General features: G+C 43.7%; 3 protein-coding genes across 10 annotated transcripts; all 3 read left to right on the top strand.

The window, feature by feature from the left end:
- Positions 1 to 7358: 7358 nt before the first annotated feature.
- LOC122930675 (zinc finger protein 420-like) lies at positions 7359 to 50932 on the top strand. Of its 7 annotated transcripts, XM_044284207.1 has the most exons (11): positions 7404 to 7458; positions 7904 to 8054; positions 14691 to 14820; positions 14933 to 15100; positions 43605 to 43728; positions 44214 to 44311; positions 46690 to 46765; positions 46873 to 46997; positions 47106 to 47273; positions 47356 to 47479; positions 48752 to 50932. In XM_044284207.1, the coding sequence occupies exons 3-11, from the start codon at positions 14716 to 14718 to the stop codon at positions 50611 to 50613; spliced, it is 2850 nt and encodes a 949-aa protein (XP_044140142.1). In that variant the 5' UTR covers positions 7404 to 7458; positions 7904 to 8054; positions 14691 to 14715; the 3' UTR covers positions 50614 to 50932. The 7 variants fall into 7 exon arrangements, with proteins under 7 accessions (XP_044140141.1, XP_044140143.1, XP_044140140.1 ...); XM_044284206.1 differs by lacking the exon at positions 7904 to 8054 and having other exon boundaries at positions 7359 to 7458; XM_044284208.1 differs by lacking the exon at positions 7904 to 8054 and having other exon boundaries at positions 7366 to 7481; positions 46690 to 46744.
- Positions 50933 to 73458: 22526 nt separating this feature from the next.
- Positions 73459 to 143613, top strand: LOC122930678 (zinc finger protein 260-like). Of its 2 annotated transcripts, none has more exons than XM_044284214.1 (10): positions 73459 to 73690; positions 75435 to 75574; positions 75687 to 75854; positions 75939 to 76062; positions 76182 to 76279; positions 91642 to 91717; positions 129818 to 129942; positions 130055 to 130222; positions 130307 to 130430; positions 141683 to 143613. In XM_044284214.1, exons 2-10 carry the CDS (start codon positions 75497 to 75499, stop codon positions 143080 to 143082), a joined length of 2361 nt encoding a protein of 786 aa, XP_044140149.1. In that variant the 5' UTR covers positions 73459 to 73690; positions 75435 to 75496; the 3' UTR covers positions 143083 to 143613. The 2 variants fall into 2 exon arrangements, with proteins under 2 accessions (XP_044140149.1, XP_044140150.1); XM_044284215.1 differs by lacking the exons at positions 73459 to 73690; positions 75435 to 75574; positions 75687 to 75854; ... (1 more) ...; positions 76182 to 76279; positions 91642 to 91717 and adding exons at positions 123529 to 123770; positions 124884 to 125031; positions 125144 to 125311; ... (1 more) ...; positions 125631 to 125728; positions 129636 to 129711.
- Positions 92091 to 106694, top strand: LOC122930693 (gastrula zinc finger protein XlCGF17.1-like). The gene is made up of 5 exons (XM_044284253.1): positions 92091 to 92232; positions 92317 to 92441; positions 93781 to 93878; positions 95780 to 95837; positions 104679 to 106694. Exon 5 carries the CDS (start codon positions 104783 to 104785, stop codon positions 105959 to 105961), a length of 1179 nt encoding a protein of 392 aa, XP_044140188.1. The 5' UTR covers positions 92091 to 92232; positions 92317 to 92441; positions 93781 to 93878; positions 95780 to 95837; positions 104679 to 104782; the 3' UTR covers positions 105962 to 106694.
- Positions 143614 to 144179: the final 566 nt, after the last annotated feature.

Raw genomic sequence — 144179 nt, 5'->3', positions numbered from 1 at the left:
AGGAGAAAGAAGATAGCCTCTATCCTGCTAGTACAGACAAAACCTGTCCTAATCGCAGAGCTGCCTCATCCTCCTCTCTGCTCTGCTTGTCAGGGATTATGATCCTGAATACAGCTGATGAGATCTTCAGCTGTCTCTGTAGGAATGGATTTCATGAGGAGACATGAAGTACAGAGAGGAGGTGGGGATGTGGCTAATAGCAGCAGCGCTGTATGCAGCCTCAATTACCACAATCTGTCCTGTCCGCCCTCTCTGTTCTTCATGTCTCCTCATGAACTCCATTCCCACAGAGATTCAGCTGAAGATCTTATTAGCTTTATTCAGGATCATAACCCCTGACAAGCAGAGCAGAGAGGAGGATGAGGCAGCTCTTTAGCTCAGCGTTCTGAAGTAACTTTTCCTCCTGTGTGATTAGGACAGGTTTGTGTATACTAATAGGATGGCGGCCATTTTATTTCTCCTAGTGATTATGTATTTATAAAAAGTAATATTTAAAGGGCTTCTGTCACCCCCCTAAAGTCATTTATATTTTTGTTGGCTACTCAAAATCCTTATACTGCGATATATCAATATATATAGTGCTCTTACTCATTTTCGTTCAGTAGTTTCTTCAAAAAACAGACTTTTATAATATGTAAATTACCTCTCTACCAGCAAGTAGGGCGGCTACTTGCTGGTAGCAACCGCATCCTCCTTTCATAAAGACGCCCCTTCCTCGTGTTGATTGACAGGGCCAGCGAACGCGCTCGTCCTCTGGCTGGCCCTGTCTGCGTTAAAAATTTTGAGCCTGCGCCGTACCAGTCTTCAGTCGGCGCAGTGACTGTTCATTTTAGGCCAGAAATACGGCTTTTGCTTACTGTGGTTAAAAAAAAACTCTGATATACTGCACATCTGTGATTATAGGTGCATAAGTTACTGTGAAATTTAGGCCACAAATACCGCTGTCCTATAGAGTAAAAAAAATAAAAAAATTTGTGCAATACCCTACATCAGGGTTTTTATTGGCGGATAATTATTTTTTACCAGTCTCAACCACTTTTTACTTTGCTTGGTGAATGCTAACTATGAGGCAAACATCTAATAAGGGACGCGGTCATGGTCGTGGTGGTGGTGTTGGTGGAGCCTCTGGTGCAGGAAGAGGACATGGCCGTTCTGCCACAGCTACACGTACTGAACCTACTACCTCAGGTCCCAGTAGCCGCCAGAATCTACAGCGATATGAATAGGCACAACTCTATAGTAGACTCCTAGGGAAATATACCCTTTAAATCCAGGAATGCAGCCGCAGAACGAGTTTCTTTTGATTGGGTGCCGAATCCCCCAAAGGATGCTTGTAGAGTAGGAGGTTCTGATTAGGCGCAAAGCACTGGTAGAGTTGGTCTTTATGTAAAAAAAACTTCTTTATTGCATGAATACAATGGATGTGTACAAAGAACAACGCTTTTCGGGGCTCCAAGTGTCCCCTTCATCAGGTTAATAGGCAATCAAGGATTTCCCTGGCATGGCACTTCTTCACACAATGTGCTGAAGACAAGACCAGAGTGGTTTGCACGCTGTGCCATCAGAGCCTGAAGCGAGGCATTACCGTTCTGAACCTTAGCACAACCTGCATGACCAGGCATCTACATGCGACACACGGGCTGCAGTGGAGTAAGCACCTTCAAAACCAAAAAAGGGCTCAGGCCCCTCCTGCTCCCTCTTCTGCTTCTGCCTCTGCCTCTTCCTCCGCCTCTGGAGGAACGTTGGCACCTGCCGCCCAGCAAACAGAGGATGTGCCACCAACACCACCACCTCTGTCACCAAGCATCTCCACCATGTCACACAGAAGCGTTCAGCTCTCCATTTAACAAACCTTGGAGAGAAAGCGTAAATTCCCACCTAGCCTACCTCGATCCCTGGCCCTGAAATGCTGTCATTCAGGCTGGTGGAGACGGACAGCTTTAAACAGCTCATGTCGCTTGCTGTCCCACAGTACGTCGTTCCCAGCCGCCACTACTTCTCCAGAAGAGCCATGCTGTCCCTGCACAACCAAGTATCGGATAAAATCAAGTGTGCACTGCGCAACGCCATCTGTGGCAAGGTCCACCTAACCACAGATACGTGGACCAGTAAGCACGGCCAGGGACGCTATACCCCCCTAACTGCACACTGGGTAAATGTAGTGGTGCTTGGGCCCCAGGCGGAGAGCTGTTTGGCGCACGTCCTTCCGCCGCCAAGGATCACAGGGCATCATTCTTTGCCTCCTGTTGCCTCCTCTTCATACTCTGCTTCCTCCTCCTCTTCTACCACCTCCTCATCCGGTCAGCGACAGACCTTCACCACCAACTTCAGCAGGCCGTTCTGAAACTGATGTGTTTGGGGGACAGGCCCCACACCGCGCAAGAGTTGTGGCGGGGTATAGAACAACAGACTGACGAGAGGTTGCTGCCAGTGAGCCTCAAGCCCGGCCTGGTGGTGTGCGATAGTGGGCGAAATCTCGTTGCAGCTCTGGGACTAGCCGGTTTGACGCACATCCCTTGCCTGGCACATGTGCTGAATTTGGTGGTGCAGAAATTCATTCACAACTACCCCGACATGTCAGAGCTGCTGCATAAAGTGCAGGCCGTCTGTGCGCGCTTTCGGTGTTCTCATCCTGCCGCCGCTCGGCTGTCAGCTCTACAGTGTAACTTCAGCCTTCCTGCTCACCGCCTCATATGCGACGTGCCCACCAGGTGGAACTCCACCTTTCACATGCTGGACAGACTGTGCGAGCAGCAGCAGCCCATAGTGAAGTTTCAGCTGCAGCACGCATGGGTGAGTCGTACTGCGGAACAGCACCACTTCACCACCAATGACAGGGCCTCCATGTGAGACCTGTGTGCCCTGTTGCGCTGTTTCGAGTACTCCACCAACATGGCCAGTGGCGATAAAGCCGTTATCAGCGTTACAATACCACTTCTATGTCTCCTTGAGAAAACATTTAGGACAATGATGTAAGAGGATGTGGCCCAGGACAAGGAGGAGGAAGAGGGGTCATTTCTAATACTTTCATGCCAGTCTTTTAGAAGTGGCTCAGAGGGAGTTTTTGTCCAACAGCAGAGGCCAGGTACAAATTTGGCCAGCCAGGGCCCACTACTGTAGGAGGAGGATGAGGATGAAGCATGTTCACAGCGGGGTGGCACCCAACACACCTCGGGCCCATCACTGGTGCGTGGCTGGGGGGATACGGAGGACACAGACGATACGCCTCCCACAGAGGACAGCTTGTCCTTACCTCTGGGCAGCCTGGCACACATGAGCGACTACATGCTGCAGTGCCTGCGCAACAACAGCAATCTAAATGTCATCTAGATACACCAATACAAATTTCCCCATTAAATGATAAAAAATGCTGTTCACAAAATGTTGGAAGACGGCCGGAGCATTCATCAAACCAAAGGGCATAACCAAATTCTCGAAATGACCCTCAGGGGTATTGAAGGCCGTCTTCCATTCGTCCCCTTCCCTGACTAGGTTGTATGCCCCTCTTAAATCCAACTTAGAAAAAACTTTAGCCCCAACAATCTGGTTAAACAGGTCCGGGATCAGAGGAAGCGGATATGGGTCACGAATTGTGATACGGTTCAGCTCCCTGAAATCCAGACAAGGTCTTAAAGAACCATCTTTTTTCTTAACAAAAAAAAAAAAAAGGTGACTTTGAGGGTCGGATGTGTCCCTTTCTCAGGCTCTCAGAGATATAAGTACGCATAGCGACTCTTTCAGGTTGGGAGAGATTGTATAAATGTGATTTTGGCAGCTTGGCGCCTGGGATGAGATTAATAGGGCAATCGTACTCCCAGTGAGGGGGCAGCTCCTGGACACCACTCTCGGAAAACACATCCGAAAATTCAGAGAGAAAAGAGGGTACAGTCTAGGTAGAAACCTCTGAAAGAGACGCCGTGAGGCAATTCTCTCTGCAAAAGTCACTCCAACCATTTATTTGCCTTGCTTGCCAATCAATGGTGGGGTTATGTTTAGTAAGCCAGGGTAGCCCCAACACTAGAGGAGTCGGCAAACCGCTAAGGACGAAACATGACACATCCTCAACATGAGCATCACTCACAATTAAACGGATATTGTGAACTATGCCCTTTAACAATCTTTGAGAAAGTGGAGCGGAATCGAAAACAGGTATATCCTTTTCCAAAATGCATACCTGGAAACCATGTGTTATAGCAAATTGATTATCAATGAGATTGACAGCTGCTCCACTATCTACAAAAATCTCACAAACAATGTTCTTGCTGTCTAGCGCCACCCTGGCAGGTAGGAGAAAACGGGAACTACAAGCAAACGGCAAACCTTCAATTTCCGCATCAACCTTGCCAATAGTAGCAAATGGAAAGTTTTTAGAGGTTTTTTTTCTTTTTGTTTCTTTTTTAATACCCTCAGAAAACGCCATGAATCTCCTAGAGGGGCAAACATTAGCCAAATGATTTATACCCCCACAACAGAAACAAACCCTCCTCTGAGAGGGGAATCCTCTACTATCAGAGGCAAGCAAACCCAGCTGCATTGCCTTCTGCTCAGAGGGGATTGAGAGAGACTGAGACCCCTGCGTACTGAATGAGACAGCCCCACTGTCCTTGGGCTGAATATGACAGAAAGGAGTGGTCTCTCTTCTCTCTCTAAGACGCCTGTCAATACGAACAGCTAGAGACATGGCAGACCCCAACGAGGCAGGTCTCTCATGAAAAGCAAATGCATCTTTCAATCCCTCTGAAAGACCATGGCAAAATTTGCTTTGGAGTGCAGCATCGGTCCAACCAGTATCAGCTGCCCATCTCCGAAATTCAGAACAATATATCTCTGCGGACTGTTTACCCTGGCATAAAAGACGCAGTTTAGTTTCAGCCAGAGCAATACGATCCGGGTCATCATATATCTGCCCCAGGGCTACAAAAAATTCATCCACCGATCGGATGGGCCGTGCCCCCACAGGCAGCGAAAAGGCCCAGGACTGGGCGTTATCCCTGAGCAGCGAGATGATGATCCCCACCCTCTGTTCCTCATCACCAGAGGAATGGGGAAGTAGGCGAAAATGGAGTTTGCAAGCCTCTCTAAAGCGAGCAAAATTCTCACTACCCCCGGAGAACTTATCCGGAAGCGAGATCTTAGGCTCGGAACAAACTCCATGAACGCCAGCAGAACCGGTAACCGGAAACTGAGACACAGCTTTACGGAGATCTGCTACCTCCAGTGAAAGACCTTGCATGCGGTCAATCAAGGCTGAAACCGGATCCATGCTTAAGACGGTAAAGACGGTTTATAATGTCACGGATGATGTTGCATATTGCTGGAAGTTAGGAATAAACGTCCGACTGGCTTGATCCCAAACTAAGGAGCATATAGGTGACCCCTATAAAACCCTAAGAGCTCACCCTGACTGCTAAGCACATATAAGTGTCTCAAAGGTAGACGATTGTATGCCCATGTACCTAAGAATGTGTGACATCTGAAAACCCTATAATAGTGAGGGCACACGACCACCGGCTCCCTGCACTTCATACGGAGGGAGTCAGGGTCACCTAGAATCAAGCCAGCAAGGAAACAGTATACATGAAAGGACTTATCTGAACAAGCAGCAGCAGAAGCCTCCAGCAGTGAACACTTCAATCCAGAAAATAGTATAAACCGCAAAGTGAGGCAGTATGGGAGAGAATATAAAGGAAAGAGGATTAGTCTAAATAGGTGACACCTGGGAGAAGGAAATGAGAAGAGAAAGTGAAACCAAAACAAAGAACATCATGCAAGAGGTAGAGAAGGACGTCTGTCAGACCTTCTCACAGAACTGGCGGTGACAGAACCAGGCCTGGATCCCACAAGACTTGTCTGTACCTTGTGCAGAATAGACAGTTCTAACAGCCTCAACCATCCATCCTTGTACTCAAGTGCACTTATTCCTTTTTTTTATTTAATTTTTAATATGTTCCAATATTTTGGGGGATACCCCTATGTAAAAATGCAAAATAACACACATCTGTGTTGGCTACCTATTCCTCCTTTGCCCCCGCTTCCACCTAGACCACCACGTGAGCCTACACGGCCACACCCACATATTCACCGCCTCTGCAACCTCTTCCTCCTACATCATTCCTAATTTTTTTTTTTTTGGGTCTTTTATGTTTTTTTTTATTTTTTTCCCTATACACATTTGTTTGCAGAGCATTTGCCATGCTCTTAAGCACATTTTGCTGCCTTTTGCAGCCCTCTAGCTCTTTCCAGGGATATTTTAGAGCCATTTTAGTGGCCAAAAGTTCGGGTCCCCATTGACTTCAATGGGTTCGGGTTCGGATTCAAGTCCCGAACCCGAACTTTTTTTTCATCCAGGTGTCCGCTCAACTCTACTCCCAACTGTTTGGACGTTCAAAAAGAGACACTTATGGTTCATTGCATGAAAGATCAATTTTTCCTGCATATTTAAACCCTTCAATAGATTTCTCTTACGAAGTAGAGCAAAAATTATCTGAGTATAGAATTTTCTAAAATTCGAATTGATATGAAATAACTAGGGATGAGCGAATCGACTTTGGATGAAACATCCGAATTCAATTTGCATAAAACTTTATTTTAATACTGTACGGAGCGAGCACTCCATACAGTATTAGAATGTATTGTCTCAGATGAGCCGAAGTTATTACTTCTCGAAGTCTTGCGAGACTTCACTTAATAATTTCAGAAATTTATTTATAATGTACAAAACCATTGCCCGAACTCGGGTTCGGTTCCAAGTGGTACAGTATACAGTATAAATCAATTTCTGAAGTATTGAAACAAAGTTTTATGCCAATCGACTTCGGATGTTTCATCCGAAGTCGATTCGCTCATCCCTAGAAATTACAAGACGGGCTCTAATATACAGATAGGAATCGGACAAACACTTTCTGGATCAATATTGTAAATGAAATAATGAAAATCTATACCTCAGATCAAAAAGAGGAATATTTATGACTTGGGTCAAAAAGAGGGACTGTCCCTTCAAAAGAGGGACACTTGGGAGGTCTGTATTATTTTTATTATCATTGGTGACAATAGGAACCTTATTAAAAGTCTTCCACAATTTTTTTCAAAGCAGTTTGCATCTGAATAATCCATTTTCTCACCAATTGGTTAAACTGTTTAATGCTTCAAAGAGATAAGGGACTTCATTCCTTTCATTATTTGAATCATGCAATTAATCTTAACTTTTTTTTTTTTTTTTGAGGCACAAGGCACTTCCTGTCTGTGGAACACAAACTTCCTGTAGTTGGAACACATAGCATTTCCTGTCCGTGGAACACAAGCTTCCTGTATTTGGAACACATGGAATTTCCTGTCTGCAGAACACAAACTTCCTGTCTGTGGAACACATGGTACTACCTCTCTGTGGAACACAAGGCACTTCTTGTAGACAGCTCCTTGCTTAGGATCTCATATGGATCAAGACTGAGCTCCCATTAGGTAATTTCTCCAGGATCTTCCAGGTACTGTTTAATCAATGTCTTTGGTAGGTAGAATTAACATTGACTCAATGTGTAGGATCAGCATGATGTTACTTCCTGTTTCTGACACTTCCTGTCAGCCAGATTGAAATGTTTTTATAAGTTTGGACTGTTTATGTTTCCTTTTATGTTTAATGAAGTTAGGAGCTTTCACTGCCTGAAATTCTACAAGGAATTTTATTATCTTCCAATATATTCCGTAAATAGACCTTCGATCCCTAGCACATATGTAGGACTGGTGGTAGAGCACTTAGGACCTATCAGTGGGAGAATTATCTTTAGAGATGATCGAATCCCACGAAGAAGCCGAATTTCCTTGTGCTTCGTGTCAGCGAATTGATTTAACCTGAAATAGTATAAAAAAAATAAAAAATTCAAACTTGCCTCCTATATTTGCTCGCCAGCCTCCATCTTGCTTGAAGATCTCGGCCGAAATTCCGTGCGGTGCGAGATTACATACGTCACCCCGCCAGCCGTGTAATGACATAATATCGCGCCACAGAGGATCTTAAAGCAAGATGGAGGCTGGCGGCTCGTCGCGAGCAAATGGAGGTGGTAAGTTTGATTAAAAAATGTTTTATTGTTAATTTTACACTCAGATGCCGCGATCATGTATGAACGTGGCATCTGAGGGGTACAATGACAGGGACGGCGCTATCGCAGCTCCCTGTTATTGCACCCGCTACTTACAAAAAAAAACATGCTTCGTGACGAAGTAATTCGACATGAAGCAAATTTTTTGGGAAATTTGGCGAATCAGCCAAATCAAACTTTTAAGTAATTCGCTAATCTCTAATATGCATAATAAAAACATTCGATCCTGAGGGTGATAACTGATCCAGGACGGAGGTAAGTTGATGTGATTTGTACTTCCCTCTAGTCATGGCCGGTTTTAGACCAAATGTAGCCCTGGGCAAAATCAAGAGGAGGCCCACATCTTGAAATAATGTGCTAAAATCACAGTTTGACACCCCCGTCGATCAGCTGTTCACTACTGTTGTCCCATAGACATACAGCAGCAGAGCAGGAAGAGAGAAGGGAGACGGCATGTGCGCACAGGTGCCAGGTGTCAGACCCCTGACGATCTAATATTGATTACCTATCCTAAGGATAGGTCATAAATATGAAAAAACCCGCAGAGCCTCTTAAAGCTGCTACCCCCAATTCGGTGCCTGTTCTGCTCCCCCCATGTCCACAAACTGTCACAGGTAATGGGGAAAACACCAGGTACACACAAATGAAATGGACAACAGTCTGGGGTGGAAATGCTCATACGCCGTATACCTATGCCCTGCTAAAACTGACGAGCCCTAGGATAGGCAGCGGGAAACGAGACAGCTGGTTCCTTCCCAGGTGAAGAAACCCATGTCTCTCTGAGGCCTAGAACCAAAACACACCAGAGAACAACAAACACAAAAGGCAACTTGTACTTAGCTTAGAGATGTATGGAGAAGCAGGAGATCCAAGACAAACAATCTCAAGCAACTCCAAGAGGAAATATCTACCGCATGGTCAGCAGTGTGAGGTGGACCTAAATAGAACCTCATCACTGATAACAAGCACAACCTGAGGAGAGGTGAGATCCTGCCAAACAACAACATACAAAGAGAAAAACAGAGAGACCTGTCAGATAGCCTCACGTGCAGCAAGTCTATCCCATCTTCTCACCTCTGTCACAAACACTATACTATACTATACACCAAGACTGCACTCATTAGTAATGCCTTCAATAGTGATAATACTCCCCAAGATAGCCCCCATTAATAGCAATGCCCTCCATATTGCGTCAAATAATAACACCCCTACAGTACTCTAGTAGTAATAATATAACCATAATGCTCCCAGTGGCTCTAATGTCCCCCTGTAATGCCTCCCACTAGTTCCAATATATAATGCTTCCACCGTAGTGCCAGTATGTATATAATGCTCCTCCATTCCTCCCCAGTAGTGCCTAGTATATATAATGATCTCCTTCCCCCTGCAGTGTGGACATTTTGTATAAAAAAAAAAAAACAACTTCCCCCCCCCCCGCCGCTGTCTGTTTTATCTGTGGCTTGTGTTGCTGCGTCCTGATGCTTGCGGTCCCAATGACATCACAACTCCCGCTTCGGGTCTCACGTGATCATGTCATCATGCGAGACCCTCCTGTTCTGGTCACATGATGGTGAGGTCATCGCAGGTCCTTCACCCCCTCTTCTCTGCTGAGCTCCACCTCCTGCACTTGACATTATCGCAGGTCCTGTCAGAACTGTGGTAATGATTTCTCTTATATGTGAGGGAGGGGACCTTATCCTGAATTGTAAAGTGCAGCTGTTCATCTGTCCGCCCGTTTGATTCCTCAGACATTCAGCTGAACAGCAGCACTGAAGCAGGGGGCCCCTTAGACAATGGGGGCCCTGCCTCTAGTAGTAAGTCACTCCTTATAATGATTTTATTCATTCGGTCTCTGAACGCGAGGTTATTTCTTGTTCATATTCCTTAAAAAATTAAGTCACCTTCATTGTTATCAGCAGTGATGGCCAGTTCGCAGTGTTCGCCAGTGAATACATACGGGCTGCCATCTTTAGTAAGGTTAGACTCATCCGTCCGGCATGTGTTAAGCCCTTACCTGTGCCTGCGCCGCGAGCGGGTCTGAAATCAAATGCGGTCACCGGTAGCAGGCAGTTCAGAGAACAGCCGCCGGGGGCCTTCCCCGGGCTGTTCTCGGAACTGCCTGCTCCGGTTGACCGCATTTTATTTCAGACCCGCTTGCGGCACAGGCACAGGTAAAGGCTTACCTGTGCATCGCCGGACGGGTGAGTTTAACCTTACTAAAGATGGCAGCCTGCATGTGTTCGCTGGCGAACACTGCGAACTGACCATCACTGGTTTTTAGTAGTCCTTTCCAATTAGTAATATATATGCTATAGTAGCTGATGGACCCGGCTTCGCTCTGGTATATTTAATGTATTTCATTTCATGTTTGTGTGTGCCCACGACCTTATGGCTTTTTCAGTGTTTTGCGGCCCCGCAAAAAACGGATCCGCAAAAAATACGGTTGAAGTCCGTGTGCATTCCATTTTTTGCGGAACGGAACAGCTGGCCCCTGATAGAACAGTACCATCCTTGTTCGTTATGCGGACAAAAATAGGACATGTTCTATCTTTGAACAGAAATACGGAAACGAAAGGCATACAGAGTTTTTCTTTTTTTTTTATCCATTGAAATGAATGGAAACAGAAAAAAATAAAGTTTGTGTGCAAGAGGCCTAAAAGATATGGACAGTATCCACTATAATAGTGACATCTACAGTACCCCGCCCCCTTATCAGTGATCTCCACAGCCCCCACCCCTTAACACTGAGCCCCCCACAGTGCCCTGTCCCTTAAAATTGGACCTCCACAGTAGCCCACCCCCTTAACTTTGACCTTTACAGCAGCCTTCCCCTTTAACAGTGAGTTTCACAACATACCACCCCCTTGACAGTGACCTCAACAGCGGCCCGCCCCCTTAATAGTGACCTCTACAGCAATCTGCCCCTTAACACTGACCTCCATAGCGGACCAGCCCTGTAACTGTGACCTCCACCTCAGCCTGCCCCTAGGGTGGCCATAGGTCCAGTTTTAGGCCGGACAGTCCTGATTTCAGACTCCCTGTCATCCATCTGGCGCAGGGCCTGGATGTCCTTTTGAACAGCTCACTCTCAGACAGCAGCACTGTGCTGTCTGAGTGTGAGCTGCAGTGAGAAAGTCACCCTCACTCCCTCCCCTGCAGCTGACAGAAGTTGATTTTTAACCTCATTTTCTCAATCCCTATCAGATAAGGAGTGGGAGGGGCGTGGCCTAACCAGATCCGGGCGGGACCTAGAAGTTGATTTTGAACTTCATTTTTTTCAATCCCTGTCAGCTGAGAAGTGGTAAGGGGCATGGTCTAACTGGATCGGGGGCATGTCCTTTTGAACAGCTCAGTCTAAGACAGCAGCACTGTGCTGTCTGAGTGTGAGCTGTAGGGAGAAAGTCACCCTCCCTCCCACCCCTGCAGCTGACCAAAGTTTATTTTTAACTTCATTTTTTCAATCCCCGTCGGCTGAGGAGTGGGAGGGGGCGTGGCCTAGCGGGACCTAGAAGTTGATTTTTTAACTTTTATTTTTTTTATTCCTGTCCGCTAAGGAGTGGAAGGGGTCTGGACCTGGGGGCGGAGTTTAAAGTTTGTCTTTTTAGGGTGGACACATTGTGGCAGGGGGTGTGTCTTGGCTCCTACCTGCAAAATTGACGCCCCTCTGGGCACCTTACTGGATCATTTCCATACCAAATAAACTGGATTTTCAGAGGATAAAAACATCTATTGCTGGAACAAAGGCACATCTGGAAATAAAGTTCAAAGTGCTATTAGGCCATGGCTTTACTTCAATAGCGATTATCCTGGTGACAGATTGCTATTAAAGCTCTCCTACAGTATTGAAATTAAATAAATGGCTGGGTTGTTATGGAAACCTGGAGTAAAACTGTATGTGGAGGCTGGAGGACCTGCAAGATTCTATTGGCTGATGTACCTGTGTGCAGTGGCGTCTCTAGCTTTTTAAATTTTGGGGGGGGGCACACTGGGGGCCAGGACAAAAGTAGGGGGGGCAGCTATAACAACGATACATTTACACAAGTACGCTTAGAAATGCTGCGATACTTTACCTAATACCTAAAACCGCAACAGGGAAGAAAAGTCCTGCTGTCCTTGGTTTAAAAAAAAAAATCACTCAGATTTCAAAATGTCTTAGCTGCCTGTGGATGACACTTTTATAGGGAGGGGGATCTGTGGATGATACTGCTATGGGGGGGGGGGAATCTGTGGATGCCACATACCGTATATAGCATCTTATGCTATATGTGTCATCCCCATTTCCCCCTCCATAACAGTGTCATCCACAGATCTCCCTCCCCGCCGCTCACAGGAGTGTACATTTGACATTTCTAAACTGTGGCGGATCCAGAGCCTGGTCTCGGGAGGGGCACTTCCAGATTATTTTCTGTCCGCCGCCACAGAACAAGGGTGCTGATAGAACAGACTACACAGTGTAGCGGTATACTGTATATTGTGTGGCACAGTGTAGCGGTATACTGTATATTGTGTGGCACAGTGTAGCGGTATACTGTATATTGTGGGGCACAGTGTAGCGGTGTACTGTATATTGTGGGGCACAGTGTAGAGGTATACTGTATATTGTGTGGCACAGTGTAGCGGTATACTGTATATTGTGGGGCACAGTGTAGAGGTATACTGTATATTGTGTGGCACAGTGTAGCGGTATACTGTATATTGTGGGGCACAGTGTAGAGGTATACTGTATATTGTGGGGCACAGTGTAGAGGTATACTGTATATTGTGGGGCACAGTGTAGCGGTATACTGTATATTGTGGGGCACAGTGTAGCGGTATACTGTATATTGTGTGGCACAGTGTAGCGGTATACTGTATATTGTGTGGCACAGTGTAGCGGTATACTGTATATTGTGGGGCACAGTGTAGCGGTATACTGTATATTGTGGGGCACAGTGTAGCGGTATACTGTATATTGTGGGGCACAGTGTAGAGGTATACTGTATATTGTGTGGCACAGTGTAGAGGTATACTGTATATTGTGTGGCACAGTGTAGAGGTATACTGTATATTGTGGGGCACAGTGTAGAGGTATACTGTATATTGTGGGGCACAGTGTAGAGGTATACTGTATATTGTGGGGCACAGTGTAGCGGTATACTGTATATTGTGGGGCACAGTGTAGAGGTATACTGTATATTGTGGGGCACAGTGTAGCGGTATACTGTATATTGTGGGGCACAGTGTAGAGGTATACTGTATATTGTGGGGCACAGTGTAGCGGTATACTGTACATTGTGGGGCACAGTGTAGGCTATATGTGTATAACAAACATATTTCACATGAAAACTTACAATTACTTGGCCCTTGGGGATCTCGGACGCCACTTCAACACTTTGACCGGGGGCTCAGCGGAGCTGATGATGTGTTTTATCCTAATGAGAAAGATTTCATAATAAGGATTTGGAGAAGGGGCAGAGGGGTAGCAGAGCAGGGAGAGGATGGTGCTGCTACTAGGGGGTCATACCATGGGGGAGTAATAAAGCCCACCATTATGCCCCCCCAGTAGAAATAATTCTCCTTATAATGTGACAATGCAAAAAATACCCCCTTGTAATGCCCCCAGTTGAGCTAATGTCCCCATAGTGCCCCCATAATTTGCATAAGTTTAAAATACCCCTTCTTAGTGCCCCCCGTAGATGACTCCATAGTGCTCCTCTCCCCCTTCCCCATAGTACCCACCATGTGTCCCAGTATAAAATGCTACTGTACAGAGCCCCCCATATAAAATACCCCTTCTTTGTGGCCTCAGTAGATGCCCCTATAGTGCCCACCAATAACGTGTCAGTTACAAGAGCCCCCCATCACGTGCCAGTAATAAGAGCCCAGCCCCCATCACGTGCCAGTAATGAGAGCCCCCCAATGTTCTAGTAACAAGAGCCCCCCATCATGTGCCAGTATTGTAATAAGCCCCCCAATGTGCCAGTAATAAGCCCCTCCCAATGTGCCAGTAATAGGCCCCCCCAATGTGCCAGTAATAGGCCCCCCAATGTGCCAGTAATAGGCCCCCCCAATGTGCCAGTAATAAGCCCCCCAATGTGCCAGTAATAAGCCCCCCAATGTGCCAGTAATAAGCCCCCAATGTGCCAGTAACAAGAGCCCCCCTTATTGTGCCTGTAAAAATATTGTAAAAAAAAAAAAAAACACTTATACTTACCTCCATGTCAGCAATGCAGGCCTCTTCCGGCCTGTGTCCCGCTCTGTATGGCTCACTTGGGGGGGGGGGCATTTTAGTTGGGGGGGCACATGGGGGGGCACAGTGTGATGTGGGGGGGGCCGTGGCCCCCTCTGCCCCCCCCCCCTGGCGACGCCACTGCCTGTGTGCCAAATTTCATGATTGTAAATGCAACGGTGCGGATCCCTTTAGCGGACACACACATACACTCAGCTTTATATATTATATGAACATGATTTTTTTTTTCCTTTTGTTTTTTCTTCTCATCTTTCTTGACGGACATTTATTTGTAGATTTATAGAGCTATTAAGATTGGATTTATGTGAGTTATATATATTCCTCCAAATGTAAGTTAGCAGTAAATTCACCTTGTTCCTTACATACAGGTCAAGTTTTCTTTGGATCACAATTATGCTTTCTATCAATGACCCACTGAGGATGGACACGGACAGAGACCTCATGGCTGCAAGGATATTAGACCTCACCCTAGAGATCATCTACCTGATAACTGGAGAGGTGAGAGTCTCACATGACATCACTCTTATCTCTAGTAATAGTACAGGGAAATGACTGGAAAGGTGAAGGACTCTTAGATTACATGTAGTGATCGGTGTCTCCCCATACACAGGATTACCCAGTAGTGAAGAAGTCGTCTGGTGAGTGTGTGACACCCCATGTGTCAGGAGAATGGAGCAGGACCCTGGGAGCCATCACCGAGCCTCCACCTTATTCACTGATACATGAGCAGAAGATCCTAGAACTTACCACCAGGATCACTGAGCTGCTGACCGGAGAGGTGAGCGCTGCTGGGAATGCTGGGACATTATACAATAACGCCAAGGAGATGTCTGGAGGATGACTGTATGATTGTGTGTGTCAGGTTCCTATAAGGTGTCAGGATGTCACTGTCTATTTCTCCATGGAGGAGTGGGAATATTTAGAAGGACACAAGGATCTGTACAAGGACGTCATAATGAAGGATCACCAGCACTTCACATCACCAGGTAAGAGAAGATCTTCCTTCGTTATAGAGGAAAAAGGTTTGAGGATCACCTAGATTCACCCATCATCTGGGATTTAATCACTGGGTTTATTTCCTATAGATGGATCCAGTAGGGGAAATACACCAGGGAGATGTCCCAGTCCTCTATATTCCCAGGATTGTCCTGAGGAAAAGCAAAATGTCCCACTGGATCATCAGGTGAGATTTCTACAAATTCATTATAGACTGATGTAATGACTCTTTAAGCTAGAATTTTCCAGCAGTAGCACTGGAGCTGTATGTGATCTTGTTCTGGTCTACGGTAGTTAATGGCTAAATGTGGTTTCTGGTTCCTTGAAAGTTTATGTAAACTTCCACCTCTTTGCACATGCACTTAGTGTCATGCCCTACTCTGACTATGTGAGGAGGTCTGCCAGATTAGCAGCACGTGTTTAGTTTTTTGTTTTGTTTTGGAGTCATGCTAGATCCACTTCCCTTCAGGTGCACTGGGTGGGGTCGTTGGTTTAAATTACTTCCACTCCCAGTGTTCCGTGCGGGTTATAGCTTCTGTCTGGGGAAGGAGGGAAGAAGGAGGGAAGAAGGAGGGAAGAAGGGGGGGGGGGAGGGAGAAGGGGAGAAGGGACCTGCTCAGATGAGATAAGTTGGTTTTAGATTTCTTGTTGTTTGCTGTCTAGGCTGTTTGAGTTACATCAGTTCCCTGCAGGTTCTGAGGGAGCAGGCTGCCCCTATTCCCCTTTCACCATCTCAGGGATTCTAGGGTATTTTCAGCCCAGGCACGAGGACACATTATCCCCACCTTAAGGGTCTGGATGTGGGCATAGCAGTACAGGGAGAGCTGTTAGGGATTTGCTAGGAGGTGACCTTATCCCCAGCTTCTCGCCTAGAAACTTGTTTGTTTATTTATCTGTGTATCTGATATCCTGTCCGCCGTGACATTTAGCAATTAAAGGGATTGCGCAGAAGTTAAATATTGATGCCTTACTGTATACGTCATCAGTATCAGATTGCTTGGAGTCCTCCTCCTGGCACCTCCGCCGATCAGCTGTTTGAAGCAGTAGTGGCGATCCTGCTTTCGCTTCAAAATTACATGTGTGTTGTCTCACTTGCAAAGGAGACACAGTGTAATTACAAGCAAATGGAACAGAATTCCATTGCGCTGCCACTGCATGCGAGACGACAAGCAGGTTATTTTGAAGCTGAAGCAGCGCTACAAATACCTGATTGGTGGGGGTAGCACCAGTTGAACCCCCGTCAATCTGACATTGATGAAAGTCCTGCAGTGTAAATCATTGACTTAAAGGAGTTGTGCACCGATTTATATTGATGACCTATACTACGGATAGGTCATCAATATCTGATCAGTGGGGGGAGGTCAGACACCTGACCCCCACCAATCAGCCGTTTGAAGATAGGGCAGTGCACCATGCGAGCGCCGCTTCCTGGTCATTACCCTGCATTTCGTCTCATAAGTGCAGTGTAAGGACGAGTACTCACTTCATTCACACTTGAATGGAGCTAGTACTTGTAATTACACTAAGCCACCGCTCCACAGGAGACAACGTGTAGTATAATGACCAGGAAGCGGCGCTCGCATGAAGTGCTGCCTCCTCTTAAACAGTTGATTGGCAGGGGTGTCGGATCCCCACCGGTCTGATATTGATGACCTATCCTAATATAAATCGCTGCACAACCCCTTTAATAACAGAACAATGCCAATCAGCTGCTTCAAATACTGTCATGTATTGTAAGAGTCATTGACTCACAAGTTATAATCTCACTGCTTTAAAAAAACATTTGTGCAGTTTTGGGCAGCAGGGTAAGGTTAAAGACAATGATGTATTATTGTATTAAAGGGGTTACCCAACCCCTAAAATGCCTCCCCACATGTCCACCTCACACAGATTGTACTTGCCTCGCTCCCAGGTACCTGCGTCGCTTCTGATGCCCGCATGTCACCCGCAATACTAGGGAGGCTCGTTCCTATTGCAGTCTGCTATTGGCTGCTCCCCCCATTACTGGATGTTTTTATCCGAGCGACGGAGAGATGCAGCGGCAGCCGTGCAGGTGTCGAAAGTGACACCATTGAACAAGCTATGTGAGGGGTCTGGGCATTTGGAGAGGCATTTTAGGGGTTGGATAACCCCTTTAATCTTGGGGAGACATCTTTGCATAATGGATTTTCATCTTTGTACAATCTTAACTGTGAAGGCATAGGTCTTTTTTGGCCTCCCTAATGCCTTTTTAGACTATTTTCCTCTTCAGCTGCACTAGACTAATTTCTCTCAGAAGCAGAGGGCATTTCCCTTCTGTGTAATCTGACAGCCCTGTACTGCTATGACATCCTTTCTCTTTTTCCTCCCACTATGTTTGGTTGCAGCTCCGGAGCTCAAAGAACAGATAAGGTTGGGGAAATTACATTTGCAGAAAGGCAGGAGGCTTTTCAGCTGTGACACCCCCCACTTCTACTCTACAGTCTTCTGTGTCTCTGTTACTAAGAACGGATCTAGCCTGGCAGCAGGCAGTGAACTGCAAATTAGGTGGCAGTGAGAACCCTAGTGGCCATGACTTTAAACTTTTTTGTTTTTTTCCAGGTGGATGCAGGTGTATTTATTTATTTTTTTAGTTGTGTGAAAGTACAGGGACTCTTTAATGGGGACTTGAGAAAACTGTTCAAATATATACAGTAGTCACAAGAAACACTGAGCAGATTCCACAAGGAGGTCACAATAGACAAGAGTGCACCTTCCTCTGGCTGGAGGAAAGAAGGTTCGAATCTCCAGAATTGATGAAAGGATTCTTTACAGTAAAAGCTGTGATGTTACTGAATAATAGTCATGAGCACCGCTGTCCACTTCGGGATCGGTTCAGATCATTTCATGCAGGAAAACAGCAAAGATTTCTGTTGATGGGTAAAATACCTGATACTAACAAATACTGGCCTGCATGGCCCAAGAAAACCTCTAAAAAATAGCACATCCACTGAGTGTAAAAGCAATGCAAGAATTCTATAAGGCTACAAAAGACACACAAACATGATTAAAAAAATTGCGTATAAATATGTATTATCCTGTGTGTGTGTCTTTTGTAACTTAATAAAATTCTTGCATTGCTTTTACACTACGTGGATGTGCATTTTTTGGGGGGTTTTCCTGGGCCATGCGGCCAGTATTTGTTACTATAGTTGTTTTAAACCACCATTGTACTCCGTGTTATTGTAGCGTGCCCCCCACACTACTCTTTTATATAAAATACCTGATACAGTGCTGATCCTGTCTGCCACTCAAGGAGTTCATGCTTTTTTTAAGGGCTCATTGGTTCATGGCTTCTAGGGGTTTTTGATCTTTGTCTGGATGATAAACTATGGTTCCTTTTCTTTTTACTCATGCAGGAAACCTACGGTGAAAGTGCAGCCGAAAATCCCATATCTGAGTCAGTGAATGGTAAGAGCCTTTCATAGTCTTATATATATTTTTTCGGCCCTAATAAATTGTTTACTTTCCAGTGTAAGAGATTATATCACATAGATATCTGCTCATTGTTTCTGAATGAGTGAGTTGGAGCAGTTAGTATCTGTATTCCCTATAGGGCGCAAAGGAATATTTGTAATGATAACTACAGGGATCCCTGACCGGAACCAACGCTCCAGAAACTCAACTACCTGTCATCATTCATCACTCCGGTCAGCAAAGACTAAGGCTACCCTTAGGTATTCAAGAAATTCTGCCATAAGGCGGGATGGTCTTAGCTGTTAGTACAATGAGCCTGTGAGAGTGATAGTAGCAAAGATAGCAGTAGTAGTCAGTACTCACTCTGACACTCCCTTGAGCCGTGTCGTGATGAAAAGGGCGTCATAACCACCATAATCATCCCACCTGTACTTCCTGCTGCAGCCACTGAAAAAGACTTAGGCTACTTCACACTTGCGGTAGCCTTTTCCGGCAGGGAAACAGCCTGTCGGATCTGTGCTACCGCAAGTCCACAGTGTCGCTGGAGGTCCGGTCCGGCATCATTCACTATAATGGGGGCGGGCCGGAGGTTTCGGCCGTAGCACGGCAAACATGCCGATAGGCCAGACAAAAATTGCAGCATGTTGTCGTTTTTGTCCGGCCGCCTATCTGCATGTATGCCATGCTGCGGCTGGACCTCCGGCCTGCCCCTATTATAGTGAATGGGACCAGACCTTCAACAGCACAGTGGACTTGCGGTAGCACAGATCCGGCAGGCTATTCGCCTGCCGGAAAAGGCTACCGCAAGTGTGAAAGTAGCCTTAGATGTATTGTCAGGCTGCTGCTGTCAAGGCAAATGAAACAAAACATTTAATCTCTAGGAGGCCAAACAAGGAAACTTAAAAGAAATAGCTAGTGAGTTGAGCTTGCATGTTCTATTTATGAATGAGTAGAAGAATGCAGAAGACTTCACCCTTTTTTTCCCCCTAATTTTTTGTTACCATAAGCCTAAAACTAGACTTTTGTAGTGCTACTAATTTTTCACACATAAATGCTTAAATATCAATTACTTTTTTCTTATTTCAGATGATGACAGGATGAGAGGCTCCAATTTATATCTCCATTTATCTCCCTCTTATGATGTAGAAGAGGATCCATGTCCTTTTGCAAGTTCTAAATGTGGAAAACAAATTAAAGCAAAACATAATGTTTCCACACACGAGAGAAGTCACAAAGATAAAAAACCATTTACATGTTCAGACTGTGAGAAATCTTTTTGTCTGAAATCGAGTCTTGTGAAACATGCGAAAGTTCACACCGGGGAGAAGCCACATTCATGTCCAGAATGTGGAAAATGTTTTAGTCAGAGACACATACTTGTCGCACACCAGAGAACTCACACAGGAGAGAAACCATTTACATGTTCAGAATGTGAAAAGTGTTTTAGTCGCAAATCAAGTCTTGTGGACCATCTAAGAATTCACACAGGAGAGAAGCCATATTCATGTTCAGAATGTGGGAGATGTTTTAATCATAAAATAACTCTTGTGAAACATCTAAGAATCCACACAGGGGAGATGCCATTTTCTTGTCCTGTCTTGTCATGTAAAAAATCTTTTCTCAGGAAATCATCTCTTGTGAAACATCTAGGAATTCACACCGGAGAAAAAACATTGTAATGTTCAGATTGTAGTAAAAGTAGAGATTCTTTGAAGGACCTTCACCCTCATGATTCCTTCTGATGTATAACTTAAAGGAATTGTGTCATCAAAGAAATTACCTATTGTTTAAATCACATATTTATGTTTAATATATTTTAAAGAATTTTTGATATTTTAATTTTCCATATCAATATATATTTATACATAAACATAAATTCCTGCAGTTTTCTCAGTGGCCACTAAGCCTAATAATAGCCGCCACTTCTTGGTCTGTACAGATTACTTTACTGTAGTTATGTATTATTCTAAACCTCTCTGTAATGCTCAGAAGATATCACCTCTGTGTATAGATAAGATAAGGTTTCATTAATCCTCATAATAAAATGTCTGGTGTGGAATTGTTCAAACTAAAGACCCAGGCCTCCAAGAGCCAGAACGTGAGAAGTAGCTGCAGCAGCCTCACGGGTAGGCCACAGTTCTCCCAGGCTTCTGAAAGGGACAACATTATTATTGGCTCACTCCTCCTCTGAGTCACAGAAGGATAACGTGGAGGTAACCTCTGAGTCTGACACCGTGCCTTGGAGAGAGGGGGTCACAGGCATTCCTCCTGCTCCTCCTCCTCCTTGCAGCCCCACAAAAGCCTTTTAGTGCCATCCTCTCTGTCTTCACTGACTCCTCCTAGTGGGGCACCTTCTTTTGTAGCTACGGTGGTACTCTGGGCAAATACAGAGCTGGGAAAGTGGCCAAGGAGTAGACCATGAGGTATCGCAGTCTGATAAAAGTGGCAGGGAGGGTGAGGACTATGACAATGAGTATGTGTTGGACTGGCCCTGTTTGCTGGATTGGGGTGCTGAGGTGGAGACATCAGAGGAGATGGTGGTGGGCACAATGGCAAGAAAGAGTGGAGGCAAAACCTCCAAAGTCACTGGCAGGGCTAGATCTGCTTCTATTGTGGTTAGCTCAGGAACTGGTCATGCCGCTGATACTGTGGGTGCAGGCTCAAAACGTACCAGACCAAGGCCAAGCTCGTCTCCCTCTAGCTTTGTGCAAGCAACTCACTTATGGTGTTTTCTTTCTTCTCTACAATGGCGGCACACTAAACCACATCCATATGCATAAAATAAGCCATGAGCATTTAAACATAAACATAGGTACCAGAGCTCTATTGTAGCACATGATGTAGCATCGCCAGATCCTGGTGGAATATAGAACTGGCCAGCATTCTCAAATAAAACAAGTCTGTCCTCCTTCTCCTGTTCTTTTTTGTGGCAGCCAGCCCGCGTCCCCAAGCAGCATAGTGTCCTTGTCATCATTAACAGCTGCTTCTTCTCATGCTCCGACACCTCCTTCTCTATTGTGAGACATCCATAACGAATGTGTGGCCATGTAAAAACTATTATCAAACAGAAATTAGCTTATGTGCTAGTGGTTTGGTTGCTGCCATACCACTTAGTTGTGGTAAATATAGTGCTTTTCACCTAGCCAGCAAGAATATCGCCCCAATTGGCGCATTCCAAAAACTGACTCTTCTTGGTCACAGTTGGTCCACAACTGTGACACACTTCTGAGCCTTCACACAAATTTTAGTCCTCTCTTTTCAGCTGTCTCTGCTATAGCAAGTAGCAGAAGTTGCAGCAGCCAGTTCAGTTTTTAAGTTGTTATAAAATGGAACTGCCATGTCCCCTGCCCAAAAAATTGTCTCATCAATGTGGAAATGTGTTGCACTTCTGCGCCTTCACCAAACTTTAATTATGCTGTACAATATTCGTATTTCTGGACAGTTGTCCATTTTGATTATCAAAAATATTTTTAAAATTGTCTTGTTCTCTAAATGACTGTGGCCTTCAACTGCACATACCATGTTCCCCGAGCCCATGGACGTCTGGACAAGCAGACTGAAACAGTCGTTCACACTGTCCGAGTATGCGCTCTCTGTTCTCTCTTGAGCCTCCAGAGTCATTTCAGAGAGGGTTTTAAGCGCCACAGGGGGCATGGTGACACCCAAAGAACCAAGTCATCCTCCTCTAGTGCCCAAAACTTCACTTGTTTTCAAAATGAACCAGGCATGGATCTGGGAGGATTTCCACACTCCTCCAGGAGAGGCATTGGATAGATCTGGCTTTGCTAATAGTGCCTCATCTTGCACTGCTGCTGTTTACAATATGTTATGCTACTCTCTGCCTTCCTACCATCATGTTACGTACCACATGGATACTACTGCAGCTGTCGCCATCATGCCACTGCTACTGTCTGCCTTCCTACCATCATGTTATGTACTGCTGCAGCTGTCACCATCATGCCACTGCCAGTCTGCCAGCAAATATGTTCCTGCCATATAGCTACTGCTGCCACCACCTCCTCAACTTCTACTCCTCACTGCTAATCCCCTACTGCCACCACCAGGGGTGTAACTACCATAGTGGCAGACCATGTGACTGCTATGGGGCCCAGGGCAAGAGGGGGCCCAGTTGGGATTATATCCTCTTTTACTGGGGGTGAAAACTTGGTCAGGACTCTACCCTCTAAAGGAAAAACCTTTAGAAAATAAAGCAGTGGAAAAAATGGCCCAAGGGTCATTGAAAAGGGTCTAGGTGGAAACCCTTCTGTCCTGTGTGGGGGCCTGGTTTGATCCTTGCTTCTCTATGTACGCCACTGACCACCACTATTAATACTACTACTTCTACTAGCCCTAAACAGTCGATCTACTGCCTTATCTATTCCAGAATACTGCTGCTGCTACTATTGTAGCAACACATGCCACAATTGCCCTACCATTTCCACATCCACACTGTACTCCTGCTGCTCCCAATTGAATTTTTTCTAGGCTCATTCAGAGCCAGAAACTCTTCCTTCTGACAATTTTTACTTCTGTGTACAAACATGGGTAAGCATTCTGCCCCTGCTAAAGGAGTATTCCGGTTAAAGAAAGTTATACCTAACAGATTGGTGGGGTTTCTACTTCTTTGACACCCAAGATCAAGAGAACAGGAGACCTGTAAATGGACAGAGCGGCTGGTCTATTGGAGCACTGCAGATAGCAGAGCGCTCTACTCGGCTATCTCTGGCACTCTCATTGAAATGAATAAAGCAGTGGTGTGTTTTTTGGACCAGTCATTACTTCCATTTCATGAGCCCCCATTCACGTGATCTGTGGGGGTCCCATAAGTAGAACTCCCACAATCTGTTAGATATCGCCTACCCTTTTCAGGCATAATTTTTGGATGCTTGGTCCCCCAGAACGCCATTGTTTCTTTCCCACAACACACTGTGCACTTAAACACCATCTATCCCAATAAGGGACAATTTTTGGAAGCTTTGGAATATGAAGAATCATAACACATGTGACGGCATGGTGTGTTTTTGTCAAATGTGCGTTTACCCACAGCTAATGTATGTCAGTGTCACTCAGACATCATTTATTGTTGCGGTCACTTAGTTTAAGAGCTTAGGAATAGGGGGATGGATAAAAAGCAAAAATTCATTAAAGAAAGAGGTAACATGTTTTCCTCAAGAAATTCTGCGTCCTAAGAAACTAGATCATGTTGTTTAGTTTGGGTAGAATCAATTTGGGTCTGAACCAAACTTTTTGAAAAATTCTGTGAACCTGAATCGAACCGACTCTGAAAGGATTTTTTCCTCTCTAGTGGTTGTCTAGCATTTTTACCCATTCTCTATCATCGCCGTACATGTACGACACTGGAGCGAAGAGCAAACATGGCGTCTGCTCGAGTGTGCGTCGGGCATCATGGCCTGCGGGTCTCCGCTTTTTCAAACAGCAGCGACATGCGGCTAATGACTGCAACCTGGCAATAATGCCGATCGTGGTCGTTAAAGCCTTTAGATGCCGTGATCAAGTGAAATCACGGCCTCTAAAGGGTGAAAAACCCCATATTTTTCCAATATGGCAAATGGTGTAATGGAAAAAAGGGTCAACAAAATGTGATCAAAAAGTCACACTCCAAAATGATATCAATAAAAAATACAGATCGTCCCGGAAAAATATGAGCCCAGACACAGGGAGTCAGAATATGGTGATGAAAAAAATAAGTTTTTTTTTTTTAAGTTTCAATTTATTTTTACACTAGTTAGACTATACATATGTGGTATTGTTGTAATCGTACTGACCCAGAAAATGAAGCTGCACATGTCAGTTTTGCCGCAAAGGGAACGTTGTGGGAAAAAAAACTGTGAAATGTTTGAGGAATTGCGTTCACCCCATTTGGAATGTTTTTCCCGTTTCCCCACTACACTGTATGCCTTAGAAATTACAACTTGTCCCACCAAAAAAATAAGCCCTCATACAGTTATGTTAACAGAAAAATAAAAAAGTTATGGCTCAAGGAAGATAAGGAAGAAAAATGAAAATGCAAAACGAAAAAACCTCCGGTATCCTAAGGGTTAAGGAATTGCTTAGGGGAGCACTTTCTAATTTGCATGTTAAACAATGGGAATGGGATATTGGGGAGTCAATTTATTTAGAACATTGGGAAAATACTGTGGCACAGATTTCAAAGGTTCTTATTAATAAATCTTACAGGATTTCACAGTATTTTGTGTTTAGACTGCATAGGGCGCCTGCATTTATGTAAATAGACAAACTGATAAATGTCCTAAATGTAATAAAAAAAAAAGCAGATTGGATACATACATTCTGGAAATGTCCCTAAATTACACCTATATTGGTGGAGCGAAATTAAATTCTAGTAATTAATGAGTTGTTAAATATTAATCATTTAATGACCCCTTGATATGTATTTTAGAAAATTTAGACTTGGCTATCCTTGATGTGAATGAAGCGCCTGTCACTGAGTAAGCAAGTAAGTCTTCAGGTCACTATTCTGGGCGGTGTGCCCGAGGAGCCAGCTCTTTCTACCTCGGCCCCCCAATGAGACGAGTGGGTGCTTTGGTCAGTGTCACCATCATCCTCTTGCTCCTCCGATTCCTCTTTCTCCTCCAGTGGCAGCACCTCCTTCTCCTTCCCCATTGGAGTTTCTCATGGTGGGTCCCCAACAGCTACAGGGCGGACAACAAGATGCGTTAGCTGTTCTTCTTCCTCCTCCTTTGTCACCATCTATTGCATAGGCATGAGTTTCTCTTCAAAAATACATATGAGGGGCATGAGGGACAACTGCAGCAGGAATGGCATAAGCTATTACTGGATAGCCATGCTTTTAGAGTCTTGCTATCAAGACAAAATAGGGGAATGTTTTCCTCTCGCAGAAAGGGAGGACAAATTACATTATTACCAGGAAACACTGTGCACGCAGCTTGCCAAAACCTGCTGCCAGAGTGTCTAAAAGGGAGTTCTCTCTCCGCCCCTTGCAGAGTCACCCCACTCCTTCTGTCACGGATGTTGTAGGGGAGAACACCAAAGGACAACAAGAAGGAAGGGAAAAGACACTAGGCCTCACCGCTAGGGAAGGAAAAGGGTCACCACCTATAAAACCCTGCTCCTGGCCCCAACTCCTATCCGTATGGGCACCTCTCGATGGTAGAGATGCCCATACACAGGAACCTAGAAAACCCTGGTGGCCCTCAGTTGCCCTAATAGTAATGACCGGGCAGAGACAACCCGCTCCTTCCCTGGTGAAGGAACCTGCGTCTCGCTGAGGCCCTAGTAAACAACAAAGGTGGGGGGGAATGCAAAACACAACAAGCGGAACACTTAACTTCTGAGGATGATGGACGAATAGGACTTCACCATGAACCACACTCCAGCTCTTCCAAAAACCAAATAAAGCTATCCAGAGCAAGGAGTGATGGGTAAAGTCAGACTAAATAGGGGGAAGGTGAAGGTCACATGATCCACACCTGAACAGGGGGTGTGGACATACCAGCAACACACAGACAAAGTGAAACCAAAAGAGGCTGTCAGAAAACTAATGTGCAGATATTCTTTCAGACCTTCTCAAACCTGTCACCGGCGTGACACCTTCCCCCATGAGCAGCAGAAGCCGCAGTAGCAGTAGCCATTTCAGTCTCCTCAACATGATGGAGAACTTTTTCCACGTGCCGCTCCAGGCTGAGGCCAATCAGCAAGCCGACAGCTTCTATCTCAATGCCCAGGTTTAGGCCTACCTACATTGTGGCATGTCCATGGTGCATATGCTGTTCACAGACCCCATGGACTTCTGGGCAGGCAGACTAGAACAGTGGCCCGAACTTCCATAGCACGCTATTTTCTTTCTTTCCCAGCCTACAGTGTCTTGAAGAGGGTTTCAGTGCCACAGGGGGCGTGATGACACCCAAACAGACCAAGTTGTCCACCACCAGTGTCCAAAACATCACTTTTGTCAAAATGAATAGAGCCTGGATCCATGAAGATTTTCCCACTCCTCCTTCTGAGGCAGATGAATAGATCTACTCTTGCTGGCGGTGCCCCATCTTTCCACTGTTGTTGTCTGTCTGGCTACCTGCCTCCAGTATGGCACTGCTGCGGCCTTCCAACCATAATGTTTTGTACTGCCGCTGCTGACTCCATCATGCCACTGCTGCGACCTGCCAACCATCATGTTTTGTATAGATGTATGGCTGCTGCCTCCATCATGCCACCTCCACCATCATGCAACTGCTGCGACCTTGCAACCAGCATCTAATGTACGGATGCTGCTTCCGCCACCATCATGCTCTTTATGGCTGCTGCTGCCTCCATTATTCCACTGCTACCATGATTCCACTGCTGCAGCCTGCCGACCATAATCTTCCTTAAAGCTGCTGCTGCCTCCATCATGCTGCTGCTTGCCTGCCAACATGTTCCATATGGCTGTTGCTGCAGCCGTCGCTGCCTCAGCTGCTGCTGCTCCTTGCTGCTAATCCCCTATTACCACCACCATTAACGCAAAGCATCTGCCACTACTACTACTATTACTACCCATAGACAGCCTTGTATGTTCCATGCTATGCTGCTTCTGCTGCCGCAGAATTCACTGTAAGGCAGGATGGTCTTGGCTGCTAGGGACCCAGGTTGCATTTTCGGAGTAAGGTATCAACGCAGATGTGAGTTCTCAGGAGCAGACGCAACCATGAACGAAGGAAAGCAAAAAGAATAATAAAACAAACTGGAGGCAAAACCAGGAGGATAAAGATACTACAGACAAATCAGCAGACAAGAGGTTAATCAGTAGAACAAGTCCAGGTCCAAACCTGGAGATTACAGATGTAGACAGATCAGTAAACGACAAATTAATCAGTGAAACTAGCCAAGATCAGTAAACAGATGGTAAACAATAAGGTAGAAAGTTCAGGGGCATGGCACAGAAACAGAAATGAGTCGGGACACAATACACACTTCTTGTACCTGTTGGAATACCCTAATAAACTGTAACTGATGGAGATAAGGACGTCATGTGAGTTTTTTTAGGTATACTTTAAAGCTTGATGTAGATCCACCGGCAGGAGATTCTGTTGCATTCCAGGAGTTTGTTGGTGAGGGACTTTGTGCTGTTCTTGTATTGTGACTAAGGTGCTGACTTAGGCTCCATTCACATGTCCGTGGTGTGTGGCGGATCCGCAACACACCCGCCCACCCCTATAAAAATGGCTATTCTTGTCCGCAAGCTGCGGACAAGAATAGGACATGTTCTAGCTTTTGCAGAGCTGCGGACCCGAAGATCAGGGTTGCGCTCCGTAAATGCGGATGCGGACAGCACACTGTGTGCTGTCCGCATCCATTCCGTCCCCATAGAAAATGAATGGGTCCGCACCCGTTCCACAAAATTTCGGAACGGATGCGGCAACTCCCATCATGCCAGCACAGCCAAAGGCTGTCCAGGCATGCTGGGAGTTGTAGTTTTGCAACAGCTGGAGGCACACTGGTTGGGAAACACTGCCTTAGACAGTACCTAAGGTAAATGCCTTTCCTGCACCTCTGATTGGATGCTGAGCTTGAACCATCAGTGTCCCAAGTTTCTGATTGGCCAACCAGCTAGAGGTTGACTGGTCAGCATAGCAACCTTAAAAAGAGCCTGTCATCAACTTTATGCCCCCCATACTAACGACAGCATAAAGTTGAGACATGCGAGTTGATTTCAGCGGTCTGCATTTATAAGTTAAGAGTAAGGCCCCTTTCACACGGGCGAGTATTCCGCGCGGGTGCGATGCGTGAGTTAAACGCATTGCACCCGCAGTGAATACCGACCCATTTCATTTCTATGGGGCTGTTCACATGAGCGGTGATTTTCACGCATCACTTGTGCGTTGCGTGAAAATCGCAGCATGCTCTATATTCTGCGTTTTTCACGTAACGCAGGCCCCATAGAAATAAATGGGGTTGTGTGAAAATCGCAAGCAAGTGCGGATGCGGTGCGATTTTCACGCACGGTTGCTAGGAGACGATCGGGATGGAGACCCGATCATTATTATTTTCCCTTATAACATGGTTATAAGGGAAAATAATAGCATTCTGAATACAGAATGCATAGTAAAATAGCGCTGGAGGGGTTAAAATAATTAAAAAATAATTTAACTCCTCTTAGTCCACTTGTTCGCAGTACAGTACTTCCTTTTTGTGGAACTTAGACTTTCTGTTTGGAACATATGGTACTTTCTTTTGGTGGAACACAGACTTCCTGCATTTGGGACACAAGGTACTTCCTGCCTGTGGAACACAGATTTCCTGCATTTGGAACACATGGTACTTCCTGTGTTTGGAACACATGGTACTTCCTGTCTTTGGAACACATGGTACTTCCTGTCTTTGGAACACATGGTACTTCCTGTCTTTGGAACACATGGTACTTCCTGTCTTTGGAACACATGGTACTTCCTGTCTTTGGAACACATGGTACTTCCTGTCTTTGGAACACATGGTACTTCCTGTCTTTGGAACACATGGTACTTCCCATTTGTGTGACACAAGTCTCTTCTTGTAGCCAGACAGTGTTTAATCAATACATTTTACTCCCAGTCAGTCATTATGGGATGTAATTATAATGTTCCCTTTAATGTCTGATGAAGCCAGGAGCTCTTACTCCCTAAAACGTGTTACAAGGACTTTTATTATAAACCTGTATATTCAGTAATTAGACCTTGGAGCTCTAGAACATTTGGAGGACTGGTGGTGGAGCATTGATTACGTATCGGGGGAAAATCATCTCCAATATGGATGATTAGGACAATTGACCTGTGTTGTGCTGTGTACGGTAAGTCGCCATATCTAATGGTTTTCTATCCGTAACTGGTGATGTCTTAGCTTCATTTTGTCTCTGAGCCCTGGATTATTTTTGTTCATATTTATATATCTCAATCACAGCATCACCTCCATCATCTGCTATCAGTGCACCTTTATAACTCCCAACAGGGAGACACTGAGCTTCATGTAAGATGGGAGCCTCCATTCAATCCACATGGTTTTCCCTAGAATGCAGGACTTTTACTTCTAAAATTTTCTTTGCTGGTTTGAATGTACAATATTTTTGTGGGACAACTCCTTTAAGGGGTAAATACCTATATTCTTGTATGTGTGTTAAATTGTGAATAGAATGACGTAAAAGGACAATTATGGAGAGCCTGTAGTATGCCGAGTACATGTACGCAGTATTGTAGTCGAGAGGAAGTCCCTGTGGGTTTCTGGGAAACATATTATAATTAGCTTTCCTAAACCTGTCTGATGGCAGCAAATGTTACACATAATAATTAGCATATATTTTCCACAAAAATTAAGAGAAGTGTTGCTTAGCCTCACGTATATCAACTGGTCTCCATAACAGAAGTAATGATGAGCGGCATAGGCAATATTCGTTTTCGCGATATTTCACTAATTTTCCGCATAATATTTGCAATAAATTCACGAATCCTAGTGATCTCCAGTCATTATTTTTGCAATTACGCAAATCGGCACTAATGATGCGCATATTTTTTGCGCAAATCATGCAACTTCACATTTTAGCAGGTTTTGTTGTGAACTTGTGACATCACAGCGCTATGTCTGTAGCTTGTATGTATGGACAGCAGAGAAACAGTAATCCCTATCACACTACCTAACACCCTGCACTGGAACCTATCAGCTACACTATATCACTATCTATCCTACACTGACTATCTCCCACTAACTATCTGTATTATATATGTAAAAGGGGGTATTCATTATTATTTTGTGTTAATATTAATAATTCATATTCATAAATAGGCATGAGTCGTCTATTGATAACTCTGTCTATTTATATTATAAATTACTAACTAACTTCTTGCACTTACTTTGAACTGAACTATCAATCAGGTGTTATGGTGGCACTGCAAGAGATAATATATGCAGGCCAGGGATATCAATGTTGGCGAAGAGTATTGCAGGGGTTAATGCAGGGCAGGGGATATTGTATAGCAGGGGTTATTGGAGATGGATTGGTGGCAGTGGGAAAGGGTTAATGATACAGGGTTATGGCAAGGTAGGGGTAAATGCAGGGTACAGGGGTTAATGATGCTCAGCCAATGTTCATAGTCTCTGTTTCAGGAGGGGCTGCTCAGCTCATCCCAGGTCCACTCTTCCTCTGTTTGTGGTGAGGAGCTCTCCTCCCCTCGTCCCCAATGCTGGACTATTTATCTATCATAAGTAGGGGGGAAGGTGTTTGGCCATGGGGCAGAGGTGTGGATAACCCATGCTTATTTGGGGTCTTGTCTTTGGTTAGGAAGCCCCTGCTGACAAAAGGTGCCAGACAGTCTGCAATCTCCTGTCCTGAGGTGACCAGCAAACGGGCCCATCCTCGTTAGCATCTCTGTGCTAACTACCCCAAGGAGCAGTTTGGCTGTTTCCCAGGTACTAGGCAGACAGCTCGACTCTCTATGCAGCCTTAAATCAATTACCCCCAACATGGCTGCTGGCCTTGTAACAGCTGTTATAAACCTAACAATGCAAGCCGCGGCCTACAGGCTAAACGTGGGCCTGTATAAGAGATGATAGGCAATATTTAATACAATTCCCTCTGCATATATATACATATACATATCCCACTTGGCCATTCAGGGCCAATATATATACATACAGATATAGATATATACTAGTGTTGGGAGAGCATGCTCGGCCGAACACTAATTTTACTCGAGCATCGCGATGCTCCTCCCCGCACGTTTTTTGGCTGCTACACAGCCAATAAACCTTCAGGGAAGTCATGCCACTCACTGTAATGCCGTAGCCATGTTGGCTACTGGCATTACAGTGATCGGCTGGCCGAAACGCGTCATCGGGTGCTATATAGCACCCAATGACACTTGTTCAGCTCAGTCTTAGTCAGGGAGAGCTGTGCTGAAGAAGGGACAGATAGTGTAGGGAGTGGAATACTAATATTTTAGGGAAAAAACTTGTTAGAGACCCAAAAGTCATTTTAAGGACTATTGTTGTATCTGGCAGCACTATAATTATTAGCGCAACCTGCGCTTAATTGCGTAGAATTGTTAGTGCCGCTTCTGATAGTCACATAACCTCTGCTACATCTTTTATTTTACATTTGCATAGCCTAAATATCTGTGACACTCAGCGCAATCGTTTGGCCACTGGTGACAGCGACATTACCAGCGCCACATCTCCTGTATAATGTTTGCGCATCCTAAATATTCATTCAGTGTAATTTTTTATTAGCCGGTGGTGACAGCGAAATTACTTGCGCTACATCTCCTGTTTTAACGTGTGCGCATCCTAAAAATATCTGTGACATTCTGTGTGCTTTTTTGCGCATACACTTACAAAACCTGCGCTACTGTACGTGTGACATACTTGCAAGCATATATACAATTTAATATGCGCAAGGCGAGCAGTAGTGTTGGGCGAGCATGCTGGCGGTGTTCGGCAGAATACTGCTTGTGCTCGAGCGCAATGCTAGAGTCTCCTCCCCGCACGTGTGTTGGCTGCTACGCAGCCAATAAACGTACAGGTAAGTGCTGCCATTCACTGTAATACCGTAGCCATGTTGGTTACTGGCATTACAGTGATTGGCTGGCCAGAACGCGTCATCGGGTGCTATATAGCACCCGATGACACGTGTTCGGCTCAGTCTTAGTCAGGGAGAGCTGTGCTGAAGAAGGGACAGATAGTGTAGGGAGTGGAATAGTAATATTTTAGTGAAAAAACTTGTTAGAGACCCAAAAGTCCTTTTAAGGACTATTGTTGTATCTGGCAGCACTATTATTATTAGCGCAACCTGCGCTAAATTGCGTGCAATTGTTAGTGTCGTTTCTGATAGTGACATAACCTCTGCTACATCTATTATTTTACATATGCACAGCCTAAATATCTGTGACATTTTTTATTAGCCGGTGGTGACAGTGACATTACTTGCACTATACCTCCTGTATAACGTTTGTGAATCCTAAATATCAGTGTAATTTTTTATTAGGGGTTGGTGATAGCGACATTATCTGCGCTACATCTCCTGTTTAACGTGTGCACATCCTAAAAATATCTGTGACTTTTTATGTAGTTTATTTGCACATACACTTACAAAACCTGCGCTACTGTACTCTGTGACATACTTGCAAGCATATATAGACCATTTAATATGCGCAAGGCGAGCAGTAGGGGGCAGGGGAAGTGGCCATGGTGCCGTGGCCCTGGCGCGGTGAAACTGTGCCTGCTGCCAGAGCACAAGAAACACACTCTTTCACGATACCTAGCTTCATGTCCCAGTTTGCAGGGCGGCGCAGGACATCAATCCCGAAGTCAGAGCAGTGCGACCAGGTGGTCGGTTGGATTGCAGCAGATAATGCTTCCAGTCGGTTAAGCACCACCCTGATCTTCCACAAAGTCAAGTCTCAGTAGCCAAGAGTCTGGTCAACAGAATCCTCACCATGATACTCCTTCTGCCCACCATGTAGAGTCTTGGCAAACAAGTGATCCCACACTCTGATATTCCAAGGAGCTCTATTCATCACCATTCCTTAATTTGGGCCTCTCGCCAAGCCGCTTGAAGAGGGACATAAGGAGATCTTGTGCACTGATTCCCAAACTCTTGAGCATCCACAGTCACAAGAAGATGACGGTGGGGAACGGCAATTAGTGTTTCACAAGGTGGATGATGATGATGAGACACAGTTGCCAATAAGTCCATGGCAATTAGTGTATCAAGAGGTTCATAATGAGGATGAGACACAGTTGTCAATAACAGAGGTTGTTATTAGGTCAACAAGTCAGGAGGATGACCAGAGTGAGGAAGTGGAAGAGGAGGTGGTGGACGATTAAGTCACTGACCCAACATGGGAAGGTGGCAAGCTGAGCAAGGACAGCAGTACAGGGAGGAGGGATCCGCAACACCGCAACAGGCTGGAAGAGGCAGTGGGGTGGCAAAAGGAAAAAGGCGGGCCACACCAAACAGGCCTGCAACTGTTCCCCGGGTCACGCCTTTGCTGAAATCTCCCTTGCCAAGCGGTAGGTGTTCCGCAGTCTGGCGCTTTTTGAGGAAAGTGTGGACAACAAAAGAATTATAGTTTAAAACCTGAGCCATGCAAAAATTTGCAGGGACGTGAACACTAGCAATCTCACCACCACCAGCATGATCCGCCACATGGCATCAAAGCACCCTAATAGGTGGGCCGAATGCCTGGGTCCACAAGCAGTGTCTGTGGGTCACACCACTGCCTCCTCTTCCCGTGTGTTACGTGCTGACCAATCCCCTGTCCAAGACGCAGGCCCGGGTTCCTCCCGCCATGCACCTTGACCTTCGCAAGCACCATCAGCTAGCACATCCACTTCTGTGTCCCTTTCCAAATTGCTGGCCCTGGAAATGTTGCCATGTAGGCTTATGGACACTGAGGATTTCCGCAGCCTGGTGGCGGTGGCCGTCTCGCGTTACTTTGTCCCCAGCCAGTAATATTTTTCACGGTGTGCAGTCCCAGTCTTACAATAGCATGTGTCCCGTAACATCACCCATGCCCTGACCAACGCAGTTATTGGGAAGGTCCACTTCGACTGACGACTGACATATGGACAAGTGCTTTTGGCCAGGGACTAGTGTTGATCAAGCACCACAGTGCTCAGGTCCTCTAGCCAAGCACATCGGGATGCTCGGGTGCTCTACCGAGCACCTGTGTATAATTGAAGTCAATGGGAGAACCCGAGCATTAAACCAGGCACCCCCTGCTCTGAAGAGGGGAGGATGCCTGGTTCATAGGAAAAGTTAAGAAATTGATGAAAGTACCACCGAAATGGTTCGGGAACAGCATGAGGAGGATGTCTGGATGCATCTTGGACTCCCATGGCGCTGCTGGGAGCGATGTTGTCCAAGTAGTATGCCACTTTTACAGACTGACAATAATATGCACAAAACCAAAGGTAAATTAAACTTTAGAGGCAAAAATGGTAGGAAATTCTTTCCTTTATATTTACTTGTATATAAAGTGCAACTTCTGCCAAAAATTTAGTTGGTTTTCGGAACTGGGGCCACCTCAGCTCCCCTAGCTTAAACCCCCTTAATGACCAGACCACTTTTTACAATTCTGCACTACACTACTTTCACGGTTTATTGCTCGGTCATACAACTTACCACCCAAATTAATTTTACCTCCTTTTCTTCTCACTAATAGAGCTTTCATTTGGTGGTATTTAATTGCTGCTGACATTTTTACATTTTTTGATATTAATCGAAATTGACCGAAATTTTGGCCAAAAAATTAATTTTCACTTTCGGTTGTAAAATTTTTCTAATAAAACTACATTTCTATATACATTTTTCTCTAAATGCATTGTTCTACGTGTCTTTGATTAAAAAAAAATGCAATAAGTGTATATTTATTTGTTTGGGTAAAAGTTATAGTGTTTACAAACTATGGTGCAAAAATGTGAATTTCCGCATTTTGAAGCAGCTCTGACTTTCTGAGCACCTGTCATGTTTCCTGAGGTTCTACAATGCCCAGACAGTAGAAACACCCCACAAATGACCCCATTTCGTAAAGTAGACACCCTAAGGTATTCGCTGATGGGCATAGTGAGTTCATGGAAGTTTTTATTTTTTGTCACAAGTTAGCGGAAAATGATTTTTATTTTTTATTTTTTACAAAGTCTCATATTCCACTTGCTTGTGACAAAAAATAAAATTTTACATGAACTAACCATACCCCTCATGGAATACCTTGGGGTGTCTTCTTTTCAAAATGGGGTCACATGTGGGGTATTTATACTGCCCTGGCATTTTAGGGGCCCTAAAGCGTGAGAAGTAGTTTGGAATCCAAATGCATAAAAATGCCCTGGGAAATCCTGAAAGTACTCATTGGAATTTGGGCCCCTTTGCGCACCTAGGCTGCAAAAAAGTGTCACACATGTGGTATGGCCGTACTCAGAAAAAGTAGGGCAATGTGTTTTGGGGTGTATTTTTACATATACCCATGTTGGGTTAGAGAAATATCTCTCTAAATGTCAACTTTTCCCTTTTTTTTTTTTAATACAAAGTTGTAATTTGAGATATTTCTCACACAAAGTTTGGGTATATGTAAAAATACACCCTAAAACACATTTCCCTACTGCTCCCGAGTACGGCGATACCACATGTGTGACACTTTTTTGCATCCTAGGTGCGCAAAGGGGACCAAATTCCTTTTTAGGAGGGCATTTTTAGACATTTGGATTCCAGACTTCTTCTCACGCTTTAGGGCCCCTAAAATGCCAGGGCAGTATAAATACCCCACATGTGACCCCATTTCGGAAAGAAGACACCCCAAGGTATTCCGTGAGGGGCATGGCGAGTTCATAGAAAAAAATTTTTGGGCACAAGTTAGCGGAAAATGATTTTTGTTTTGTTTTTTCTCACAAAGTCTCCCTTTCCGCTAACTTGTGACAAAAAGTTCAATCTTTCATGGACTCAATATGCCCCTCAGCGAATACCTTGGGGTGTCTACTTTCCAAAATGGGGTCATTTGTGGGGTATTTATACTGCCCTGGCATTTTAGGGGCCCTAAAGCGTGAGAAGAAGTCTGGAATATAAATGTCTAAAAAATTTTACGCATTTGGATTCTGTGAGGGGTATGGTGAGTTCATGTGAGATTTTATTTTTTGTCACAAGTTAGTGGAATATGAAACTTTGTAAGAAAAAACATAAAAACAAATCAATTTCCACTAACTTGTGAAAAAAAAAAGTCTTCTATGAACTCACCATGCCACTCAAAAGTGGTCTTTTATAGCAGCGATCAGAAAAAAAAATTCTGTCACTGCGGTGGGACGGACGGAACGCAGGTGTGCACACAAGATCAGGCCTGATCGGGCGAACACTGCGTTTTTTGTAGAGCCTATAGAACATGTCCTATTCTTGTCCGCAATTGCGGACAAGAAAAGGCATTTTCTATATAGTTCTGGCAATGTGCGGATCCGCAAAATGCAGAAAGTACATTGCCGGTGTCCGTGTTTTGTGGATCCTTGGATCCACAAAACACATACGGACGTCTGATTGGAGCCTTACAGGGGGGTGATCAGGGAGTCTGAATGGGGTAATCACACCCCTGTCATTGATAAACCCCCCTGTAAGGCTCCATTCAGACGTCCGTATGTGTTTTGCGGATCCGCGGATCCTTGGATCCGCAAAGCACATACGGACGTCTGAATGGAGCCTCACAGGGGGTGATCAATGACAGGGGGGTGATCAGGGAGTCTATATGGGGTGATCAGGGGTTAATAAGTGACAGGGGGGGGTGTAGTGTAGTGTGGTGATTGGTGCTACTTATTACAGAGCTGCCTGTGTCCTCTGGTGGTCGATCCAAGCAAAGGGACCACAAGAGGACCAGGTAGCAGGTATATTAGACGCTGTTTTCAAAACAGCATCTAATATACCTTTTTGGGGTTAAAAAAATCGCATCTACAGCCTGCCAGCAAATGATCGCCGCTGGCAGGCTGTAGATGCACTCGTTTACATCTGGATCCTGTGAACGTGCGCTCCTGTGTGCGCGCGTTCACAGGAAATCTCGCGTCTAGCGAGAGGACGCGCCGGCACGTCCAGGAGGGATAACAGGGCCACCGCCAGGACGCAATCCTGCGTGCGGCGGTCCTGAGGCGGTTAAGAGGGACGTCCGGTGGCATCCGTATTGCGCCGCTAGAGGTGTAATTCTTGGACCGGCGCAAGACGAACCACAGGAAAGCATTTGCCAAGAATGTTTTCATTAATCAACAATATAAGTTGGAGGTTTGAAGACGATCCGGCAGCGTTATTCCCATTACCCGCCGAGCAGCTTTTGGGAAACCGAAGTCTTTGGGTTCTGGGAGGAGTATGGTTTCAAAGCTGAAACTTAAACTAATTGACGGAAGGGCACCACCAGGAGTGGAGCCTGCGGATTAATTTGACTTAACACGGGAAAACCTCACCCGGCCCAGACACGAAAACGATAAAAAGATTGATAGCTCTTTCTTGATTCTGTGGGTGGTGGTGCATGGCCGTTCTGAGTGGGTGGAGCGATTTGTCTGGTTAATTCCAATAACGAACGAGATTCCTCCATGCTAACTAGTTACATGACCCCCGGTGGTGAGGATTGTGTTGACCAGACTCTTGGATAGTGAAACTGACCCTGTAAAAGATTGTGGGCGAGGGCCTGCTGCCATTTAGTTGACTCTAAATAACTTCTGGCTGATCGCACGTCCCCTGACGTCGACGATCCATTAGGATGTCTGCCCTATAAACTTTTAATGTTTTTTTTTTTTGTGCCTACCATGGTGACCACAGGTAATGGGAAATCGGGGTTTGATTTCAGAGAGGGAGCCTGAGAAATGGCTACGGCTACCACTTCCAAGCAAGGCAGCTGAGGGCGCACAAATTACCCACTCCCGACTCGGGGAGGTAGCATCATAAAATAACAATTCAGGACTCTTTATAGGCCCTGTCATTGGATTGAGTAATAAAAAATTACAGGGAATGTCATAGGTATTTAGGATAAGGAAATGTTATACAGGAGAGGTACCACAGGTAATGACCATGTTTTCAGCATCAACGGCAAAAGTACACTGTATCTCACAGATATGGGAGGGCCTGCAGGTGAGCTGACCATTGAAAACATTATAGGCGAGGGCCTGCTGCCGCTTTGTTGATTCTAAATAACTTCTGGGTGATTGTACGTCCCTGTGACGTCGACGATCCATTTGGATGTCTTCCCTATCAACTTTGGAGAAATTTTTCCACAAGGACCTTCTGGTATAGCATTGTTTTGTCCTCTCCACCAGAGGAATTGGAGATGAGAATTTCTCTTTGTAGCGGGGGTCGAGAAGAGTTAACAACCAGTAATCTGTGGTGTCTAAAATGCGTATAACGCGTGGGTCGCGGGAAAGGCAGCCTAACATCTGAAGTAAGCCATGTGTGCCAGAGTACCAACAGGCAAGACTTCGCTGTCATCATATGGAGGTGAGCTGACCCTGTAAAAGATTGTAGGTGAGAGCATGCAGGTGAGCTAACGCTCTAAAAAATTGTAGGTGAGGGCCTGCAGGTGAGGTGACCCTGTAAAACATTATATTCAAATTTTCTGCAGGTGAGCTGACCCTGTAAAACATTATATGCGAGGGCCTGCAGGTGAGCTGACCCTCTAAAAAATTGTAGGTGAGGGCCTGCAGGTGAGCTGACCCTGTAAAACAGTGTATGCGAGGGCCTGCTGGTGAGCTGACCCTGTAAAACAGTGTATGCGAGGGCCTGCTGGTGAGCTGACCCTGTAAAACATTGTATGCGAGGGCCTGCTGGTGAGCTGACCCTGTAAAACATTGTATGCGAGGGCCTGCAGGTGAGCTGAACCTCTAAAAAAAATTGTAGGTGAGGGCCTGCTGGTGAGCTGACCCTCTTAAAAATTATATGCGAGGGCATATATGTGAGGGCATTATATGCTACGATTAAGCATGTTGATATGATGGAAGAGGAGGAGGAGGAAGATTCAACCATATACCCTTTTTTGTGGTGGAAGGGATGCATGGGAATACAGTGTATTGAGTACATTATAAACAACACATTTAAAGTGCCAGCTCAGCTTTCCTCTGGTGGAGTCAAGAAGTAAGGAGCAATCCAGGCCTTGTTCATTTTTATAAGAGTCAACCTGTCAGCATTTTCAGTTGACAGGTGGATACACTTATGTGTTATAATGCAACCAGCAGCACTAAATACCCGCTCAGACAAAATTCTGGCGGCAGGGCAGGCCAGCACCTCCAAGGTGTAGAGCGCCAATTCGTGCCACGTGTTAAGCTTGGGCACCCAATAGCTGTAAGGCACTGAGGGATCATTGAGGATTCTGACACGGTCTGCTATGTACTCCTTCACCATCTTCCAAAATGTTTGCCTCCTTGTGACACTAGGCCGCGCATCAAGGTGAGGGTGCTGGAGGGGTGTCATGAAACTGTCCCAGGCTTTAGAGAGTGTTGCCCTGCCTCTGTTCAAACTGCTGTGTGTTCCCCTTTTCTCCCCTCCACGGTTGGCCAAGGAAGTACGGACTCTGCCGCCAATGTTGTCAGATGGTCATTTTTGGAGCAAATTTGCTCGTCCTCTCCACCAGAGGAATAAGAAGTTCTCTTTGTAGCGGGGGTCCAGAAGAGTGAACACCCAGTAATCCGTGTTGTGTAAAATGCGTATAACGCACGGGTATTGGGAAAGGCAGCCTAACATGAAGTCAGCCATGTGTGCCAGACTACCAACAGGCAAGACTTCACTGTCATCATCAGGAGGATGACTCTCAATCTCCTTTTCCTCCTCTTCTGTCCTCCCATGCTGACCTGATGAAATTAAACTTCCATGGGTACTACTCTCTGTAGTGGAGGTAACCATCTCCTGCTCCTCCTCCTCCTCTTCATTGTCCAATTCGCACTGACAAGACGAACTGAGGGTGGTCTGGCTATCACCCTGTGTAATGTCGTTGTCTTCCCCCATTTCCACCTCTTCCACATTCAAAGCATCGACCTTAATTGTGAGCAGTGAGTGTTTGAGTAGACACAGAAGTGGGATGGTTACACTGATAATAGTGTTAACGCTGCTTACCATCTGTGTTGATTCGTCAAAGTTTCTTAAAACCTCACAGAGGTCAGACATCCATGCCCACTCCTCACTTGTGAAGAGCGGAAGCAGACTTGAAAGGCGACGACCATGTTGCAGATGGTATTCCACTACTGCCATCTACTGCTCATAAAGCCTGGCCAACATGTGGAACGTCGAGTTCCAGCGCGTGCTCGCGTCGCACAACAGCCAGTGACCTGGCAATTTTAAACGCTGCTGCAGCGTTGACAGGCCGGCTGAAGCTGACGATGATTTGCGGAAATGTGCATACATGCGGCACACCTTCACCAGTAGCTCAGGCAAATTGGGGTAGTTTTTGAGAAACCACTGAACCACTAAGTTAAAGACGTGGGCTAGGCATGGGATGTGTGTGAGCTTGCTGAGCTCCAAAGTTGCCACCAAGTTACGGCCATTATCGGACACAACCATGCCCGGTTGTAGGTTAAGTGGTGAGAGCCACAGCCCTTGACTTCTCTACTCCACCAGAGGAAAGCGGCTGAACATAAAGGCACTCTAAATGTGGCCTTTATGGTGTATTGAATACACTGTATTCCCATGCACCCCTTCCACCACTAAAAAGGGTATATGGTTTACCCTCCCTTTTCTCTTCCTCCTCCTCAATCATATCAACATGCTGATTAGGCTGCCCTCGCTCCTAATGTTTTAGAGGGTCAGCTCAGCAGCGGGCCCTCAACCATAATGTTTTTGAGGGTTAACAGCAGGCCCTCACCCATGAGGTTTTTGAGGGTCACCAGCAGGCCCTAGCCCACAATGTTTTTGAGGGTCACCACCAGGCCCTCGCCCCTAATGTTTTAGATGGCCAGAACAGCAGAAAGCACTCACCCCTAATGTTTTAGAGGGCCAGCTCAGCAGCAGACCCTCACCCCTAATTTTTTAGATAGTCAGCTCTGCAGCACGCCCTCTCCCATAATGTTTTAGATGGTCAGCTCGGCAGCAGGCCCTAGCCCCTAATGTTTTAAATAGTAATATCAGCAGCAGGCACTCTCCCATAATATTTTAGAGGGGCAGCTCAGCAGCAGACCCTCACCCCTAATTATTTGGAGGGGCAGCTCAGCAGCAGACCCTTACCCCTAATGTTTTAGAGGGTCAGCTCAGCAGCAGACCCTCACCTCTAATGTTTTAAATGGTCACCAGCAGGCCCTTGCTCCTAATGTTGTTGAGGGTCACCAGCAGGCCATCAATCATAATTTTTCAAGGGTGTGTATGATCCCCTCTTTTTTGTGTAATAAAGGGTGCATTGGAGTGCCGGTACCTTGTAATTTTTGGCAGCCCTTTCACTTAGATGCAAGTAAGAGAGAAACCGGGCGGCACAGCTCCACACTCCTTGTTAACCCCTATGTACCGATCGTTCAAACACTGACGTCTAGCGCACCATCTCATCTAAAACTGCATCTCTGTGGTGCAACGCCACTCCAAACAGGCAATCACACATTCCAATGTAAAGGCAGATAATAAGGCGGCACTCACCCAGCAGTGATACATAAAATGATCCTTTATTTCATCCGGGATACAAGTAACAAATATAAGCAGAGTTGACAGGGTGGACAGCGAATCTTCCATGCATAGCCCTATCACTTAGTGCATAGGCTTTATGAGTGTAGGTGTCCCACTACCCGAACAATTGTACCACAATGTGAATGAGACCCTCCTTTATGTGATATACAGGTCGTATCGAAGTGGTTCCTCCTTGTACTTTTTGGCAGCACTTGCACTTTATATACAAGTAAATATACAGGAAAGAATTTTAGAAATTTTACTCTAAAATCGATTTTATCTTTGGTTTTGTGCGTATTATTGTCAGTCTGCAAAAGTGGCGTAATACTCGGACAACATCGTTCCCAGCAGCTACCTGGGAGTCCAAGATGAATCAAGACATCCTCCCCATGCTGTTCCCGAACCATTTCAGTGGTGTTTCCATCAATTTCAGACCTTTTCCTGTGTACCAGACACCATCCCCTCTTCAGAGCAGGGGGTGCCTGGTTTAATGTTCGGGTTCTCCCATAGACTTCCACTGTGCTCAGTAGAGCACCCAAGCATCCCGAGGTGTTCTACTCGAGTACCCAAGCACTTTGGTGCTCGACCAACACTAATATATACGCCTACCTGGCACTTCCCTCTACAATATATATGAGCTAACTATCTAATGTAATTGGATAAGGAATAGGATCCAGATGAAAGCACAGAGCACAGCAATGTCACTGCTCTCTTTTTCAGAACTGCAGAAAATGGCTGCTGGGGAGGTTCTAATATAGTAAAGGGGTATGCAACTTTCCTATTGGTTGCTAGGGATGTTGCTAAGCTCTAACAAAGATATTACAGCCTTCTCATTGGCCCACAAGCAAGGAGGCAGGTTAGTGATGGGAAAAAAAATCTAGAATATTTGCAATTGCAAATATATAGCATTATGTTCTACATCTTCGGAAATTCTCGAAGTGCAGATATTACACTAAACAGAAATAGTACCTACCAAGAGTTTCCCTTGAAAAGCTGTTCTCATATGCTTTACTCTGATACAGGGGTTTTGTCCTGAAAGAGCTAGTTGCAGATGTGAAGCTGGCTTAGCTATTTTTCTAGCTTTGCTACATAGGCATGTTTGAAGGGGAGAAACGCATCTTTGCCAATCCACTATGTGAAAATAGAGAAAAAGAATTGCGAACTTGAAACGAACTGAATCCTGCCCGGTTATCTCATCTTTAATATATATATATATTCCTCCAAATGTATGTTAGCACTAAGTCTTCCGTGTTCCTTAGATACAGGACTCGTAAAGGTAAAGTTCTGTTTGAAAGACAATAGTCATTTTCATTAATGACCTACCAAGGATGGACGAGGACAGAAAGCACATGACTGCGAGGATATTAGACCTCACCCTGAAGATCATCTACCTGATAACTGGAGAGGTGAGAGTCTCACATGACATCACTCTTATTTCTATAAATAATACAGGGAAATGACTGGAAAGGTGAAGGACTCTTAGATTACATGTAGTGATCGGTGTCTCCCCATACACAGGATTACACAGTAGTGAAGAAGTCGTCTGATGAGTGTGTGACACCCCATGTGTCCAGGACCGCAGGAGCCATCACCGAACCTACACCTCATTCATTGATACATGAGCAGAAGTATCCTAGAACTTACCACCAGGATCATTGAGCTGCTGACCGGAGAGGTGAGCACTGCTGGGAATGCTGGGACATTATACAATAACGCCAAGGAGATGTCTGGAGGATTACTGTATGATTGTGTGTGTCAGGTTCCTATAAGGTGTCAGGATGTCACTGTCTATTTCTCCATGGAGGAGTGGGAGTATGTAGAAGGACACAAGGATCTGTACAAGGACGTCATGATGAAAGATCACCAGCCCCTCACATTATCGGGTAAGAGGAGACCTTCCTTCATTATAGTGGAGACCAGGTTTGGGGATCACCTACATTCACCCATCATCTGATCATCACATACAGACAATGTACATGTGAAACTCGAAAAATTAGAATATTGTGCAAAGTTCATTTATTTCAGTAATGCAACTTAAAAGGTGAAACTAACATATGAGACTCATTACAGGCAAAGCGAGATATTTCAAGCCTTTATTTGTTCTAATTTGGATGATTATGGCTTACAGCTTATGAAACCCCAAAGTCTCAATTTTAGGTCCCCTTTGCTCAGGGGATATGGATTAATTAGCTGACTATAGTATGACACTTTGAGCCTAGAATATTGAACCTTTTCACAAAATTCAAATTTTAAGCTGCATTAATGTAATTCCTTTTAATTTGCTTTACTGAAAAAAATGGACTTTTGAACGATATAAAATTTATTGGGGGTTTCACCTGTATTCAGTCACTGGGTTTATTTCCTATAGATGAGTCCGGTAGGATAAATCCACCAGAGGTATGTCCCAGTCCTCTATATTCCCAGTATTGTCCTGAGGAAAAGCAAAATGTCCCACTGGATCATCAGGTGAGATTTCTACAAATTAAATATAGATTGTTGTAGTGACTCTATCTACTAGACTTCTCCTGCGAGGCAGTATATGTTCTATATCAGGGGCGCGCCACAGCACTGGACTACATCTCCTGCTCCCTAGCAGGAGCAGGTCGGGTCCCCTGTTGTGACAGCGGGAGAGCCGAGAAGACAGAAGGGGTTTATCAGCGCTTCTGTCTTCTCCTCAAGGAGCGCTATGCAGCTTAGACCCTGGCAATCATGTGATAGCCAGGTGTCTCGGGGGTAGAGGAGCGCAGAGCTGCAGGGTCAGTAGACGCTGATCAGCTCTGCCTTGTACAATGCCCCCCCAGCAGGCTGGTTTCTCCTGGGCTCCTTTTAGATGCTCCAGTTACAGTGGAAATAATGCAAAAAAGTCTGTGTCCCAAAGTCATTTCAAAGCACCTTTTGGGATCAAATTATGTGCCAAATATTTATATATATATATATGTGTGTGTAAAAAATAAAAATAAAATTGAAAACACAATGAAAAAAGTAGAAGAAAGTAGTAGAAAGTCAAAGAAAAACATAAAAAGGAAAATAAAATTCTTCACTGTTCCCCAACAGTCTTTTTATGACCTTTTGGGGGACATATTATGTGACAAAAATACATTTAAAAAAAAATAAGTAATAAAGTGATTATAAAAAAAATGACAAAATAAATAAAGGAAAAAAAAAAAAAGGGAAATGTGCAAAATAAAAGTCTGTGTCCCCAAAAGTTCTTTTTGTAGCAGAAATATATTTGAAAATATTAGTTAATAAAAGTAAAAAGAAAAATAAAAAATAATAAAATGCATAAAAGAAAAAAATGCCCACACCAACCAAAACTATCACCACCCTATTCACGTGAAACTATACATATTATACAATAAAACGATCCAACACAAAATAGGGAACTAATTATAATAATTTACATACTTAAACAAAATTTTCTTTTTGAAATACTTTTTGTAATTTGCATACTTAAATAAAATTTACTTTTTGAAATACGTTTTGTACAGTTTTCCCTTAATAAAACAAAAAAAAAAAAATTTAAATGCCCTGTGTCATGTAATAAAAAAGCTGCAAAAACTATTTTGGTGGTCCAACAAATTAAAAAGTGGTACCTTGGAACCGAACCAGAGTTCGGGAAATGTTTTTTTTACAGTACAAATTCAGTTATGAAGTTACCATCGGAGCCAATACTGTACAAAGCTCCTGCTCCGTACAGAATTAGAACAAATTTTTATGTGAATCGACTTTGGATGTTTCAGCCGGTCGATTCGCTCATCCCTAGTGATGAGCACCGCTGTCCGCTCCAGGATCGGCTCAGATAATTTCATTCAGCAAAATGGCAAACGTTCCTGCTGATGGGTAAAAGACAGAGTCTCATTGTTGTGCTTCTCCTGAATCTTCTATCAGGGTCCAGCTCTTTGAACAGGTGGAAGAAGTTTCCTTGTACTTTCTTAATGCTAAAGGCATTTATGGTGGGAGGGAATCCAGATAATATTTGTAATCTGGACGTTATAAACAGAACAACTGATCTTATAAAAGAATGAAAGCCGATGTATGCACCTTGTGGGCTAAGAAACATCGGAGAGAGGACAGAAATTCAGAGCTAAAATAGATTAAATATTTAAGGGAGATTTATCAAACTGGTGTAAAGTAGAACTGGCTTAGTTGTTCATAGCAACCAATCAGATTCCGCCTTTCATTTTTTAAAGAAGCTGTGAAAAATGAAAGGTGGAATCTGATTGGTTGCTATGGGCAACTAAGCCAGTTTTACTTTACACCAGTTTGATAAATTCCCCCCTTAATTCCTGGAGAAAGTCATTCAGTGGGGATTAAAGCAATCCCTATCATTCCTTATGATGATCTCCTGGGAAGAAAGGGTCCGCTCCTGTAAAATTAATATGCAGAGTGACAACATAAAAGTCTAAAGACTTGATGTCATGGGCAGCCTACTCGGCGCTGGGACTTCCTATAGTTACAGCCCCCTCCCTCCTGGTATTAAACATTTGTTAAATCTCTTGTACTGTTCTGGAGATGACTGGGATTAAAAACAATTATATACAGGTATACTGGTAATTGGGTTTCTTCATAGTCTCCATGACAGCACCCATATTTCCCTCAGTCTGACATGTGCATAACAACGTCTACAGGGACATTGTAGGCCACCCTACACCACTCTGGCATTCCTATATTGGGAACCACTAACCACATCACTAAAAGGGAACTCTATGTCCTCGTTGCTGAAATGCAACTGCGTCACGACAAAAACTTTTATTCTTTTAACAACTTGATGTGGTGGCTTCGTGGGGAGTGATCCGCTGCAGATGATGATCATTAACCTCTCTGTGTCTTTCCTCTCCCTTCAGGATGTGGCAATGTCTGATGTGCTGTCCTGGAGACTTCCAAGAAACAAAGTTAACGGTACCTCAAGTCACCACCATTGTATGATATAACTAATCCTTTAAAACTCCCCATTAGTGAGGCTCTATACTTCATGTAAGATGTGAGTTTACACCTAGTTCTCATTTGTCTTCCCACATATTCCTCAGATACAAGCCTCTTACACGGAAAGTTTTCTTTCAATGACCCACCAAGAATGGACGAGGGCAGAAACGGCATGGCTGCAAGGATATTAGACCTCACCCTAGAGATCATCTACCTGATAACTGGTGAGGTGAGCGTCTCACATGACATCACACTTATCTCTATTAATAATACAGGTGACTGGAAAGGTGAAGTATTCTTAGAATACATGTAGTGATCTGTGTCTCCTCATACACAGGATTACACAGTAGTGAAAAAGTCATCTGGTGAGTGTGTGACACCCGGTGTGTCAGGAGAATGGAGCAGGGCCCCAGGAGCCATCACCGAGCCTCTACCTCATTCGTTGATGCATGAGCAGAAGATCCTAGAACATACTAACAGGATCACTGAGCTGCTGACCGGAGAGGTGAGCGCTGCTGGGAATGCTGGGATATTCTACAGTAACGCCAAGGAGCTCTCGAGGATGATTGTATGATTGTGTGTGTTAGGTTCCTATAAGGTGTCAGGATGTCGCTGTCTATTTCTCCATGGAGGAGTGGGAGTATTTAGAAAGATACAAGGATCTGTACAAGGATGCCATGATAAAGGATCACCAGCCCCTCACATCATCGGGTAAGAGGAGATCTTCTTTCAATATAGGGGAGACCAGGTTTGAGGATCACCTAGATTCACCCATCACATTCTGCAATGAGGGTATGATAAGTCTTCTCTAGTGTATTCAGTCACTGGCCCACATATACTAATGCCAATGCATCTAGACACTGTCATAAACTGTTAATTGGTCAATAACATTCTTGTGATAACAACTGTAGAGACATTTCTTCTTCCATCACGTGGTGGGACACTCACGTTTGGACATATGTCATATGAAACAATAACCTCCCCAACAGACACTGTCTAAGAATGGTCTTTAAGGTAACACCATCAAAGAAAGTCATAAGCCACAGCTAGGGGCATTATATTTCGCAAAACAACCCTGAGATACCTAATTTTTTGCATTTATTTTAAGCCGGCCACTTACATATTCAACCAAATTTGTATTCAATGAGAAGAGAGGAAAAAGCTTCTGCTAGAAACCACTGGTGGTGGTTTAGTTCTGTGGAGATCAAACGGATCAGGCAAAAATATTTCATATTCAGCCAAATATGTATTAAATGGGAAGGGAAGAAAAAGCTTCTGCTAGAAAACACTGGTGGTGGTTTAGCTCTGTAGAGATCAAACGGATCAGGCAAAAATATTCATTTAGTCCCATCCTTCTCTCCCCTGACATCATCTGTTTGGGAAGAAGTGGGAGCTCCCCCTATAGATTCCACCATTCTTGGTAGGTTTGTCCAGCAGTCCACTAAAGTGTATGAGGGTCTTTAGAAAGGAAGATCTCATCTAGAACATTATGATTATGATTATTACATGATTATTTTTGTAGAGTTCAGTGTCTAGGAGGGCAAACAAGGAGCTGCAAGAAAATCTGGTTGTGCATGACCATTGTGTTAGTGATCTTACTATGGAGGTATGTGGGAGCTTGGCTGTGAGTTGGACCTCAGCACCTTTTGGACTGTGTTCACACACTGTAGGTAGGTTAGCAGTATGACCCATGCCACACTGAGATACCTTTATGGGGTGCCTTGGGCTCCGATATGTTTCTGACTGGACTATATTGGCTAAAGTTTTAGTTTTTTAACATCAGCTTGAGGGTTTGGCCAGTTTTGTCAGTTGCATATTATTGTGGTGTACCTTTTGCAGTGATTTATTGACCATGAATTTGCAGGAAGTACATGACTCATTTTTTGGAACCCTTAGCTTAGGGCCACACTAAGACTTTTTTTAGTGCTACTGCGTTATCACATACAAATGATGGAATATCAATTATTTTGTTTCTTTTCCCAGGTGAAGACTCAATGAGAGGATCTGATTCACACCTCCCTGTATCTCCTTCCAATGATGTAGATGATAACTCATCTGAGATTGGCAAAACTAGAACTGGGCAAAGGATGGTTAACATTTTTGAATCTGGGAAGCCTTTGAAAAAAAACGATAGTCTTTCTACACATGAGAAAATTAACAAACATGTAAAGTCATCTGCATGTACAGAATGTAAAAAATCAAGTCTTGAGGCACATCAGAGGATACACACAGGGGAGAAGCCATTTTCATGTTCAGAATGCGGGAAATGTTTTAGTAGGAAATCCCATCTTGTTGAACATCAGAAAACTCACACAAGAAAGAAACCATTTTCATGCCCAGAATGTGAGAAATGTTTTAGTCAGAAAAAGAATCTTGTTGCACATCAGAGAAGTCACACCGGAGAGAAGCCATTTTCATGTCCTGCATGTGGGAAGTGCTTTATTCGGAATTCAAATCTTGTACAACATCAAATAACTCACAAAGGAAAGATGCCATTTACGTGCTCAGAATGTGGGAAGTGTTTTAGTCAGAAATCAAGTCTTTTGAAACATCTAAGAATTCACACAGGTGAGAAGCCATTTTCATGCCTAGAATGTGAGAAATGTTTTAGGCAGAAAGAGAATCTTGTTGCACATCAGAGAAGTCACACTGGAGAGAAGCCATTTTCATGTCCTGAATGTGGGAAGTGCTTTATTCGGAAAACAAATCTTGTACAACATCAAAAAACTCACAATGGAAAGGTGCCATTTAAGTGCTCAGAATGTGGGAAGTGTTTTAGTCGGAAATCGAGACTTTTAGAACATCTACTAATTCACACAGGGGAGAAGCCATATTCATGTTCAGAATGTGGGAAAAGTTTTAGTCACAAATCAAGTCTTTTAGAACATCAAAGAACTCATACAGGAGAGAATTCCTGTTTAGAATGTGGTAAATGGTTTAACCTTAAATCAAAGCTTGTTATACATCTAAGAATTCACACAGGAGAGAAGCCATTTTCATGCCCTGAATGTAGGAAGTGTTTTCGTCACAAATCAAGTCTTGTTATTCATCAGAGAATTCACACAGGGGAGAAACCAAATCTATGTCCAGAATGTGGGAAGTGTTTTAGACACAAATCAAGTCTTGTTATTCATCTGAGAACTCACACAGGGGAGAGGCCATATTCCTGTTCAGAATGTGGAAAAGGTTTTATCCATAAATCAGATCTTCTGAAACACCAGAAAATTCACACAGGAGAGAAGCCTAATTCATGTCATGAGTGTGGGAAAGGTTTTAACGATAAATCGGATCTTGTGAAACACCAAAAAATCCACACAGGAGAGAAGCCATATGCATGTACAGTATGCGGGAAATGTTTTTGTCAGAAATCGATACTTATCGACCACATAAGAGTTCACACAGGGGAGAGGCCATTTTCATGTACTGAATGTGAGAAGTGTTTTAGTCACAAATCAAGTCTTCTTGTTCATCTGAGAACTCATACAGGAGAGAAGCCATATTCATGTTCAGAATGTGGGAAATGTTTTAACCATAAATCAGATCTTGTGAAACACCGGAGAATTCACACAGGAGAGAAGACAAATTCATGTACAGAATGTGGGAAATTTTTTAATAACAAATCAGATCTTGTAAAACACCAGAGAATTCACACAGGAGAGAAGCCATATTCTTGTACAGAATGTGGGAAATGTTTTCGCCTGAGAGTGAAACTTATGGACCATGTAAGAACTCACACAGGAGAAAAGCCATATTTATGTACAGAATGTGGGAAATGTTTTCGCCAGAGTTCAAAACTTGTGAACCATGTAAGAATTCACAGAGCTCTGCTCCATTCACAGCAATAAAGACAAACTGCAATACCAGTCTTAAACTATGGACAGAAATCACTGTTTGCCTCCTCCCAAAAAAGATTAAAAAGTGATCAAAAAGACTTATGTACCACATTATGGAACCAATGAAAATTATAGCTTATTGTGCAAAATAACATGAGCATTGCATAAAGATAAAACAAGTTATGATTCTAAGAATATGTGACTTTAAGACAAATACTTTCTAAGTGTATAAAAAAATGAATAAATTTGGTGTCACTAGAAACAATGACCTGTTGAATAACGGTAATGGGTTATATATGCCACACAGTGGGTGGAGCAAATTTTTAATCGATAAATAAAATAACAGTGGTGAAATTGCTGTTCTTTTCAATTCCACTAGACAGAATTAATCAGTAAGTTGTATGAACCATAAAATGGTGCCATTTAAAGTTTCAGCTTGTCCTGCGGAAAACAAGTCTTCACATAGCTTGCTGATGCGTTGCCGATGGGTTGCATTGGCAGTCGAGGATAGGGTGGACACTTTCATAACCCTGAAAATGAAGACCTCATACCTGGGACAGTGAGGCAGGACACTACATTATACTATCTCACACTAACAAGGTACTCTTTTGTACGCTCACTAATTATATATAATATCACTGCCTGAAGAACGTATTTTAAAAGAAAATAATAAAGTGTTTATTAAACTCTGGTTAAAAAATGGGAAAGACTGTATATCACTTTCCGTGACTATCAGGCTTCCAGACTCAGGTGGTGAGTGTAGGAGTTTAATTGGATCCACCACACAACTTGAAATCTGGACTAGGTCCCTATCCAGCTAGCACATTGGTGCCAATAAATACTGGGCAGGGAATCAGGACACGGTTCTTATATTTGAACCAGGCACAGGTGCATTGCTTAAGCAGTCCTACCTAGCATGAATTGTAGAACAGTTTTGAGTGAGTACTAGGCAATTTGCCAAGGCAATCCACAAAATTGCTGTTATATATGTGAACGCTCACTCAGCTGTCCTCTACAGCCTACCCATACATGCAGCCACACACTGGGTCTCGGTATCAGACCGCATACACACTGGCAAGTCAGCTGTTGCGCTGCTTGGCACTTGATCTGCACCCTGCCTATAGAGCCGTGTCCTAATTGAAGATCACCGGCTCAACGCGTTTCACTATGGCACTGTACGCCACAAATCATCAGGAGCGTTGCCTAGAGAGCCGTGTCCTAATTGAAGATCACTGTCTCAACGCGTTTCACTATGGCACTGTACGCCACAAATCATCAGGAGCGTGAATTTCTTATTAAATAAAGTTGCCTGTGGAGCAGAACCAGCCTCACACTTTTGCGTGTCATGGTTATTATTGGAGGAAGAGAAACGACTACTAATAGTGAGCGGGACGGAATTAAAGGAAAGTATTACACAAGCTAAAAAATTCAGTGATCATAGTGAATTTAGTAAAAAAGAAGCGCTATTACAACAAAATATTGAGCGTTTTACATCCCAAATTAAAGAAAGAAAACACTTCCTGTACAACAGAGACAACAGTGACTTTAAGGAAGGGAGGGTACTCGATTTTGGCCCTAGACATCAGGTCACTTCGGAGGTGGACACGGATTTATCCTCTTTCGAATGTGACACGGACGGTGAACGGGGAATGTTGCCACCTTATGGACGTGGCAATTCCAATAGAAGATCACAGAGATCAGGGAGAGGTTTACGGGTTTTTTTTTTAGATCAGACCCCACCAATATCCGACTACCTGCTACGTCACAAGAAAGCCCCAGTGGATCCCAAGTAGATTAACTTCTCCAAATGTGACCTCTCTCCATCACAAATAGAGGTCCTTCAAGGCTTGTCTTTTGTACCCCTTCAAAAGTTCAATCTGTTCTACTGGATTAAAGATCTACAATTATATGTACGCAGACTTAAGTGGAAGAAATTTTTCTCCATGAATAATAAACAACAGTGTCATGAGCTGGGGATTGATGTGGAGGACCTTCAGGATTTGAACCTTTTAGTGGGTTTATCGGAGGAGGGGGATAGAAACATAGGTGATGGCCCATATACTGATCTGAACCCATAAAAAATGTTTCCACCCCTCAACGACAACACCCCAATCGACACTTTCCTAACGGTGGTAACCCGTGATCTCCAGAAACTTGACGGTGTATCTATGGGACGCGACAACATGAACCACGAGGAAAGAGTCGCTCTGGAGCAGTTGGAGAGTGACAGCAATATTGTCATTAAGCCCTCGGATAAGGGCGGCAATATTGTTGTCATGGACCATGATAAATATCGAATGATGTGTCTCAGACTCCTGGAGGATAAAAAGACCTATATGATTCTGGGGTCTGATCCTACATCTACCTTTAACCCCTTAAGGACACAGCCTTTTTACACCTTAGGACCAGGCCATTTTTTGCAAATCTGACCAGAGTCACTTTAAGTGCTGATAACTTTAAAACGCTTTGACTTATCCAGGCCGTTCTGAGATTGTTTTTTCGTCACATATTGTACTTCATGACACTGGTAAAATAAAGTTAAAAAAAATATTTTATTTGCACCCAAAAATACCAAATTTAACAAAAATTTGGAAAAATTTGCACATTTCAAAGTTTCAGTTTCTCTACTTCTGTAATACATAGTAATACCCCTAAAAATTGTGATGCCTTTACATTCCCCATATGTCTACTTCATGTTTGAATTATTTTGGGAATGATATTTTATTTTTTGGGGATGTTACAAGGCTTAGAAGTTTAGAAGCAAATCTTGAAATTTTTCAGAAATTTACAAAAACCAAATTTTTAGGGACCACTACAGCTCTGAAGTCACTTTGCGAGGCTTACATAAAAGAAACCACCCAAAAATGACCCCATTCTATAAACTACACCCCTCAAGGTATTCAAAACTGATTTTACAAACTTCGTTAACCCTTTAGGTGTTGCACAAGAGTTATTGGCAAATGGGGATGAAATTTGAGAATTTCATTTTTTTGGCTAATTTTCCATTTTAACCCATTTTTTCCACTAACAAAGCAAGGGTTAACAGCCAAACAAGACGGTATCTTTATTGCCCTGACTCTGCCGTTTACAGAAACACCCCATATGTGGCCGTAAACTACTGTACGGCCACACAGCGGGGCGTAGAGTGAAAGGTGCGCCATATGGTTTTTGGAAGGCAGGTTTTGCTGGACAGTTTTTTTGACACCATGTCCCATTTGAAGCCCCCCTGATGCAACCCTAGAGTAGAAACTCCATAAAAGTGACCCCATCTAAGAAACTACACCCCTCAAGGTATTCAAAACTGATTTTACAAAGTTTGTTAACCCTTTAGGTGTTGCACAAGATTTAATGGAAAATAGAGATACAATTTCAAAATTTCACTTTTTTGGCAGATTTTCCATTTTAATATTTTTTTTCCAGTTACAAAGCAAGGGTTAACAGCCAAACAAAACTCATTATTTATGGCACTGATTCTGTAGTTTACAGAAACACCCCATATGTGGTCGTAAACTGCTGTACGGGCACACGACAGGGCGCAGAAGGAAAGGAAAGCCATACGGTTTTTGGAAGGCAGATTTTGTTGGACTGTTTTTATTGACACCATGTCCCATTTGAAGCCCCCCTGATGCACCCCTAGAATAGAAACTCCAAAAATGTGACCCCATTTTAGAAACTACGGGATAAGGTGGCAGTTTTCTTGGTACTAGTTTAGGGTACATATGATTTTTGGTTGCTCTATATTACACTTTTTGTGCGGCAAGGTAACAAGAAATAGCTTTTTTGGCACCGTTTTTTGTTTTGTTATTTACAACATTCATCTGACAGGTTAGATCATGTGGTAATTTTAGAGAGCAGGTTGTCACGGACGCGGCGATACCTAATATGTATACAATTTTTTTTATTTATGTAAGTTTTACACAATGAATTAATTTTTAAAACAAAAAAAAGTTTGTGTCTCCATAGTCTAAGAGCCATAGTTTTTTCAGTTTTTGGGCGATTATCTCAAGTAGGGTCTCATTTTTTGCGGGATGAGATTACGGTTTTATTGGCACTATTTTGGGGTGCATATGACTTTTTGATCGCTTGCTGTTACACTTTTTGTGAAGTAAGATGACAAAAAATTGCTTTTTTTACACCGTTTCTTTTTTTTTTTACGGTAGTCACCTGAGGGGTTAGGTCATGTGATAATTTTATAGAGCCGGTCGATACGGACGCGGCGATACCTAATATGTATACTTTTTTTATTTATGTAAGTTTTACACAATGATTTCATTTTTGAAACAAAAAAAAATCATGTTTTAGTGTTTCCATAGTCTAAGAGCCATAGTTTTTTCAGTTTTGGGGCAATTATCTTGGGTAGGGTATGATTTTTGCGGGATGAGATGACGGTTTGATTGTTACAATTTTGGAGTATATACAACTTTTTTGATCACTTTTATTAACTTTTTTGGGAAGTAAGGTGGGCAAAATTTCTATTTCATCATAGTTTTTAATTTTTTATTTTTATGGCGTTCACCGTTTGGGTAAAGTAACATGACCGTTTTATAGATCAGGTCGTTACGGACGCGGCGATACCAAACATGTGTAGGGAATTTCATTTTTTTTATTTTTAATCAGTGATAAATGTGTTTTTTGATTTTTACTTTATTTTCACTTTTTTTCACTTTCTTTTTGACCCAGACCCACTTGGTTCTTGAAGATCCAGTGGGTCTGATGTCTGTATAATACAGTACAGTACAATATATATTGCACTGTACTATATTTTACTTACACTGAACAGATCTATGCTTTCAGCACAGATCTGTTCAGCACCATGGACAGCAGGACGCCTGAGAGGCGTCCTGTTGCCATGGGAACCTTCCCCGTCTGCTCAGTTATGGTCAGAACTGCGCAGACGGGGAAGGGTAAGGACGGGGCTTGGGGGGGCTGTCTGGGGGCTCTCTCCCTCTCCATTCGGGGGGGCTGCAAAGGCACAGCAGCCCCCCGATGGGAGAGGGAGGGAGCTCCCTGCGCTGTTAACCTTTTCCATACAGCGGTCCGTACGGACCGCGGTATGGAAAGGGTTAAACGGCTGACATCGCAGCACAGATGTCAGCCGTTTATACCAGGGTGCCAGCAATGTGCTGGCACCCTGGTATACCCACTAGACGCCAACGATTACGCAATGGGAGGCGGGCGGGGGATCGCGATCCCGCCTGCCGCACCGCCCGCCTCCTGCACCGCCCGCAACCCTCCCCCTGCACCTCCCACCCGGCAAAAATCACTAAGGGGTGCAGGGGGGGGGGGATACAGATGCATTTCAGGAATACTAACGTTTCTGATCCCCGCGGTCAGGGACCGCGGGGATCAGAAACTGCTGAAATCGCAGCAAACCGCAGGTCTGAATTGACCTGCGGTTTGCCGCGATCACCGACATGGGGGGGTCATGGGACCCCCCCGCGCATTTAGCCTAGGTGCCTGCTCAATGATTTGAGCAGGCACCGGGTTCCGATCACTGCCAGCCGCACGGCAGTGATCGAAAATGCACAGGGCGTACATGTACGCCCTGTGTCCTTAAGTACCAGGGCACAAGGGCGTACCTGTACGCCCTATGTCCTTAAGAGGTTAAGGCCCAACTCATGACAATACTTAGTGATGCATTGGAGGAAAGACTGATTAGCAAGGCAGAGTATGAATTTTTAGTACCGAAATTCCCTGTTCTTGCTACGTTTTATAGTCTGCCCAAGTTGCACAAACAAGGCCCCCTCTTGAAGGCCAGACCCATTGTCTCGGGCATTGGCAGCCTCACTGCAAATATCAGCACGTATGTGGACATCATCCTGCGTCCATTTGTAGTGAGCCTGCCATCGTATGCCCGTGATACCATGGATGTGTTACAGCGGCTGGATGGTATCTATTGTGATGAGGGAATATGGCTGGCAAGTTTGGACGTTGAAGCCCTATATACCTCCATACCCCATGATTTGGGATGTGATGCTGTGGGGACTTTTCTCCAACAGAGGGGTGATCAGTGTCGCCGCCATAATACCTTCATTATGCAACTCTTGAATTTTATTCTGACACGAAACATCTTCTTCTTTGACCAACGCATCTACCACCAGCTCAGGGGGGTTGCAATGGGCAGTCCTTGTGCCCCAACCTTTGCAAACCTCTTCCTGGGCTGGTGGGAGAAGGAGGTTGTGTTTACGGACACGATGGATCAATATACATCCTGTATCCAGTTATGGTTTAGATATCTGGATGATGTACTGATACTGTGGAATGGTACTAAAACTGGATTCTTAGAATTTGTGGAGATCTTGAATACCAAAGTGGTCGGCCTTTTCTTTACATCTGAAATACAAGAGAGCCAGACTACGTTTCTGGACCTGACCATCTCTATAGGTAGGGACAGGAGGATTACCACCAAACTCTTCAGAAAACAAACCTCCACTAATAGTCTCCTACATTGGGAGAGTGGACACCCCCTGGCCCTGAGAAGTGGCATTCCAAAGGGACAGTATCTCAGGGCCAGGAGGAACTATTCTGAGATTGGTGAATTTAAGGCCGCAGCATCGGATCTCAAATGTAGGTTTAAAAATAGAGGATACCCAGAACATACTTTGAAAAAGGCATATCACCATGCCATGAGTGTGAATCGGAGCGAATTGTTGGTCCCTAAAAGCAGGGAAAATACCAATTCTGCTCCACGTATCCTAGCCAACTTCGATAAAGCCCATCGTCAGGTCGAGAAATCCTGCAAAATCATTGGTCCATCTTGCAGTCGGATCCAGATATCGGATCATCTATACCTGATTGTCCATCAGTTACGTATAGACGTGGATCCAACTTACGCGATCGATTGGTGCATAGCCTGTATAGTCGGCCTACGCCTGAAACATGGCTTAAAAACACAGTAAAAGGCAACTTCCCCTGTGGTTCTTGCATTATATGTAAGTACATAATAAAGGAGACTCCTTTACCAGTTCCTCTACTGGAGTGAGATATAATATTCGGTCCTTCATTAGATGCACCACAGTGGGTTTAGTGTACCTGATTACTTGCAAATGTGGCCTACAATATGTAGGTAAGACCAAGTGTGAACTAAGGAGGAGAATAGGTGAACATCTATCAGATATCCGCAACTCACGGGATACTACTGTGTCTCGTCATGTGCGTGAGACACATGATGGTAATCCAGATGTGTTGCGAGTTCAGGGGATTGTTATGCATAATAGATCCACACGTGGCGGAGATGTGGATACACCATTACTCCGCAAAGAAGCGATGTGGATCTTTAAGCGACAAACTATCCAGCCTAGAGGCCTAAATGAAGCGATTTCCTATGCTTGCTTCATCTGATCCAGATGTAAGACACACCATGGATATGCCCACGGATGTTTGCGCCCATGCATAATTTGAATTGTGCGGCTGTTCTCCGCTGCCTGTCTTTCCCTTTAATTTAATCTTTAGGGCGTCCACTGTGAGTAATGGCAACTACAGTGCACAGATGTGGTGAGTGACAGGCGGGGAGAACCAGGGCAACACAGTGTTAATCAAAATTGGTTTGTGTTTTCCTTAGTATGGTTTCATAATTGATGTATGTATATATATATCGTTCTGTCTTCTGCTAGGATTCCCTGATATACCCACATTGGAACGAGGCGTTCAGATGACAGGTCTCGACACGGGATTTTCGATTCCCCCCTTTACATGAGCGCTTGTTGCGCTGGTAAGGAGGCGTGTGCGATGACGCGGGCACTGGGCGGATCAGGGGCGAACGTCAGATGACGCGCCTCTGGCTGTTTCGCGGAGTACTAGCACACGCCTCCATCATAGGCGGGGCTTTTCTGATATCTTTTCGGCGTCTGAGTGGCCGCGTACGGCCATCATAGCGCCGGAGCCTTGATACGCAAAAGTGTGAGGCTGGTTCGGCTCCACAGGCTACTTTATTTAATAAGAGATTCACGCTCCTGATGATTTGTAGCGTACAGTGCCATAGTGAAACGTGTTGAGCCGGTGATCTTCAATTAGGACACTGCTCTCTAGGCAGGGTGCAGATCAAGTGCCAAACAGCTGACTTGCCAGTGTGTATGCGGTCTGATACCGAGACCCAGTGTGTGGCTGCATGTATGGGTAGGCTGTTGTAGACAGCTGAGTGAGCGTCCACATATATAACAGCAATTTCGTGGATTGCCTTGGCAAATTGCCTAGTACTCACTCGAAACTGCTCTACAATTCATGCTAGGTAGGACTGCTTAAGCAATGCACCTGTGCCTGGTTCAAATATAAGAACCGTGTCCTGATTCCCTGCCCAGTATTTATTGGCACCAATGTGCTAGCTGGTTAGGGACCTGGTCCAGATTTCAAGTTGTGTGGTGGATCCAATTCAACTCCTACACTACACCACCTGAGTCTGGAAGCCTGATAGTCACGGAAAGTGATACACAATCTTTCCCATTTTTTAACCAGAGTTTAATAAACACTTTATTATTTTCTTTTAAAATACGTTCATCAGGCAGTGATATTATAGGACACTACAATATACAGAATGGAAACCATAATCTATATGACAAAGTCTGCAGAATTAAACTAGAAATCTAAGATAAATGAGAGCTTTAATTGCCAAACTTGGCGCCTACTTGCAATATTTAACTCCTTCCCTTGCTGCCTCAAAGAGGTTGTTATTGCCCAGGAATTACATGCAGTTATTAGTATTGGGCGTGAATATCTTCACTTCGAGAATTTGTGAATATTTAAAATATAGTGCTATATATTCGCATTCGAGAATATAATTTTATTTTCCATCTGAACACATGATCCCTCCCTGCTTCTTGCTTGTGGGTTAATGAGAAGGCAGCAATGTCTTTGTCTGAGCTTAGCAACATCCCTGCCAAAAAATAGAAAAGTTGCCTACCCCTTTACTATATAAGAACCACCAGCAGTTTTTTTTCAGCATTTTTTTTTTTTACAATTATGAGAGAGGCAGCAGTGTCATTGCTGTGCTCTGTGTTTTGCTGTCACATTAGATAGTTAGCATCTGTGGGGTTTTGCTCTGGTAGACAGGCTAGCAGACGCAATATAGAGGCAATCAAAAAGTCTTTAACTGTTTAACAGTTCGGTGTTTATTCATACATAAGGAAAAACAAAATGATCGTTCAGTCTTGGTGTTGGTTCACACCATGCAATGTCCGTAGAACAAAATCTTCACCTCGTTAGCAGTTTTCCATCCGCAGTCGACAGCAGGCTTTAGGGGCCTGTTTCTTTGCATGCAGCTCTCAGCCCTTTAGCACGGCACAAATCCACAGGTCCCAAAACACAGAGACTCCCCAGCTTCTGTCAGATGGAGGAAAAACCACACCCAGCTGAGACTGCTAGCTGGGTTTTATATAGGCCAAAAAAGACCCAGGCGGCCTGGAGCGTGGCGAGAAGCCACCTACCCAGCACTTTGGCTACTCCCAGGAAGAGCCGGCCCGGATCGACTTTACAACCATACTAAAAACAAAACAGTGTCAGTCAGCACTAGCTTCCGCTGACACTTAAAACTAATGGCCCTTTGCTCCTTCCTACATACCTCCCCCCTTTGTTCAACCCTGAGGGGGTGAACACCCGCCAGACAGTGTACCTGGGACAGTATATCTGCGTTTCCCTGTAACCTGCCTGCCCTATGTTCCACGGAAAACTTGAAGTTTTGTAAAGATAAGAACCAACTGGTGACCCGAGCATTCCCCTCTTTGGCTTGGCTCATCCTCTTGAGAGGGGAGTGGTCGGTCACCAGACGGGACTTTCTCCGCAACAGATAATAGTGGAGAGACTCGAGTGCCCACTTGATGGCCAGAGAGAGTACGGCTCCGAGGCCTACTTCAGAGGCATCGGTCTGTACCACAAACTCCCTCTTGAAGTCAGGCGTCACCAATACTGGGGACCCACACAGGGCAGACTTTAAAGCAGAGAAAGCCTTTTCCGCCTGCTCATTCCACTGAACCGTCACTGACTTGCGTCCCTTCAAAAGGTCTATCAATGGTGCGACGACTGTAGCAAAATTTTGGGACAAACCTCATATAGTACCCCACCATACCCAGGAATGACTTTACTTGCTGAGTAGTGACAGGTCGGGGCCAATTCCTAATTGCCTCAATTTTGTTCCCCTGAGGTTTAATAATTCAGCGCCCAATTACATACCCAAGGTTCTTAGTCTCTTCTAACCCCATCGCGCACTCTTTTGGGTTAGCGGTTAAGCCAGCCTTCCTAAGGGAGTCCACTACAACCTGTACTTTAGGTAGGTGACTTTCCCAGTCGGTGCTGTGAATAACAATATCGTCCAGGTATGCCAAAGCGTACCGACGATGTGGACGGAGTACAATGTCCATTAGCCTTTGAAACGTGGCGGGAGCGCCATGTAGACCAAAGGGTAATACCTTGGACTGATACAGCCCCTCTGGCGTGATGAAAGCCATTTTTTCCTTGGCAGCCTCCGTCAAGGGTACCTGCTAGTACCCTTTGGTGAAGTCCAACACAGAAAAATACCGGGCTTGGCCCAACTTCTCAATAAGCTCATCCACTTGGGGCATGGGATATGCGTCAAACTTGGACACCTCATTCAGTTTGCGGAAGTCGTTACAGAACCACAATGTCCCGTCCGGCTTGGGTATTAAGACTATCAGACTTTTTGACTCCTCGATGACACCTAGCTGGAGCATTAGCTGCACTTCCTCCGCGATGGCTTGTCGCCGAGCCTCGGGTACCCGGTATGTTTTTAACCGGACTTTTGCCTGAGGCTCAGTGATTATTTCATGTCGGACTATGGAAGTGCGTCCAGGGAGGTCCGAGATCACATCCGTGTTCCTACAAATGAACTCCCTGGCTTCCACAGCCTGTTTAGAGGAGAGGCTGTCAGCAATTTTCACTGTGGCAGCCGCTTCCCTTGCTTCAGACAGAGGGGCCGAAACCGCTTCCTCTAGGAACCCTGGTCGCCGGCTGTCTTCCGTACAGGTTTGCCTATCTTTCCAGGGTTTTAGAAGATTCACATGCAACACTGGCTCCGGCTTTCGCCTCCCTGGCTGGTGTACCTTGTAATCTACATCTCCAATTCACCTTGTAGGGCCCCTGCCACCTAGCTAGGAACTTACTGTCTATGGTTGGTACCAGAACCAACACCCGATCACCCGGGTTAAAGGTCCGGACCCGAGCCTGACGATTATATATATCCTACTCTGGGCTCACTGCGCTGCCTCCATATGCTCCCTAACCAGAGGTAAAACTGTTTCCATCCGTCCCTGCATCTGGGTGACGTACTCAACAACACTTCTGTGTGGTGTGGGTTGTTGTTCCCATGCCTCTTTGGCCACGTCCAACAGACCGTGAGGGTGTCTGCCATATAGCAGTACGAAGGGCGAGAACCCAGTAGAGGCCTGTGGCACCTCTCGCACTGCGAACATAAGATAGGGCAGAAGAAGGTCCCAGTCCCTCTCATCCTTAGAGACCACTCTTTTTAGCATATTTTTTAATGTTTGATTAAACCTCTACCAGGCCATCCGTTTGCGGATGATACACGGATGTCCCTAGCTGTTTTATGTGGAGCAATTTACAGAGTTCACTTATGACCTTGGACATAAACGGGGTCCCTTGGTCAGTCAGAAACTCCTTAGGCAGACCCACGCGAGAAAACATCTCCATTAACTCATTAGCTATGAGTTTGGCTGATGTATGCCACAGTGCCACCGCCAAGTAGCGTAGTCGAGGACAACCAAGATGTGTTGGTGTCCTCTAGCAGACTTCGGTACCGGGGCTACAAGATCCATAGCAATTCGCTCAAACAGGACCTCAATAATCGGGAGGGGTACCAGGGGACTACAGAAATGTGGCTTGGGCTAGTTATCTGGCAGGTTTGGCAAGACTTACAATATTCTTCTACCTCTCTGAACACACTGGGCCAGTAAAACTGCTGTAGATCTTGCGTTTTTTTGCAATCCCAGATGACCCCCGAGAACATGCTGGTGGGCTAACACGAGTTTGCGATAAGCCTGGGGCACCACCAACTGTTCAATGGTAGTGATGAGCAGCAGGTGGCATATTCGATTTCGACGAAATTCGCGAATATTCGATAGAATATTCGTTTTATATTCGTCGAAATCGAATATTCGTCATTATTCTTGTTATCGCGATTAATATGCGATTTAAATGATCGAATTTCGATTTTAACTTAAAGGCTACTCTCCTATTGAAATAGCAATGCGATTAATTCAAGTTATAATAATCGAATTTCGATTTTAACTTAGCACTGCTATATTCCATATTCGTTATTCTAGCCTAATATGGAATATAGCAGTGCTAAGTTAAAATCGAAATTCGATTATTATACCGAATTAATCGCATTGCTATTTCAATAGGAGAGTAGCCTTTAAGTTAAAATCGAAATTCGATTATTATAACTTGAAATAATCGAATTGCGATTTCAACTTGGACCTGTTTTACTATGGTTGGCTTGGTAGAATTAGCGAATATGACGAATATATTCGTTATATTCCACAAAACGAAGATAACGAAGTATTCTGCATCTTCGTTTTAGCTACCTATTTGTCAACTTCGCTAATTCTAGCAATCATATAGGAAAGTTTACTATAGAGACAGCTAAGTTTAATTCGCTATGCGATTATATGACTGCTTTTAAAAAAATAAATAGAATAATTATAATACCTGATAATTATTATAATTATTCTATTTATAAAAAAAGCAAAGTAATATAATCGCATAGCGAATTAAACTTAGCTGTCTCTATAGTAAACTTTCCTATATGATTGCTAGAATTAGCGAAGTTGATGAATAGGTAGCTAAAACGAAGATGCAGAATACTTCGTTATCTTCGTTTTGTGGAATATGACGAATACATTCGTTATATTCGTTTTGTGGAATATGACAAATACATTCGTCATATTCGCTAATTCTACCAAGCCAACCATAGTAAACCAGGTCCAAGTTGAAATCGCAATTCGATTAATTCAAGTTATAATAATCGAATTTCGATTTTAACTTAGCACTGCTTTATTCCATATTAGGCTAGAATTAACGAATATGGAATATAGCAGTGCTAAGTTAAAATCGAAATTCGATTATTATAACAAATTAATCGCATTGCTATTTCAATATGAGAGTAGCCTTTAAGTTAAAATCGAAATTCGATTATTATAACTTGAAAAAATCGAATTGCGATTTCAACGTAATTCTCAAATCTGACAGTACATTCTAGTATATGGAGACGTTCCCATGGTGATGGGGACGCTCCATGAGCACGGAAGTCGGCAGAAGCGGCAACGGGCACTGACTGGAGCAGCCAGGAAGCCAGGAATCCAAAGGACAGGTAAGAACAACTTTAGGGAAGTGGGAAAGAAAAAAATATAACAATTAAAAAAAAAATAATAAATGAATATTCGAAATATCAAATTTATATCACTATATTCGAAATATTCACGAATTAGCGAAGTGCCGATATTCGCGAAAAAAAAAATTATATTCGAATATTCGCGCTCAACACTATTCAATGGATTCACCTCGCAGCTGGTTTACTCAATACAACATCTCTTGATGAACCACAAAACGGGGAAACACCGCTTCTGCCCCCAGATGTTGTGGTTCCCCATCTATTATTAATTCATTTTCCCAGGCTCGGGATAGAGTTGGCTCCCAATGTTGTGCAGTACCAAAATTATCCCCGGAGACATTGAGGTCGGCTAGCTTCGGACCTGGTGGCAAGTCCTCCATGTCTCCCACCATCACACTTAGCGGGGTTGTCTCCCCCTCTTCCACCAAAGTGGCGGTCACCCCTACAGCTGGCACTTTGGACTCAGGTTCTCAGGGTTCTGGTCTCCCCCCGATTGGGTAGTCTCTCCCAATTATTAGTTCATATGGTAATTTAGGGGCGGCGGCCACCTCATGAGTCCACCTGCCGGCCACCGTTGACAGACAGACAAGGGCGGTGGATAGTCCTTTAAGTCTTCATGAATGCACACAACACCGACCCTTCAGCCAGTATACTCGACGGGCCAAACCAAGGCAGCTCTTACCAGGGACACCAGGCTCCCTGAATCCAGCAGTGCCACCGCCAGAGTGTCCCCCACTTGCACCTGGCACAGGTGGCTATTATCTACAGTCTTGGAGGTACCTGTGGCACACAGCTTCCTGGCATACAATGAGTGGCGGTAGCCATAGTTGGTATCCATGGGTTCACTCCGATGGGGACAGTCGGCCCTTATGTGTCCAGGCTCGTGACACCGCCAGCAAACCACCGGGGGCTGGTTCTGCAGGGGATGCGCTCCAGGCGGGTTTGGCTGGCACTGGCTGCCGGCTCTGGGGTGGTGATTTACCAAAAGAACCCCCTGCAGATTTCTGGTGGCCTTGTAGCGCTCCACCAGGTCGACCATCTCTAAGGCATTACCAGGAGACACCTGGCCGATTCAGTGCTGGAGAGGGTACGGCAAAGCCCTCTAAAACACATCTGCCAACAGACGGTCCAGCATAGCAGTGGGAGTCAATATGTCAGGCAGCAGCCATTTCTGCAACCGGTGAAGCAGGTCATAATATTGTGGTCTGGCGGGTCCAGCCGAGTTAAATTCCCACTGGTACACCCGCTGAGCCCGAACCAATATATTCACCCCCAGTCTCGCTACAATCTCACCTTTTACAGTCAGCTAGTCAGCCGCTTGATCATCGGGAACATCAAAAAACACCTGCTGGGGCCCAGACGCCAGGAACGGAGCGACGACCTCAGCTCAATGGTCTCGGGGTAACTGCCCCCTCACGGCCACCTTTTCGAACATCGCCATATAGGTCTCGACGTCATCCGATGGGGTCATCTTAGGGATCGCCGCACGGACAGCTTTCCGGGCATCGTGGACGTTCTGGGACGCTCTGGCCGCTTGCAACGCTATGACATGTAATAGCAGCTAGTTAGTTTCCTGCTGCTGCTAGTTAGCCTCCCTCTGCTGCTAGTTAGCCTCCAAGAGGGCTTTCACGACCACCTCCATTTTATTCCAGTTTATTCACACATAAGGAAAAACAAAATGAATGTTCACAGTCTAGGTGTTTGTTCACATCATGCATTGTCCATAGAAAAAAATCTTCACCTGGTTAGCAGTTTTCCATCCGCAGTCCACAGCAGACTTTAGGGGCCTGTTTCCCGACATGCAGCCCTCAGCTCTTTAGCACGGCACAAATTCACAGGTCTCAAAACACAGAGACTCCCCAGCTTCTCTGTTAGTTGGGGGAAAAACCACACCCAGCTGAGACTGCTGGCTGGGTTTTATATAGGCCAACTCCCAGTAAGAGCCGGTCCAGATCGGCTTTACAGCCATACTAACAACAAAACAGTGTCATTCAGCACTAGCTGCCGCTGACACTTAAAACTACCGGCTCTTACCTCACCGAGGCCAGGAATCTCGGTAACACATACCTTCCATCAACGACGGCCCCTTTCGCCCTCCTACAATATATATATATATATAATACAGATAGTTATTGGGAGATAGTCAATGTAGGTTATATCCTGATATAGTGGAGCTGATAGGTTCCAGTGCAGGGTGTTAGGTAGCGTGATAGGTTCTGCTGTCCATACATACATGCTACGGACATAGTGCTATGATGTCCCAAGTTCACAACAATGCTTAGTGCACCAATCAGTAATATGTAGTAAGACCTGCTAAAATGTGAAGTTGCCCGTATTGCGCAAAAATACGCTCATCAATTGCCAATTTGCGCAATCGAGAATATATTGGAGCACTCTATTTGCATGTAAAGCTATTGTAATGTTCTGCCGTGCCAACTATTTTCTCCAGTTTCAGTAAACTTCTAGCAACTTGAAAAATGTAGCAAAGGTGACCCACGCCTGTATTGCGTGCCCAATACGCAAATTTTACACTGCCGATTTTCGCAATCAAGAAAGAAAAAGCAAATATTCGCCAAAATATCGCAAATTCGAATATTGCACTTGCCGCTCATCACTAGTAAATATCGTTATAGGACCCCCAGATATCAGGCTACCCAGAGTATATCGTCTTGTGCATTACGTTCTAGCGCACCCACATTCATAGTGAATCCGTTCTGTAGGTACTGTGCCATCAGCATTACAGATGTATTTATCGTCGTCTTTATCGCTGTTCAGGGCACCAAGATTCATAGCTAATCCCTTCTGTTAAAAAAAATAAAAGATTACAGCACCCTTCAGTAAAGCCAAAAACCTGTGTGTGTGCCCCTGCAGGAGCTGTGTCCAAAATAAAGAAATGGAGGCAGCGCCAATAACGTACTGGAGGAAAAAAAAATGCTCTTTTAATGCATGTTGTTGCAGTGCAAACACATGCTTTTTAATCTCTTCTGTTAGCTGTGGAATCACTGTGCGTCAGTATTACAGGTCACCGTGGACTTAACCGTGCAGTGCCCCAAGATTCAAGTAGTGGCCCCATGACACAGCGCGGATGGTGGCAGCAGTTCAACAAGATGCAGACGGCGATATATGAGACTGCTCTTTAATACTGAGGCACAGTCAGGGCAGTACTGCTGTCAGGGGCCATGCTGAAAGAAAATAAAATAGGGGCCCGCTCACAGCTGCCCCCAGTGGCCCACTCCTCTCTGCAGTGTGACAGTCCATGTGAGGAGGCGGCGGAGACTTCTGACAGAGGAGCAGCGGGTGAAGGAGCTAATAAGAATTACCAGCAGAGACTCTGCACCTTCTGACCTGTTGCTGGAGGTAAGAAGTTTAGTCCCCTCACTGGTCCATGCATCCCTCCTACTCCACACAGCAGCAGGGAGGTAAGTTACTGTGGGAGGAAAGTTCCAAAGGTGCCGCCTATTACCTGACTGTGCTCAATACAGACGAGCTTCTGTACAATGTAATTCTGTGCCCCCCTGACCTCATAGAGCCCCTGAAAAATCTTGTGTCCCCTTAAAGCCTTTGCCCCCTCCCAGACCCCTGCCCACCTACTATTTCACCTTAGGGTACTTTCACACTAGCATCGCCGAAACTGCCTGCTGGATCCGGCAATCTGTATGCAAACGGATACCATTTGTAGACAGATCCGGATGCGGAACCGTCTCACAAATGTATTGCAATACCGGATCCGTCTCTCCAGTTGTCATCCGGAAAAACAGATCCGGTATTTATCTTTTTCACATTTCTAAAGGTCTGCGCATGCGCAGACCGCAAAAAACGGATCCATTTTTTCCGGAACACTTAGGGCCGGATCCGGTATTAATGCATTTCAATGTAAAATAATGCCGTATCTGGCATGTGTTCTGGAATTTTGGACGGAGAAAATACTGAAGCATGCTGCGGTATTTTCTCTGTCCAAAAACCGTACAGTGACTGAATTGAAGACATCCTGATGCATTCTGAACGGAATGCTCTTCATTCAGAATGCATAAGGATAAAACTGATCCGTTTTATTCCGGTATTGAGCCCCCAGGATGGAACTCAATCCCGGAAAAGAAAAACGCTAGTGTGAAAGTACCCTATATCCCCCCCCCCCCCGTAGCCATGCCTATTTACTGTCCCCCCTGCCCTCTGGAGGTTATATCAGCGCTGGAGCATTATAAGGGGAGCGGCTAATATTAGTCACATTCACATTTTTTAAGGACTAGGCCACGCCTCTAACTCCGCCCCAAAACATAACACCTAATCCCATCCTGTCCCCTAAATGCCCCCACATAGTAATTATTCATCCTTTATATAAAGAATGGAAGTGGGGCACACTCTTAAAGTATAGGGATCTTTATTGTAACACACTAGTAAAATAATCGCAATATAATATCAGCAGTAAAATATCAGCAGTACAGTAAAATATCAGCAGTAAAAGGGCAGATAAGTTATTTAAGCGGTATAAGTGGTAATAATAATTAAAATAGTATAAATAATAAAATGGTAGGATAAACAGAAAAGAATGTAGATAAAAATATATTAAATTTAAGAGTATCGATATAAATAAGATCCCAATAAGTGTAAGGATTTCCTTGGAACAAGTTGATATTCAATATTATTCCTGCACCAACTCTCTGATAGTAGCACTTATAAGAAACTTCAAAATGACCCTACTGAATTATTTTTAGCAGAATTAACAACATTGTGTATTAGAGGCGGAAAAATTGGTATTTTAAATGAAGATGAGCAGAATTTTTTAGTTAATAAATCTCCACGTATCCCTGTATTTTATTGCCTGCCTAACTAAAGTCCATAAAGACAAAACCAATCCACCTGGCCGTCCGATTATATCAGGGATTGGATCATTAACTTCAAATCTATTGAAATATGTAGATGTGATATTACAATCTAGGGTAAAAAAAGTCCCCTCATATGTCAAGGACACGACACAGATTATAAAAATTATTGAATCACTAGACTTTAATGAGAATTGGATTATGGGTACCCTTGACGTTCAGTCACTCTACACCGTGATTAAACATGAACAAGGCATGGAATCAGTTACATCCCAACTATCCATGGATGGCACTTTGAATCAAATACAGATTGACTATGTGGTTGAAGTTATACATTTTATTTTAACCCACAATTATTTTAACTTTGCAGGAGATTTTTATGTGCAAATACAGGGGACGGCCATGGGCACCAGGTTCGCCCCCAGTTATGCTAATTTATTTATGGCACAGTGGGAATATGAAAACATCCAACCCAAACTGGGGACGAACCTGGTGCTCTGGCAAAGATATATCAACGATATATTTTTTATTTGGCAGGGAGATAGAGATTCTTTGAAACTATTTTTAGATGATATTAATACAAATAATTGGAATTTAACTTTTACAGGGAACACTAGCCAAACCTCATTAGAATTTTTAGATTTACGGATTTCAAATCAAGAGGGAAAATTACAATGCACTACCTTCGTGAAACCCACAGCCTGTAATAGCTATATTCTTTTTAATAGCTGTCATCTCCCTAACTGGCTGATTAACATCCCACAGGGACAATTACGGAGAGCAAAACGGAATTGTACATTAAATGAAGATTTTGAGAAGGAAGCTAAGACCATGACAGACCAATTCCTAGATAAAAAATATCCTACAGAGATTTTGGACATGGCATTCAATAAAGTTAAAGGAATGAATAGGGGGGATTTTTTTGTAGAGAAAAGTGTCACAAACAAAAAATCCGAATCAATGGATTCCAATTTGCGCCTTATTTTGCCCTTTAATGGGGATTTTAGGAAAATCCAACTCATAATCAACAAACACTGGCATTTATTGAAAAATGACAAGACTTTAAGTACTTTGATACCAGCTAAACCAAAAATAGTGTTTACCAAGGCCCCTAATTTGAGTATCAAAAGCAAGGCCGTACCCCAACCATTCAATCTTGGGCGAATATTCAGGGTTTTTATCGTTGTGTTAGATGTGGTAATTGTAAATTAACCTCGTTCCCCAAAAAAACAACGGAAATCAGATCGACAACAAACAAACACTGCCACCAAATTAATAAATTCGTTACATGTAGTTCAGAAGACGTAATTTATGTGATTGAATGCCCCTGCAAGCTTCAATTTGTAGGAAGAACAAAAAGAACGTTGAAAAAACATATCGCGGAACATGTGGGGAATATAAAGAAAGGTTTTGAAAATCACTCTTTATCGTACCATTTTAAAACAACACACAATCAAGACCCCTCCTGCCTGAAATTCTCAGCAAATGATAAGGTACACAAAGATTGGAGGGGTGGTAATCACATAGAGAAAATGTCCCGCTTAGAAACCAAACGAATCTTTGAACTGAATACATTACAACCGTCAGGTCTAAATGCGGACTTTGAATTATTTGACTTCCTATAGGATGGGTGCCATCTGTCGATGACTAACTGTACGATATTTTAAATTCGTGCAGTTTCCCCTCTACATTTGGCCCCCATCCATTATATCTACCTACATACATACATAACAAGAACAAGGGATCCATTGTGAAGAAGTTCAGAAAAATACATTGGAACTTAATCGTGGTCATAGCTGACTCTGATATGTTCCCTATAATATGTGTCCTTAAGAAAATACACTCAATAATGTACTAAGTGGCTCAAATAAATATTTTAAATATTTTATTATGTTGTTATTTGTTAATATTATATTTATGGCAATTTTTACTATACCATAAATTGATATCCGAAAAATGTCAATATTCATTCAGGACTCAAGAGTGACCCATTCTAAAAATATCAAAAATAAAAATAAAAATATTTATTTATCGAAAAGACGCACCGTAGCCGCATTTATATCACATGCGACATTGATGCGTCTTTTAGTGGATGGGACCCCATAGGAGATATGGGTTCTTCGAATGACAAATTCTATATATATAGAAACCTGCCATCACCATTTGGTTGTCCCTCTATACGTGTGTTTTTACCTATAGATGGCTATTTTAACATAGACCCTCCTTTTATCATTTAAGCCTCTTATGATTTTGATATACCATACAAGATGTACTAACGTCTTAGTGCAGATATCGACTCTCTCTGCAACCACATCAGTGGACAATGTGCCGTTGATGGTGAAAGACACATTGAACAAATCATTAAGATGCAGCGGAGCCGCACTGACACATTTGCGATATTGATGCGCTTTGATGTGTTGTATTTTTTAGAGGAAATACTGCATAAGTTAATGAAGGTGTGCAAGTGGAGATCCAATTATTATTTATTTGACATATGCATTTCTTCGTATATGCTTTATATTTACATTTATTGTTATGTTCTTAGTTACATACATATCTCTCTATATATGACCCTATATTACTTCAAGGATGAGACGGCCGATATGTTTGAAAACAAAAGTCTGTTTAATTCATGTCTTAAAGCCAGGTATCACACTCACAGATCCCAATCCTCACAAGATTCGAATCCCGGACCAGTCCTTACTTTATTTCTAACCCACTATAAAAGTGGAACAGAAGCAGGGGGACAGCAACCACTGAAGAAGGGGTCTTTCTTGTAAATCCCTGAAACGCGTCTGGTATCCCCCCTATTAAACGGAGAGGGTCTGCAAGTCCGAGGAAGTCTGGAGACTATTTGAGTACCAGTGAATTGCCAGCATATACAAGCGCTATTACACGTGAGACGAACTTAACCACGTGGAACAAACAATTCTACTGGCGCCAAATTCAAACCTGAACACTACCCCTTGAGACTGAAGGCTTCAACAATACGCCAAGTGGAGGGGTCACCATCCAGCGTTAAGAATCCTCGGGTAAGATCTTGCATAGCCCACCTAAAGCGATCGCCTCCAATACAGTGGGACGCTGCTGTGCGTATAAACAGCTGATTTACTGTCTAAACAAACTGGTATAGCTGTATACGCTTGGGACCTTAATCTTTTCAAACACCTGCGATAAGGACTGGTACCGGAGTGAGCATTAGTGTATGGAGGAATAATATTGAATATCAACTTGTTCCAAGGAAATCCTTACACTTATTGGGATCTTATTTATATCGATACTCTTAAATTTAATATATTTTTATCTACATTCTTTTCTGTTTATCCTACCATTTTATTATTTATACTATTTTAATTATTATTACCACTTATACCGCTTAAATAACTTATCTGCCCTTTTACTGCTGATATTTTACTGTACTGCTGATATTTTACTGCTGACATTACATTGTGATTGTTTTACTAGCTGATATTATATTGCGATTATTTTACTAGTGTGTTACAATAAAGATCCCTATACTTTAAGAGTGTGCCCCACTTCCATTCTTCATATATATATTTACCTTATCAGACTGGGTGTTGTCTGCTAGTGGGTGCATCTCTATTGGATCCCCATCTCAATCTAGTGCGACATTCCTCATATTTATTGAATTATTCCTCCTTTATGCCACCACACAGTAGTTATGCCAGAATTGAGCCCCCTTCACAGTAGTTATGACCAGATATATGTCGCCTGACAGTAATATACCCAGATATATGTCACCTTACAGTAATATACCCAGATATATGTCACCTTACAGTAATATGCCCAGTTACGTGCCCCTTCACTGTAGTTATGGTCAGATATGTGCCCCCTCACAGTAGTGATGGCCAGATATGTGTCCCCTCACAGTAGTGAAGCCAGATGTGCCCCCTCACAATAGTAATGCCCAGAAATGTGCCCCCTCACAGAAGCCATGGTCAGATATGTGCCCCCTCACAGTAGTGATGCTCAGATAGGTGCCCCCTCACAGTAGTGATGCCCAAATAGGTACCCCTCACAGTAGTGATGCCCAGATAGGTGCCCCCCCCACAGTAGTTAGGTGCCCCATCTCTGTAGTGATGCCCAGATAGGTGCCCCTTTCAGTAGTTATGCCCAGATAGGTGCCCTCTCACAGTAGTTATGGCCAGATAGGTGCCCTCTTACAGTAGTTATGGCCAGATAGGTGCCCTCTTACAGTAGTTATGCCCAGATAGGTGCCCTCTCACAGTAGTTATGCCCAGTTTTGTGTCCCCTGACAGTAAATTGCCAAGTAAAGTGCCCCTAACAGTAATATGCCCATAACCCCCTGACAGTAATATGCCCAGTACAGTGCCCCCTGACAGTAATATGCCCGGTAAATTGTGAAACATAGACCTCCTGTATTTGAAACACACAGTACTTTCTATCTGTGGAACACAGACTTCTTGCGTTTGGGACACATGGTACTTCCTGTCTGTGGAACACAGACTTCCTGCGTTTGGAACACATGGTACTTCCTGTCTGTGGAACACAGACTTCCTGCATTTGGAACACATGGTACTTCCTGTCTGTGGAACACAGACTTCCTATGTTTGGAACACATGGCACTTCCTGTCTGTGGAACACAAACTTCCTGTGTTTGGAATACATGGTACTTCCCACCTGTGGAACACTAACTTCCCATTTGTGTGTCACAAGTCTCTTCTTGTAGTCAGACAGTGTTTAATCAATAAATTTTACTCCCAGTCAGTCATTATGGGATGTAATTATAATGTTCTCTTTAATGTCTGAGGAAGTCAGGAGCTCTTACCCCCTAAAACGTGTTACTGGTGGTGGAGCACTGGATAACCTATGAGTGGAAAATCATCTCCAATATGGATAAGGATAATTGACCTGTGTTGTGCTGTGTACGGTAAGTCACCATATCTAATGATTTTCTATCCGTAACTGGTGGTGTCTTAGCTTAATTTTGTCTCTGAGCCCTGGATTATTTTTTTCATATTTATACACTCACCTAAAGAATTATTTGGAACACCTGTTCTATTTCTCATTAATGCGATTATCTAGTCAACCAATCACATGGCAGTTGCTTCAATGCATGTAGGGTTGTCGTTCTGGTCAAGACAATCTCCTGAACTCCAAACTGAATGTCAGAATGGGAAAGAAAGGTAATTTAAGCAATTTTGAGCGTGGCATGGTTGTTGGTGCCAGACGGGCCGGTCTGAGTATTTCCCAATCTGCTCAGTTACTGGGATTTTCACGCACAACCATTTCTAGGGTTTACAAAGAATGGTGTGAAAAGGGAAAAACATCCAGTATGCGGCAGTCCTGTGGGCAAAAATGCCTTGTTGATGCTAGAGGTCAGAGGAGAATGGGCCGACTGATTCAAGCTGATAGAAGAGCAACGTTGACTGAAATAACCACTCGTTACAACCAAGGTATGCAGCAAAGCATTTGTGAAGCCACAACACGCACAACCTTGAGGCGGATGGGCTACAACAGCAGAAGACCCCACCGGGTACCACTCATCTCCACTACAAATAGTAAAAAGAGGCTACAATTTGCACGAGCTCACCAAAATTGGACTGTTGAAGACTGGAAAAATGTTGCCTGGTCTGATGAGTCTCGATTTCTGTTGAGACATTCAAATGGTAGAGTCCGAATTTGGCGTAAACAGAATGAGAACATGTATCCATCATGCCTTGTTACCACTGTGCAGGCTGGTGGTGGTGGTGTAATGGTGTGGGGGATGTTTTCTGGGCACACTTTAGGCCCCTTAGTGCCAATTGGCCATCGTTTAAATGCCACGGGCTAGCTGAGCAGTTCTGAAGGCAAAAGGGGGTCCGTATTAGTATGGTGTTCCTAATAATTTTTTAGGTGAGTGTATATCTCAATCACAGCATCACCTCCCTCATATACTATCAGTATACCTTTATAACTCCCAACAGTGAGACACTGAGCTTCATGTAAGATGTGAGCCTCCATTCAATCCACATGGTTTTCCCTAGGATGCAGGACTGTCACTTCTAAAATTTTCTTTACTGGTTTGAATGTACAATATTTTTGTGGGACAACTCCTTTAAGGGGTAAATGCCTATATTGTTGTATGGTGTGTTAAATTGTGAATAGAATTACGTAAAAGGAAAATTTTGGAGAGCCTTTAGTATGCTGAGTACATGTACTCAGTATTGTAGTCCAGAGGAACTCCCTCTGGGTTTCTGGGAAACATATTATAATTAGCTTTCCTAAACCTGTCTGATGCCAGCAAATGATATACATAATAATTAGCATATATTTTTCACAAAAATTAAGAGAACTGTTGCTTGGCCTCATGTATATCAACTGGTCTCCATAACAGAAGCAGTACCCACCCAGACGTTCCACTTGAAAAGCTGTTCTCATATGCTTTACTCTGCTAAAGGGGCTTGGTCCCGAAAGAGCTAGTTGCAGATGTGAGGCTGGCTTAGCTATTTTTCTAGCTTTGCTACATAAGCATGTTTAAAAGGCAGGAACGCATCTCTGCCAATCCACTATGTGAAAATGGATTTTAAAAAATTGGTGAAATTAAAACAAACTAAATCTTTTCAGGTTCGCTCATCTAAAATATATGTATTCCTCCAATTGTATCTTAGCACTAAATCTTCAGTGTTTCTTAGATTCAGGACTCTCAAGTTCTGTTTGAAAGACTATAGTTCTTTTCATTAATGACCTACCAAGGATGGACGAGGACAGAAACCACATGGCTGCAAGGATATTAGACTTTACCCTAGACATCATCTACTTGATATCTGGAGAGGTGAGAGTCTCACATGACATCACTCTTATTTCTAGTAATAATACAGGGAAATGACTGGAAAGTTGAAGGACTCTTAGATTACATGTAGTGATCGGTGTCTACCCATACACAGGATTACACAGTAGTGAAGAAGTCCTCTGGTGAGTGTGTGACACCCCATGTGTCAGGAGTATGGAGCAGGACCCCGGGAGCAATTACAGAGACTCCACCTCATTCATTGATACATGAGCAGAAGATCCTAGAACTTACCAATAGGATCACTGAGCTGCTGACCGGAGAGGTGAGCGCTGCTGGGAATGCTGGGACATTATACAATAACTCCATGGAGGTGTCTGGAGGATGACTGTATGATTGTGTGTGTCAGGTTCCTTTAAGGTGTCAGGATGTCACTGTCTATTTCTCCATGGAGGAGTGGGAGTATTTTGAAGGACACAAGGATCTGTACAAGGATGTCATGATGAAGGACCACCAGCCCTTCACATCATCGGGTAAGAGGAGACCTTCCTTCATTATAGAGGAGACCAGGTTTGAGGATCACCTAGTTTCACCCATCATCTCATCATCACATATTGACAATGTATTTAGCTACTGGGTTTATTTCCTATAGATGAGTCCAGTAGGAGAAATCCACCAGAGAGATGTCCCAGTCCTCTATATTCCCAGTATTGTCCTGAGGAAAAGAAAAATGTCCCACTGGATCATCAGGTGAGATTTCTACAAATTCTCTATAGATTGTTCTAGTGACTCTATCTACTAGACTTCTCCTGCGAGGCAGGAAATGTTCTATATCAGGGGTGCACAAAACTGGACTACATCTCTTGCTCCCAAGCAGGAGCAGGTTGGGTCCCCGGTTGTGACAGCGGGAGAGCCGAGAAGACAGAAGTTTATCAGCGCTTCTGCTATTTCCTCTAGGAACGCCTGTGGCGTGCCTATAATGTTTGGCACCCGGGGCGGGTCCTTTCTCTGGCACGCCTTCCCAAAACTTTAGAAAAATTGTCACCCCCCCCCTCCCACAGTCGTATTGCCCTCATTGTACAACATTCACAGTAGTTTTGGACAGATGTGTGCCCCCTCACAGTAGATATTCCCACGTTGTGCCCCCTCACAGTAGTTATGCCCACATTGTGCCCTCTCTGTGCCCCATTCACAGTTGTAATGCCCTCTTTGTGCTGCCTTCACAGTAATAATCCCCAATGTGCCCCCTTCACAGTAATAATCCCCAATGTGCCCCCTTCACAGTAATAATCCCCAATGTGCCCCCTTCACAGTAATAATCCCCAATGTGCCCCCTTCACAGTAATAATCCCCAATGTGCCCCCTTCACAGTAATAATCCCCAATGTTCCCCCTTTACAGTAATAATCCCCAATGTGCCCCCTTCACAGTAATAATCCCTAATGTGCCCCCTTCACAGTAATAATCCCCAATGTGCCCCCTTAACAGTAATAATCCCCAATGTGCCCCCTTCACAGTAATAATTCCCAATGTGCCTCCTTCACAGTAATAATTCCCAATGTGCCCCCTTCACAGTAATAATCTCCAATGTGCCCCCTTCACAGTAATAATCTCCAATGTGCCCCCTTCACAGTAATAATCTCCAATGTGCCCCCTTCACAGTAATAATCTCCAATGTGCCCCCTTCACAGTAATAATCTCCAATGTGCCCCCTTCACAGTAATAATCTCCAATGTGCCCCCTTCACAGTAATAATCTCCAATGTGCCCCCTTCACAGTAATAATCTCCAATGTGCCCCCTTCACAGTAATAATCCCCAATGTGCCCCCTTCACAGTAATGATGCCCATTGTCCCCCCTTAATAGTAGTAATGCCCACTGTGCTAGTAATGACCTCTGTGCCACCTCCATAGTAGAAATCCCCATTGTGCCCTCTTCACAGTAATAATGCCCTCTGTGCCCACATTTTTGTAGTACCCTCTGGCTCTCTGCTCCCTCCATAATAGAAATGCCCATTCTGCTTCCTTCACATTAGTAATGCCCTTTGTGCCCCCTTCATAGTAATAAAGTCCTCTGTCTGCATCCCTTCCATAGTAATAAAGTCCTCTGTGCTCTATTAAAAATAAATAAAAAAAACACAGTAAGTACTCACCTTGTCCTGTTCCTAAAGCTCACAGTCCTCTCTTCCCTGCAGGCGCAGATCGCTCTGCAGCACAGTGTGGGCGGAGCTTATTCAGATTCCCAGGCTACAGGCTCCACCCACACAGGCCAGCAGTGTGATCTGCGCCTGCAGGCTGAATGGTGGAGAAGAAAAAAAAAAAGTGTGTCCCAAAGGCCTTTCAAAGCACCTTTTGTGGACAAATTATGTGCCAAATATATATAAAAAAAAAAGCTTAAAAATGTAAAAATAAATAAGTAAACACAATAAAAAAAATAAGAAAAAGGTGCAAAATTATAACAAATGTCAGGAATCCCCCAGAGCTCTTTTTAAGACCTTTTAGGGGACATATTGTGTGGCAAAAATATACATATATAAAAAAAAACTTTGCCCAAAAAAATAAATACAATTAAAATAAAAAAAAGGAAGAGGTGCAAAATAATATTATTCACTGTCCCCCAACAGTCTTTTATGACCTTTTGGGCGACATATTATGTGACAAAAATATATTTAAAAAATAAGTAAATAAGGTGATTATAAAAAAAAAATATTACAAAATAAATGAAATACAAATAAAAGGAAAAAAATGAAAATGTGCAAAATAAAATTCAGTGTCTCCCAAAGTTTTTTGTAGCAGAAATTGATTTGAAAATATTAGTTAACAAAAGTAAAAAGGAAAAAAAAAAAGAAAAAAGAAAATACATAAAAGAAAACAATGCCCACACCAACCAAAACATCACCATTATCACCCTATTCACGTGAAACTATACATGTTATACAATAAAACGATCCGATGCAAAATAGGAAACTAATTATAATAATTTGCATATTTAAACAATGAGCTATAGTTTGAATAAAAAATACTTTTTGTACAGTTTCCCCCTAATAAAACTACAGCACTTGACAACAGCACCAAAGGTGTCAAATAACTACACGGAGAAATCAACATGATAGCAATCCTACATTCCCAGCATTGAATAAAGGTTACTGCTTTTCCCACAATGTGATATATATAAATTACATACAAGTGTGTGGATCTGTACATAGGTGTACAGGAAGTGTGTGTGTACAGGGAGTGCAGAATTATTAGGCAAGTTGTATTTTTGAGCATTAATTTTATTATTGAACAACAACCATGTTCTCAATGAACCCAAAAAACTCATTAATATCAAAGCTGAATATTTTTGGAAGTAGTTTTTAGTTTGTTTTTAGTTTTAGCTATTTTAGGGGGATATCTGTGTGTGCAGGTGACTATTACTGTGCATAATTATTAGACAACTTAACAAAAAACAAATATATACCCATTTCAATTATTTATGTTTACCAGTGAAACCAATATAACATCTCAACATTCACAAATATACATTTCTGACATTCAAAAGCAAAACAAAAACAAATCAGTGACCAATATAGCCACCTTTCTTTGCAAGGACACTCAAAAGCCTGCCATCCATGGATTCTGTCAGTGTTTTGATCTGTTCACCATCAACATTGCGTGCAGCAGCAACCACAGCCTCCCAGACACTGTTCAGAGAGGTGTACTGTTTTCCCTCCTTGTAAATCTCACATTTGATGATGGACCACAGGTTCTCAATGGGGTTCAGATCAGGTGAACAAGGAGGCCATGTCATTAGATTTTCTTCTTTTATACCCTTTCTTGCCAGCCACGTTGTGGAGTACTTGGATGCGTGTGATGGAGCATTGTCCTGCATGAAAATCATGTTTTTCTTGAAGGATGCAGACTTATTCCTGTACCACTGCTTGAAGAAGGTGTCTTCCAGAAACTGGCAGTAGGACTGGGAGTTGAGCTTGACTCCATCCTCAACCCGAAAAGGCCCCACAAGCTCATCTTTGATGATACCAGCCCAAACCAGTACTCCACCTCCACCTTGCTGGCGTCTGAGTCGGACTGGAGCTCTCTGCCCTTTACCAATCCAGCCACGGGCCCATCAAGACTCACTCTCATTTCATCAGTCCATAAAACCTTAGAAAAATCAGTCTTGAGATATTTCTTGGCCCAGTCTTGACGTTTCAGCTTGTGTGTCTTGTTCAGTGGTGGTCGTCTTTCAGCCTTTCTTACCTTGGCCATGTCTCTGAGTATTGCACACCTTGTGCTTTTGGGCACTCCAGTGATGTTGCAGCTCTGAAATATGGCCAAACTGGTGGCAAGTGGCATCTTGGCAGCTGCACGCTTGACTTTTCTCAGTTCATGGGCAGTTATTTTGCGCCTTGGTTTTTCCACACGCTTCTTGCGACCCTGTTGACTATTTTGAATGAAACGCTTGATTGTTCGATGATCACGCTTCAGAAGCTTTGCAATTTTAAGAGTGCTGCATCCCTCTGCAAGATATCTCACTATTTTTGACTTTTCTGAGCCTGTCAAGTCCTTCTTTTGACCTATTTTGCCAAAGGAAAGGAAGTTGCCTAATAATTATGCACACCTGATATAGGGTGTTGATGTCATTAGACCACACCCCTTCTCATTACAGAGATGCACATCACCTAATATGCTTAATTGGTAGTAGGCTTTCGAGCCTATACAGCTTGGAGTAAGACAACATGCATAAAGAGGATGATGTGGTCAAAATACTCATTTGCCTAATAATTCTGCACTCCCTGTGTATATATATATATATATATATATATATATATACACAGTGTGTGAAGATGGAGAGATATCTATCCATCATTATTTACTGTATCTATTTACATCTCTATATCTATCTATATCTACTGTGGTGGAAGGCGTGTATATCTCGCCCAGATACCTCAGATGGGTGAGATAACTGAAATCCAGAAAGAATTTCTGCTGTTTTAAAGAAACCCAGGGCTAATGTCTGTGATTGACCATAATGCCGATCGCAGACAGATGCCAATGGTCTTTTGTAACCACAGAGGTAGCTTTCCCCAAGAGTGCTGCATCACATATAGTGGTCCGCAATGCACAGGTACCAGCCAAGTGCAGGCAGTTTGCAGATGTGAACCTATTCACTTCAATGGGTCTGCGATCCGCAAGATAAAATCCGCACCACAAAAAGAAAGAACACGTTCTATTTTTTTTGCGGTGCAGAAGCGCAGAGAGAAATCCTTTGGAAGCACTTTGGGATTCTGATCTGTGCCTCCGCTCAATACCACTCTGTATCTTGCAGATTGCAGACCCATTTAAGTCAATGGGATGTTTGCTGTCCGCAATACAGGAACGGGGCACACACACTTGTGTGCATGAGCCCTTAAACCGCAAATGCTAATTCACAGCAGTCTATAGGAGAAGCAATCTAAAGATCGCATGTTCAGATCCCTTAGGAGGGCTTTTTAAAATATTAAAATTAAAATCATCCTTCTTTCTCCAAAATAAAGATAAAAATAAATATAAAGTAAAAAATATAAATTATCTTTGGCACTGCCACTTTAAAATATTAAAATATGTATCCCATAGGGTGGACGGTATAACTGAAAAAAATATCAAAATGGCCAATTAGACTTTTTTTTATTGCTTTATTAAAAATAAAAGAATAAAAAGTGAGCAAAAACCCACACACTCCAAAGTGGTATAAATAATAAAACTACAGATCACAACGCAAAAAATGAGCCCTCAGTCATCAACGTAGACATAATTCTAAAACAGAAATGGGGATCAGAAAATGGAGAAGCAAAGAAAAGAATATATATTTTTGAAATTATCTTTTTCAGTATTAAAAGAAAAAAAATTCAAATGTGGAATCACTGTAATTACACTGTGGCAGAATTATTTATTTTTTTACATTACACCCCATCTGGATTTTACAGCTTTACACCACATCAAATTCCAAAGTAGATGGCTCCGGGAAGGCTAAAAGTAAAAATTGGAAAATGGCCTTTGATTTTTCCGCGCGAGTGCAAAACATTGTAATGCGATTTGCACGCTCATGAGAAAAACCGGCATGTTTGGTATCCAAACCCGAACTTCTTCACAGAAGTTTGGGTTTTGGTTAGGTGTTGTGTAGAATGTATTATTTTCCCTTATAACATGGTTATAAGGGAAAATAATAGCATTCTTAATACAGAGTGCATAGTACAATAGGGCTGGAGGGGTTAAAAAAAAATAAAAAAATATTTAACTCACCTTAATCCACTTGTTCGCGCAGCCCGGCTTCTCTTCTGTCTTCATCTTTGCTGTGCACAGGAAAAGGACCTTTGATGAAGTCACTGTGCTCATCACATGGTCCGTCACATTATCTTTTACCATGGTGATGGATCATGTGACGGACCATGTGATGAGCGTAGTGACGTCACCACAGGTCCTTTTCCTGCACAGCAAAGATGAAGACAGAAGAGAAGCCAGGTTGCACGAACAAGTGGATTAAGGCGAGTTAAATTATTTTTTTATTTTTTTTAACCCCTCCAGCCCTATTGTACTATGCATTCTGTATTAAGAATGCTATTATTTTCCCTTATAACCATGTTATAAGGGAAAATAATAATGATTGGGACTCCATCCCGATCGTCTCCTAGCAACCGTGCGTGAAAATCGTACCGCATCCGCACTTGCTTGCAGATGATTGCGATTTTCACGCAGCCCCTTTTACTTCTATGGGGCCTGCGTTGGGTGAAAATCAGAGCATGCTCCTCTTTGTGCGTTTTCAATGCAATGCACAAGTGATGTGTGAAAATCACCGATCATCTGCACAGCCTCATGGAAATGAATGGGTCCGGATTCAGTGCGGGTGCAATGCGTTCACCTCACGCATTGCACCCGCGCGGAAATCTCGCCGTGTGAAAGGGGCCTTGGAATTTTAGAAGAAAATCTTGAAAATTTTCTGAAAATTTCCAAAACCCACTTTTTAACCCCTTAAGGACTCAGCCCTATTTCACCTTAAGGACTTGGCCATTTTTTGCAAATCTGACCAGTGTCACTTTAAGTGCTGATAACTTTAAAACGCTTTGACTTACCCAGGCCGTTCTGAGATTGTTTTTTCGTCACATATTGTACTTCATGACACTGCTAAAATTGGGTCCAAAAAGTTAATTTTTTTGCATAAAAAAATACCATATTTACCCAAATTTTTTTAAAAATTGCAAATTTCAAAGTTTCAGTTTCTCTTGTAATACCCCCAAAAATTGTGATGACTTTAGATTCCCCATATGTCTACTTCATGTTTGTAGCATTTTGGGAATGATATTTTATTTTTTGTAAATGTTACAAGGCTTAGAAGTTTAGAAGCAAATCTTGAAATTTTTCAGAAATTTACAAAAACCCAATTTTTAGGGACCACTACAGCTCTAAAGTCACTTTGCAAGGCTTACATAATAGAAACCGCCCAAAAATGACCACATTCTATAAACTACACCCCTCAAGGTATTCAAAACTGATTTTACAAACTTCGTTAACCCTTTAGGTGTTGCACAAGAGTTATTGGCAAATGGGGATGAAATTTGCGAATTTCATTTTTTTGCCTAATTTTCCATTTTAACCCATTTTTTTCCACCAGCAAAGCAAGGGTTAACAGCCAAACAAGACTGTATCTTTATTGCCCTGACTCTGCCGTTTACTGAAACACCCCATATGTGGCCGTAAACTACTGTACGGGCACACAGTGGGGCGTAGAGTGAAAGGTGCGCCGTATGGTTTTTGGAAGCCAGATTATGCTGGACTGTTTTTTTTGACACCATGTCCCATTTGAAGCCCCCCTGATGCACCCCTAGAGTAGAAACTCCATAAAAGTGACCCCATCTAAGAAACTACACCCCTCAAGGTATACAAAACTAATTTTACAAACTGTGTTAACCCTTTAGGTGTTGCACAAGATTTAATGGAAAATAAAGATACAATTTCAAAATTTCACTTTTTTGGAAGATTTTCCATTTTAATATTTTTTTTCCAATTACAAAGCAAGGGTTAACAGCCAGACAAAACTCATTATTTATGGCCCTGATTCGGTAGTTTACAGAAACACTCCATATGTGGTCGTAAACCACTGTACGGGCACACGGCAGGGCGCAGAAGGAAAGGAATGCCATACGGTTTTTGTAAGGCAGATTTTGCTGGACTGTTTTTTTTGACACCATGTCCCATTTGAAGCCCCCCTGATGCAACCCCAGAGTATAAACTCCAAAAAAAGTGACCCCATTTTAGAAACTACGGGATAGGGTTGCAGTTTTGTTGGTACTAGTTTAGGGTGCATATGATTTTTGGTTGCTCTATATTACACTTTTTTGTGCGGCAAGGTAACAAGAAATAGATTTTTTGGCATGTTTTTTTTTTGTTATTTACAACATTCATCTGACAGGTTAGATCATGTGGCAATTTTATAGAGCAGGTTGTCACGGACGTGGCGATACCTAATATGTATACAATTTTTTTTATTTATGTAAGTTTTACACAATGATTTAATTTTTAAAACAAAAAAATGTTTTAGTGTCTCCATAGTCTAAGAGCTATAGTTTTTTCAGTTTTTGGGCGATTATCTTAAGTAGGGTCTCATTTTTGCGGGATGAGATGACGGTTTGATTGGTACTATATTGGGAGGCACATTACTTTTTGATCGCTTGCTATTACACTTTATTGTGACGTAAGATGACAAAAAATGGCTTTTTTTACACTGTTTTTATTTTTAGTTTTTTACGGTGGTCATCTGAGGGGTTAGGTCATGTGATATTTTTATAGAGCCGGTCGATACGGACGCGGCAATACCTAATATGTATACTTTTTTATTTATTTAAGTTTTACACAATGATTTCATTTTTTAAACAAAAAAAATCATGTTTTAGTGTTTCCATAGTCTGAGAGCCATAGTTTTTTTCAGTTTTTGGGCTTACACTTTTATTTTACTTACACTTTGTCTGAACAGATCTCTGCCTTCAGCACAGATCTGTTCAGCAGCATGGACAGCAGGATGCCTGAGACGGCGTCCTGTTGCCATGGGAACCTTCCCAGTCTGCTCAGTACTGGTCAGAACTTCGCAGACGGGGAAGGGTAAGGAGGGGGGTTCTCTGGGGGCTGTCTGGGGGTTGTCTCCCTCTCCATCGGGGGGCTGCAAAGGAACTGCATCGCGATCCCGCCTGCCGCACCGCCCACCTCCCGCACCGCCCACAACTCCCCCCCCCTGCACCACCCGCCGGCAAAAAATCATGCAGGGGTGCAGGAGGGGTGTAAAATCTATGTTTGAGGGACACTAAAGTTTCTGATCCCCGGGATCAGAAACTACAAAAAGCGCAGCAAACCGCAGGTCTGAATTGACCTGCGGTTTGCGGCGATCGCCGATAGGGGGGGTCACATGAGCTCCCCTGGCGTTGTCACAGGATGCCGGCTGAATGATTTCAGCCGGCATCCCGTTCCCATTAACCCCCGCGGCGCCGGAATCTGCATTTAAAGTTAGGACGTATCGGTACGCCCTGAGTCCTTAAGGACTCGGGAAATAGGGCGTACCGGTACGCCCTGCGTCCTTAAGGGGTTAAGGACCAGGTCTGAAGTTACATCATGTTGTGGGGCTTACATAATAGAAACCACCCAAAGATGACCCCATTTTAGAAAAACTGATTTTACAAACTTTGTTAACCCTTTAGATGCTCCACAAGAATTTAAAGAAAATGGAGATTACATTTTAGAATTTCACTTTTTTGGCAGATTTTCCATTTTAACAATTTTTTTCCAGTAAAAAAGCAAGGATTAACAGCCAAACAAAACTCTATTTATTGCCCTGATTCTATAGTTTACAGAAACACCCCATATGTGGTCGTAAACTGCTGTACGGGCACACAGCAGGGCGTAGTAGGAAAAGAATGTCCTATGGTTTTTAAAAGGCAGATTTCTTTCGGATCATTTTAAGCTGCCATGTCATATTTGAAAACCTCTGATGCACCCCTAGAGTAGAAAATCTAAAAAAAAAAAAAAAAGAACCCATTTTGGGAACTACGGGATAAGGTGGCAGTTTTGATGGTGCTATTTTAAGGTACATATGATTTTTGGTTGTTCTATATTACACTTTTTGAGAGGCAAAGTTACAAAACAATTGCTGTTTTGTCACCTTTTTATTTTTTTTATTTACAATGTTCATCTGACAGGTTAGATCATGTGGTATTTTCTTAGAGCAGATTGTTACGGACGCGACAATATCAAATATGGTTGTTTTTTTTCAGTTTTACATAATAAAGCATTTTTGAAAAAATTTTTTTGGGGGGTGTCTCCATATTCTAATTCTAAAAGCCATATTTTCTTTTATTTTTTGGGCGACTGTCTTATGTAGGGGCTAATTTTTTTCGATATGAGATGACCGTTTGATTGGTATTATTTTAGGGTGCGTATGACTTTTTGATTGCTTGGTATTACACTTTTTTGTGATGTAAGGTGACAAAAAATGGCTTTTTTGACACCCTTTTTTTTTTTTTACGGTGTTCACCTGAGGGGTTAGGTCATGTGATATATTTATACAGCAGGTTCTTACGGACGCGGAGATACTTAATTTGTATACTTTTTTAATTATTTATGTTTTACACAATAACAGCATTTTTGAATAAAAAAAATCATGTTTTAGTGTCTCCATAGTCTGAGAACCATAGTTTTTTCAGTTTTTTGGGCGATTGTCTTAGGATATCCATTTTGCAGAATAAAATGACTGTTTGATTGGCACTATTTTGGGTTGTGTATGACTTTTTGATCGCTTGCTATTACACTTTTTGTGATGTAAGGTGACAAAAAATGCCTTTTTTGACACCGTTTTCATTTTATCTTTTTTACAGTGTTCACCTGAGGCGTTAGGTCATGTGGTATTTTTATAGAACAGGTTGTTATGGGCGCGGCGATACCTAATATGTATACTTTTTTTAAACTTTTTTTTTTTTACATTTAACACAATAGTATCATTTTTGAAACAAAAAAAAATCATGTTTTAGTGTCTCCATAGTCTGAGAGTAATTTTTTTGATTTTTTGGGTGATTATCTTAGGTAGGGGCTCAATTTTTGTGGAATGAGGTGACTGTTAGATTGGTACTATTTTGGGTGGCATACACCTCACCTTTTTGACCACTTGGTGTAGCACTTTTAGTGATATAAGGTGACAAAAAAATGTTTTTTAGCACAGTTTTTATTTTTATTTTTGACGGTGTTCATCTGAGGGGTTAGGTCATGTGATATTTTTATAGAGCCAGTCAATACAGACTCAGCAATACCTAATATGTGTCTACTTTTCTTTTTTTTCTTATTTCTTACAATGAATTTTTTTTTGGGGGGGGGGGAAAGGATGCTTTTTTTTTATTTATTTTTACTTGAAACTTTATTTTTTTTTGTTTACTTTTTTGTCCTACTCTGGGACTTCAACTTTTGGGGGTCCGATCCCCTTTACAATGCATGACAATACTTCTGTATTGTAATGCATTGGCTGTAAGTGTATTACCAGTGTAATACAGGGGACTGGATCTCAGTCCTGTAACGGAAGGCAGCCATGATGACTAAGGAAGGCATCGGGCTGCCTTTCCTGCCATCAAGTTCCTGTCACAGCAGCGCGGGGACCCGATGGCCACACCGCACATGTCTGAAGCCCGCCGCGGCCATGCAGGGGTTAATGCGCCGGCATTGGTGATTTCACCGATGTTGGTGCATACTGCAGAGGTGTAGGTCGTTAAGGGGTTAAACATATTTTAAAAATTGATATATATACAGTACAGACCAAAAGTTTGGACACACCTTCTCATTCAAAGAGTTTTCTTTATTTTCATGACTATGAAAATTGTAGATTCACACTGAAGGCATCAAAACTATGAATTAACACATGTGGAATTATATACATAACAAAAAAGTGTGAAACAACTAAAAATATGTCATATTCTAGGTTCTTCAAAGTAGCCACCTTTTGCTTTGATTACTGCTTTGCACACTCTTGGCATTCTCTTGATGAGCTTTGGGCGGGACAGCAACTGGAAAAAATCTTTCAAATGCCAACTGTATGCAGGGGCTCAGGAGGGTGTTATGGCAGGGAACTTCAGGGAAGCACATCCTCCTTCTCCACTAGCTGCTGATTTCTTTCACACAAGTGATGGGAGCAGACTGTACATGCTCGGCTCTTACAGGTGAGGGAGAAGTGCGCAGGCGCAGATAGACTGCACAGATCATCTGGCATGGATGACCTTGTTGTAAAGCTCCTCCATGTTGCGTGCAGCTATGGACGGATTCGGCTGCAGGGCAGAGCGGGCTCAGGGGGCGTGGCTTCAGATAATAGAAAAAACAGGCAGATCTGCTTAATGACATATATTAGGAAATTTACTTTTTTCCTGCCATGGCATTGGGTCCCACCAACCCACCAGCACAGCGCCACAAAAACAAAGGCCACGCAGTACTGCACCATATGAACATGTGTTTTTCTCCCCTTGATATATGCATGTTGAACCTTTCTTCTTTATTACTGGTATCAGCACTCCTCCCAATCGGCACAGGTGGTTTTAATTTCACACAGTTCTGCATATAGTGGTCATTGACCTGTAGCTCCTAATAGCAGGGGACATGTTGTGTTAGACAACTGTTCACATGGTGCAGTACTGCGTGGTGGCCTTTGTTTTTGTGGCGCTGTGCTGGTGGGTTGGTGGGACCCAGTGCCATGGGTGGCATTGTCAGACAGCAGGGTTGCTGTTTGACTCCTGGTTCCTGCCGCCTGCTAGGGCAGTGCCGCTTTGTCACCGCATTGTGTTGCGCCTTTTTGTCAGTGTAGGTCCCACTCAAAGAGGCGACCTTGGCGTGGTGAGTGGGCTTATGCCTTTTGATCAAAATGTACACTAATGCCTCTTGTACAGCATGCAGTATAGTGGGCTGTACACTTAAAGGGGTTGTCCGGGTTCAGAGCAGTTCATGCTCCGATGCTCTCCTTTGCCCTGCACTAAATCACGCAGAGCAAAGGCATTTTTTGGAGATCCAGTGACGTACCAGGCTCTCCATGGGGCTGCCAGAAAGCCCGGTAATGTCACCGGTACTGATGGGGACGGGCTTTAGCGCTGCCCTAGCCAGTAAAATGGCTAGGGCAGTGCTAAAGCACGCCCATCACAGCCAGTGACGTCACTGAACACACTGCCGGGTGGAAACGTCCGCTCGGCAGTGTGTGATTGTAAACAAAAGAGCCTTTGCCCTGCGCGATCTAGCGCAGGGCAAATCAGAGCATCGAAGCATAAACAGCCCTGATGCTCAATTCAGGGGGGCTGCCGGGTGAAATTATGTGTGTGTCCAGGTTCAGCTCTGAAACCGGACAACCCCTTTAAATATTGCGCTGAGAAGCGAGCGGTTTTAAAAAAAAAAAAGCGTTGGTTAAGTGGCTGCCGGGCCGGTCCTGCCGCAATTTTTTTTTTAAAGTACGGCAGCGGGCCCTCCCCCGCACCGGGCGGCTGCCGCACTGCCCGGGCTGGCGCATCTATGATTGTGCACCGCCCGGGCGCAGCCTGAAGAGAGGCACTGACAGGAGGGAAGCGCCTCTAATGTAGCGTGGTCACTTAGTGTGCACTTACTGTCAGTACGGCCGGGTACAGGAAACAAATGCTCCTGTACCGCGGACCGAACAGAGCTCGGCCACGCTACATTAGAGGTGGGGGAGAATGAGAGTGACAAGGGAGTGGGGGGCGGGAATGAGAGTGACAAGGGATTAGGGGGGGGGGATGAGAGTGACAAGGGAGTGGGGGGGGGAATGGGAGTGACAAGGGAGTGGGGGGGGAATGAGAGTGACAAGGGAGAGGGGGGGGAATGAGAGTGACAAGGGAGTGGGGGGGGAATGAGAGTGACAAGGGAGTGGGGGGAATGAGAGTGACAAGGGAGTGGGGGGGAATGAGAGTTGACAAAGGAGTGGGGGGGGGAATGAGTGACAAGGGAGTGGGGGGGGAATGAGTGACAAGGGAGTGGGGGGGGGGATGCGTGACAAGGGAGTGGGGGGGGGGAATGAGTGACAAGGATGGGGGGGGGGGAATGAGTGACAAGGGAGTGGGGGGGGGGAATGAGTGACAAGGAGTGGGGGGGAATGAGTGACAAGGGAGTGGGGGGGATGATGACAAGGGAGTGGGGGGGAATGAGTGACAAGGAGTGGCGGGGATGAGAGTGACAAGGGAGTGGGGGGGATAAGAGTGACCAAGGGAGTGGGGGGGGATGAGAGTGACAAGAGAGTGGGGGGGGGATGAGAGTGACAAGGGAGTGGGGGGGGATGAGAGTGACAAGGGAGTGGGGGGGAGAAGAGAGTGACAAGGGAGTGGGGGGGAGAAGAGAGTGACAAGGGAGGGGGGGGTAGAAGAGAGTGACAAGGGGAGTGGGGGGGAGAGGAGAGTGACAATGGAGTGGGGGGGAGAAGAGGGTGACAAGGGAGGGAGGGGGGAGAGGAGAGTGACAAGGGAGTGGGGGGGGGGATGAGAGTGACAAGGGAAGTGGGGGGAATGAGCGTGACAAGGGAGTGGGGGGGAATGAGAGTGACAAAGGAGTGGGGGGGGGAATGAGTGACAAGGGAGTGGGTGGGGAATGAGTGCAAGGGAGTGGGGGGGGGGAATGAGTGACAAGGGAGTGGGGGGGGGAATGAGTGACAAGGGAGTGGGGGGGGGAATGAGTGACAAGGAGTGGGGGGGGAATGAGTGACAAGGGAGTGGGGGGGCATGAGTGACAAGGGAGTGGGGGGAATGAGGTGACAAGGGAGTGGGGGGGAATGAGTGCCAAGGGAGTGGCGGGGATGAGAGTGACAAGGGAGGGTGGGGGGATAAGAGTGACAGGGAGTGGGGGGGGATGATGAGTGACAAGAGAGTGGGGGGGGGATGAGAGTGACAAGGGAGTGGGGGGGGATGAGAGTGACAAGGGAGTGGGGGGGAGAAGAGAGTGACAAGGGAGTGGGGGGGAGAAGAGAGTGACAAGGGAGTGGGGGGGAGAAGAGAGTGACAAGGGAGTGGGGGGGAGAGGAGAGTGACAATGGAGTGGGGGGGAGAAGAGGGTGACAAGGGAGGGAGGGGGGAGAGGAGAGTGACAAGGGAGGGAGGGGGGAGAGGAGAGTGACAAGGGAGGGAGGGGGGAGAGGAGAGTGACAAGGGAGGGAGGGGGGAGAGGAGAGTGACAAGGGAGGAAGGGGGGAGAGGAGAGTGACAAGGGAGTCCCCAGAGCCAGACTGCAGCCAGAGACCAGATCATCCTCTTGTCCTGGTGGTAAGTAGAGAATGCAATATGTTTATTATTTAATTTTTTAGTTATTAATACTACATTGGAAACTAATTTACCTCACATTAAAAGGACACTAAAGTCCCAGAACCCGTACAGTTTAATGTACTGGTTCTGGTGTCTATAGCCTGTTCCTGCAGAGAAATGACACTGGGCAGTACTGGTGTTAAAGGAGCACTATTCATTTTCCTAGCACTATATAGTTGTTAGGAGTGGGGCACCCTCGTGTCCCCCTCTCACTGGGCTGAAGGGGTTAAAACCCCTTCAGCCACTTACCTTTCTCCAGCGCCGGCACTGGGAACTCTTCTCCCCGATCCTCCTCTCAGCTGTGCATGCACATGCATTCAAAATTATGTTTCGCGTCTTCCCACTGTAATTTTCACAGTGAGAATCGCGGAAGCACCTCTAGCGGCTGTCAGGGAGGCATGGCTACAAGAAGCTGGATTAACCTTAAGGGAAACATAGCAGTTCTTTTCATTTAAATGATGAGAAAGGGGTGGAACATATGTGATGTCATGATATGGGCAGATCATCTGATAAGGGGGGGGGGCAATTTTTATCTTGCCTAGGGCGGCAAAAATCCTTGCACCGGCTTTGACTGGCTTGGTTGCTCATAGCAACCAATTAGGATTCCGCCTTTCATTTTTCAAAGGAGCTGTGAAAAATGAAAGGTGGAATCTGGTTGGTTGCTATGGGCAACTAAGCCAGTTCTACTTTACACCAGTTCCAGAAATGACCTTCTATATTTTTTTATCTTCTGCCTTTAGATTTTTGGTAAAGTGGATGGTGTTCTTTTACCTCTCTGTGTCTTTCCTCTCCCTTCAGGACGGGGCAATGTCTGATATGCTGTCGTGGAGACTTCCAAGAAACCCAGTTAACGCTACCTCAAGTCACCACCATTGTATGCTCTAACTAATCCTTTAATACTCTCCCATTAGTGAGACTCTATACTTCATGTAAGATGTGAGTTTACATCTTGTTCTCATTTGTCTTCCCCTATATTCCTCAGGTACAGGCCTCTCACATGGAAAGTTTTCTTTCATTGACCTACCAAAGATGGACGAGGACAGAGACCTCATGGCTGTGAGGATATTAGACCTCACCCGTAGAGATCATCTACTTGATAACTGGAGAGGTGAGAGTCTCACATGACATCACTCTTATCTCTAGTAATAATACAGGGAAATGACTGGAAAGGTGAAGGACTCTTAAAATACATGTAGTGATCGGTGTCTCCCCATACACAGGAATTACACAGTAGTGAAGAAGTCATCTGGTGAGTGTGTGACACCCCATGTGTCAGGAGAATGGAGCAGGACCCCAGGAGCCATCACCGAGCCTCCACCTTATTCACTGATACATGAGCAGAAGATCCTAGAACTTACCAACAGGATCACTGAGCTGCTGACCAGAGAGGTGAGCGCTGCCAGGAATGCTGGGACATTATACAATAACGCCAAGGAGATGTCTGGAGGATGACTGTATGATTGTGTGTGTCAGGTTCCTATAAGGTGTCAGGATGTCACTGTCTATTTCTCCATGGAGGAGTGGGAGTATTTAGAAGGACACAAGGATCTGTACAAGGACGTCATAATAAAGGATCACCAGCCCCTCACAGTCACCAGGTAAGAGGAGACCTTCCTCCATTATAGAGAAGAACAGGTTTGAGGATCACCTACATTCACCCATCATCTGATCATCACAGACAATGGATTCAGTCACTGGCCTGCATTTACTAATGTCAGTGCACCTAGATACTGTCGTAAACTGTATTAAAATTTGGTGCATCTAATTTTTGAGAAAGCTTGATAAGAAGACATGGCTTACTGGAAAAGGAGTGTGTATTCCTTCGAAGGCTTGTGGCCTAATGTGCACCATTTGGCACCAAAATTGTGCCATAGTTTTAGATGAAATTCTCTCTCAAAGTAAGCCAACCAATAGCTGGTATAGAGTTAAATAAACTTGTCTATCCCTGCACCAAATTTATTAGCCAGCCTGAACCCCTGTGGTAAATCTGGTCCAGGTCTAGACAGCCTGTTTAACGGCTATGTACACCTTTGGGGGTATTTTTATTTTTTTTTACTATTGCATTGTACTAATTTTAAACTAAAATACGTTTTAAATTGGTCTCCATTTATAATATGGCATCCATTTTTCTGTACAGAGCTGACATGCTCAAGTAGAACCCTTTGGATTTTCTGTCTTTTCTGTCAGACCAGGAGCTGACTTCTCTCAGTATGTATAGACCCCGAAGGTGGGAAAATACATACGCCGGAACCTAAACACCCTAGAAGCCTTAATATGCCCTAGAGGTAGTGAAAAGGAAAGAGACAACCGGTTCCTTCCCAGGTGAATGAATCAGAGTCTCCCTGAGGCCAAGTAAAGACAAGCACAAGAGAATAACCAAATACAAATGTGACACTTAACTTCAGTAGTGATGGATGAGCGGGTACACCAGAGACTACCTCACACCAGCTTTGCCAAACCCAAAAGAAGCTATATACCGCATAGTAAGAAGGGTTGAGTCAGACTATAAAGGGTGGAAGTGATTACCACTGAGCAACAGCTGAGAAAGGTAAGTGATCATTAACTCTATCAATACTGAATTAAGAGAAATCAAGGAGGCTGTTAGATTCCTCCACGCTCAGCCAATCTCCTTGATCTCCTGACATTAGTCACCTAGGGACCGTGCCACCTCCTAAACACTCTCTATAGCTCAGTTCTTATCTTATTGATTAGAATGTGGGTTAAGTCACAAGAGTCACACAGCTAGAAAAACAGTTAACCTTTTGTGACAGGACAGCTCAATATTTTTAATAAAGGCCAATTCAAAAAATAGATTTTTGCCAAAAATTAGTAACAAGCAATCATAAAAAAGAATTGCCTCCAAAGTTGTACATAGCCTTTAAGCTTAAACCACCTATAGGATTAGTAAGTCTGTCTCACTGTATATATTTTCTATAGATGGATCCAGTAGGAGAAATCCACCAGAGAGATGTCCTAATCCTCTATATTCCCAGAATTGTCCACAGGAAAAGCAAAATGTCCCACTGGATCATCAGGTGAGATTTCCGCAAGTCCTCTGTAGAATTGATGTAATAACTGTGCAGTGGCCCAGGAGGAGTGAGTGGAGGATGGGAGTAGTTGTTTTGCTTATCCAGGGCCATGCAGTGACTGGTAGGATGCACACTTTCTACTCTCAGGGAAACACCCTGGTAATGGGGCATCTGCCTGTTGTTGGTTGGGGTGCCCTTGATGATGGATGATTTGCTGGGTGCAAGGCAGGACTCATCATTGGAGACAATGATTAGTCCCATTAGTTGTAATAAATAAATCTCTCTTTACTAAGTTGATGATAGGGGTAGTAGTACAAATAGCATCAAGGCACAATTCCAAAAGATATGACAGTTACAATATTTTGTGAATAGGAGCATATAGACTGGCACAAATATGGTGGTTATATTACTCCTTTATGTCTAAAGAACACTTTGCAGTCTTGCAGCAGAATCACAGGCATGGAACAAGGTTCTTATTAAAGGTGTTGTCTGCCCATATATATAGATGACCTATCCTCAGAATAGCTCATCAATATCTGATTGGCGGTGGTCTGACACCTGGCACCCCGCCGATCAGCTGTTTGAAGCAGAGGAGGCGCTCCATGCGACCGCCGTTTCCTCTTTATTATGCTGCTTTTCATCTCAGAAGTGCAGTGTAATGGCGAGTAATCACTCCATTCCCTTGAAAGGAGTGAGTACTTGCACAATTGCACTATGCCACCGCGCTGGCAGTGACGCTCAGTGTAATGAACAGGAATCGGGGCTCGCATGGAGTTCTGCCTTCTCATCAAACAGATGATCGGCGCCAGGTGTCGGACCCCCACCGATCTGCTGTTGATGACCTGTCTTGAGAACAACGGACAACCTCTTTAAAGGGAACCTGTCACCCAAAAATCGCCTATTAAGCTGTTTACAGTACCTTATAGTGCTGTATAGTCGTTTCCTGATGCACTTTTTGTTAGTTTTGCAGCATGTATGCTCAGTCAGAAATCGATGTTATATTCAGCTGCTGCCCCGTGCTTCAAGTCAGGCTTGAAGTCACGGGGGCAGCGGCCTCGGCGTCTTACATGGCCCTCTCCCCGCCCCCTGCCTCTGTGACTGACAGCCGAAATCCGATTCCGGGACCGCGCTCAATGGCCGCATGCGCAGTAAAGGGCGGCAGGAGCGCGGTCCCGGCTGCCGCGCGTACTACGCGCCGTCTTACTTTCGCCGCACTGCGCATGCGCCCGACATCCTGTATCAAACGCGCCCAAACAGCTTAATAGGCGATTTTTGGGTGACAGGTTCCCTTTAAGTCTTTCTGAATTTACTAGACTCAGTGGTGTAGGACTTTAGAAATGGGTGGCCAGTTTGTCTAAGAGTGTAGCAGGGTGTTTCAGAAAGGTTTCCTTGCACAACAGCATAGTCTTTCTGCCTTACAAGGGTTTTCTGATACTTTATAACTGATGACCAATTCTCTGGATAGTTTTGGCCAACATGTTTGAAAAATAGAAGAGAAACAAATGACAGAGGCCTGGAGAACATTAGATATGAGGAAATAGTAAAATGAAAGACATATACTCAGTCTTCAAGAGACATCTCCAGGGAGGTCACCACAAAAGACCAGAGTGAATGCTCTGGAGGAAAGAAGGTTCAGTCTCCAGCATTAATGAAAGGCTTCTTTACTGTAAAAGCTGTGATGTTACTGAATAACGGTGATGAGCATCGCTGTCCACTTCAGTATCGTCTCAGATTATTTCATGCAGCAGATTATTTGGTTGAATGCTATTTCTTTCTGATGGACACTCGGGGCAATCATTCGCCTTTTTGGGCACATTGGCTCATGTCTTGTAAGGGTTTTTTATTTTTTCCATGATCGAACATAAAATCCGGTCCATTTATTTATTTTTTTATTCTTTTTTTTGCAGGAAATTTATGGCGGAAAAATAATCGGACAGGAAAACCCCACATCAGAGGCAGTGAACGGTAAGAGACTATCATAATCTTGTGTTGGTTATTTTTTTGCCCTTAAAAATTGCCGTTTCAGTTTATTTAACACATTCTATCTGCTTTCCAATGGAGGAGAATATATTGCATAGATACCTGCTCATCTGTTTCTGAATTTCTTGTTCAATGAGCAGTTAAAGGATATTTCTACAATATAAGTTCGGCGGGGGTCCCACCAATCAGCTGTTTGAAGAGTTTGCGGCGCTCCGACCAGAAACACTATTATTGATATTAATGGACGCACTAATGCACTGCACTGTGTGTATCATAGTACAGAAATGTAATTGCTGAACCAAAGATATTCAATGCATACATAGTTCAAAGACAATTCACTGCATATTGGTGTTAGCGGATGCAATTTTGCATTGTACCATTTGTTTAATAGTACAAAAATGTCATTAGAATTCAACACTATCTATCTATCTATCTATCTATCTATCCTATCTTTAATACGCTAGCTGTCCATCCGTCAGGGTATGCCTGAACATGATGAAGGCATGTTCTGGCATGTCCTAAGATGTTATTTAAGAGTGGCGAAACCATATGTGTTGAGTTAGGCAATTTGCTTTGCTACGTAATTATGTTTAATAAAATCAAAGGCGTATGTGATTTATGCAAAATTTCTTTGTTTACGATGCATCACAGTACTTTTTCAATAACTCAGTGGGGTAGACACGTTTGTGCGTAATTACAGCAATGTATACATAATTGTTTCATGTGTTGTTCATGTGCCGCACCTGAGGGGTTAATTGTGCGGATCACAGCCCCCTGTAAGAGATCAGGTGCTGCCAGGCAGCAGGGGGCCAGACCCCCCTCCCTCCTCAGTATTAAAATCATTGGTGGCCAGTGCGGCCCCCCCTCAGTATTAAAATCATTGGTGGCTAGTGCGGCCCGCCACCACCTATTAAAATCATTAGTGGCTAGTGCGGCCCCCCCACCCCCTATTAAAATCATTGGTGTCCAGCCCCCCTCCCCCCATTATACTTACATGCGCTGTCTGTGGCCGGCCGGCGCTCCTCCTACTGGTAAGTGAAAGGTCTGTGCGGCGCATTGCTTATAGCACAGACCTGTCACTTACCAGTAGGAGGAGCGCCCGGCCGGTCACAGACAGCGCATGTAAGTATAATGCTGCTAAAAGTGCGAGGTAACCATGGCAGCCAGGACTGCAGTAGCATCCTGGCTACCATGGTAACCGATCGGAGCCCCAGCGATTAAACTGGGACTCCGATCGGAACTGCCGCTCCGCTGCCACCAATGATCACCATTGATTTTAATTAGGGGTGGGGGGGAGAGGGGAGAGCCCGCACTGGACACCGATGATTTTAATAGGGGGGGGGGCCGCACTAACCACCAATGATTTTAATAGGGGGGGCCGCACTGGCCACCAATGATTTTAATACTGGGGAGGGAGGGGGGTCTGGCCCCTGCTGCCTGGCAGCACCCGATCTCTTACAGGGGGCTGAGATCCGCAAAATTAACCCCTCAGGTGCGGCACCTGAGGGGTTAATTGTGCAGATCACAGCCCCCTGTAAGAGATCGGGTGCTGCCAGGCAGCAGGGGGCAGTTTTGTACACAGTTCTTAGTATATTCTAACTTGAAGCGTCCCCATCACCATGGGAATGCCTCTGTGTTAGAATATACTGTCGGATCTGAGTTTTCACGATCGTGAAAACTCAGATCTGAAAAAGCTAATACTATTATTTTCCGTTATAATCATGTAATAACGGAAAATAATAAAGTGGAGTTCGGGTCCCCATTGACTTCAATGCGGTTCGGGTTCGGGTCCAAGTTCGGGCCCCGATAGTTCTTTATTATTGCTTTTCAATATCATTATGTTATGCTTTTAGACAATAAGTAGATTCATTTTAAGATACATACAGTAATTGTAGTGCGAAACACATGGATACATAGTCAAGTGATATATCCAAGCATATAATCTTACAATATATACGCGCGTAAAGTGGTCAATAAAACCTCCCAGTAACAGGTAACCCCCCCCCCATCACTACTAGAGCAGGACAAAGTGATAATAATCCCAACAATATTCCTCCTATAAGAATTAGAGATGCATACCGTGGATAGCACAACGCCCTCCACTATTACTAGATTCTAATTTTTATCTCCTCCCCCGGGGTGTCGGCCCCATAAACCTCATTAGTAACCCATCGCACAACACTGCTTCCCAATTGCGTATATGAACACAGAATATCCCAAGCAAGCATCCATACAAACTGTAAACTGTATCGTAACTCCATTTTGGTTGGCATGCTAATAATTTTAACATACACACAGGTCATATAATATCCACAGTGACCTTCCCCCACTCTTATTCCTAGTCCATACCTATCCTCCTCAATCAGTGCATTCACACGGAGCGCAATAAACCTCTTGTGAGCGCCAACCAGGGACTACAACATCCAGAGTTATCAATCCAGGCTCTCCATATCGCCTCAAATTTAGATTATTCCTTTTTTGGTATACTCCCCTTTCAAGGCGAACCACCATATTCAATCTACTAACATATTCCGAAATATCTGGAGGCATTGATTGTAACCATTTTGCCGCTAACGTTTTCCGTGCTTGGTATAACATTATACCTATTCCAGTGGCTATAACACCCCACAAATGACCCCATTTCGGAAAGTAGACACCCCAAGGTATTCACTGTGAGTCCGTGGGAATTTTTATATTTTATTTTTTGACAGAATTTAGCAGAAATGTAAACTTTATTATTATTATTTTTCCTCAGAAAGTGTCATTTTCCGCTAACTTGTGAAAAAAAATTAAATCATACATGAACTCACCATGCCTCTCCGCAAATACTTTGAGGTGTCTTCTTTCTAAAATGGGGTCATTTGGGGGGTATTTATACTATCCTGGCATTCTAGCACCTCAAGAAACATGACAGGAGCTCAGAAAGTCAGAGCTGCTTCAAAATGCGGAAATTCAAATTTTTGTACCATAGTTTGTAAACGCTAAAACGTTTGCGCAAACCAATAAATATACACTTATTGGTTTTTTTTTTATCAAAGGCATGTAGCACATAAATTCTGACACAAACTTGTATAGAAATGTAATATATTTGAACAATTTTACCCGAAAAAGTTAAAAATACACGTTTTTTTGAGAAAATTGCAGTCTTTTTTGATCAATATCATAAAAACGGAAAATCTCAGCAGAAATCAAATTCCACCAAAAGAAAGCTGTATTTGTGAGTAGAAAAGGAGGTAAAATTCATTTGGGTGCCAAGTTGCATGACCGAGCAATAAACCGTTAAAATTGTGAAGTGCCGATTTGTAAAAAAGGGCCTGGTCACTAGGTGGGTATAAACCTGTGGTCCTCAAGTGGTTACATAATGTCTTAGGACATGTCAGAACATGCCTTCAACATGCTCGGACATTCCCTGATGCGCTTTGCAAAATGGGGGGGGGCCCGTATTTCACAAAATAGACGCTGGATCAGCACCCGGGATAGTTGGGTGCCGCGGTTGGCGCTCTTAAATAGCGTCTTAGGACGTCTGAATTACTGCCGGTACGTCTTAGGGCATGCCCGAACATAACCTGACGCACAGAATCGACTTTTGGGAAAGTTGGGTGCCGCAATTAGCTATTGTCAATATTTATATATGGTACTTATCTGTGTTAGATGCGGTGATCAAACATTTTGCTTTAATCATGTACGCCTTTGATTTTATTTAACATAATTACATAACAAAGCAAATTTCCTAACGCAACAAAAATGGTTTTGCCGCTCTTAAATAACGTCTTCGGACATGCCGGAATATGCCTTCATCATGTTCAGGTATACCCTGAAGGATGGACAGATGGCTTATTAGAAGATATGTTGAATTTCTGTGATAGATGCGGCTATGAAATAAGTCAAAATGGGAAGACCGAATTGGCAACCGGGAAAGTTGGGTGCCGTGGCTGGCGCTCTTAAATTAGATTTGGACCAGATAGATAGTTAACTAGATAAATAACAGGTATATACAAAGATAAATGGGTTGATAGATAGATAATAGATAAAATATTTATCTATTGAATGATGTATTTGGGCTAGATAGATAGGTAACTAGACGAGGACCTGCGGTGACATCATCAAAGGTCATTTAGCTTTAGTAAGCTAGACGGATCAATTAGCTATTGTCAATATTTATAATAGCTCAATAAGAGGTTAATCCAAGCTTAATATCATTTTTTTATTTTTAACATAAAAACTTAATTGAATTACTGAAGTGTTATCAGATCTAAAAGAAAAAAGGGGTTTTGAATGGGTGTTATTTAGGTGTGGTTTGGGGAGTGGTTATGGACGGAGTAGGCAGGGTTATGGGTGGGAAGGGGGCGTGTCCACCTGTCACTTTGAGTTTAACGAGACATGGAGCCCTATACTACTGGCAGCCTCTGGGAACCAGAAGAAAAAAACAATGCGTTTCAGAGAATTGGATCTCTTTCGTCAGGGATACTGGTAAAGGACCAGAACTAACACCAATACCCCACAAGAAGTGATAGGTGCCTACTTGTAAGCGGGTTGAATGCTATTTATTGTTGTATTTTCACCACATCAAGTACGGGCATGTTATTTTTATTACAACCCAGCAGCTACACAGAAGCCAATATGAAAATGTATAAGTCTTTTTTTTTACATATACACACATATATATATATAAACAAAAGAAAACAAAGTGGCAGCACCGTCCCTGATGTAAACAGAAGGGTGCAACTGGCCCAATATGGATATAAGCCAATCCAAATAGATAAAAAAAATTCAAATGGGCAGCACTCCAGAAGGTAAAAATGCAAAAAAATACTTTATTTGTCGCATGGCCTTTCTGGGTAAATAAAGTATTTTTTTTTGCATTTTTACCTTCTGGAGTGCTGCCCATTTTTACATTTTTTATATATATATATATATATATATATATATATAAAATCATTTTTTTGTCTGGACGTCTGTCTATTCTTTATGCGCGACGACTGGACCGATCTTCACAAAATTTGGCACACAGGTACATCAGGTCTCCGGGAAGGTTATTGACCAGGTCTCAGCTCTCTAGGACGTACCGTTCCTGAGATACATGACCTGTATTAGCCAATAGAAGCCTGCAAGTCTCTAATTGCCATACACACGGTCACATGTCCCTTATCAGCCAAAAGAAGCTCACAGGTCCTTCGTCTCCACATAGACACAGTTTTACACCAGGTTTCCATAACAACCCTGCCTTTTTTCTAAACTTCTGCTGGTCAGCTTTAAAGAGGCAGGGTGCTGTGGATGACACTGTTAAGGGAGCAGAGTGCTGTGAAGGTCACTGTTCAGGAGGAAGGTTAGGTGGCCATTCAGGCCACCCTCAAAGGACGGACTTAAAACCCCGTCCCCAGGTCCCGTTGACACGCCTCCTATCTGGTTAGACCACACCCCTCCCACTCCTCAGCCGACAGGGATTGAAAAAATTAAGTTAAAAATCAACTTCTGTCAGCTGCAGAGGTGGGAGGGAGGGTGACTTTCTCCCTGCAGCTCAGGCGCAGACAGCACAGTGCCAGACAGAGGACAGGGGGTCTGAAAGCTGGACTGTCCGGCCTAAAACTGCACCTCTGGCTACCCTACGGGCAGGCTGCTCTGGAGCGCAGCAGTGGAATGTTATTTAAGCTGTATATTAGACTGTCAACTGAATCCACAATTCTTGGTAGGTTCGTCTGGCAATACATGGTCTTTAGAAAGAAATATCTTATCCACACTGCTGTCATCTTCACTCAAATAGGACTTGAAAGGTCATCAATAATCCTTTATTGTTAGGAGGCCAAAACATAGGTGGTTGTACAAGGTCTATTGATTGTAGCTGTGATAAAATCCTGAATAAATTATTTCATGTTAGATCAATTCATAGGTATTATATAGACATCCATTACTATATATATATCTAATATATAAAGCTGTGTGTATGTCCGCTAAAGGAATCCGCACAGTCGCATTTCCAATCACAAAATGTGGCACACAGGTACATCAGGTGTCTGGGAAGGTTTTAGACCGGGTCTCTGCTCTCCAGGATGTACTGTTCCTGAGATATTCCCAAAAATGCAAATATGGCACATCACATGTCCATTATCAGCAAATAGAAGCCTGCAGGTCCTTAACATACACACAGTTTTACACCAGGTTTCCTTAACAACCCAGCCATTTTTCTTCACTGCTGCAGGTCAGCTTTAAAGGGGCAGGGCGCTGTGGATGACACTGTTAAGGGAGCAGGTAGGGTGGCCATTCAGGCCACCCTCAAATGACAGACTTAAAACCCTGCCCCCAGGTCCAGCTAAGCTAAGCATCTGATCGGTTAGGCCACGCCCCCTCCCACTTAGCCGTCAGGGATTGAAAAAATGAAGTAAAAAATCAACTTATAGGTCCTGCTAAGCCATACCCCCGATCCGGTTAGGCCACGTCCCCCACTCAGCTGACAGGGATTGAAAAAATTAAGTTAAAAATCTATTTCTGTCAGCTGCAGAGGAGGGAGGGACTCTACTTTCTCCCTGCAGCTCACGCTAAGACAGTACAGTGCTACTGTCTGAGAGTGAGCTGTTCAAAAGGACATCCCTTTGTCCGTCCAGGCCCTGCGCCAGACGGAGGAAAGGGAGTCTGCCCGGCCTAAAACTGGACCTCTGGCCACCCTAGGAGCAGGCTGCTGCAGAGGTCACAGTTGAGGGGATGGTCCGCTATGGAGGTCAGTGTTAAGGGGCAGATTGCTGTAAAGGCCACTATTAACGGGGTGGTGTGCTGTGAAACTCACTAGTATATACCTGTCGGTATCTGAATGGCATCAACTTGTTGATAAAGTAAGGAAATATGAAAAACTTGCTATTGGTAATAAGTCCCAGAAAATAAGATGGGAGAGAACTTGGCTGCTATGGTCATAAGGTCCTGCTCGCCGTGGATGTGCCCCCAGACAATGACAGGAAGGGGGGGGGGGGGTTAGGAGGGGAATGGGGTTTAATCGGTTTCTGTTTACTGAGCTCTCACTTTCTGATACTAGTTTGGCATGCAGGAAAGAAAAGACTACCAAATGTATTTTTGTAATAACATGTATGTCAAATTTTTATGCTATGGATAAAATTTAAATGGATTAATAAAAAAATAAAAATATTAGGTCCATAAATATTGGGACATTGACCCAATTCTAAGATTTTTGGCTCTATACACCACCACAATGGATTTGAAATGAAACAAACTAGCTGTACTTTAACTGCAGACTGTCAGCTTTAATTTGGGGGGATTGACATCCAAATCGGGTGAATGGTGTAGGAATTACAACAGTTTGCATATGTGCCTTCCACTTGTTAAGAGACCAACAGTAATGGGACAATTGGCTTCTCAGTTGTTCCATGGCCAGGTGTGTGTTTATTCCCTCATTATCCCAATTACAATGAGCAGATAAAAGGTCCAGAGTTTATTTCAAAGGTGCTATTTGCATTTGGAATCTGTTTCTGTCAACTCTCAAGATGAGATCCAAAGAGCTGTCACTATCAGTGAAGCAAGCCATCATTAGGCTGAAAAAGCAAAACAAATCCATCAGAGAGATAGCAAAAACATTAGGCATGGCCAAAACAACTATTTGGAACATTCTTAAAAAGAAGGAACACACCGGTGAGCTCAGCAACACCAAAAGACCCGGAAGACCACGGAAAACAACTGTGTTTGATGACCGAAGAATTCTTTCCCTGGTGAAGAAAACACCCTTCACAACAGTTGGCCAAATCAAGAACACTCTCCAGCAGGTAGGTGTATGTGTGTCAAAGTCAACAATCAAGAGAAGACTTCACCAGAGTGAATACAGAGGGTTCACCACAAGATGTAAACCATTGGTGAGCCTCAAAAACAGGAAGGCCAGATTAGAGTTTGCCAAACGACATCTAAAAAAGCCTTCACAGTTCTGGAACAACATCCTATGCACAGATGAGACCAAGATCAACTTGTACCAGAGTGATGGGAAGAGAAGAAAAGGAACTGCTCATGATCCTAAGCATACCACCTCATCAATGAAGCATAGTAGTGTCATGGTGTGGGCATGTATGGCTGCCAATAGAACTGGTTCTCTTGTATTTATTGATGATGTGACTGCTGACAAAAGCAGCAAGATGAATTCTGAAGTGTTTCAGGCAATATTATCTGCTCATATTCAGCCAAATGCTTCTGAACTCATTGGACGGCGCTTCACAGTGCAGATGAACAATGACCCAATGCATACTGCAAAAGCAACCAAAGAGTTTTTAAGGGAAAGAAGTGGAATGTTATGCAATGGCCAAGTCAATCACCTGACCTGAATCCGATTGAGCATGCATTTCACTTGCTGAAGACAAAACTGAAGGGAAAATGCCCCAAGAACAAGCAGGAACTGAAGACAGTTGCAGTAGAGGCCTGGCAGAGCATCACCAGGGATGAAACCCAGCGTCTGGTGATGTCTATGCGTTCCAGACTTAAGGCTGTAATTGACTGCAAAGGATTTGCAACCAAGTATTAAAAAGTGAAAGTTTGATTTATGATTATTATTCTGTCCCATTACTTTTGGTCCCTTAACAAGTGGGAGGCACATATGAAAACTGTTGTAATTCCTGCACCGTTCACCTGATTTGGATGTAAATACCCTCAAATTAAAGCTAACAGTCTGCAGTTAAAGCACATCTAGTTCGTTTCATTTCAAATCCATTGTGGTGGTGTATAGAGCCAAAAATGTTAGAATTGTATAAATGTACCAATATTTATGGACCTAACTGTATATAAATCAGTATCTAGGCAAACAAGGAAGCAAAAGAAAATTTATAATTTTGTTTCTTTTTCCAGATGAAGACTTGAAGAGAGGATCCGATTCACACTTCCCTGTATTTCCATCCAATGACATAGATGATAACTCATGTCAGATTGGCAAAACTAGAACTGGGCAAAGAATGGTTAACATTTTTGAATGTGGGAAGCCTTTGAAAAAGAATGGTAGTCTTTCCACACATGAGAAAATTCACGAAGATGTAAAGTTATCTACATATACAGAATGTGAAAAATCTTTTAGTAAGAAATCAAGTCTTGTGACACATCAGAGGATTCACACAGGGGAAAAGCAATTTTCATGTCCAGAATGCGGAAAATGTTTTACTATGAAAGCCCATCTTATTGGACATCAAAAAACTCACACAAGAGAGAAACCATTTTCATGCCCAGAATGTGACAAATGTTTTAGGCAGAAAGAGAATCTTGTTTCACATCAGAGAAGTCACACTGGAGAAAAGCCATTTTCATGTCCTGAATGTGGGAAGTGCTTTATTCGGAAATCACATCTTGTGCAACATCAAATAACTCACAAAGAGAAGATGCCATTTATGTGCTCAGAATGTGGAAAGTGTTTTAGTCGGAAATCAAATCTTTTGGAACATCTAAGAGTTCACACAGGGGAGAAGCCATATTCATGTTCAGAATGTGGAAAGTGTTTTAGTCACAAATCAAGTCTTGTTGTTCATCTAAAAACTCACACAGGAGAGAAGCTAAATTCATGTAATGAGTGTAGGAAATGTTTTAACGATAAATCAGATCTTGTGAAACACCAGGAAATTCACATAGGAGAGAAGCCATATTCATGTACAGAATGTGGAAAATGTTTTTGTCAGAAATCAATATTTATCAACCATATAAGAGTTCACACAGGGGAGAAGCCATTTTCATGTACTGAATGTGAGAAGTGTTTTAGTCACAAATCAAGTCTTGTTGTTCATCTGAGAACTCACACAGGAGAGAAGCCATATTCATGTTCAGAATGTGGGAAATGTTTTAACCATAAATCAGATCTTATGAAACACCGGAGAATTCACACAGGAGAGAAGACAAATTCATGTACAGAATGTGGGAAATTTTTTAATAATAAATCAGATCTTGTAAAACACCAGAGAATTCACACAGGAGAGAAGCCATATTCTTGTACAGAATGTGGGAAATGTTTTCGCCTGAGATCGAAACTTATGGACCATATAAGAACTCACACAGGAGAAAAGCCATATTTATGTACAGAATGTGGGAAATGTTTTCGCCAGAGTTCAAAACTTGTGAACCATGTAAGAATTCACACAAGGGAGAAGTGATTGTAATGTTCAGATTCTAGTAAATGTGGCATCTCCACTGTAATACCTCAGGATGTCTTCTAATGTATCACAGCTGCTTTCTTCCAAAAGTAGTGCCACCCTTACACGACGTGTGTTTGGTATTGTAGCTCTGCTCCATTCACAGCAATAAAGACAAGCTGCAATACCAGTCGCAAACTATGGCCAGAAATCACTGTTTGCCTCCTCCCAAAAAAGATTAAAAAGTGATCAAAAAGACTTATGGTACCAATGAAAATTATAGCTCATTGTGCAAAAAAACATGAGCATTGCATAAAGATAAAAAAAAAAAATTATGATTCTAATATGTGACTTTAAGACAAATATTTTTAAGTGTATAAAAAAAAGGATAAATTCGGTGTCACTATAAACAATAAACAATGACCCGTTAAATAACATTAATTGGTTATGTATGCCACACAGTGGGTGGAGCAAAACTTAAAATTAAAAAATCAATAAATAACATAACAGTGGCGGAATTGCTGATCTTTTCAATTCCCCAAAGAAAATTTATCAGTAAGTTGTGCAACAAAGTCGGTCCACAAGGGGTCCCTTTTAAGATGAGAGAAGTGTTTGTTTTGTGACGCCAGTTGCAATAAAGCAACAAGGGCACAGGTTCCCTTTTAGTGATATTTTGGATGGTACCGAGGTGTAGGAATTCCAGAGTGGTATATGGTGGCCTATGATGTCCCTTAATGTTTTTGCATGTGTCACGGTGCTCCTACCTGGATACCCTTGTACCCCAGGCGTTGGCTCTGAAGCAGACAAATAGAGTGAAGAATTGAGGGATTTGAAGAAATAATTGAGTCCAGACCTTGTGATGAAGTTCAATGGCAGCTTTAATTTGCATAAACGTTTTTCCAAAACGGTTTACAGACTTTATCTTGGTTCAGCAGGCTTTAGCATGAACTCTGGCAGGCAAACACACTCAGCTCTGCTACAAATGTTGGTCTCTGGCTCTGCTGTGCTGACAGGCTTAAATGGAATCTCTGCTTCTGCAGGATGCTGCAACTTCTCTCTGTAGTCTGACTCTGGATTATGCCAGGGAATAGGTTCGAATCCTGGCAGCTCCAGCATGGAGTCTCAACCAGACCAAACCAGAAACTCCCTACCTCTTTCTGGTAGCAAACAGGACTGACCCACTTCTGACCAAAAAATGAGGGGAGAATGGAATGTATAGCTCTGCCATTTACGCTGCCACCTGCTGGTGAACCAGGTATATTACATGAACAATAACATAACATTACTATAAATGCACAGTGTCTAGGGACCGAGAAATAAATGCATAGGATGACATTGTATTAGTATACACAGATAGAAGCAGGGCGTAGGAGGGGTAATGCCACTCAGGGGTGTTACAGTTGTTTGAACCACAAAATGGTGCCACTGAAAGTTTTAGCTCATCCTGCGGAAAACCAGCCTTCAAATAGCTTGCTGATGCATTGCCGATAGGTTGCATTGGCAGGCGAGGATAGGGTGGCCACTTTCATGACTCTGAAAAGGAAGACATCATACCTGGGACAGTGAGGCAGGACACTACAATATAGACATCATACCTAGGATAGTGGGGCAGGACACTTGTCACGCCCTGCCCTGTGAGAGGTCTGAGAAGATCTGACAGACTTGCTACACCTGAGTCTATATGACAGATTGTTCTGTTTCTCTTTCTTGTGGTTTTGGGCAGGATCCTACCTCCCCACAGGTTCTGCTCATTAGCTATTTAGTGGTGCCATTTATACCCGCCTCTCACTATAGCCCTTGCAGTTTATATTTGCTTCTGGAGCTTTCAGCTGGTGTTTGGTGGATCTCCTGCTCCCCGTCCGTCTTAAGCTAAGTTCTATTCTTTACTTTTTGTTGTTTGTTCTGTCTAGGCCTCAGGAAGATGCTGGTTCCTGCACCAAGCGCTAATAACTGGTTGTCTTTTCTCCAGCTCCCTAGCTGAGGGTTTGTTACAGTTTCAGCTAGGCTTAGGTTCCAGCGCATGAGCATTTCCATCTTTAGGATTTGCAAAAGTTGTCAGCAGACAGTGAAAGACTCGGGGATTGTCAGGTGGTGACCTTTCCCTGTTCCCTAGCTTTGGGGCCTAGCCTGGTGTGTTGTGGATTTTGTTGTTTCCCTTCCCTCACCTACCGTGTCAACACTACAATATACAGAATGGAAACCATAATCTATATGACAAAGTCTGCAGAATTAAACTATAAATCTAAGATAAATGAGAGCTTTAATTGCCAAACTTGGCGCCTACTTGCAATATTTATTCATTCAAATCAGATCATATAGTAGTTTCATCCGTTCGCCCAGCATTAATTTTAGTAGGTATGAACAGTATTCTTAAAGGGAACCTGTCACCTGGATTTTGGGTATAGAGCTGAGGACATGGGCTGCTAGATGGCCGCAGGCACATCCGGAATATCCAGTCGCCATAGCTCTGTGTGCTTTTATTGTGTATAAAAACCGATTTGATACATATGCAAATTAAGCTGAGATGAGTCAGAGCTTGAAAATATGACTCTTCTCTGGTCACACAAGTAAGATATGACTCTTTTATGTTAATTTGCATATGTATCAAATCGTTTTTTTGACACAATAAAAGCACACAGAGCTATGGGGACTGGGTATTGCGGATGTGCTAGCAGCCATCTAGCAAACCATGTCCTCAGCTCTATGCACAAAATCCAGCTGACAGGTTCCCTTTAAACCGGACCTTCATCTGCGGTCACATTTCTATCTGTTCTGGCGTGTATGTAGGCATGTGGGGCGCTGGATGCATGGCGTCTGGATTGCTCTGCCGCTATTTAAAATAGCGGCAGAGCGATCCAGACGCCATGCATCTAGCGCCCCACATGGCTACATACCCGCCAGAACAGATAAAAATGTGACCGCAGATGAAGGTCCTGTGTGACCGAAACGTCCGGTTTAAGAATACTGTTCATACCTACTAAAACTAATGCTGGCGAACGGATGAAATGATCTGATTTGAATGAATAAATTCCTTTTGAAATACTGAAAAATGTGTGCCTCAAACTTCGCTACGTGTAAATTGGCTGTTAGCAGCCCTTGGTTGGCACCAGAACTTAAGAAGTAGAGTGCGGTTCTCCATCCTCTCAAAATACTTGCAATGTTTAAATTCTTCCCTCGCTGCCTCCAAGAGGTTGTTATTGACCAGGAATTAGATGCAGTTCTCGTCACAGGACCCCAAACATCTGAGAGTATCGCCTTGTGCATTACATTCTAGCGCACCCACATTCATAGTAAATCCGTTCTGTAGGTACTGTGCCATCAATATTATAGATGTATTTATCGTCGTCTTAAAGGGGTATTCCCATCTCAATGATCAATGTTAAATCTGTTAATGATCTGACAGTGATCATTTTTCTAAATACATTTTATTACCCAATTCCTACCCTTTTTGAGAAAATAAGTCCCCTCTTACCTGATTGTTGTCTTTCGTCTCCCCTGGTTACGGCCACCTCTCCTGTCGCGTTCAGGACATTGCGCGGCCCGGCCAGGAGAAGACGTCAATCAAGCACCGCCGAATCCAGGAAGTGAACGTCGAGCTGTACGAAGGTAAGAATGAAAACTGAAGAAGGGAATTACCCCTTTAATCACTGTTCAGGGCACTAAGATTCATAGCTAAGGGCTCTTTCACACTTGCGTTGTCCGGATCCGTCGTGTACTCCATTTGCCGGAAGTGCCAAGTGAACTGAAAGCATTTGAAGACTGATCCGTCTTCAAAATGCGTTCAGTGTAACTATGGCAGCCAGGATGCTATTGAAGTCCTGGTTGCCATAGTAGTAGTGGGGAGCAGTATACTTACTGCCCGTGCGGCTCCCGGGGCGCTCCAGAATGACGTGATCCATGCGATCACGTCATCCATGCGTGTGGGGCACCCTGACGTCACTCTGAAGCGCCCCAGGAGCCGAGCCGCACGGACGGTAAGTATACTGCTCCCCCGCTCCCCACTACACTTTACCATGGCAAACAGGACTTTAGCGTCCTGGCAGCCATGGTAACCATTCAGAAAAAGCTAAACGTCGGATCCGGTAATGCGCCGAAACGACGTTTAGCTTAAGGCCGGATCTGGATTAATGCCTTTCAATGGGCATTAATTCCGGATCCGGCCTTGCGGCAAGTGTTCAGGATTTTTGGCCGGAGCAAAAAGCGCAGCATGCTGCGGTATTTTCTCAGGCCAAAAAACTTTCCGGTCCTGAACTGAAGACATCATTCAGAATGCATGGGGATAATCCTGATCAGGATTCTTCCGGCATAGAGCCCCGACGACGGAACTCTATGCCGGAAAGGAACAACGCAAGTGTGAAAGAGCCCTAATCCCTTCTGTTAAACAAAAAGAAAAGCTTACAGCACCCTTAAGTAAAGCCAAAAACCTGTGTATGCCCCTGCAGGAGCTGTGTCTAAAATAAAGAAATGGAGGCAGTACCAATAAAGTACTGGAGAAAAAAAGATGAAAATTACTCTTACCAGTAATTGGATTTTCCCTTAGCCTCCACAACGGCACTTACTGGAGGGACAGGAAAACAACGAAGATCAATGCATAAAAGCCCCCTCCCCTTCACCTTCACCAGTTAATAGCCTAGAACTTCAAGTAGATGCATCATTCAATAAGGTTAAGACATATAATAATACAAATGAAAGAAAGGGTCAACTGCCCATAATCTCAAAATAAATTTAACAAAAGAAAGAAAATATTTGGGTGGGAATTCCCCGTGCCGTTGTGGAGGCTAAGGGAAAATCCATTTACCGGTAAGAGTAATTTTCATATTTTTCCCACGCCCCCACAACGGCACTTCCTGGAAGAATAACAAAGAATCCACTCAGGGGGGGACCACAGCAGATAAAACTTTTCTGACAAAGGATAGGTCTCTATTGGATAGCACATCAAGTTTGTATTGTTTGTAAAAAGTAGGTGTCACCCAAGTAGCTGCTCTGCATATATACTCAAGCGAGGCAGAGGCCCCTTCTGCCCAAGAGGCAGCCATAGCTCGCATAGAGTGGGCCTTTAGTCCCGACGGGGAAGTCATCTCTTTTTCAAAGTAACATAGAGATATACAGGACTTAATCCGTGTTATGGAAGCCTTGCTAGCTGCTCTACCCCGGTTAGTGCCCAGGTACTGGACCAATAACTGATTAGTCATTCTGAAGTCCTTTGTAATGTCCAGATAGTGAAGAACACATCTTCTCACATCAAGGTTACTGAACCTCTTCTCTTCTTCAGAAGAAGCCTGAGGACAGAATAAAGGAAGATAAATGTATTGACTGCAATGAAATTTAGATACCACTTTTGGAAGAAATTCAGGAGAATGTCTTAAAACAATTCTATCTTCCAGTATTGTAAGGTATGGGGGCTGAATTGAAAAAGAATGAATCTCTCCGTCTCTTCTAGCTGTCGTAATTGCAAGCAAAAAAACTGTTTTAAAGGTTAACAGTCTCATAGATATATCTCAAATGGGCTCAAAGGGAGAAACCAAGAGGACAGAAAGAACTAGATTTAAATCCCAAGATGGGAATGAGGATCTGAATCTTGGGTGTAATCTACTAGCTCCCTTAAAAAAAATTCTGCTATGCAGTAACGTATCACCTTTTCGGATAGCCCCTTCCTTCTCAAGATGTTCCGTTCAATCTCCAGGCTGTCAGATGGAGTTGCAGACTGTTAAGATGAGGAACCGGACCCTGGAGTAGAACATTTGGAAGAAGGGGAGGGCTCCAGTAATTCTCCCCTGCTAGAGACTTGAGTATCGGAAACCAAGTCCTTTTGAGTCAATGTGGGGCTATTAATATCAATTGGGATCTTTCTTCTACCACTTTTGTCAGGACTTTTGCAATTAGAGAGAAGGGAGGGAAGGCGTACAGGAGACCCTTCGGCCATTTGTGTGCTAAAGCATCCACTTGCAGCGGTCTGTCTGACTTTCTTGTTTTTCTTTGAAGCAAACAAGTCGATTAACAGTGTTCCACATCTTGCCGAGATCTGGTCAAATACTGTCTAGTTTAAGCTCCATTCTCCCTGTCTCAGTTGCTCCGCTAGATGATTTTCTTTCCCCTTTATATGGACCGCCATCAGAGATTTTAGGTTTGCTTCTGCCCAGACAAATATTCTTTCTGCCACCTGCGAGAGGAGATTACTTTTTGTCCCCCCTTGTGTGTTCACGTAAGCAACCGTGGTAGAGTTGTCGGAAAATATTTTTACATGATTCTGGACCAGGGATGGAGCGAAATATTTTAATGCCTGCCAGACTGCCTGAAGCTCTTGCATGTTGGAAGATGGCCAGATAAGGCTCTTCTGCCATAGACCCTGAAATGTCCTGCGGTTCAGATGAGCACCCCAACCATGGCTGCTTGCATTCGTCGTCACTACTACTTGCTCCGTATGCCGCCATTCTACACCTCTGGAAAGGTTCTCTTCTTTGAGCCACTAGGTAAGAGAGCGCTTTATTTATAAAGGGAATGAAGATGGTGATTTATATTTAAAACTTAACTTTTATTTGATTGTTATGTAGAATATGGTCCCTAGATGTTCTCTTGAGAAAAAGAAAGTGTATGATGACACCAGGGATACAAAAAAAGTACACGGCGGCACTTTTGATACAATAAAGTATGTGCGCGGCGGCACTTTATAAAGACCAATGGTCCTACCGTGCAGGCCAGGATCCTCCGGTCACCTTGAATGTTCAGTGAATCCGATATAACTGAAAAGAAGAGCAATTATGGCTGGACGGGGGATATTAATTAATTGGTGGCACCTAGACAGCCCTAATGTATGGGTACTGACTCGGCCCTAGCATCCTAACACAGAGCACCCGTTCTAATAAGAACGACCCCGTCCGGAACCTTGCCCTTTTTGCTACTTGGCCCTATTGTGCCCTAGTGTAGCTAATCCCTACACGCATGTTTCGTTTGTAACACTCATCAGGGGAATTTAGGCACATACAATGGGGCAATACAATAAGAACTGTAGTGTTGACCTTTTTACTGTTTATCAACATATATAGTTATACATGTACTTTTACACAGTTACATTGAACAGTGTATGACACAAATGATACCTTCCCAGTGGTAGCCTTTTGTCCAGGCTGCACTGACGTACCAGGGCGCAAAACTTGCCTGACGATGTTCGGGCAGTGTATAGAGGTTGACCTGGATAGCGGTCCGATTCAACTCTTGGAGCACAGCGTTGTGTCCGGAGGCCGTGATGTAGCCTGTTTTCCTGGTAGCGCTGGCTCCCATTTAAACATCCATTGGCCTCAGAGTGAGGCTTGAGACGCAGCGCGATGACGTCAGACGCACGTACGACGCCATCGCGCATGCGCTATGTATGTGAAAGATACACATTGCTTCTCCTCATAAGGAGGCTTGATGCGCAGCGCGGTGACGTCAGCGGGCCAGCCGACGCAACCGCGCATGCGCAGACTATACTGAAGATAGACACGTCATTCTAGATGGCCGAGTATTGGGTCCTGAACCCGGGACCTTTTTGTTATCGGCAGCCATTGTTTATACGGTTGCCTAGTAACCGGGACGTTGTGAGGCAGCCTTGATTTGAGATCACCGTCTATAGCAAATGCGGTGTATTTTAAATTAATTAAGGTGGCATTTTTTGCAGTATTATCAGAATAAAATCGAGGTATTCTGGTCAGTTTGTTCTGAACACGAATGTATGTGGAAAAATATTCAGTAGGTGTGTACTACTTTCTCTTTCCGAGATTACAAGCTTATACACTTTATTATCGGTCTATTTTACATACAAGTATGTGTGGAAGGAAATTCAGTAGTTATATAGTACTCTGCCTCTTACAGATCACAGGCATATATACATTGTTATTGGCTGGGATTAGTTTCATTGTTGTCTTGTACTACCTTGACAATGTTTATGATCTCATATAAGTGTCTGTGATACAGTTTGTGATAGGTACCGTTTGGGGGGGGGGGTGTTGTCAGTCTTAGCCTTATTGTTTGTTTTACTGGTCACTAAGATAACCTATGCTATTTTTTGCTGGGATATGCCCTTCAACTAGCCTTTTATGGGCCTATGTGAGTCGTATGTGATGATGCACATCCCTTGTTGTTTTGTTGAAGCATACGGTACGAGGGGGTCAACATTGTTGTAGGTCTTTAAGGGCAACGTTAGGAGATGGATAACGAAGTCAATAATGTGGTGGATCTATGTCCATACCTTTTACCCTATCTCATGTGGGCCTGTATGATGGTGCATATCCCCTATATGACTATGTCCATCCCCTACATAGCGATACATACCCCCTCTATAATTTTCCAGAGGCTCTCTCATGTTAGCCATCAGATAAAGCAGGCAAAGCAGAGTTGTTCATTGAGACCCTGTGGTGCTTCAGTACGCAAAGTGTGGATCCAGCGTGCTTCATGTTGTAGAAGGGTGCGATCCCAGTCGCCTCCTCGTAGAGGTGGGATGACTGCCTCAATGCCCATGGCTTTGATGCTTCGTGGATTTCCCTGATGGTATTCGTGCACATGGCGTGACACAGCTGTGTCCCTTTTGTTGCTAATATCCCCGAGATGTTCGCCCAGGCGCCTGCGTAATTCTCGTTTCTTTTTGCCAATGTATTCTAGGGGGCAGTCACATGTGAGTCTGTAAATGACACCTCTAGTCCGGCAATTTATGAAATCATTGATTTTAAAGGTTTTTTCGAGGTTGATGCTCACAAAGGTTTTGCCCGTTTCCATCATATTGCATGCAATGCATCCACTGCATCTGAAGCATCCTTGGGGTCTTCTATCTAGCCACGTTCCCTTTGCAGTTATTTTGTGGTGGCTATGTACCAGCATATCTTTTAGGCTGTGTCCTCTCCTGAAGGTGATCTGGGGATACTCGAAGATCTTCTCCTTGATGTCTGGATCCATCATCATGATCGGCCAGTGTTTCTGGAGGATATTTCTTACATCACTGGCAGCCTCATCAAATGTGCCAATAATCCTTGTCTTTTGTCTGGTGTCTGCAGGTTTGATTTTGGGTACCAGAAGTTCCGTCCGTGATGATCTTAGGGCCTGTTGGTATGCTGACCTCAGTACTGCGTCGGGATATCCTCTAGAGAGGAATCTATTCCTCAGGATCCCTGCCTGTTTGACAAACTCTGTTTTGTTGGAGCAGTTGCGTCTCAGACGCAAATATTGTCCTTGTGGTATTCCCCTCTTGAGAGGTAGAGGGTGACTAAAGCGCTTTACATGGAAAGGAATTTCCAGCTTCTTGTTTAAAGTTATATGTCTTCGATCCCAGGATCGTAACAGGAAGGACTGAAGTACTCTTGAGTGAGCCTGGGCCCATTTCACTGATGATATTGTGGAAGTCATTACCCCCAGAATCATCATGATTTCTCTTATGGATGTCTTGCGTAATTTATAAAATTTTGCTACTCTTCGAACCAGGTCTTTTACTTTTTTCCCCAGAAGAAAGGAGGACATTAGATGAGAATCTAGGAGAACCCCTAGAAATACTTTCCGATAATGTGGAACTACGTCTGACTTCTTCATATTGATGATCCAACCTAATTGTGATAAGGTTTTGACTACAGTCTGTAACTGCAAGAGAAGGGACTCTGTCATTGGGGCTGTTATTAACAAGTCGTCCAGGTACGGAATCAAGACTAATTCTGACCGATGGAAGAAGCTTGAAATCTCTGCCATAATTTTTGTAAATACCCTTGGGGCAGAGGATAGACCGAAGGGAAGAACCTGGAACTGGAAATGATTGATCCTCCCCCGAATCCAGACTGCCATTCTCAAAAATTTCCGATAATGTTGTTGGATTGGGACATGGTAGTGAGCCTCGAATAGATCTATTGTAGCCATTACCTAGTCCTTGTATATTAGGTTGATTGTGGACCTGACTGTCTCCATTTTGAACTTCTTGTATGTTATAAATTTCTTTTGATTTTTCAGATTTATTATAATCTGAATGACTGGTCTGGTTTTCTTACCAAAAAGACTGAAGAATAGAAGCCTTTTTTTCTTCCTCTGGAGGAACTTGGAGTGATGCTATTTTCTGAAGTAGAAGCGCAATCTGTGATTCTAGAGCTTCTTGTCTCTCCTTTTTTAATCTTGAATTCTCCAGGTATCTGTATCTGAATACTTGATAGCTCCAGCCTGTATCCTGAAGCTATTACAGATATTACCAAAGGTGATGCATGAATCTGCACCCAGGCTTGGTCAATTTTTTTTAAATCTCCCCCCGACTGGACCTCTGGCATCATTGTGGGGTACTTGGACGGGAGGACTTATCTGAGAAGAGGAATCCTCTATTTTTCTTTTTTGCTGATGAGGATCCCTGATTTTTTCTTTTTCTGATCAAATGCAGGACGTCTTTGGGCACCAAAATTACGTCTTTGATGAAAAAATCTCGACTTGGTAGGAAAGCCCTTCTTTCTATCGGAGGCTTTCTCTAGAATATCATCTAGTGTCTTCCCAAATAAACGATCCCCCTCACAGGGGATGGCAAAAAGTCTATTTTTTGATACCGTGTCTCCACTCCATGATCTTAACCAAATCGCCCTACGGGAGGCGTTTGATAATGCTGCGGATTTCGCTGATAATTTCATGACATCTGCGGAAGCGTCAGCCAGAAAGTTGGAAGCTTGTTTCAGAATTGGGATGGAGGCCAGAATGTCCTCCCTTGGAGTGCCTGACTGAATATGATCTTCCAATTGAGTCAGCCATAATGACAGAGTTCTTGCTGTATAAGTAGCTGATATTCCTGGACATAATGAAGCCATAGAAGATTCCCAGGATTTCTTGAGTAGGGACTCACACTTCTTGTCCATAGGATTCTTAAGGACTCCCAAGTCTTCGAAGGGTTATGCGGATCTTTTAGAAATTTTAGCCACTGGAGCATCTACTCTTTGGGCTTTATCCCAAGAGCTGGAATCTTTCTCAGCAAGGGATACTTCCTCTTGAACATTTTAGATGCTGCCTGTCTCTTTTCTGGATCCTTCCATTCGTTCAAGATTAACTTTGTAATTTTAGAATGAAACGGGAAGACTCATTTATTTTTCTGCTCTGAGTCCTAAGAACATCCGATCCTGGACAGTTGCCCTGATGTTCTTAAGTAAGCTTTCAGTTTCCTCAATAGAACATAAGGGGCAGCCTGAGGAGTCCTCACACCCACTAGACTCCGAATCAGAAGAAGCGTCTTGTTCATCAGGCTCAGAAATCTGTTCCTCGGTCACAGAAGGAACCATTCTAGATGGGGATGGTTTTGGCGAGACTACTGGTAGTCTTGCATTGATAGCTGCTCCAATGTATTCTTTAATTAAGGATTTCAGGCTATCTACAATAGAGGGAGATTCCTCGGATACCACTTTATTTATACACTTTTGACAAAGCAATTTTTTTTAGTGGTTGAAGATAATGTCTTCTTTCACATCTGACATTTTTTTTTCTGTGACGGTTCTCCAGATGATCTTTGACTTTCCCTCCCCTAAAATTAAAATATGAGCGTGGAGAGTCAGAATTGGGTATTAAGGAAAAACTTCAGATAGGAGAGCCGTCACCCAGAAAATAAGATGTAACACCCTGTGCACACATAGGGTGACTAGACAATATAAATGTCCTCAGGGAGGAGGCTTACCGGGCTTGAAGGCTTAGGGGCATCAGTGGTCTTTTTTGCTGCATCAATCTCTCCAGGGGCAGATATAGTGGTGCGAATAAAAACACCAATATTCCTTGCTGTAGCAAGCCGCTCACCTGTAGAACACCAATCTGCTTTTAAATCTGCCGCCTGAAGACTTCCCGGTAGGCGTGATGACGTCACTTCCTGTGCTGCGTTCCAACAGTAGAATGCAGCCGGAAGCAGGATCGGAGCGCTCCCAGGCCGGGAACGCCCCCAGCCACCGAAATGCCTGAATATAGCCTTCTCATCTAGTGTGGAGCCATAGGGGAGGATGAGCAGTACACCGAAGCTCCGAGAACCTTCCCCCTGCAGGAGCCCTCCGGAAAAAAATCCGGAATAACTTACCAAAGGCCCTGCGCACCATCTATCTCCACCTGCCACTTGAGGTACAGGAAAACAACTGGTGAAGGTAAAGGGGAGGTGGCTTTTATGCGTTGATCTTCATTGTTTTCCTGTCCCTGAAGAGGCGGGTACCCTCCAGGAAGTGCCGTTGTGGAGGGGTTGTGAAAATGTTCTTTTAATGCATGTTGTCACATGCTTTTTAATCTCTTCTGTTAGCTGTCCATTCACTGCGTCAGTATTACAGGTCACTGTTACCATCAGGTCTAATTTATCCCCGTGGACTTAACCATGCTGTGCCCCAAAATACAAGTAGTAGCCCCATGACATAGCGGGGATGGTGGCAGCAGTTTAATAAGATGCAGACGGTGATATATGAAACAGCTCTTAAACACTGAGGCACAGTCAGGGCAGTACTGCTGGAAGGAAGTAAAAAAAGGTGTCCGCTCACAGCTGCCCCCATTGGTCCATATCAATCTTTACACAACCCAAGAGACAAGACAGCCCCCCCCTCTATGCAGTGTTACAGTCCGTGTGAGGAAGTGGCGGAGAATCCTGACAGAGGAGCCATGGGTGAAGGCGATAATAAAAACCGCCAGCAGAGACTCTGCACCTTCTGACCTGTTGCTGGAGGTAAGAAGTTTAGTCCCCTCACTGGTCCATGCATCCCTCCTACTCCACACAGCTGCAGGTGGGTAAGTTACTGTGGGAGGAAAAGGAAAGTTCCAAAGATGCCGCCTATCACCTGACTGTGCTCAATACAGACAAGCTTCTGTGCAATGTAATTCTGTGCCCCCCCTGACCTCACAGAGCCCCTACAAATCTTGTGTCCCCTTAAAGCCATAGCTCCCTGACCCCTGTCCATCTACTATCTCACCTAATGCCCCCCCCCCCAACAGAGCCCCTGCCTAATTACTGTTTCCCTCTGCAGCAGAGGCGGACATATCGCCTGTGCAGGGGCTTAGAGAGAGAGGGGCCCTTCCCAGTGCCAACTGAGGTGTTTTTTATTTTTTTTCCAGGTCACTTTGGGGTGGGGGCTGATTAGCACTTACTGTGAATCTGCTGCCCGTTCTGCCTATACTCCATAGCTGAAGGACCTGCGATGAGATCATAGTCATGGAAGTGGTGATAGGACCTGTGATGAGGTCACCATCATGTGACCAGTGCATAAAGAGGCACAGCAGTGGAGACCTGTGATGCCATGGAATGAATGTGAGTGCCAGAAGAATCTGGAAGATGTGGTTCTCCCCTATTACACCTCCTCCCCTATTCAACTGGAACTGTATGTTAGCTTGGCTGAAGGGAGGGGTGTTATTTACATGGGACTGTATGTTATAGAAGATTGCAGGGAGAAAACTAGTGTTATTTACATGGGAATGGATATTATAGAGGAATAGAGGGTAAGGAGTAATGTTAGTTACATGGAACTATGTGCTGGAGGGGGTTTAAGTAATTTACATGGGACTGTATGTTATAGACGACTGTAAGGAAAATATGGTATTTACTTGGGACTGTATCAAAAAGATGACTGGTGGGAGAGGACTGGTGTTATTTACATGGGACTGCATGGTATAGAAGACTGGAGGGAGAGGAGTGATGTTATTTACATGGGACTGTATTGTATAGAAGACTGTAGGGAAAGGACAGGCATTATAATTTATGGGGGCACTACAGAGACGATTATAACTCCAGAGGGTATGGCAGGAGGTATTATAATTACAGGGAGCACTGCAGGGAACATTCTAAATACTGTGGGCAGTGGTGGCGGGCATTACTACGGAGGGCTCCATAGGAGTGCCGTATAGAGTGTCCTTATTTCTATTAGGGGTGCCTTATTAGTACTGAGGGCAGTGTAAGGGTACTATGGGAGGGGGGGGGGGAGTCATCGACACCGGACAGGCTTTAGCGCTGCCTTTAGCCTGTGAAGCCGGCCATCAGTGCCAGTGACCAGGTACACTGCTAGGACTGTAAACAAAACAGCCTTGCCCTACGCTTTACAGAGTAGGCCATGGCAGAGAATTGGAGTATGAAATGTCAGAGGGGCTGAGTGGGGGAGAAGGGGATATGTCCGGGGTCAGCTTTGAAGGGCATCTGACAGCAATTTTTAACCTATGGCTGACTTGTTACATGCGCACTTGGCAGCTGAAAACATTTGTTTTGGTCCCATGTTCCTATTTGCCCGCATTGCTGAGAAAAATGATGTTTTCATTTATGCAAATGAGCCTCTAGGAGCAACGGGGGCGTTACCATTACACCTAGAGGCTTTGGTTCCTTTGCAACTGCTGCTCCCAGTCTACTTTGACAGGACAGTGAAAATGTCATCACACCTGGCCATGTCAAAGTGCAAAGGGCGCGGCAGTTACAGAGAGAGCGGAGCCTCTAGGGGTAATCGTAACGCCCCCGTTTGCATATAATAAAACATAATTTTTCTCAGTAATGCAGGGATATAAGAACATGGGACCAACACAGATGCCTTCAGCTGCCAAGTGCACATATAACAGGTCAGCCCTATAATTGTGCAAGCATATGAGGGAGTCCTGAGGGATAGCTGAAGGCCTAGGGAGCACTTTACTGTCAGCTATCTAAAAAATATGGACTTCAGTTGGGGGAGGAAACCGGCACTAAAGTGCCCAGGGCAGTATAAAAACTAAATATGGCCCTGGTTCCAGAGCAGCAGCAGGAGGTAGTGTCACACATCACACTGCTACTGTGAAGGGGGACAATATCTGTGCATAACTACTGTAAAGGGGGCACATATCTGGGCATAACTTCTGTGAAAGGGGCATCTGGGCATAAATCAGGGCTGTGGAGTCGGAGTCGGAGTCGAGGAGTCGGAGTCAATTTTGGGTACCTGGAGTCGGAGTCGGCAAAAAATGAACCGACTCCGACTCCTACTAAATTTAAATTGGAATAAAAAAATAAAAAAGCAAGTTTAAATGTCCGAATTCATAAACAGTTATAATTAATGACTTCTCTACTGTAAGAATAAAGGTCAATGCATGCAGTGCCTCACGTAACCGCAAAACAAACGTGTTCAGTGATGTGAAGAAGCATGCTTTTCATATGCTTCACTATATGGCACGCAATGCACAATTAGGAGTGGCAATACATATACTTTGCATTGTGTTGTGTTCTGATGTTACAGGGAACACAATGCCCATGGTTATCCTCGCCTCTCACTGATAAGGGATTAAGTAAATATGTGTTTTGCAGGACTAGAGACACTTGTATAAGTGAAGGGAATGGAGGGTCAATAGTTCAAGACTGAAGCTGTAAACCATGGATGTCAAACTCATGGCCCTCCAGATGTTGCAAAACTACAACTCCCATCATTCCCTGATAGCTGTAGTATGCCCAGGCATGATGGGAGTTGTAATTTTGCAACAGCTGGAGGGCCACGAGTTTGACATCCCTGCTGTAAACCATTGGAAAAACTGCTGTCATTCAGCTAAGGCTATAAAACGTGTAAACTCAGAATGTTATCTTAAACTTTAAACATGACTATGGGATTCTTCTAGGGAAATCATGTTTTAAAATAAATGTCCCTTCCTGGATCCTCCCACTGCCCTGTCTTCAGCAGAAGATCAGCACACAAAGGAGAAGGCAGCAGCTTCTGCCCAACTACCTCTCTGTGCTAGAAGAGCTTAGAAGAACTTCTTTTCTTTCCTTCAAGGAATGTATAAAATACATTCGCATATTAAATACAGAGGAGTCGGAGTCGGAAGTACAAAAAACTGAGGAGTCGGAGCATTTATCTACCGACTCCACAGCCCTGGCATAAATACTGTGAAATGGGCACAGATCTGGTTATAACTGCTGTGAAGGGGCTCATATCTGGGCACAAGTGCTGTGAAGGGGGCATCTCTGGGCATAGCTACTGTGGAATGGGCAAAGATCTGGGCATAACTGCTATGAAGGGGTCCAGATATGGGCATATGTACTGTGAAGGGGGCAGATATCTGGGCATAACTGCTGTGAAGTGGGCATCTCTGGGCATAGCTACTGTGAAGGGGGCACAGTGTGGACGTTACTACTTTGTGCAGGTACAAAGGGGGAATAATTACTATGTGGGGGCATTAAGGGGACTGGTTGTGTATAGTTATGCTTTGGGCAGAGTTAGAGGCGTATGAAAAAAAAAATATGTATACATACTGTAAGCATATTGACCGATATTAGATGTTTTTTATTTGCACGTATATATTTATATTTATATGTATGGTTTGGGGGGGGGGGGGCAGGTACATCCCTTGCACAGGGGCCCTCTGCTGTCTGTGTAGGTCCCTGCCTCTGGAGGTTATATCAGCGCTGGAGCATTATAAGGAGAGGTGCTATCAGTCACATTCACACATTTTTTAGGACTAGGCCACTCCTCTAACTCTGCCCAGAACATAACTAAACACCTAATCCCAAACAGTCCCCTAAATGCCCCCACATAGTAATTATTCCTCCTTTATGCCACCACACAGTAGTTATGCCAGCATTGTGCCCCCTTCACAGTAGTTATGACCAGATATGTGCCACCTGACAGTAACATGCCCAGATATGTGGCCCCTCACAGAAATTTGCCGAGTTATGTGCTCCTTCACAGTAGTTATGGTCAGATATGTGCCCCATCACAGTAGTTATGCCCAGATATGTGCTCCCTCACAGTAGTTATGCCTAGATATGTGCCCCCTCACAGTAGTTATGGCCAGATATGTGCCCCCTCACAGTAGTTATGGCCAGATATGTGCCCCCTCACAGTAGTTATGGCCAGATATGTGCCCCCTCACAGTAGCGATGCCCAGATATGTGCCCCCTCACAGTAGCTATGGCCAGATATGTGCCCCCTCACAGTAGCTATGGCCAGATATGTGCCCCCTCACAGTAGCTATGGCCAGATATGTGCCCCCTCACAGTAGCGATGCCCAGATATGTGCCCCCTCACAGTAGCGATGCCCAGATATGTGCCCCCTCACAGTAGCGATGCCCACATATGTGCCCCCTCACAGTAGTTATGGTCAGATATGTGGCCCTTCACAGTAGTGATGCCCAGATATGTGCCCCCTCACAGTAGCAATGCCCACATATGTGCCCCCCTCACAGTGGTTATGGTCAGATAGGTGCCCCCTCACAGTGTGAGTAATAGTAATATGCCCAGTGAAGTGATCAGGTATAATGGAAAGATTTGCACCTGTTCTATGCTTTTGACTCGCACCTAGTTTTCACTCCCAATAACTGATAGAAATAACTGAAGTGTGTATTTGACCTTACTTTTTATGAGACACATGGTGTACCTTGTCTGTGGAACATAAACCTCCTGTATTTGGAACACACAGTACTGCCTGTCTGTGGAACATAGACTTCCTGCGTTTGGGACACATGGTACTTCCTGTCTATGGAATACAGACTTCCTGCGTTTGGAACACATGGCACTTCCTGTCTGTGGAACACAGACTTCCTGTGTTTGAAACACATGGTACTTCCTGTCTGTGGAACACAGATTTCCTGTGTTTGGAACACATGGTACTTCCCTCCTGTGGAACACTAACTTCCCATCTGTGTGTCACAAGTCTCTTGTAGCCAGGCAGTGTTTAATCAATACATTTTACTCCCAGTCAGTCATTATGGGATGTAATTATAATGTTCCCTTTAATGTCTGATGCAGTCAGGAGGACATTTATTATAAACCTGTATAGTCAGTAATTAGACCTTGGAGCTCTAGAACATTTGGAGGACTGGTGGTGGAGCACTGATTACGTATCTGGGGACAATCCTCTCCAATATGGATGATTAGGACAATTGACCTGTGTTGTGCTGTGTACGGTAAGTCACCATATCTAATGGTTTTCTATCCGTAACTGGTGGTGTCTTAGCTTCATTTTGTCTCTGAGCCCTGGATTATTTTTGTTCATATTTATATATCTCAATCACAGCGTCGCCTCCCTCATCTGCTATCAGTACACCTTTATAACTCCCAACAGGGAGACACTGAGCTTCATGTAAGATGGGAGCCTCCATTCAATCCACATGGTTTTCCCTAGAATGCAGGACTTTTACTTCTAAAAATTTTCTTTACTGGTTTGAATGTACAATATTTTTGTGGGACAACTCCTTTAAGGGGTAAATGCCTATATTATTGTATGTGTGTTAAATTGTGAATAGAATTATGTAAAAGGACAATTATGGAGAGCCTGTAGTATGCCGAGTACATGTACTCAGTATTGTAGTCCAGAGGAAGTCCCTCCGGGTTTCCGGGAAACATATTATAATTAGCTTTCCTAAACCTGTCTGATGGCAGCAAATGTTACACATAATAATTTGCATATATTTTCCACAGAAATTAAGAGAAGTGTTGCTTAGCCTCACGTATATCAACTGGTCTCCATCACAGAAATACCCACCCAGAGGTTCCCCTTGAAAAGCTGTTCTCGTATGCTTTACTCTGATAAAAGGGTTTAGTCCTAAAAGAGCTAGTTGCAGATGTGAAGCTGGCTTAGCTATTTTTCTAGCTTTGCTACATAAGCATGTTTAAAAGGCAGGAACGCATCTCTGCCAATCCACTATGTGAAAATAGAAAAAAAAAAATGCAGCGCTGGGGTCCTGGGTTCGAATCCGACCAAGCACGGTGGCTCAGTGGGTAGCACTGGTGCCTTGCAGCGCTGGGGTTCTGGGTTCGAATCCGACCAAGGGCAACATCTGCATGGAGTTTGTATGTCCTCCCCGTGTTTGCGTGGGTTTACTCCGGGTACTCCGGTTTCTTCCACACACTCCAAAGACATACCAATAGGGACCTTAGATTGTGAGCTCCATTGGGGACAGTTTGATGCTAATGTCTGTAAAGCGCTGTGGAATATAGTAGCGCTATATAAGTGCATAAAATAAAATAAAAATATTCCTTCAAATGTATGTTAGCACTAAATCTTCTGTGTTCCTTAGATACTTTTTACCTCAAAGGTAAAGTTCTGTTTCAAAGACAATAGTCATTTTCATTAATGACCTACCAAGGATGGACGAGGACAGAGACCTCATGGCTGCAAGGATATTAGACCTCACCCTAGAGATCATCTATCTGATAACTGTAGAGGTGAGAGTCTCACATGACATCACTCTTATCTCTAATAATAATACAGGTAAATGACTGGAAAGGTGAAGGACTCTTAGATTACATGTAGTGATCGGTGTCTCCCCATACACAGGATTACACAGTAGTGAAGAAGTCATCTGGTGAGTGTGTGACACCCCATGTGTCAGGAGTATGGAGCAGGACCCCGGGAGCCATCACCGAGCCTCCACCTTATTCACTGATACATGAGCAGAAGATCCTAGAACTTACCACCAGGATCACTGAGCTGCTGACCAGAGAGGTGAGCGCTGCTGGGAATGCTGGGACATTATACAATAACGCCAAGGAGATGTCTGGAGGATGACTGTATGATTGTGTGTGTCAGGTTCCTATAAGGTGTCAGGATGTCACTGTCTATTTCTCCATGGAGGAGTGGCAGTATTTAGAAGAACACAAAGATCTGTACAAGGATGTCCTGATGAAGGATCACCAGCCCCTCACATCACCGGGTAAGAGGAGACCTTCCTTCATTATAGAGGAGACCAGGTTTGAGGATCACCTAGATTCACCCATCATCACATATAGACCATGTATTCAGTCACTGGGTTTATTTCCTATAGATGAGTCCAGTAGGAGAAATCCACCAGAGAGATGTCCCAGTCCTCTATATTCCCAGCATTGTCCTGAGGAAAAGCAAATTGTCCCACTGGATCATCAGGTGAGATTTCTACAAATCCTCTATAGATTGTTGTAGTGACTCTTTCTACTAGACTTCTACTGCAGGGCAGTATATGTTCTGTATCAGGGTAGGGTTGTTTCGGGTATCGAATTTTCGATACCGAATCAATACTTTTGTCCTGGTATCGTTGCAATACTGGGATTCACCTTTTATCGATACTAGGCTGTGCTACTGCACAGCCTAGTATCAGAGAACATGAGCGCTCCTCTGTCAGCACGGCCATGTTCCATCAGCAGCATTGGGAGATGGAAGCAGTCTCTCCCTCCCCCCTGTGCCGCTGCTGCCGCTGCCACCAATGGGAACGAAGTGGAGAAGAGGAGGGGAGGGCGCACTGCGCCACCAATGATAACTTACGTTTAATATATTACAAATACAGGCGGCAGAAACACATTGCAGACACCCGACCTCTGACAGGGCACTGCGATCTGCGGCAATTAACCCCTCAGGTGCCGCACCTGAGTGGTTAACTGCTGCTGATTGCAGCGCCCTGTCAGAGGTCGGGTGTCTGCAATGTGTTTCTGCCGCCTGTATTTGTAATATATTAAACGTTAGTCATCATTGGTTGTGCAGTGCGCCTCTTCCCCTCCCTAGTATTAAAATCATTGGTGGCAGTGAACTCAGAGTCCTCTCACCTACTTTCATTGGCGGCAGTGGCAGCTTCTGATCGGAGCCCCAGCAGTGTAATCCTGGGGATCCGATCGGTTACCATGGCAGCCAGAACACTACTGAAGCCCTGGCTGCCATGGTAACATCCCTGCTGCTGTGTGCACTAAGCTCTATCGGGGTGAATAGGACAAGGGATAAAAAGATCCCAGGTTCTACCCCCTAAGGGGGGGGAAATAGTTATTAAATAAAAAGTAAAAAAAAAAAAAAAGTAAAAAAAAAACACACCAAAATATTAGGTATAAATCACCCCCTTTCCCAATTTTACATATAAAATATATAAACAAGAAATAAACATATCGCATATGGCCACGTCCGAAAAGTCCAAACAATTAAAATATAAAAAATATCTCCTAAGCGGTGAACGCCGTAAAAGAAAAAAAGAAAAACTGTGCAATTCGCAACCTTTTTATAGTGACCTTGTCCCTCCCAAAAATAGGATAGGACTGTTTCGATTATGGACCGTACGTTCCATAAAATGCGGAATGCACGCGCTTTTTTTGTCTTTTATTTTTTGCATGGTATCGAATGGTATCAAGTATCACAATACTTTTTTATGGTATCAAAACCGAATCAAAATTTTGGTATCGAAACAACCCTATATCAGTAGTGCACAACTGCCCGGAGCCCCCCCCACAGCACTGGGCTACATCTCCTGCTCCCTAGCAGGAGCAGGTCGGGTCCCCTGTTGTGACAGCGGGGGGAGCTGAGACGACAAAAGCGGTTTATTAGTCCTTCTGCCTTCTCCTCAAGGAGCGCTATGCAGTTTAGACCCTGGCGATCATGTGATAGCCGGGTGTCTGTTGGGCAGAGTAGACTGTGATCATTTCTGCCTTGTACAATGCCCCCCCAGCAGGCTGGTTCCCATGTAACTTGGACTCCTTTGGATGCTCCAGTTACAATGGAAATAGTGCCAAAAAAAAAAAAAAGGCTGTGTCACAAAGGCCTTTCAAAGCATCTTTTTGGGACAAATTATGTGCCAAATATATTTTGGATCTCCTTGCACCCCGACTGGAAACCTCCGTTCATGAATGCTCCTAGTGCTTCCTGAGGGCTCCAAGCACTCCACTTGACACCGTAATCACTGCCGACCCCACAAACTGTTGCAGCTTGGTTGAGGTCTCGCCGTCTTCCACCCACCCCGGGCCTAAGACCAGGATCCAACCTCCAGTGGGTAGAATAGTGTTGTAATCCCAGGGGAGTATAATACCAATAGCAAACCCCAGAGTAAATATAGCTGTTCCCCCACACATGAGATGACACTATATTTGAGGGTAAAACGGGAACTTCTTTATTGAAGACCAACTCAGTTTATAATGTCCCAACAGTAGACTAACCAGGTACCTGACCTCCTTTCGGTCGGTGCCTGAGTTAGTTGAGTAGCCCACCCATAAACAAACACTGGTCCTGTTGAACTCTGGGGCCTGGCTCTGTTCTGTATGTCCCCAGCTGTTGAGTTGGCGACTGCTACTCCTTGCTGCATTGTTGTTCTCTAGCTTGGAGCTGTGGGTACTTGGTGGGCAGAGGCCAACTGTGCTCTGCCCAGATGCCAACTCTTCCGCAAGTAAAAGAAAAAAAAAAGAAAAAGTTGCTATATATAATTGTTCACTGACATATTATATGACAAAAATATATTTTCAAAAATAAGTAATAAAGTGATTATTAAAAAAAATGTACAAAATAAATAAAATACAAATAAAAGGAAAATGTGAAAAATAAGTCAGTGTCCCCCAAAGTTCTTTTTGTAGCAGAAATATATTTGAAAATATTAGTTAATAAAAGTAAACAAAAAAAGAAAATAATAATAATATACATAAGAAAAAATTCCCACATCAACCAAAACCATCACCATTATCACCCTATTCACGTGAAACTATACAACACAAAATGGGGAAATAATTATAATAATTTGCATATTTAAACAATGCGCTATAGTTTGAATAAAAATTACTTTTTGAAATACTGTTTGTACAGTTTCCCCTTAATAAAACTAAAAAAATTATTAAAAAGCCCCATGTCATGTAATAAAAAGCTGCAAAAATTATTTTGGTCGTCTAACAAATAAAAAAAAAAGTGGTACCTTGGAACCGAACCTGAGTTCGGGAGATGTTTTTTTTTTTTACAGTACAAATAATTTATGAAGTTATTGCGCGAAGCAATAACTTCGGCTCATCAGAGCCAATACATTCTAATACTGTACGGAGCTCCTGCCCCGTACAGTATTAGAACAAGGTTTTAAGTGAATCGACTTAATCCTTAAAACTTAGTCGATTCGCTCATCCCTAGTGATGAGCACCGCTGTCCGCTTCAGGATCGGCTCAGATCATTTCATGCATCAAAATAGCAATTGTTCCTGCTGATGGGTAAAAGACAAAGTCTTATTGTTGTGCTTCTCCTTCTGGATCTTCTATCAGGGTCCAGCTCTTTGAACAGTTGGAAGAGGTTTCCTTGTACTTTTTCAATGCTAAAGGCATTTATGGTGGAAGGGAATCCAGATAATATTTGTAATCTGGACGTTATGGACAGATCAACTGATCTTATAAAAGAATGAAAGCCGATGGTGAGAAATTCAGAGCCAAAATAGATTAAATATTTAGAGGGAGATTTATCAAACTGGTGTAAAGTAGAACTGGCTTAGTTGCTCATAGCAACCAATCACATTCCGCCTTTCATTTTTCAAAGGAGCTCTGAAAAATGAAAGGCGGAATCTGATTGGTTGCTATGGGCAACTAAGCCAGTTCTACTTTACACGAGCTTGATAAAATTCCCCCCTTAATTCCTGGAGAAAGTAATTCAGCAGGGATTAAAGCGATCCCTACCCTTCCTTATGATGATCTCCTGGGAAGAAAGGGTTGGCTCCTGTAAAATTAATATGCAGAGTGACAACATAAAAGTTCTAGAGACTTGATGTCATGGGCAGCCTACACAGCGCTAGGACGTCCTAGACGTCCTATAGTTACAGCCCCCCCCCCCCCCCTTTCTTCCCATTATTAAACCTTTGTTAAATCTCTTCTGCTGTTCCGGAGACGACTGGGATTAAAGACAATGATATACCGGTATACTGGTAATTGGGTGTCTTCATAGTCTCCATGACAGCACTAAACCAGTTCTACTTTATACCAGTTTCAGAAATTACCTTCTATATTTCTTATCTTCTGCCTTTAGATTTTTGGTAAAGTTGATGGTGTTCTTTTACATCTCTGTGTCTTTCCTCTCTCTTCAGGACGGGGCAATGTCTGATGTGCTGTCTTCGAGATTTCCAAGAAACCCAGTTAAATCTACCTCAAGTCACCACCATTGTATGCTCTAACTAATCCTTTAATACTCCCCATTAGTGAGACTCTATACTTCATGTAAGATGTGAGTTTACATCTTGTTCTCATTTGTCTTCCCCATATTCCTCAGGTACAGGCCTCTCACATGGAAAGTTTTCTTTCAATGACCTACCAAGGATGGACGAGCACAAAGACCTCATGGCTGCGAGGATATTAGACCTCACCCTAGAGATCATCTACCTGATAACTGGAGAGGTGAGAGTCTCACATCACATCATTCTTATCTCTATTAATAATACAGGTAAATGACGGGAAAGGTGAAGGACTCTTAGATTACATGTAGTGATCGGTGTCTCCCCATACACAGGATTACACAGTAGTGAAGAAGTCGTCTGGTGAGTGTGTGACACCCCATGTGTCAGGAGAATGGAGCAGGACCCCAGGAGCCATCACCGAGCCTCCACCTCATTCACTGATACATGAGCAGAAGATCCTAGAACTTACCACCAGGATCACTGAGCTGCTGACCAGAGAGGTGAGCGCTGCTGGGAATGCTGGGACATTATACAATAACGCCAAGGAAGTGTCTGGAGGATGACTGTATGATTGTGTGTGTCAGGTTCCTATAAGGTGTCAGGATGTCACAGTCTATTTCTCCATGGAGGAGTGGGAGTATTTAGAAGGACACAAGGATCTGTACAAGGACTTCATGATAAAGGATCACCAGCCCCTCACATCACTAGGTAAGAGGAGACCTTCCTTTATTATAGAGAAGAACAGGTTTGAGGATCATCTACATTCACCCATCATCTGATCATCGCAGACAATGGATTCAGTCACTGGCCTGCAGTTACTAATGTCAGTGCACCTAGATACTTTCATAAACTGTATTAAAATTTGGTGCATCTAATTTTTGAGAAAGTTCGATAAGAAGACATGGCTTACTGGGAAAGGAGTGTGTATTCCTTCAAAGGGTTGTGGCCTAATGTGCACCATTTGGCACCAAAATGGTGGCACAAATCTAGATTAAATTATTTTTAAAAGTAAGCCAACCATTAGCTGGTATAGAGTTAAATAAACTTGTCTATCCCTGCACCAAATTCATTAGCCAGCCTGAGCCACTGTGGTAAATCTGGTCCAGGTATAGACAGCCTGTTTAACGGCTATGTACACCTTTGGGGGTATTTATTTTATTTTTATTTTTTTTACTATTGCATTGAACTAATTTTGAGCTAAAAATATGTTTTTAAATTGGTCTTTATTTAAAATATGGCATCCATTTTTCTGCACAGAGCTGACATGCACTAGTACCAGCCTTTGGATTTTCTGTGTTTTCCGTCAGACCAGGAGCTGAAGGACTCCTTATCTCTGCTCTCTGACCTCCTAAACACTCTCTATAGCTCAGTTCTTTTCTTATTGATGAGAATGTGGGTTAAATAAGTGTTTACGACCTCTAAGTAGTTTAGAGATAAGGTTTATTAGATGACTGGTACTGATGAGCGAGCACCAAAATGTTTGTGTGTTCGGTCCGAACACATCGCGATATTTGTGCGCTCGCTGAGCACCCGAGTATATGGGAAGTCAATGGGAGGCGACCAGGCACCCCCTGCTCGGATGAAGGGAGGGTGCCTGGTTCATAGGAAAAGGTCTGAAAGTGATGGAAACACCTAAGGGGGACCATGTCTAGATGCATAATTGGACACCAATGTCGCTGCTGGGAACCATGTTGTCTGACTTGTATGCCACTTTTACAGACTGACAAAAAAATGCCCAAAACCCATATTCGTCCTCTTAAAAACTTCTCTTTTATTTCACAATTTTCGACAGCAGACACAATCACATCATATGCAGTGTTTGTTTACGCGTTTCAGACAAGACGTCCTTATTCGTAACCATACGATTGAGTACTTTGTAAAGCATACATTTAAATTGCGTGTATCCGCCAGCCTGAATGACAGCATTTCAAAGGCCAGTAGTTTAGAAATGCTGGCATTCAGGGCCAGGGATCGAGGGTGGCTAGGTGGGAATTTACGCTTTCTCTCAAAGGTTTGTGAGATGGAGAGCTGAACGCTTCCGTGTGACATAGTGGAGATGCTTGGTGACAGAGGTGGTGTTGTTGGTCGCACATCCTCTGTTTGCTGGGCGGCAGGTGCCAACGGTCCTCCAGAGGCGGAGGAAGAGGCTGAGGCAGCAGCAGAAGAGGGAGCAGGAGGGGTCTGAACCCTTTCTTGGTTTTGAAGGTGCTTACTCCACTGCAGCCCATGTCTCGCATGTAGATGCCTGGTCATGCAGGTTGTGCTAAGGTTCAGAACGTTAATGCCTCGCTTCAGGCTCTGATGGCAAAGCGTGCAAACCACTCGGGTCTTGTCGTCAGCACATTGTGTGAAGAAGTGCCATGCCAGGGAACTTGTTGATGCTGCCTTTGGTGTGCTGGGTCCCTAGTGGCGGTGGCCAGTAGCAGGCGAACAGTTTCGGCGATGGCTGCTCTGCTTGTGCACCCTGCTCCCGCTTTTGCTACGCTGTTGGCTCGGTCTCACCTCTTCCTCTGAAAGCCAGTGGCATGACCTTCATTTCATGTGGGGTCTAGGACCTCATCGTCCCCTGCATCGTCTTCCTCCCTGACCTCCTTTTCGGTCTGCACACTGCAGAAAGACGACGCAGTTGGCACCTGTGTTTCGTCATCATCATAGACGTGCTGAGGTGGTATTCCCATGTCCTCATCAGGAAACATAAGTGGTTGTGCATCAGTGCATTCTATGTCTTCCACCGCTGGGGAAGGGCTAGGTGGATGCCCTTGGGAAACCCTGCCAGCAGAGTCTTCAAACAGCATAAGAGACTGCTGCATGACTTGAGGCTCAGACAGGTTCCCCAATATGCACGGGGGTGATGTGACAGACTGATGGGCATGGGTTTCAGGTGCCACCTGTGCGCTTTCTGCAGAAGACTGGGTGGCAGATAATGTGAACGTGCAGGATCCACTGTTGGCCACCCAATTGACTAGCGCCTGTACCTGCTCAGGCCTTACCATCCTTAGAACGGCATTGGGCCCCACCAAATATCGCTGTAAATTCTGGCGGCTACTGGGACATGAGGTAGTAGGTTCAGTAGGACGTGTAGCTGTGGCAGAACGGCCACTTCCTTTCCCTGCACCAAAGGCTCCACCAACACCACCACCACGACCATGACCGCTTCCCTTATTAGATTTTTGCCTCATAGTTAGCGTCAGCTGCTACTCCCTGCTGCAAATCCCCTAAACAGCCACACACTTATCCACTGCCTTGTCTGTTCCATGCTGTGCTGCTACTGCTGCCGCTTCTATTTTGGCCATGTGATACTATTACCCTAACCTTTCCACATCCTCACTGTAAGGCTCCATTCACATGTCCGCAATTCCGTTCCGCATTTTGCGGAACGGAATTGCGGACCCATTCATTTCTATGGGGCCGCACGATGTGCTGCCCGGATCCGGAAATCCGGGTCCGCAATTCTGATTTTTGGATGCTTGTGGAGAACAAGCCACTGTTTCTTCTGAAGTAAAAATCTGTGTGTATAAACAGGGGCAGGGACATACCCCCGTTGAGGCATAATTTTTGAACGCTTCATCCCAACAATCCACTGCTTATTTTCCATAACACTGTGTATTTAAATAACATCTGCCCCCTATATAGGACAAGTTTTGGAAGCTTTCTATCATAAAAAACCATAAGTCATGCGATAGCACAGCGTGATTTTAAGCATGCTGTTTAACACCATCAACCATACGTTTACCTATAGCTATATATGTCAGTGTCTCTCTGACATTATTTGCTATTATTCTGTTTAAAAGCTTTAAAGTGCAAAACTTTGTAAGAATTTTTTTTTTTTTAATAAAAAGCAACCACATCTTTTCATAAAATCTTTGTTCTAGGAGACTAGAGGGTGTTATGTACAGTGTACATTTTCAGGGCAATTGGAGCAACTTCGATTCACGATGAATCAATTTGGCTCCAAACTAATATTTTGAAAAATTTGCCTAATCTGCCACAAAGTAAATTTGAAGGACGTTTACAATCTGTAATAATAATAAAATGTATTTATATAGCGCCACCATATTCCGCAGCATTTTACAAATTCATAGGGTTTATGTACAGAACAATAACAAGTGACTAATATGCAACTGAAACACTGGGAGTCAGGGCCCTGCTTGCAAGAGCTTACAATCTATGAGGAATTGGGGCCGACACATAAGGTAGTTGAAGTAGGATTTGAGCCATTATCGAACTTACAGGAATGGTGCCGGCCGATCTGCTTCGGGTTTGGGACTACTAGAGGATTGAGTTTAGGCCAGAGTTGGTGGGAGAGAGGTTTAGTCTGGGAAAAGTCATTTTAGGTAGCTTGATAAACCTGCCTGAAAATGTGTTTTTAAGGCACGTTTGAAGGTGGAGAAGTTGTGAATTGACCTAGAATTTTAGGGTAGAGTTTTCCAGAGAATAGGTGCAGCTCGAGAAAATTCTTGAAGATGGGAGTGAGAGGTACAAATTATGGAGCTTATTAATCTTAGGTCGCTAACAGAACGGTGAGCACGAGTAGGGTGGTAGATGGAGATGAGGAGGAGATATATGGAGGTGCAGCACTGTGGAGAGCACGAGTAGGGTGGTAGATGGAGATGAGGGAGGAGATATATGGAGGTGCAGCACTGTGCAGAGCTTTGTGGGTGAGAAGTTTGAACTGTATTCTGTGGTGGATGGGCAACCAGTGAAGTGACTGGCACAGACTAGTAGAATCAGTGTAGCGGTTGGATGGATAGATGAGCCTGGCTGCAGCATTAAGGACAGACTGAAGGGGGGAGAGTTTAGTGAGAGGGAGACCGATTAGTAATGCGTTGCAGTAGTCAAGACGAGAATGAATTAAGGCAACAAGAATTTTTGCCGTTTCCACTGTAAGAAAAGGGCGGATTCTGGCGATATTCTTGAGGTGCAGACGACAAGAGCGTGTAAGTGATTGAATATGGGGAGCAAAGGAAAGATCAGAGTCAAATGTGGCTCCAAGACAGCGGGCATGTGGCACAGGAGTTATGATAGTGCTGCAGACCGAAATTGAAATATCAAGTTTAGGTGAGTTGGTAGATGGGGGAAAGACAAGAAGTTCAGTTTTTGAGAGGTTCAGTTTTAGATACAGAGAAGACATTGTTAGAGACAGCTGCCAGACAATTACTGGTGTTTTGGAGTAAAGCAGGGGTTATGTCAGGGGACGAAGTGTATAGTGGGTGTCATCAGCATAGAGATTGCATTGAAAGCCAAATCTACTAATAATCTGTCCGATAGGGGCTGTATAGAGGGAGAAGAGTAGAGGACCTAGTACTGAGCCCTGAGGAACGCCAACATCTAGAGGAAGAGGAGAAATAGAAGAGCCAGCGAGTGATACACTAAAGGAGTAGCCAGAGAGATAGAAAGAGAACCAAGAGAGGGCAGTATCCTTAAAGGGGTTCTGCACTTTCAATTAACTGATGATCTATCCTCTGGATAGATCATCAGCTTCTGATCGGTCGGGGTCCGACACCCAGGACCCCCGCCGATCAGCTGTTTGAGAAGGCAGCGGCGCTCGAGCAGCACCGCGGCCTTCTCACTGTTTACGGCCGGGCCGCCCGCCCACTGACGTCACAACTTGTATCAACTAGAGTGGGCTCGGCTAAGCTCCATTCAAGTGAACAGAGCTTAGCCGCGCCTACTCTAGTTGATATAAGTCGTGACGTCAGTGGGCGGGCGGCCCGGCGGTAAACAGTGAGAAGGCCGCGGCGCTGCCAGAGCGCCGCTGCCTTCTCAAACAGCTGATCGGCGGGGGTCCCGGGTGTCGGACCCCGACCGATCAGAAGCTGATGATCTATCCAGAGGATAGATCATCAGTTAATTGAAAGTGCAGAACCCCTTTAAGGCCAATTGAGTGGAGCATGGTGCGGAGGAGTTTATAGTCTACGGTTTCGAACGCTGCAGAGATCCAGCAGAATCAGTAGAGAATAGTCACGATTTCTTTTTGCTGTTAGACACTTTAGTAAGGGCAGTTTCTGTAGAGTGGAGAGGGCAAAAGGCAGATTGTAAGGGGTCAAGAAGAGAGTTTGCAGAGAGCTTATTAAACGATAGTAGACAAGACATTCAAGAAGTTTAGAGATGAAGGGGAGATTAGAAATAGGTCGGTAGTTAGCAGCACAGGCCGGGTCAAGATATGATTTCTTTAGTAGTGGGGTTATAATAGAGTGTTTGAAAGAGGAGGGAAATAAACCAGCAGAGAGAGAGAGGTTAAAAATTGTTGTTAGGTGAGTGATGACATTGGGGAGAGGGACTGGAGGAGGTGTGATGGAATAGGATTACTGCTACAGGTTGTGGGTCGAGAGGAAGAGAGAAGCCTGGAGACTTCTTCCTCTGTTATAGGGTCGAAAGAGGAGAGCGAGCATGTGGAGAAATTGGAGGAAGGAGGATTGAAATTATTTGGGGACTGGGAGATTATTTCCTGCCGGACGATGCCAATTTTGTCTCTGAAGTAAGTGACCATGCCATCAGCGCAGAGGTCAGTGACAGGTTCTGGAACTTTAGGGCTTAGAAGGGAGTGAAAAGTGTAAAAAAAAAATCGATTTGAGAGTGAGGAGATGAGAGAGGTGAAGTACTTTTGTTTTGCAATGTTGAGAGCCGAATTGTATGTTTTGAGCATAAATTTATAATGGAGGAAGTCTGCTGATATTCGCGATTTTCTCCAACAGCGTTCTGCACATCTGGAGCAGTGCTAGAGAAAACGTGTTTCAGGTGTGTGCCAGGGTTGCCGTGTTCTGTGTCGAGAGGGCTGGATTGATATTGGAGCACCTTCATCTAGGTTGGTTTTGAGGGTCTGGTTGTAATGATTGGCAGCTAAGTCTGGACAGGGGAGGGAAGTGATTGGGGTAAGAGCTAATTGTAGGGTGTTAATAAGTTGCTGGCAGTTAATGGTGTGTAGGTTTCTGTAAGTGTGAAAAGTAGGATTGCCATGAGAAAAGTGAGAGGTCTTTATGGTAAATGAAAGAAGATTGTGGTTAGAAAGTGGGAAGGATACGTTACTAAAGTTTGAGACTGAGCAGTGATGGAAGAAGACTAGATCAAGTATATTGCCCTGTTCATGCGTGGCAGAGGAATTAAGTTGTTATAGGCCAAGAGAGGAGGTTAAAGAAAGAAAGTGAGCGGCTGATGGGGAGGTAGGATCATCAATGGGGATATTAAAATCGCCCATAAAAGAGTCGGTGATTCAGAAGATAGGAAGTGAGGAAGCCAAGCTGCAAAGTGATTGGTGGGGGGAGCCTGGGGGATGATAGACAACTGCAACTCTCAGGGGGAATGGATGGAAGAGTCTAATGGTGTGAACCTCAAAAGAGGGGAATGTGAGAGAGGGTACAGGGGGAATGACCTGAAAGGTGCACTGTGAGAAAGTAGTATGCCTGCTCCTCCACCGTGCCTGTAATCAGGTCTGGGGGTATGGGTGAAGTGAAGTCCATTATAGGATAGGGCAGCAGGAGAAGCAGTGTCAGAGGGTTGAAGCCAGGTTTCTGTAAGGGCTAGCAAGTTCAGAGAGTGTGAGAGGAAGAAATTGTGGATTGTGGGTAGTTTGTCACAAACCGATCGTGCTTTCCAGAGTGCACAGTGAAGAGACTGGAGAGGATGTGCAGTGAACATTAATACGATTTTTGGGGTTTCTGTTAGGGATCGACCGATATTGATTTTTTAGGTCCGATACCGATAATTTGTGAGCTTTTAGGCCGATAGCCGATAATTTATACCGATATTATGTGAATTTTCATTTTTGAAAAAAATAAATAATAATTCCTGCTGAAAATGAATGTTTATTGTTAATGTGTATATTTTTTTTGTAAATCGTTCTTTTTCATTTATACTTAATATTTTGGTGTTTTTATTTTTGTAACTTTTTTTTATTTTATTTTTTACTAACTTTTAGCCCCCTTAGGGACTAGAAACCTTGTCCTATTCACCCTGATAGAGATCTATCAGGGTGAATAGGAGCTCACACTGTCCCTGCTGCTCTGTGCTTTGTGCACACAGCAGCATGGAGCTTACTATGGCAGCCAGGGCTTCAGTAGCGTCCTGGCTGCCATGGTAACCGATCGGAGGGGATCCTGTGGCCACTGCCACCAACGATCAATAGGGGGGGGGGTGCACTGCGCCACCAATGTTAGTTAATACTGGGGTGGGGGGGCCGCGGGCGCGCTGCACCACCAATGTGGTTAATACTGGGGTGGGGGCCGCGGGCGCACTGCACCACCAATGTTAGTTAATACTGGGGTTGGGGGGCCGCGGGCGCACTGCGCCACCAATGTTGTTAATACTGGGGCGGGGGTGGGGGCCGCGGGCGCACTGCGCCACCAATGTTGTTAATACTGGGGTGGGGGTGGGGGCCGCGGGCGCACTGCGCCACCAATGAAAATAAATCTCATTCATTCATATACAGGAGGCGGGAGCTGGCTGCAGAATCACATAGCCGACTCCCGACCTCTATGAGCTGTAGCTGCGATCCGCGGCACCTGAGGGGTTAACTACCGTAGATCGCAGCTACAGCTCAGAGGTCGGGAGCCGGCTATGTGATTCTGCAGCTCCCGCCTCCTGTTCAATTTGAATAAATGAGTAAGTTAACATCATTGGTGGCGCAGTGGCCATAGCTCCTCCCCTCCTCTTGTTCCCTGTTCTCCCATTCGCTGCAGCAGCAGCACAGGGGGAGGGAGACACTGCTTCCTTCTCCCCTGTGCTGCAGAGGGAACACGGAGAGCGCTGTCAGCAGCGCGATCTGTGTTTCCAATAAGTTATCGGAATATCGGCAAAATAAATGCCGATACCGATAACAGTTAAAATCCTCAATATCGGCCGATAATATCGGTAAAACCGATAATCGGTCGATCCCTAGTTTCTGTGTGTGGCAGAGGAGAAGTTAGCAACAGAGGGAGGGCCAGGATTTGGTGCAATATCCCCTGCAGCTAGTAGCAGGAGGAGAGAAAGAGACAGCAAGTGGTTGAAAGATTTTATATTGGTGTTTTTAATGCTGCACCGTGGAGGAAGATGGGTCAGTGTAATGTATGAGGGTGTAAAGTGTGAGGGAAGGAGGGAGAGACTGATGTGGAGAGAAGGGAACAGAGGGTGGAAGGTGTGGTTGAATTTGAAAGTAGACAGCCATAGTGATGAGAAGAGCAGCCAGAGCCTGAGTGAAGCAATATCGTAGCCTGTGCTGTGTGTAACTGTTTGAGTAGTACACATAGCATCTCCGTCTCCTGCCCAACTGCCATGATTATCTGCCAATTGCTTAGGCAAAATGGCGCTTTGGCAGTAGTTGGTGCTTTTGGCTCGTGCTGACCCCTGTGAGTGCTTCCACTTAGACTGTGTCTATATTTATAGGAAGTGTGATCAGAGAACTAGGGGTAACTTAGCTCATTAATCAATGAATCACTGAAGTAAGGCACATGAGAAGAGATGCTATATGTAGGTAAGCAAACAAAGCTAAGGATCTGGATGGGCCATGGAAACCACTACAGATCACAAGCATTACAACAGTCCCATAAATCACAGGTCAATTGGAGGAGCATCTCTAGGACTAATAACAAGGATATCACAATTAAAGAAAATAGTATATATTGATGATTATGCAAAGTTTTGTACCAGGGAAGATGGAAGCTGCACTATTAGGCTTGTGGAAAGCTGGGTGGAGCAGTATTGCCCAAATGCACAGCAGACATACCTGTGTGAAGAGAGGAGAGAAGCATGTTATGTAACTGCCATGATTAACTGCCAAGCGCTTAGGCAAAGTGGCGCTTTGGCAGAGATGGTGCTTTTGGCTCGTGCTGACCCCTGCGATCTAAAATTATGCACTTGAGCCGTGTAAATAAGTTTTATAATTACATATTAAATCATAAAACTGCTGCTGAAAAAGACTTTGGGGGTATTATTGAACAATACATTTTAGCAACCAGTGCCAGGCAGCTGCTGCCAAGGCAAATAAAATCATGCTATGTAGTGAAAGATGTAGATTTTGTATTTAGTGTTGTGATCAAAGCATATGGTGAGCTCATCTATAGTTAGGAACTATAAAATGCTCCCACCTTTACCACTGCCAGGTATAATTAATGTTGGAGTCTTTATTCAGATTCTCAGTCCAGAGACAGAATTTGGATTTTTGGAAATATAGATGAGTGTGCATAAATACCAACAGTCTTTATGCGCCATTCATCCAAATGTCTAGTTCCTTGTTAGCACAGCATAGCTACAAACATTTCTTCTTTTCATGCTCCGTTTTCCCTTGTTTGTTATCTTTGGCGGATATCTGCCGGGCTAATATAAATTTACTGTAGACATGCTGATTGGTTATTAACGTTCTGTAGAGACATGTCTTCCTCAAAAATTCAGAAAGTGAACTGGTCGGACACTCATATGTCATATAAAACGATAATCCCCAATAGGCAATGTCTAAGAATGGCCTTTGAGGTAACACCATCAAAGAAAGTCAAAAGCCACAGCTAAGGGCATTACATTTTGCAAAACAACGGTAATATACCCAGTCCTTCCCATTTATTTTAAGGCTGCCACTTACATATTCAGCCGAATGTGTATTCAATGGGAAGAGAGGAGAAAGCCGCTGCTAGACACCACTGGTGGTGGCTTAGCTCTGTGGAGAACAAAAGTTCATTCATTTCATTCCATCCTTCTCTACCCTGACGTCATCTGTTGTGGGAGAAGCTCCCCATATGCTGTATATTAGGCAATAAATAGCAATCAACCCGAGCTTACTAGTAGGCACCTATCACTACCTGTGGGGGTATTGGTGCTGATATCAGTTTGATGCTAGGTTTAATATTAATATTCCAAACTCGCCGATACCTATTGCGCCAACTGCAATAGAAATAAAGCTGCCTCAAAAAAACTTCTGTGAGAGTCAGATACATATATATGTTAGTAGAGTGGGTGGTTAAATGGTTAATAATTAATCTGCAATGGTAGATAGGTAGTGAGTATTAGAATCGATGACGGTTTATATCGTTACTACTCCCGTTAGTATTTTGTAGTGTCCTTCATAAATATGCTGGTCCGACTTAATGCTTTTCAATTGAATTATGCAGTCAGTTTTGTTAGTAAATTACTCACTGTTCGTTGGTTGAATGTTCTTGTTGATTCCGGTGGCGTCCGGTAATCATATCGTCCGGTAATATCGTTACTACTCCCGTTAGTATTTTGTAGTGTCCTTCATAAATATGCTGGTCCGACTTAATGCTTTTCAATTGAATTATGCAGTCAGTTTTGTTAGTAAATTACTCACTGTTCGTTGGTTGAATGTTCTTGTTGATTCCGGTGGCGTCCGGTAATCAGACACACTCGCCCTACTTGTTGTCCGCCTATATTTATGAAGGACACTACAAAATACAAAATACTAACGGCAGTAGTAACGATGTAATCCTTCATTTATTCTACTACTCACTACCTATCTACCATTGGAAATGAATTATTACCATTTAACCACCCACTCTACTAACATATATATGTATTTGAACAGTGGACATATGGAAAAATACCAATTCCCACTGTTTTCGGCTCAACTGGCCTTTGCAAAAGGAATTTGTTTAAACACTCATTTTAACAACACTTTTTTATTATGTTAGATAATATTGCAAACATAGTATATGTTGGTTGTGTCCTCATATGTATGCACAACATTGGGCACACAAATTGAACTTTTTTAGATTGTTTTTATACATTCTTTATAAATCTGTATGTGTTTTATGGTTGGTATCCTTTTATATTTTGTATATTAAAATAAAATGTGGATTTTATTTGTTCACCTATGCTAAACCAGTTGGTGAATGCCTGTCTATTATATACATACACATTTTCAACTTTTTGTGACTGGGTGAGTCACGTTAGTCAGAGCACCAATCCTATAGCGGTAGGGGAGGAGAGCCGCTATAAATACCTTTTGTACTAAATCAATAATTTTTTTCTTTTTCCAGATGAAGACTTGAAGAGAGGATCCGATTCATACCTCTCTGTATCTCCATCCAATGACATAGATAATAATTCATGTCAGATTGGCAAAACTAGAACTGGGCAAAGAATAGTTAACATTCTTTGCCCAGTTGAGAAAATTCACAAAGGTATAAAGTCATCTACATGTACCGAACAGGAAAAATCTTTTAGTAAGAAATTAAGTCTTGTGACACATCAGAGGGTTCACACAGGGGAGAAGCCATTTTCATGTTCAGAATGTGACAAATGTTTTTCTAGGAAATCCTATCTCATTGGACATCAGACAATTCACACAGGGGAGAAACCATTTTCATGTCCAGAATGTGAGAAATGTTTTAGGCAGAAAGAGTCTCTTGTTGCACATCAGAGAAGCCACACTGGAGAGAAGCCATTTTCATGTCCTGAATGTGGGAAGTGCTTTGTTCGTAAATCAAATCTTAGGCAACATCGAATAACTCACAAAGAGAAGATGCCATTTATGTGCTCGGAATGTGGGAAGTGTTTTAGTCAGAAATCAAGTCTTTTGGAACATCTAGGAAATCACACGGGGGAGAAGCCCTATTCATGTTCAGAATGTGGGGAAAGTTTTAGTCTCAAATCAAATCTTTTAGAGCATCTAAAAACTCATACAGGAGAGAATTCCTGTTTAGAATGTGGTAAATGGTTTAACATTAAATCAAAGCTTGTGGCACATCTAAGAATGCACACAGAAGATAAGCCATTTTCATGCCCTGAATGTGGGAAGTGTTTTCGTCACAAATCAAGTCTTGTTGTTCATCAGAGAACTCACACAGGGGAGAAGCCAAATTTATGTCCAGAATGTGGGAAAAGTTTTAGTCACAAATCAAGTCTTGTTGTTCATCTGAGAACTCACACAGGGGAGAAGCCATATTCATGTTCTGAATGTGGGAAATGTTTTAACCATAAATCAGATCTTCTGAAACACCGAAGAATTCACACAGCAGAGAAGCCACATTTTTGCTCTGAGTGTGGAAAATGTTATAGCGATAGATCAGATCTTGTGAAACACCAGAAAATACACACAGGAGAGAAGACATATTCATGTACAGTATGTGGGAAATGTTTTTATCGTAGATCGATCCTTATGAGCCATTTAAGACTTCACACAGGGGAGAAGCCATATTCATGTACAGTATGTGGGAAATGTTTCTGTCAGAGTTCGATACTTATGAACCATATGAGAGTTCACACAGGGGAGAAGCCATATTCATGTACTGAATGTGAGAAGTGTTATCGTCACAAATCAAGTCTTGTTGTTCATATGAGAACTCATACAGGAGAGAAGCCATATTCATGTTCAGAATGTGAGAAATGTTTTAACCATAAATCGGATCTTCTGAAACACCGAAGAATTCACACATGATAGAAGTCAAATTCATGTCCAAATGTGGTAAAGGTTTTAATGAAAAATCAGTTTTTGTAAAAATCTGAGAATTTACACAGGAGAGAAGCCATATTCATGTACAGAATTTGGGAAATATATTCACTTGAGATTGAAACGTATGGACCATATAAGAACTCACACAGGAGAAAAGCCCTATTCGTGTACAGATTATGAGAAATGTTATCACCATAGATCAAAACTTGTGAACCACACAGGAGAGAAGTCATTGTAATGTTCATATTCTAGTAAATGTGGCATCTCCACTATAACACTCACTACCTTAGGATGTCTTCTATTGTATCACAGCTGCTTTCTTCCAAAAGCAGTGGCACACCTGTCCACAGGGTGTATGTGGTATTGTAGCTCTGCTCCATTCACAGCAATGAGGAAAAGCTGCAATACCAGTCGCAAACTATGGCTAGAAATCATTGTTTGTCTCCTCCCAAAAATAGATTAAAAAGTGATCAAAAAGAATTGCGTTTCTTGTTATGGTAATAATGAAAACTATAGCTCAGTGTGCAAAAAAAGAAGAGCTTTGAAGAAAAATTATAAAGTTATGATCCTAAGAATATGTGAATTGAAAACAAATATATGTTTTTGTGTGTATATAGCGTGTAAAAAAAATAATTTGGTATCGCTATAAACAATAACCTGTAGAATAATGGTAATGGATTATATATGCCACACAGTGGATAGAGTAAAATTTAAATAAAAAAGTTGATAAATAAAAAAAACTGTGACGGAATTGCTGTTTTTTTTCAATTCCCCCAGAGAGAGTTAATCAGTAAGTATCATGAACCCCAAAATGGTACCATTTCAACTTGGAAAACAAGCCTTCACACAGCTTGCTCATGTGTTGCCAATTGGTTGCATTGGCAGTCGAGGATAGGGTGGCCACTTTCATAACCCTGAAAAGGAAGACATCATACCTGGGACAGTGGGGCACAACACTGCGATACACACATGCCATACCTTGGGGCAGTGGGGCAGGACACTTCAATACACAGAATGGAAACCATAATCTATATGACAAAGTCTGCACAATTAGAAATTTAAGATGAGTGAGAGCTTTAATC

This window comes from Bufo gargarizans, chromosome 3 (assembly GCF_014858855.1).
Source record: "Bufo gargarizans isolate SCDJY-AF-19 chromosome 3, ASM1485885v1, whole genome shotgun sequence".
NCBI classification, from domain to species: domain Eukaryota; kingdom Metazoa; phylum Chordata; class Amphibia; order Anura; family Bufonidae; genus Bufo; species Bufo gargarizans.
Note: the sequence above shows the minus strand (reverse complement) of the source record. Positions and strands in the feature narration are given on the sequence as shown.

Excerpts from the sequence above, each read along its gene's own strand:
- LOC122930678 (XM_044284214.1), top strand. The coding sequence starts at position 75,497 with ATGGACGAGGACAGAAACCACATGGCTGCAAGGATATTAGACTTTACC. Across the intron at positions 76,063-76,181 it reads CCAGCCCTTCACATCATCGG|ATGAGTCCAGTAGGAGAAAT; the intron begins GTAAGAGGAGAC and ends TATTTCCTATAG. Across the intron at positions 91,718-129,817 it reads TACCTCAAGTCACCACCATT|GTACAGGCCTCTCACATGGA; the intron begins GTATGCTCTAAC and ends CATATTCCTCAG.
- LOC122930675 (XM_044284206.1), top strand. The coding sequence starts at position 14,716 with ATGCTTTCTATCAATGACCCACTGAGGATGGACACGGACAGAGACCTC. Across the intron at positions 15,101-43,604 it reads CTGAGCTGCTGACCGGAGAG|GTTCCTATAAGGTGTCAGGA; the intron begins GTGAGCGCTGCT and ends TGTGTGTGTCAG. Across the intron at positions 46,766-46,872 it reads TACCTCAAGTCACCACCATT|ATACAAGCCTCTTACACGGA; the intron begins GTATGATATAAC and ends CATATTCCTCAG.
- LOC122930693 (XM_044284253.1), top strand. The coding sequence starts at position 104,783 with ATGGTTAACATTTTTGAATGTGGGAAGCCTTTGAAAAAGAATGGTAGT.